At 40.0% G+C, this 121,896-nt stretch overlaps 1 long non-coding RNA gene across 1 annotated transcript; it reads right to left on the bottom strand.

Moving 5' to 3' along the window:
- Positions 1-1,079: 1,079 nt before the first annotated feature.
- On the bottom strand, positions 1,080-63,177 carry LOC135450326 (uncharacterized). Its single transcript, XR_010441028.1, has 3 exons — positions 63,131-63,177; positions 18,781-18,879; positions 1,080-1,113 (listed from the first exon to the last, which is right to left on the bottom strand). It is a non-coding gene; the product is annotated as an uncharacterized LOC135450326 (long non-coding RNA).
- Between the last annotated feature and the right edge of the window lie 58,719 nt (positions 63,178-121,896).

Below are 121,896 nucleotides of genomic sequence, written 5' to 3'. Positions count from 1 at the left end.
TTTATTGAGTTCATTTAGTAAAAATAGAGATTTATGCTCTTGCTAAGTGTTTGAGCCTATAATTGCAAACTCAACATAGACTTTTTCCTGGTTCCCATAAATATTCAAAACTTACACCTTAAATACCTTTTCATGATTTGTGAACTTTGCTCCAGTACCTGCATTAGCCCAGCAGAGCTGTCTCAAGTGATAGGACAAAGCCATAATTTTTTATACTGTTCTCCCTTGAGAACAAAGCAGCATTCAAAACTGCTTTTCAAATATGATTCCTTTCTCTGGGTTTTCTGCTCCATGTTGCCATGACCATTCACCATAGGCATGTAGTCTATTCTTTTTTCATTCCAGCTGCACAAAAAAATAGAATTCCACAGACTGTAAGCTGTGATCCACTGCTAGAACAGAAGGATAAGGATGCTTTTGTCTGTCCCTATAATGGACTAATCTATTCCTGGGCAGGTTCCAGAGTGTATTTCCAATAAATTCTCACTATCAAAAATTACCCAGACATATGTAACCCCCAAGGCTACCATTAATTTTGCTTTTATACAGATTATAACAGACTAATTATTTGTTCCTCTTGAGGTTTCCATAGACAGGGTGTATCTACATCCATTGTTAAAGACAAGCATGTGCCTCGCAGAAGAGTATTTACCTCTCAAGCTTTGTTTTCCTCCTTTGTTCTTCTCTTGTCCTCTAACACTCTCAGAAGTTATTGTTATTGGGTACTAATTTAATAAAAATGCAGGAGATTCTGACTGAAATGATAACCACCAAAGCTATTCAATTGTTTTTCTGTGCAATGGCTCTGATTGAAATTCTGGTCACAGCAAAGTCGAAGGCAAAATTTCCTTGGCTTCTGCAGGGGACTGGGATTTCATCTAAGGTGAATATTGGTTTTGATTTAGGCACAAATATCTTATAACAGTTCCTGATTCACAAGTCTTGTCTAGCATTAGACCAGATTAAACAAGCCAAGAAACCGTAATCCAAAGGATATTGTCAAGTGGAAACAGAACATTCCTTTCAGGTGCCCAGAAATCCCTGTGCTTGGCATGTGACATCTACCAGGAGATGCTGCTATCAGGTGTGCCCCCTGCGCTGTGGACATCATCGCTTTTGAGGCAAAGGAGGACAGCAAAAGAAACAGCAGCACACCAGGAACGAAAGCAGCAGTGGAAGAGGAGAAAAGTTGTCACAGGTAATGCCTTGTAGGTGATCTAGAGATAATTCCAAAATACTTGAATTCATTTCTCATGCAGCCCTCCCCATAAGGATCCATAGTTTCCAACAACTCTTCAAACAAAACACATGCAAATAAATCCCAGTTTTACTTTTTATATTCTGCATTTCCCTATGTACTTATGAGGGAAAATGACCAAAATACTTAAGTGAAAACACCTCCAGCTTGACCAGCTAGTGAGCTCTCACTGTTCCTGCAAACACGTGAGAGTGACCTGTTTAGAATACATCATTTCCTTGCAGCAGGAAGAGCTATCTTAGCACTGCCCTTTAAAGAAAGGCATAAAGTGATTTTAAATACATAAATACATATGTGTCTCTATGTATGTGCATGTATCTACCTAGCTATTTATATATTTAGGATATGTGTGGGAGCAGAGGAAGGGATTTTTCCCGTTCTAAGCAATTACCTACCCTATCAATACGTATATATTTCAGCACTTACTTTTTTTCTCCCCATGAAGCCAGACCTTGAATATACATGTTTATTTTTAAGTAATTGCAAATTATCCATGAAATGTTAAATAGGATAATGAACTCATTAAGCATTAATTGCCAAGGCAAGCGGCTCTGGTGCCAGCATGATCTGTGTAGCTGAGCTCTCACAGGGAGGGATTCCCAAACTAGGGGAAACTTAGGAGAAGTAAAGAGAACCAGCAGGAGCCTGCAGCTGATGGGGCCAGGAGCAATAGCAGCCAAACCCCCAAGGTGAATAGAAGCAGCCCCTTGTGCAGTAAAACCAGGGCATGGCACAGCAGGGTGGGGCTGAAGCCCTGCCAGCTCTAAAAGGGCCTCTATAAACACACCAGCAACAAAAGAGGGTCTAAGGAGGATTTCCAGCCTTTATAGGGTCTTGGGGAAACAGTAACAAAGGATGAGGGAAAAAGACCAAAGTACTTAGTGATGCCTTTGGCTCTGTGTTTACTAGTAAGACACTAAATTAAGTGCATGGTCAGGTCACAGTAGACACTGAGCTGGGTGGGAGCACGGACCTGCTGGAGGGCTGAAGGGCTCTGCTGAAAGCTCTGGCCAGCCTGGGTTGATGGTCTGAGGACAGTGGTGTGAGGTTCAACAAGGCAAAGTGCTGGGGCACAGGGCTGTAGGCTGCAGCCAGAGTGCCTGGAGAACATTCCAGTGGAAACAAACCCCATGGTGTGGGTGGACAGCCAGCTAAAAGTGAGCCAGCCTGGGCCCAGGTGCCCAAGGAGACCAGTGGCTTCCTGGCCTACCAAAAATAGTGTGCCAGCAGAACCAGGGCTGTCCCACATGGGAAGGGGCTGCCCAGGCCACCATCCCTGGAGGTATTTTGAAGACAGCAGATGTGGCACTTGGGGACATGGTTTAGTGGCGGGGTTGGCAGTGCTGGGTTAATGCTTGGACTCAATGCTCTTAGAGATTTCTTCTAACGTAAATAATTCTACAATTTTAAACACGCAAAATAGTTCAAGCAGGAAAGCAAGCTTTTCAACAGGCACTTCTTGTGAGTTCTCCCAGAAGACAGAGCAACTTGAGGGAACTGGGAAGACCAGCAGTCAGGGTGGCTGCACAGGACCTGGCAATGACAGGATATTTCATCATCCCTCTGCAGACGTGTTGGTGCTGCTGCTGCTGAAGGATCCTGCCTCCCTTCACATCGTTAGAGGAGTGATAAAACATCTCAGTGGGAGGGGAGGACAATAAGCACACAAGGGGACGGTGGGTGACACATCTAATGAAGGCCATTAACGTATCACAGTTAGATTTTCATGGAGCAAGAGAGAAGTCATTAGTCTTTGTGTGCGTCAGCTAGCAGAAAGAGTCTATGAAGCAGTCACTTTTCCTCCAGGAATTTAAATTCCCACAGAAGAGAGATTTTATCTTAAGGTTCTTTCTTCACTTCTCCACAAAACACAAGGGAAACAGTTACAGCAGCACTTGTCTGTTTGAGGATGCAGATAAATTGCATGCACTTGTCAAGTTAGGCATATTAGTTTAGGTTAAAATTGCTAAAGCTGAAAAGCTAGTGTAAACATTTGCCTTTAAAATACATTCACTTAAACTCTGAGTTTGGAATTGTTAAATAGGACAGGAAAAAAAATCCTGACAAAAAAATAATTAGATCAGGGAGAGCGTTCTGTTTGATAGCCTTTTCTTGGTGAGAAGGATTACTTTAGTGAGAGGGATGAACAGTGTCATCTGATCAAATTTAGAAGAAAATTGTTTGTTGAAATCTACTTGGTATAGTTCTAGTGGCAGAGAGCATTTATTTCACCAGAAATCCTACATGTATTTGGGATCCTATCCTTGCAAGCAATAGTTCGGTCAATAAAAAATATTTCATTAATTGTTTCTTCTTTTGCAAATAAGTTTTACTTAGCAACTTTTTACTTGTCAGTATCTGTGATCAAAATAGTCTTTTGAACATTTTCATACCAAAAAGAACAATTTTAATAATTAGCTGCTTAACAACCACCCTAAAATAAATTCTATTTTGAATAACTGTAAGGTAATATCTATTAGACAATCCCTTTCTTTTCTATTTCAAAAAATAAGGGAATTAAATGACCAGTCTCTGACATGAAATCTCAGCCATATCCTGAAGCCATACTTTCTGCTTCATCTGTATTATGAAATCACATCAACCAGGGAAGATCCCTGACAGCTCAGAAGGGTGCAGGATTTGCACTTCTCTGTAGCCATTCAAAGCACAACAAACTGAGTCAATTTGTGAACATCAGAAATGGACTGTTATTGAACTAGGATGGTAAATTCAATCACAATCACATCAGTGCATAGCATCCCTATGCCTAGAGATGTGGGCTGTAACTACAGCTTTTTCATTTTCTGAAAGACTATGTATTCAAAAATATGGGCAACTCATTGGGGTTTTGTGTGTGTGTGAAATAAATGTCAGTGCTTGGGTATTATCTTTTATAAACAAGCAACAATAGCAGACCAAAAAGGGTACTGCCATGGAATTCAGGTTGGGTTCCTTAATCTTAATCTCACCCTCTTCTGAAGGCAAGCAGCAGTTAAACACAAATCCTTGACATACAGGCGTTACTTAGTACTCAGAGTTGCACATCAATTCCAGTCATCCCAAACTACCTTAGCAAAGTTCATTTTACCTCAAAACCCTGGGAAATGAAAGCACTGTTGGACAAGGTCCAATGCTCTCCTCTCACCATTGTTTTCCTGTCCTAGGAATGCCTCAATCCTGCACATTAACACATACCTTATAAAAAATACCCAACCAAGCCTATTGATCTCAGTGACACTGTTCTCACCCACAGAGAAAACCAGCACCATGCTGATTTACGGGATTTGTGCCAGGATGGCATTCACGGCATTGACCAAATTCCCTAAGGCATCAAGCCAGTAGAGGTCAACATAGTTTTTGTAGCCTGCACTGACTACTAGAGAGATGCAACGCTCCAAACTCAAATCTTAATACAGAAAATTGTCCCACAATTTTGGGGCAGGAAAGTGTCAAGAAGCAGCAGAAATGCTCTTAATGCTGAGGACCCACATGATTGCTGTAGCACTGCATGTTTGGGAGATGGAACATGTGATGGTAGCAATTATTCATCCTCATTTGGCCTGTAAGATACCTCAAAACACAGAAACAATTCTGCTCCCTCCTCCTGATGGTCAGTGTATCTTATGGCAATATATTTAGCACATGCTCTACAGATTTCAACAATAAAAATGGTTTTAATGGTTTCCAGTAGTCAAATGGTGTGAGCAAGTGACTCAGTTATGGTAATCAGTGTTAATAACAATACATTTTTATTCATAAAGTATTCAGATCCGAGAATTACACATGTTAATGCTTAGCATAAGTACTATACAGATTTAATTTTAAAAACATTAAGGAATTGGAGTCCAATAATTTTTGAAATTATATTCTGCTAATCCAGACTGCAGGAAAGCTCTTTGTTTACTGGCCAAAACATGTTTGACCAGGCAGGTTGTGAGATGTGCTTGTTTTTCCCTGAAGGCAAGGGGATATTGCTTCTCCTGTGCTCAGAGCATGGAACAGTGCAGGTTTTCACTTTGCATTCAGTTTGCTCTGCTCTGCCAAAATTCTCAAAAAAAGTCCCTCATATATAAACATGAAGAGGCAGATACTTTATTGACTTGTATCACTCATTTCTTATCTAATGCAAATTCACTAAAAAGAGAAAGAAATAATAACTTCTAAGAATTGCTGAGAAGTTGATTATTTTCTAAAACCCCAATTGAATCTATTCAAAGCAGGGCTCAGAATCTAGAGATAGAGATATGCAGATGGCAAATTATTTGTAGTTGATAGATTATCTAACCCCATAGTGCTGGGGAAGAACTAACTGCAAAGAATAAACAGTTTTGCCTCAAGCAATTTTTTTTCCTCCCAAGGAATTAATACAGCTATTCAAATACTGAAAAACTGAAATTAGCAGTAGCCTCAAAAATTAAAATATACTTTGTAGGAACAGACTTGTTTTCCTAGACCTCTTTTTCTCAAGCAAAGTGCTGTCAGATGGCCATGTTACCAAATGTAAGAATGAGTAGCTGAAAGTGACCTAGGCCATACAATCTGCTCACAAAATAAAGAAGAAAAAAAAAAATATTCCCTTCCATCTTGCCATATTCCCTTACTGTAGAACTGGAGCTTCACATATTAAATACCATTCTCTAGTGACTGGCAGAAAGAATATTAATATCCCAGCTAGAGGATATTTCTGCCATGGTTTGGGGTCCTTTATAACGAGAGAATCAGCTGCAAATGGTAGCACTTGTGAGAAAGAGTTGGCAGCCAGCCTGTCCCATCTCAGTCTCCATGTATTCCTGTGAATGTTTCTCCTTCACTTGTTAGTGCAGCTATTCATGTCTGCAAGAACTGGCCATGGTCAAGTGCCAGCCTCACTGCTGCTGAGTGCAGGGCTCACAGGGAAGGATCCTCGGGCTCCAGGCATCCTCTGGCACTGGGAAGAGATCCTTCAAGAAGCGGCCAAAAGGTATACATAGAAATGTTTTCATTGCAAAGCTCTAAAAATGTTTTGTTTGTCACACTTGCATTCTCTCTCAGCGCCTGCACTCAGCTTGCTCATAAAATTGTCAACAGGACAACATCTGCATTTCCCTTCATTCCTCCAAGTCAGTTATAGCAGTAATAGCTCTGTCTGCCATCATCTCCAAAACTGATTAAGAAAAGAGATTACAGAAGCACCATGTAAGTGACTGTTCCATGCAGCTGATAACCTGTAATTTCTAAGAAAGGGTTGCCCTCAGCTCCATCTTTGAAGGAATAAACAAACTTGAAGTAAAAATAGACCCATTGAAGAATGTATAATCTTGCTTAAGAAGGAAAAAAGGTGGAGGAAACACAATCACCCCTAAAAGGAGTCTTAAACTGTCTGGAATAAAATGTTTTCAATGAAAGACCCAAGCTAGTAAACATACTGAAAAGGGCAAAGAGCAGAGCTTTACCTGTCTTGGAAAGATAATTTGATAGGGAAGACAAAGATTGGAAGCTGCTTTAGTCCACTCAAAGTGTTGCATCCTGCAGGGGGTTCAGAATATAACCATGATCCTAACAATGTGAAAGCTGTACAAGACATCATCTTACAAAACCATCTTAATAGGAGATTCACAGGTTTCAGAAGGAGCTGGCCTTTTTGGGGAGGCAGCACTCCAACCAGCCCTTCAGCTCCCTGCTGCATCCATTGGGTGGGAAATGAGCAAGAATGATTATTCCAGCATTGCCATTTGTATCTCTGCAGCAAGGCTTGTATCAGCACTTACCCTGCAGAACCAGGATTTTGAGGCGCTTTATTACCACAACAGCAAAAAGTTATTTTCAGGGTTATATGCGATTCATACAGCCTGTGTGTGAGAGAAATCCTTTTTTCACAAGTTTGGAACATGCAAAACTGACTTCATTTTAAGTTCTGGATATAAATGTTAAATAATTGGACATTTACAGGTTTTGGAGATAGCCACATTGCTCTAAATCAGTAGTGACTTCATAAATGAATTTGTGCAACAGTCAAGTTACTACCATGGTCTAAATCAATGTTGATATAAATTAAACCAATAAATATTTATATTATCATCATGCTCTGGAATGGAGTATGACTAAATCAATAAATAGGGTTGTGATTTGTGCCAGGTGGCTAAAGAACAGAGACACTTTCTGACCTAAACATTTTACTACACATAATGAAAAGAACTTACCAACTAGTCTCTAGTTACTCAGCTGCTCGGTCAGGTTGAACTGGTAGAATACTTTTGTAACCCAGGTAGGAATTACCTGATTGCTACCACAGCACAGGCAGCTCTGCCACAGGAATTTGCCCTTACCCATCATTGCTCAAGCAGGTATGGCCAAAATATTAATCTCCTGACTTTCAGAAAAACAAACACAAAAACCAAACAAAATACAGGTCTTTTACAGTTTTCACATCCTTTCAAATGATACTGAAAGGATCTCTTTAGGATACTGCTCACATATATGTCAGTAGACATTTCTCTGCATGAAAACCCAGCAATGAGTTTAGTTGTCCTTTCAGTTATTCATTCCAATTTCAGAACTTGTTCCACGGAAATCCCTCCAAAAGAAACAGCTTTGAGAATGTAGGTGCTAATTTAAACATGTACCACACCACGATGCTAATTGAGTTCCAAAATGTAATTTTTCATGAGAAAGGTATTCACAATTATTGACCATTTCAAGTCACTGCCAAATCCCCAAAGTGATCAATTTAAAATAATAACGAAAAGATCTGCCAAAATTAGGGACTGGAGACTAAATATATTTAGAATGCACAGAATAAGGAGGAAAGACAATTTCCATGATTTATTTGCTCTGTAGCTGTACCTATGAGTACCACGACAGTCCTTGCCCCAAGCACTGAGCAATTACAGTGCTATTAAAGCAAAATGCATTTAGTAGATGACACAAATCAGCCCTGCATGGGGAGCACGTTTGACTGTAGCACTGCTCTTAAAGTACTGCTAAAGTACTTCTCAAAATACCCCTTGAGCCACAAGAAAAAGCAATCCTCCCTCAAATCCTACCCATTCACAACATGAAGCCCTGGAAAATTGAGAGGAATAAATTCTGGGACTTGGTCTGTTCAACATGTTCCTAAAGCTCCTATCAGCTCGTTGCGTGCCTCTGATGAGACTATTTTATCTTTTTAAGCCACATACTCTTTTATTTATTAAACCACCACCCATATTGCCCCTTTTTAATTTTCCTTTTGACACTAGACCTTCACACTCCTGATTATTTCTTTTCTGGAACAACCTTTCATCACTTTTACTACCTTGCTAAGAGAGGACATTCTTTCCCTTCACATCTTCTGCAGGTGGTCTTCATGCAGCTTTTTAAACTAGATTCATGTAATCTTAGTAATGTATCAGTCACTCACTGGCATCTCTGACAGCCTGTGAATTTATTGGGCACATAGTCTGGTCTGTGACTGGCAGAAAAAAAGATGTGAAAACCATTTGCACAATTTAATACATGGCACATTCAATGCTACATTTGATAACAAGCAGTGGTTTCTAACACTCAAAAGGGGGGAAAGATGCCAAAGCCTGGGAATGCATTGTGGGCACAGTGAGGGACACTGAGCATTTTGCTCCAGCCCTGTGTTTGTGTCAGGGATCATTTGTGGCTGGTGAACAAGTGTCCTGCAAAGTCATTGATGAGTCAGCCTTAATCACACGTTCAGCTGGCTCTGCTCCTGAGGATATTTGGGAATTCACTGAAACATTTCCTATGGACTCCTGCTGCTGTTACTAAAGAGTCCCACTGCTGGCAGTGTCCAGCTAATGCTTCATGCTGACAGACATTGTTGCTCTCAGCCAAGGGTGAACTGCTCAGTTCCTGCCTAGGAAAATTTCTTTGCCCATCTCTTCTGTAAAGAGATCTTGTCTTGTTACTTTTATTTTCCCACATGAGCTTAAAGTCTTGCCTAATACTCTGTTTATTTTCCATCTCCTTCACTGGCCAAGGGACAAGCCTGAGAAGAGTGATTTTTTCAGAGGTGTTTCTGTCATCCCTGGCCTGCATAAGTCACTGCAGTTGAGAGCTACTGTCTTTGACTCCGTAGACTCCCCCATTCTGAATTAGATATTTTTCTCTGTTAAACATTTTCTAATACAAACTCTAAATTTTCTTCAGTGCTTTATTTTTAAGAGCATTTATTTGTTGTTTCTTCTTCTTCAATGCCCTTTATCACATTTCCATCTAAAATCAGAGCATGTTGTAACACTTTTCTAAATATGACCTTTATCTGGAGCTTGAATACCATCAGTAATTAAGAGCTGAAATCGTTTTATTGGGATAAACAAAAGATTGACTCTGCATTTCATAACTTGCCTTTTTCCCTCTTTCAGTCTGCCCTATTTAAGTGAAATTACTAATCCCTACCATGAACAGACACTTGTCCATGACTTGCTCATTGTCTGTAATCTTGGCTTTCTTTTTTCCACCACTTTCTCAAGGCACTGTGTCTCACTTGTATTTTCTGTATCAGTTGACAGTCAAGCTACTTTTTTATCTGCTAAGATGGTATAAACTATTGAAATTTACGTGCGTACAGGACAGCAATCATGCCACTTTTTCCAGAGCAATATTAAAAAACACTAGTAGGAGTACTCACTCACCCTAGACTCCCACTTTTCATCCAGGGCAATAAATTTTAACTGTACACAATATTAAAAAAAAAAAAAAGGTAAAAGGAACACAATCTAGTCTACGACGTAGACTATCTATTGTGATTGTTACTGTCTAAAATCAATGTATATTTCATGGCTGCTAAAGAGAAATTAGCAAAATCTTGATGTTTTAGGTTCAAAAATAATTTAAAACAAACATTTACATGATAGCTTGCTGGTTGTTGTCCTATAACACAAGCTTTAGAAAAGATCCTCCATACTTCTCATAAAAGAACTGGTAATGACAGAAACGACACAAACATCACAGGGATGTTGTCCTGATATATAAATTTTTTACTCTGGCTACACTTTGCAAATTAACGTATTCTCCCCAGGAAAGCAGGAACTCTAAGGATGCAGTGTCACTCACCAACCCCAGTGCAATATATGCAATATTTTTGCAGCCTGCAATGCAGTTGGTAAAGCCGGTAGATATAATTTCTAGGGAAAAATAAAAACCCAAAGGAAGAGGTTGGGAATGCTGGGTAAACTACCTCCCATGAGTCAGCACCTAACTGGGCCAGCAAAATAATTATACTTTGGACCACACTGAAAGAAAGTGGAACAAAGGAATTGGGGCTGTATGAGATGATTCAGGCTGCCTGTGCTTGGGAATAAGGCTGCCTGCTCTCCCAGCTGAGGGATAAGCAATAATACAAAGAAGTCTAATGGAGCCTTGCCAAAACTCATCTTTCTAAATGGCAACCTGAAAGCTCACTTCACATGAAAATCAATATATCACTGCTCAAGATGAAATACAGTCAATTACCAAACAAACAGAGACACTTTCTTTGAACGTGGAGGATTGTTTCCCCATTTTCTTTAAGCACAGTCTTGCAAGAATATCATGTGCTAAGACTAAAGAATGTTTAACCTTTGAAAAAATAATGAACTAACAGGCCAAACTACCAGTCAGCATATACTGGCAAATAGAAGCACATCATCAGGCAGGAAGGAAATATCAGCACTTAGAGATAATAAAAACTGAGAAAGGTCTTGGCCTGAGGTACAAACTCTGTGGTGTTCAGTATACTGCTGAGATATTTGACCCAACAGCTTCTGCTTGTAGTGCTCCAGACAAAGCAGCGTTTCCTTTACTCAACAGAACTGTATTTCTGCTTATTCAGAAAACCTTCTCCTCCTGTCAGTACATTCATAAATGTACCATGGTCCACACCAACTCTATTGTTTGCCTCATTAGTCCACGTAGGAGGTTGTTCAGACCAGTTCTTATTGTGGAGATGCTTTTCTAATTCCCAGTCTGAGTTTGTGACTGTCTCTTGCTTGTGTTACCTCTCCATGAGAAGATCCTGTGAGTGCCTGATATTTTTAACTCAAAAAAAATTAAATTACATTCCCTATTAGGCCTTTCACTGGCAGGCTGAAGCCCTTTTCTGATAAGAAATCCTTCCACTTCCAGAAGAAGTGCAGCAGATGAACCCCCCACAGGGTATCGTGCAGTGCCTCTATTGATAAAAATCTCCCTCAGTCTACCCCACATTTAACTTGTCTCTTTTCAGGGTTTCATCCCATAAGATCCTGCTCTGATCAGCTTGTCCTGCCTTCAATTGCTGTTCCCTGCTCATGGCAAAAAACCTCTCACAGCAAAAAAAACCCTGCACTGCAGCTCAGTAGAATGATCTTCAAAGTTATCCACCCTTTCTTCTACAATAATCCCTCCCTTTTTATGGTCAGTGCTGCTGCCAATCCTCAGCCAGGCCTGGGACACACCAGGGGAGAAGCACAGGCTGCTTACCATGTCCTTGAGCTAGGATGCAGCCAGCAGGAGAGCAGGAAGTGAGCACAAAGGACAGGCATCTAGGGATGCACAGGGGAAATTGTGCCCAAAAATTATAACTTTGTCAGAGATAAAGAGTTGCACAGGTTTCTGAGGCAGATTGATGATAAAATCTCTAGCTTCCATTGCTGGAAACACAATTCCATGGGCAATTTCTCAACCTAGCCTTTGAGGGATTGTTTCCTTACTTTACCCTGGGGTTGTTTTTGCACTGTCTGGATTTGTTGGGGTCAACCCGGCACACAAAGGAGGCTCCCAAGACCTCCAGAAAGGGAAGCAGCTCTAACACCAGACCATATTTCCCACCTTGGCTGCTCTGGGCAGGAGCCACTGGGAATGGTGTCCTGTACAGATGGGAACTTGCTCTGTTAGAAATCCATGGCTCCACAAAACCCCCCAGTTTTGCTTTTGTTTCTGTTATTACAAGGTAAGAATCAGAGATAGATGTTTTTCCTGTATTCCAGCAAAAACTCCTCTGATGATACATTTCTACTTCTCCCAGATCTCAGATGTTTCTGATAAACACATTTTGGGCTTGTTTCTAATAGGAAAATCTACCCACTCCTAAGGCTTTGAAGGCAGAGGTGAATTGTGTCAAGCTTTATTGTGATTTATAGATAAGGCTATTCAGTTTTATCACTGTCTGGTTAGATGGCGCTGCAGTATGTGACAGCCTGGCACAAAATTTTCTCTCACCCTCTAGGTTAATCCAACCCATTTTTTCCCCCCCTCTAGATTACAGGTGTGAAAGACAGAAAATGTAGAATTACAGGCGCTTAGCACTAAAAAATAATGATCCATTATAGTGATATCATTAACTACTACTATCTGCCTGTTATGAAACTTAGAAATGCATTTGGACAAAGATGTCTTACATAATTCAGGGCATGTGGAGAGGCTGGAATAACAAGGAGCTGCACCATGAACACACACACACAAAAGATTTCACCTTTCTTCGAGTTAATTATCTCTGAGAGAGGAGGCAAGCTCAGAACTGGTATTTGCTGTTGTATGCAAGTATTTCATATCTCCTTGAAGACTCAGATTTGAAAATAATGAAATAAGTAATTTGATAAAAAAAATTATAAGCATTAACTTTGTGGGTGAAATTCCTTTTAAGACATTGAAGTTTGTTTTCAATTAAGCATGAATATAACCCCAGTGAGTGTCAAAGGTCCATGGGGAACATTCAAGGTACTGCAGGATCTGTGCCTTGTAAGGAGGAAGCCTCTAGAAAAGGTTCTACAGAGATCTTAGAAAAAAGAGCATTGGCCTCATATATACTTCTACCCAACAGAAAAGTCTAGCCATACTTCCTGAAATAGAAAACAGTAGAATGAGGACATAATATCAGTATTCAGCTTTCTAATGACTAACTGAAATGTGTCTTTTTCAGAAATTAGTACTTTGAGCTGTATGAACAATAGAAAGAAATAGTCTGTAATGTTTTTAAACTGTCACCCTCACTTTCCTGGTGCATTCAGCCATTTATATTTCTACACATTCTAAGAGCTAATCAAATTTGGCCAAAAATGGATTTGACAGAAAGTATTTACCCTGATAAGACCCACTTAGCAATGAAATAACACAGTTGCTGGGTAGTCAGAACACCCCTGCTCAGCATGTCCTATTCACTCTTGTCATCTTGGTATTTTCCCCTCATGCATTTGCTCTTGCCTTTACGTGCCTGTGACAGACCATGGCTCACTCCTGAGTCACAAATTTCCTCCTGTGTATGCCTCTCTTGTTTCTCTCTGCCTCTACCACGATCTTAACTTTTTATTTTGTCTCTGCAGTGTTGTTTGGCTTGCTTTGCTCTCCTTTTCTATCTCATTTCTTATTTCAGAAGCTTCTCTCAAAATCCTTGCTGTCTTTTTCACAACTTATCAATCTTCCCTTCTCCACATCTGTCTAGCTCCACATGTCCCTGGGTATTTTTATGCAACATTCACACGTGAGCTACAGAAAGGCTGCAGGCAGAGCATCCCTGAGGGATGGGGAGTGGGGGCCCTGGTATGTATGGCTGAGAGCCAGAGGGGTCTGGAAAATCAGTTTAGCCATTTGTCTTATAGCACACCTCCCTCCCCACAGTGCCCTCTTCTTGCCTGTGAGCTGCAGGCACATGCTCTGTTGCACCTGACACACCAATGTGTTTCTGAGATAATCCCCTGCAGATGCACCCCCAGGACTGAGCTGACAGAGTTGCATCTGCACTCTGCACTCCCAGCCCCTCTGCAGCAGTGGGGGCTGTGAAGGCAGAGCAGGAACCATTCCTCAGTCACCAAGCCACAGCACCAGGGCCATTAAAGACTCCCCAGTGACTAATGTGCAACCTGAGAATAAAAATAGGTATCTCCAAGAATAAAAGCATGGATGGTACACATGGTGTACCAAACTTATCCAGATAGCAATGACCTTTGTTTCAGGCCTCATCCTCAGTATTCCTGTATTTACCTTTTTATGGTCAGAAAAACCTGAATCAACCCAAAATAGTGATTTAACCACACCTTTGCTCATGTGGTCCATTCTATTTGGCAATTAGCTGACTCAGTAGCCAAATTTTTCAGCTTCCAACTCTTCTAGCAGGGCTCAACTAATAACATGAACTTTTTGTACTGTGTTTATTTTTACCACTGCACTATTTTCCTTTCTGCCTATTTATTTACACACCCTGAGCCTGCATAGGCACTTCACTGAGATGTGTCTTGACAGTCAGCTCTCTCTGCTGTGTCCATTTGTGTTGGTTTGTTTTTCTCCTAGAGTGATTAGAGCAGCTTATGCCTGGAACTTGCCATCAATGACATGTCTAATCTCTAGGTTGTTTTTCCATGCTCTGATACGACAGGAGGCAGAGTTGTCTTTCTCCAGAGCAGATCACTGACTCTTCCTATCATTTATTTATGCATGATCTGTTCAAGAATAACAATAAAATAAACCTAACAGAACAGTTTGAGAAATGCCAGGATTTTGCTTCCAGCTCTGTTCATAGATTCTCCGCTATATTTTTACATTGTGTTAAATCCATACAGAATATCACCCAAAGAAAAAAAAATACTATTTATTATTATTTCATAAATGAATCTTAACTTCCATGAAGGTTAAAATCCCTCCCATCAAGGTTACGTTCTGTCTATAATAGGCAATACATATTTGTACAGTAAGAATTTGTCCATGGCTTAAAGAGTTTGTAACAAAAATAGGATATACAAAGACAAAGCAAGGAAGAAAATATTATTATCCCCACTATACACCTCACTGGGCAAGGCAGAGGGAAAGACCAGGTAGCAAAAGATAAATTGTAAGGGCTTTTGGTGGCAGAGAAGACTTGTCCTGGGCACCCTGAAGGTCCCCACCACTAAGGTCAGCCCATTCTGCAGCTTCCAGAGATTATATTAGTTTTACTCCATCATAGGAAGGCACCAGCCTGAAAAGACTTTTTTTTTTTGAGTGATACAGTGTTGTGGTGAAATGTCTCAGACACCTTTCCCCATAGTGTGCAAGCTGAGGGGAAAACACCACGACAAGACTGTAAATCACACTCCCAGGCAGACATTGAGAAGATTCATAATGTGTGCTATTTAGCTGGAAAGAGCATCACCCTCAAGTACTTGGGAAGTGAAATCTCAGGGGGTAATAGGAGCCTGAATAGGGGTGTTGTAGTTACAACAGAAAGCCAGCACCCATTAATTCTCCCCTGAACCACCCATTTCCTCTCCCTACAGCCAGAGCCCTGCCACACACTGCCCTTTCCCAGCCACCCCAATATTCATCACAGCTCTGCTCCCACACTCCTGACACCGACTCTCTGAAAGCAAATCATCAGCTCTCTGGCATCTCCATTTTGTTTGACATCCAGCAAGACAATGAACCACTGTGACAAATTACTAACATCAGAAATCCCATCAAGGAATATTGTGACAAATAGAAACTCTGCAATTACTCCTTTCATAGCCCTCGACATTGTGTCTGCAGGCAGCATCAATCAGACCATTGAAGATACGATTAGACAGTCTCTGAAAGCCCTTTGCACTCTCCAGATGTGCCATTACATGCTTGGTGTCATGGTTTGAGCCTGGCACAGAGCCAGTGCCCCCATGAAAATGCCCCACCCTGGTGTCTGCTGTGAGATGTGACCAGGAATAAGCAAAACAGGCTCCAACTTAAACATAAATAACACTTTATTACCTAAAACTACAGGAAAAAATAGGAAAGACTATAAGGAAAAGGAAAAAAAAATTGAAAACCTTACAAAAACCACTTTTCCTCCTCCCCACTCCCTGACTTTCCCAATCCAATACATTCTCTCAAAAATACCAACTGCTCAGCCTTGGCCCCACACGTTAGTATACTCAAACTGCAGTTCATGAAGAGGAAACGGAGTCCTTCTTGTTCCATAGGCTTCTCGTGGAGACACACTGAGACCCTCGTGTGCTTCCCTGTCACTCCGGCACCGCCCGGAAAGTCCATTTGCCGCTTGTGACACGTTCCTTCCATGCTCAGTGCTCTCACCACCGAGACATGGCCAGAGCTGCTTTTAGGGTGGTCTTTCAAGGATGCCTTGTCTCACTCCAAAAAGGCACAGTCTCTGCTTTTGGGACAACTGCCCCCCCCATATATTTCCAACCCCCTGGGGCCGGGGGGTCCTCACAAATGAACCCTCCTGGGTTTGAGGCACTGCCTCCCCCTAAATGCAGTCTGTGTCACAGGAACAACTGAGTCCATGGCTACAAGAAAAGTCCAGCTAAAAGGCCACTCCAAATCATCTCTCCCCATCCAATCATCTCCACAATCTCCGGGCCAAAGTCTTTATCTCATTTCATCTCTCATCTCCCTTCTCATTCAGCTTCGAGGAGGATTAGCATTTTTGTAAGGCCCCAATCATGCAAGAAAGGGTTAAAAGTTTTCAGTCTCTGTCTGTCGGACGGCTCCCACGCACGCTGCCCACACGCTGCCGCTGCGGCCGGGCAGTCCTCCTCCCCCTTCTCGCTGGCTGCTCTCCTGCTCTCCTGAGGGGGGGGGAAGGGGGGGGGGGGGGGGGGGGGGGGGGGTGGCTGGCTGCCCGATGTCTCTTGGGGCTCCCCCACCCTTCCATCCTCGAAGCCCCCTCAACACCATCTCTGTCCAGGCCCCCCAGGCCTCACCGCATGGCTGGCCCCTCCCCCGCCCAGCAGCAGCGGGCCGGGCGAGGGAGAGAGGTCTGAACTCCTCGGCCGCGAGGTCCAAAAAGAGGAAATGCCAGGGCAGTGCCCTGCTTTTAACCCCTGTGTATTCTCGGAGGTGTGTCCAAACCCCACTGGCTACACCAGGTGTCAGTATGAAACTCAAAACCTTCATTGGTTTGACCACAGCTTCCCAGAATTCCCACTCCTTCCGGGTCAAACCATGACACTTGGCTTGAGGAGAACTGTTACTAATTTTAATACAGATCTTCTAATATTGGATGATATTTTGATCTTTTTTCCTGTTTTGTCGTCATGGCCCTTTTTGTGAGGAGAGAATCACAAAGGCTCTAAGGTGCATCTTTGCAAAGATAGCCTCAAGTAATTTTACTGAACAATATAGCAAAACCACTTTATCATCAATAATGTCCCTTATCTCCACTAACACTTTTATATAAATGTTGACAATATATCTAAACCAGATTGCTTTACAAAAGAACACACACAATGCTCAAGGAGTGATATATGGTAAAAATCTGTGGGATTAAAGTCTAGTACAGTTATTGTACCTTGTCTCAAATAAGTTCCAAGAAAATTTCACAAGAAAAAACTCCATATTAATGCTAATATTTGGGCTATTTATTAAAGTATTTGATAAGGCATTAAAATAAGTATTCAAATTTTGAAAACTAAATTGATCCCAGTCCATTTTTTAGAAAACAATCTTATTGTTTATTCCTTGAGAAATCAAAAAATTCCAATTTTTTTTAATCTTTCAGAGAGTCCTCAATGAAATCAAACTTAACAACACAAATGGAAGCCTTGTGGCTGTTTATGAAGACTGACAGAGCTAAACAGACCTTCTTGAAAGGCAAGTATGAGCTCCTGCCTGCTCAAGGTACTAACTTACAACATAAGGATTATATAATGAAGTTTAAGGGACACAGATCAGGTTTTGTGATGGAACTGTACTACTGCACAGACAGATAAATTTCTTTTCAGTTACTCTTAAGACAGAAGAGCTTAAAATTTGTATATGCTGCTAAAACTGTGGATACTGAGAAACCATAACAGCTTGGAGAGTTATTTATTAGTTCAGTTTAGGCATGATCCTAACATACTTCTATTACTGATTTGAGCAATACTGCCAAAAGTGTCAAGGAGTTAAAGTTGAGATAACTTATCTAATCTGTACTTGGCCATCCCACATTTGGGGTCCACTAAAGCCTAATTCTAGAGAAATCAGGAAAGTTTCATATTTTGTCTAATAATCAAGCTACACGTACTCCAAATGGGCAGTGAAAACAAACTTAACAAGTGCCACAATGTGAGGTATTAATGTGACCATATATGCTCCTACTAAGAATTAAAAATTCTGTTAAGAATTATCAATATTTTAGGTTTCATGAGATGATTTCACCAGTTAACAGCATTTGTAATTTTCAATAGAAAACTCACTACAAACATAAGAGGCAAGTCGCTAATATCAAATACAGAAAATCAATTCACGCGAACAACAACATGGGCTTTCTTCATGTTTTCACACTTCATTTCCACCCAGCTGAAACCACTCCAGACATTTCCAGCAGTCAGTTCCTGTCCCACAGGGGATCTGGAATGTGCATTGAGATGCCTGGAGAGTTTTGAAGATAAAAGCACTTGGGTGGAAAAGAGGGCCCTGGTACACACAGGCAGAAGAGACTTCCTGGCAGCACCAGGGAGTGGGGTCTGCTCTGCACAGTGTATACACAGATGCTATACAGGCCTTAATGGACACCTTTCTTTGAGATTATTTCCTCAAACTCATTTATATATGTTGACCTGTTGAAGAGCTGTATTGGTCACTGTCTAGCATGTATTTTAAAAGGAACAACTAGAAAGTTAATTTCCTACCTATATTAAAAAACCTTCCTCAATAATGGGAGATCCCAGAGGGCTTGGCATGGTCGTGCAATAAAGTCAGGCCTGTGCTTCTCTCCTTGTCAGGACCATCTAACAAAAAAGAAATAAGAAATGATAGGTGGTGGGGAATCTCCTACAGTTGAAAGAGATTTACAATTTCAGAGCAAAAGTTCATGACATGTCTTTTCAAGCCTCTGTCACAGACTTGTGGCTAAGCTCATTTCTGTTCACGTGGTCCTGAATCATTGCAGATTGCTGGCATTCTGTGAGAAGCTGCATTTATCAGGAAGGGATTTAGGCTATCTGATGGGAATGAGCCCATTGATTTTTCTCAACCTGCTACAACAACAGCTTGTGCAGCTGAAGAGATCCTTTTATGCACTAAAACACCACAGGTGACCAGTAGTAATTCAATGGATAATATTTTATGCATTCAGTAACAGCTTACACACAGCCTAAGATATTGAGGGATGAACCAAGCCAGTGGTTTAATTGAGTATAACCACTGCATTCTTAGTATATTAAAGTACTTTGCTGGGGAAGGGATCAAGTAGAAGTCGGATGGAAAGGACATGGAAGTGTCAAGGGAACCTTAACTTGCACAAGCAAAGTGGGGGCATTCTGAATGCTAGAGAAGGAAACTGGCTCAGAAGCTTTTAGAAGATAATCCCATTCACAAAGTGACTGAAGCTGGAAGGATGGATTTGGTGCTGAGGGAGTAACTCCCTTAGTTGGTGTTGAGGGAATTCATGCTTCTTATGAGCTTTGAGTAAAGCATGAAAACCTGGTAACTTTTCTGAGGCTTTAGAAGAAAATAACTGGGACAATTAAAAACAGTTAGCCTTACACAATTAGATTATCAAAAGACTAAAAATTTTTCTTGAAGCTGGTAAAGCCGAAGATAGCATGGCCTCTCACGAAGGTCTGATTTTTTCTGCTCAGCCAGATGAAATGAAGAGCTGGAAGAAAGAACAATAAAAGAAAGAGCCAAATGATCTGACAAAAGCCTGGTATAGCACAATGTAACGGTTGTGTGGGGAAGGATGTGTGGCAATGCATTATGCTTGCATATTTTCTATTAATTTCCAGTCTTGTCAGCCTTCCCCTTGTACACTGACATACGCCCTAGCACCCTATTTGTAATTTTACTACAAAGATGTGGAAAATGCCTGGAATTCCCTTGTGCTGTGGTGAAACTGAGCTTTCCAGCCTTCCAGACTACCTCAGCCTAAAGCTCTCTTAGAGAGATTACCAATCTGGCAGGTTAGGGACTTTCCTTGAGCCAAAACTGAACTTAATCTTTTGCTTTCTGCCTTATACTCTTTGGAGGACTAGAGGGACAGAGAAACAAACCACATATTTACAAAAAAAAAAAAAAAGTAGAGAGATTGACCCCTGTAGTAAATATGTCTCTCAATGTTCTTTCGTTGCCTAAAGACTTTTTAGTAAAGTTATTACTGCTTATAAGAAATATTTCTGTATCCTCTGAGTAACTGATGTTTTCAGTATGTTCTCCAGTATTTCCTTTGAAGTAAGGGCTCTTCTACCCCATCATCCTGATGCCAAAGTAGGAGGTAAAGGAGTTAGGAGAAAGCTGATGAAAAAGTTTCTCACTGACACTATGCTGGATTCCAGCATAAAGTTAATTTTCTGCTAACTTGGAAGGTGGTCATCAGACATTAATAAGGCTACACAACCTGAACAACCAAGGAAGGGCCCAAATCAAGAGTGTGATGGGAAAGACCTACAGAGTGGAAGGCTTCATGAAAGTCATGTACTACACCATGGTCAATCAGCTCAACCATGCACACCTCAGTTACCAGGGGCTAACAAAATGCCTCAAGGAATGCAGCTGGGTTTAAAATGCTTCACTGAAACAGAGGAGGCAGCAAACATTCAGCACTTACTAAATATTTAAAAGAATATTTCTTTTATACTAAAAACCACAGGAAAATCCTTCCTCTTCTCTGGTGCTGGAAGCATTAAAAAAAAAAATGCATCTATGATTATGTGAGCCCTCAATTTCTGCAGCAGCAAATGGGTATGGCTCCAACAAGCCATTGAAGGTCTGTCTGTGATTCATGGATTCAGTTTTAAATGCTGGCAGCAATAACCAGACTTTTCTTTGCTTTAATTGTGGAGCTTGGCACTCAAGGCATTACATGGCAGCCCAAGAGAAACCAACTGAAATTGGTCTGTGTGTGAGATGAACTTCTCATATTTTAGGTCTTTTCACACTCCTCTACCTCATCTACCTTTCATCCTGCCCTTGTTATCTTCTTCTATCTCATACCTTAAACCTTAAACTAAAGGTTATCAAACTGAAATGTAAACCCTCAGTGAACACAGCAGACTTTGCATCAGGGCTGTAGGATTAATCAGCATGGAAAAATGGATTCCTTCTGTGAGCTGCCCAGTGCCTTGAGGGCTCAGGAGCACCAACAAACCCCACAGGACCATGCCCAGAGCTGGCTGGTGGCACCAGGACCAAGGGGAGCCTGAGACAGATTTTAAGTTTCAGATCTGACAGGCAGAGGAGCTACTGTGTAGGTATGGGGAGGCTCTAGGGAAGTATTTCATAAGGTTGGAAACTTCTTAGGCCCATCTCAACATTTCGTTTGCGTTATCTTAATAGGCTTTTCCCCTCAAGCCTCCTGGGGTCTAAGGGAATAAAAAGGGATAAAAAAATTAATTCAGGTTCATGTTCTTTTGTGACTGCACCTACTGAGCACAATAAACTGACATGCTGCTTTTAATTAGCATTTAGTTAACTGCTCATTTTTGTGCAGAAACTGTGCAGCAACTCCAGTCAACACAAAGGTGCTGAACTGAAGACAGAGAGATTCTGCCTGTGGAAAATTCTGGCAGGGTGGAATTATTTAAATAGCAACCCTTTAGATTCAGTTCTTGGACACTGATTCTGAAGCCATACAGATAAAAACAATAAATATGAGTAGAAATCTAGTTATTACTGATAACTCACCTTAGGTAACACACTTGAAATCACTATCAAAGAATGGAATAACAGAAGAGGCAGATGTGGAAGGGACCAATAAGGATCATCAGCATCCAGCTCCCAGCCCTGGAGGCAGGACAAGCCCAAGAGTCACATCCTGGGCCTGAGAGCATTGTCCAAATGCTTCTTGAGCTGTGCCAGGCTTGGTCCTTTGACAGCTTCCCTGGGGATTTCCAGTGCCCAGCCACACTGTGGGTGAGGAACATCCAGCCTAAAACTCCCTGACACAGCTCCAGGCCATCCCCCTGGGTCCTGTCACTGTCACCACAGAGCAGAGATCAGTGCCTGCCGCTCCTCTTCCCCTCACGAGGAAGTTTTAACAGCAATGGGGTTTCCCCTCAGCCTCCTCCATGCTGAACAGACCAAGTGACCTCAGCTGCTCCCCACACAGCTTCCCTCAGGACTTTTCACCATTCTCATGCCTTCATGTCACTCCTGTGGATGCTTTTTAGTAGTTTAAAATCTTTATTACATTGCGGCACCCAAAACTGACAGGGCTCATTTGAGGCCAGGCCACCCCAGCTCAGAGCAGAGTGGGACAATCCCTCCTTGCCTGCCTGGCCATGCTGTGCCTGATGGCCCCGGGACACACTTGGCCCTCCTGGCTGCCAGGATACTGCTGGCTCATGTTCAACTTGCCACAGATGAAGACCTCCAGGTCCCTTTCCCCATCTGCTCTCCAGCCTCATTCCCCTGTCTGTCTGTACATCCAGGCCTGTCCCATTCCAGCACAGAATCCATCACTTTCCTTTGCTAAACTTGACATGGTTGGTGATAGCCCATCTCTCTTGTGTGTTGAGGCCTCTCTGCAGGGCCTTATCTGCCTTTGGGGGAGCCAACAGCTCCTCCCAGTCTTGTATTCTTTGCAAACTTGCTTAATATCCCTTCAAGTCCTGCATGCAGGTTGTTCATGGGATGTTGAAGAGCACTGGGCCCAAGGCAGAGCCCTGCTAGTGGCTGTGCATTAACACAGAGCAGGGTACTAGCAGTACAACCCAAAACTGAGCTCAGCAATCAGCGCCCAAACCCACAACAAACAAATTAAAGATCATCCTGGCAACAAATGAATTAATCCAGCTGCTGGCTGAATTCATAAACAGGGCAGTAAGGCCTCTCCACAGACTTGGAGATGGGTACATGCATAAAAGGAGCTACTGGCATGTGAAACTTGCATGCCTTTTCAACTGAGGAAAAAATACAGCTCTTGCCATTTCTTTCAAGAGTTGGGGAATCCTGAAAGAGTATCTTCTTTCCCAGGTTTAATAAAATATTGAAAATACTGATCTCCTTGTTTGTCCCACCTGTTGTTCTTGGTCAGTATTCTCCTGACAGGAGCCTGAACCCAACAGTGAGCTGCATTAGTTGGAAGCCACTGATAATTTCCCTGTCTTTATTATCATAGGAAATTAAACCACATTAACTGTCTTAGAAAAAAAATTTAACACCTTCTTCCAGGCAAAAACAAAGCATTTATGCTTTTAAACTCAGATAGGAAACCAGGAAATTTTTACAATTTTTTTCATTATTAATACTGCTAAGGGTAGCTTGGTGTACCTGAGAAATTCTGTGTAACAACCATCACTGAACTTTTTACATGCCTTGTAAAATCAGGGCATTTTTGAGCACTGAAAGGTTACTGGAAAGTCACACAGCACTACCAGAGTATCATTTCATTATCATAAGCTAGGTTGTATTACTTTCATAAAGAAAAAAAATACAAAATGGACAGAAAAAGGGATGCACTATTGCAGAACAGTAAAAATTGTACCTCAAGATATTAATCACACTGAATCCCGTGAGTTTTTGGCAGACAATAAATGTGTGATAGATTGATCTCTAAAATCACATGCATATTATGAGCATAATCCTCACTTTAAAGCAGGGTCATAGAATTTTACAGCCTCATAAGCTTGCAAGGTTTCACCTGGAACATCAAAACAATTGCTAAAAGTGTAATAAATTCTACAGCTAGCCATCTGCTTACCCTCCTGACCTTTCAAATCTTATAAAAACCCAAGCTCATAATTTTTCACTTTATGAATTTCAACCTTTTTTTTGTTTAATACAGTATATTCAGAAGGTTACTTCATCTTTTCTATGTAATAAAGGGGATCCGTTCCATTTGATAATATTTTGTGGCAATAGACATTTTTTCTTGAAAGGATTTTGAGTGCTGTCCCTGGAGCTAATGGGATTGTGGGGCATTGCCAGTTGTTTTATCTGCTTGGAAACATTTATTTTGAGTCATGCTCTTCTTGTATGGGTTCACCCATCAGCCCCTATTGGAAATTACATCCAGCAAGTGCTCTGGAAGGAGGTTTAAAAGCACCAGTGTCTGTTTCCTGCCTTAATCTCTGAAGCTGTGAATCACTGCTTTGTTTTTCAGAAAGTCATAAAGGTTGAGGTTTCCTATTTCTCAGCACTGAAATATTGTATCTTCCCCTGATATTAATATTCCTATTGCAGATAGACAGTTGGGAATATAACACCCCTTGGTACAGTTTAAGACATTGTACTATACCAATACATCTATATTGCCAAAACCCCTTTCTGCAAAAGTGATCCTCAGTTTTTTAGGAGTTTTAAAAAATAAATTTTCCCCTATACCACTGGCAAATAAAATATGCATCAAAGAGCCACTACTTAATGTTCAGAAATACAAAGTGAAAAACTTCTTGTTATTCACTCAAATTAGTTTTGACAGTTCTTGCAAAGACTGTACCTTTATCCTCATCAATGAATCACTACAAGAATTATAAATCCACATGTAATTCTGAAAGTTTTGACTTTGAAAGCACAACAACAAACTTCTTTAGATTAGCATTACCAATTCTCCCCTGTCCCGAAATTCATTTATAGTCATGTTATTTTGCCCACTTTCCTGACAAGGGGAAATCTGTGCAGTCTCTTCCTATGGCTGTCTCCTTTAATAATCCTTGAACTTCCTGGCCACTTTTAAAAAGGCACAGCTTTTAGAGGTGTGAAACCAACTGCAAATATAATGAAAACAGTTGACTGTTGAAAAGGGATCCAAATTATTGCCTCAGCTGAGGGAAAAGATCTTTTCCCATTCTTAGAGATAAGAGCCAGCAAATCAGCACCCATGTGCTCTGAACGAGCCACAGCAATTTGTCCAGCCAAATGAACTGGGGATGCTGCAGGCAGATAGGCTTCCTGCAAGGGGGAGATTGTCAGGGAATAATGAAAGAACCAGAGGAAACTGGTTGTAACTGGCAGTAAGATATTAGGGAATATAAGGTAAAAATCCTGGAAAGAACCATTTTTAAAACCAGGTTCTGCTCACAAAACAATTTTTCTTTAAAATAATAGACTACAGTACATTAGTCCATCTCTTTATGATCTTTACTTTAAAATACTTTTTAATTTAAGTTGTGAGTCAGTGTTTAAAAGAAACAGCAGAATACCTGCCTTTCCACCACACTGTGCTGTGCAGGATGTAGGAATTCACTTCTGGGAACCATGTATTCAGAATATGTCAGGAGAAAGAGCTCTCAATTTGAATTCTTGACACATTCAGTGAATTAAGGCAGCCCATGGTTCTGCCTGACAGCAAAGACTGTTTGCTAATAAATCTGCCACTTGTACTGGGCTAGCAAAGAACTAAATGCAAACTCCTCCACAAGAAAGTGTGGACACTTCCAGGGGCTCTCTCAGCGCAGGAGAGGACTGACCCTGGCAGCTGTGGAGAAGGACAGCTGAAGAGAACCACTAGGAACACTTTGGGAGAGGAAGAAACCATGACTTAAACATGCATTGTGTCCTGTCCATTACAGCCAGAAAAACAGAGGATGAGCCACTGACATGCCATATTTCCTTTGGCACAGCTGCAGCCACAAGGCTGAGGCACCTGGCTTCAGTTTGTGTGGATCTCTACATAACGTGCTGCCAGTTCTTGCATTTTAATTTCTTTTCATTTTTTGTTAATGTGATTGGAAACTCCCCCTCTCATCACAGTGAATGTTGTCAGAAACAAAGCTATCCTACGCATTTATGTCACCTGCCCAAGTGACCAGCACCAAGGGGGCTTCAGAGCGGTTAAGGCCCATGCACATGCAGCAACTGAAAGCACATCAACCCATTGTTTACCTGCTATCTTTCTGCAGCTGGAGCTGCATTTGTTATCAGGAGCTGAATTTGGTCTTTTCTAAAATGTCACCCTTCTAAAACTCACGTTACTTGCCTCACTTCAAAACTTATCTATTCCAAAGCTTATTTTCTTTCTTAGCTTGGACCTGAAACATAGGATTCTGGGCCTTTCTTGTGTTTCTCTTCCATGAGAAATAAATAGCCAGTGCCAAAGTCATGTAAAACCTCTCTTATCTTGTATCTCAACCCACTCCTCATCATGGAGAGATGCTCCCAGACGGTGCAGAGGATTGGGGGGGGGGGTCTGGCTGTTTGAAAAGCAGGTCAGGGAGCAGTTCCTATTAAATACTGACAGATATTGTTCATTGCCATTTTCCCATAGTTTAGGTTTGCTTCTCTCCAGAACACCCCTTGGAGAAGGCAATTCTTGGCTTCCTACAACAGCCAACATATTTCTGGTGTAATTCTTATCATGGCAGAGGACAAACAGAAGCACTTTAACCTTTTTTCTTCCTAAGTAAAATGCAAAAAATCTTCTCCAGGAGCAAATCCCACTTGGGGAGAAAGAGAAAAGACCTCCAGAATAGGACAGGAAAAGAAAAGACACTTGGGAAGAAGAATCTTTCAGGATAATCCAAATCAGTTTAGGGGCCATGTGTCTCACATTCTGTTCTTTTTGGTCACACAGCCTTCAGTAAGGAAATGTAGTGGCTGGGAAAAGACAAGTAGTCCTGGAAATTAATAAACATCCTGAATATCAGCAACAGTTGCCACAATACTTGCAGTATCACATGCAGGTCACTGTGCTCTTGTGATCTGTTAATTACTGACAACAGTTTCAGCTGATAATTCTAAAAGACGTGGGAAATTGTGTTCTTAAAGAAATACCATGAAAAATTTAGTAAGAGGGGGTTTGAAACTAAGAAGAATGGATACTAATGACACAGTAATTAGACAAAGCAGAGATGAGGAAAGCTAAAGAGAAAATTATAGCTTATATACATAAAAAAGGAATCAAAGTTCAAATTATGATTACAATTTCAGTCATTCCACTTCTCATTTAGTCACCTGGGGGAATGGATAGCAGTTAAGATGTATTTAATGGCACAATAACAAACTGGGCTTCATATTTTTTTTAACCTTAGATGTGAGTGAGATTATTTCTAACATTTAATTCTAAGAAAGCAGAACCTTAATTCAGGTTTCCAAACATAAAAAGACAAAGTGGAGGTTCCATTTCTAGCAGAAAAAGCTTCTGTGCCCGGTCCAAACAGTCTGACTAATTGACACTGTGACCTGGAAAGTCACAAAAGGGATTGCCCAGTCAAAAACGATCTCACTGGTACCGTGTTCGTGAGCCACTGGCACTGCAGCCTGCAGCGGGAAAAACTCAGCTTAGCAGGAGAATGCGCTGAGTGTTTGACACACTTGGACAGAGGTTCCTTCAATGTGCTCCCTCCCTCCTCCTTACAATCAGGGTCCCTTCCTGTCCCAGGAAACAAACCTCACATTTATGCAAGAGTACCGAGGAAGAGACACACATTCAGAGAGTAGCACAGATGCGGCAGCCCTTAGACACAAAATAACTGAAAGAGGAGCTCATCAGAGCTGCCTGGGCAGTAAGTTCATCCTCACATTTCAGACCTGTGTGTGCTGGCATCAAAGAGAAACATGCTCTGCTTGCACCTTCGTTCTGTGACACCAGCTTTGGTGCTCCAACTCAATTTGAGTAATTCCTGCTCTTCCACACTGATACCAGGTTTGCTTAAAGGAAAATTATTTCCTATGCAGAGGGGAAAAATCACAACTGTAACTCAGCCAGAATACATCTGATCAAATGTAATTAAATAATACCTTGTTATGTTGTGAACAAATACAGTATTGTAGTCACACATGCCTCAAATAAAAATCCCAGATTAGACATCTTTTATATTTACTCCACATAATATTTTCTACTCATTTGGTTTTATCCTTCAATAACATACTTCTTACTCGAAACCATCCAATAGTCCCCGTATAGAACAAAATCTTGAAGACAAGATCCAGTATCAAAGCCTGACTTCTAGGAACTACATCCTTAAAGGGGAGGAGGAAATGAGAAAAACTGAATAGACCATTGAGGTGAATGATTACTGTTGAAGGAAATACCACTTGTTCTTTTCTTTTGGTCTGTTTTTGCTACAGTCGAGAAACTCAATAATCAATAAAATTTGTTATTAAACAAATTGCTACCAAAACAAAGAGTACATTTTGAACAATGAAAAAAAAGAGAAATCATTAAAAATGCATATGTGCAACTGTTGGTTTTCAAAAATGCAAGCTACTTAATAGCCTTGAAAAACTACATCCAAAAGAAAATCACATTCTCATACAACCGCCTATGTCATCCTGGGCTGCCCTCCCTCTCCAAATTTCAAAGCTGAAGGTTTGATTCACAAAGATGCATGCGCCCTCCACAAAGGCCAGCTCTTTCCAAAAACCATTTTAACAAGCTCTCTCTCCACAGTAAAATAAGCCAGATATCCTTCTCACGTTTTCTCCTTGTAAACAAATTTACTTTGAGATGGGATGAAGTTTTGACTTGAATTTAAAGTGGATGAGATGGATCTAACCCTGAGGCCTCCTCAGTCTCCAAGGATGCCAGCAGCATTTTGTTTTTCAGCCACACTACTTGCACCAAGTGAGGAGGATCCTCACCACAAACAGCTCAGAGAATGTTGTCCAGCAAGGTGAAGTGCTCACAAAAATCTGGAATTTCATCAAAGTTTCATTTGCAGAGTCTATGAAAGGACTATTCCAAAGTAGAGTGTGGGGATGATAGATTGCTCTGCTAAAGTAACCACACAATGGTGTGAAGTTTGAGTCTGCAGACTGAGCAGTAGGTGAGTACAGAGGGAAAGGATGGCAGCAGTAATGCTCAGGGCATCTCTTTACACTGTCTTTAATGACTGTCATCCCAAAGACCAGCAGCAAGGTTGCTTTACACACTGAATCCTTGATCTGGAATCTGTTTCACTGCACAAAATGGCAGCTTGGGCTACCTGATGCTGTTTCTTTACTAACACTTTAAATGGTCCTCATTCTCTAAGGAAAGGAACATCAGAAACCAAAGAAATTCTGAGATCCAAAGTCACACTAGCAAAGAGAAGATGCATTAATATATCTAGAAGGGCCTAATTATGAGAAAAAATGGGATATTCTCCTTGTCAGAACACAGCACAGCCTGTACAATTACTTGTAAAAAATTTTCCCCTCTAAGCAAATGTGGCAGTACTCCTCTGAAGAAGTAAAAAACCTAGAGAAGTGTCAGGATGGGAAAACTTTCCACCTTTCTACTGATATCCACCTTGTCACGGTTATTTCTTGTACACTCCTAGGGTAATACAAACAACTAGCCAAAATATACAATAGAGGCTATTTTGGTTTTTGTTGGAAACCCTCCTTTCTATCTTTTCTTGTCTTCAGGCCTCCTTTTCTCCTTACTATTCTCCAAGTTCATTCCCTTCTGACTTAAAATTTAAAAAATGGGAGATGGGGGAATTTGTCAGCTTGCTGAAGGGAAAAGCACAAATTTTGAAGGTAAGATCCTCAGGCAGTATAGATGTATCAGAGTTGTACAGGAGCAATCCCCAGTGATGTACCAGGGCAGCTCCCCCCTCCTTCCATTGGTCTATGGGGCAGAAGGGCTGGCAGGTCTGGGCTTGGGGTTTTTTTGGAAACCTATATTTTTCTAATTAACTGGTTACTTAATCAGTGCCATTAGATGAACTATGGATGGTAATAGATGCATAAGCAAATGAATTATGGCTAGAGAGCTGCCATCATCTTATTTTTAAATATCTACTTGCAGGACACAGACCTGTGGAACAGCAATTATGAGAACATCCTGGTATTCAATTATACATTAAATGCAAGATGTATGCTGCCCCTGGAATATTGTGTGAGTGAATAGTAGCACTTCTTGTTAACAAATACTCAAGTTGGAGAGCCAATATTCAAGGGTGCATTTGCCAAGTGTCTGTCCAAGGCCACACCACAGGAGGTTGTCATTTGTCAGAGTTGTAAAGGAGGTCAAGACTTAATTTGCTTGGATTCTTGGGTCTCTCAGTTTTTATTCAAAGTGTGTTGAAAAACCACACACTCTTTGTAGATGCTGTAACAATCTAGCCAGACCAAAGAATAAAAGAGCAGCAGAATTGAGCTCTGTGAATTAGTGACGAGTAACAACCTTCAGAGTAGAGATTTCACTACCTACAAGTAACAGCAGAGCAAAACAACCCTTGCTCTTGACTGCACAGCTCACATGATTAGTCATTTTTAGAGGCCTGCTGAAATAAATTTTCTTTGTAAAAGAAGTATTTTTATTCCCTATTGGCTTGCAGTTATTTATTTCTTTCAAATTTAAAACACAACTCCACTTAATCACACAGTAACTCACTTTGAGAGAAGGAAATTGTTATAGTATTTGTTCATATTTATCATGATTCCAAGAGTTTTATAATTGTAATAGTGGTTACCATCAACCATATTATTGTAGTACACAATTTCTTCCTCAGTGCTTGACACCTCTGATTAATAAAGTTAAATGGTTGTAGATGGCCTCTAATTTCCCAGCCCATTGCTAGCTTTCCTTTGCATGCATCAATGTATTCTATCTAAATCTTCCTGCTCCTCATTCTGCTCCCTGCAGGAGACAGAAGCTGTGAGCAGCAGCAAGAGCACGTTCCCTGGTAACTTGTACCTTCCCAGCCTGCATTCCTAACCTTGTGGGGAGGATTTTTCCTGGCAGATATGCAATTACTGCTCTTTCACATGGCCTCTCCTCTCACACAGGGCAGGAGCCCTCACTTTTGGTAGCTATTTCCTATTAACCAGTGTTTCTGACCACTAACATCCTCCTTTTCACTGAACACACCTCCTTGTCACCCTGCACATGATGAAACCCAACACATTCTCAATTTCCTCCACATTGATTACAAACCTCTAGCCAAGGATCCTAAAGCTAAACACATCTGAGGTTACATTCACTCATATTTGTCCAGATTTAGTTCATGACATCCTTTTGCACCATCCTAAATGGTCACTCTGGATTTCACATTTCTCTGCACTGAAATGACAACTTGACTTTGATACATCTGAGGATACAGGTGCTGCTGGATATATAAACTATCCCTTTATTTTTTTGTCTGTCTAGAAGACCACTCATGTTATACATAATGGCTGAAGGAACAATTTAAGTGCTACTTTGCATTCTCAGTCAGGTTAATGATGATCAAGACACATCCTTCTTGTTGCTGTGGAAATCAGAAACAAGCACACCATTTTTTCTCATTTGAACATAAATACAGACCATTTTATGTGGCCTTTAATTCACTATCATTATCCCAGACTGAAAATCAGAACATGAAAGGACAGAGATTAAGTGAGAGAAATCAAAGGAAGGACAGAAACACAGATAGGTATGGAAAGGTCTCTCCATTTTTTCAGACTGTACATGTATCTACAGTACAATATGGAATTATGAAAGTTTGTGTGATACAGAGACTTGCAGACTGTTAAAGTTTTTTGGTTTTTAAAAAAAAGAATTTTTTGGGGGATGCGCAGTCAAAAAATAACACCACCCCCCAAGCCTTACTAGTGAGTGCTCCTATGACCCTACAGCAATACCATTTTTCCCCCAGAACAGACTCATTACAGCCATTAATGAGTCCTGAGAGTGAGGAAAGCAAAGACATTTTCCCATCAGGCTCCTACTGCAATTCGTGCATGCAAATAACTGAGGCAAGAAGAGTTTGGCATCAGTGTGGGTTGAAGCTAAGATTTATCTCAAGAATTTAAATCCGTGATCTTGGATTCAAGAAATTATATCCAATATGATAATATCTTTTGGCTACAAAGTTTGCTTCCCAGATAAGAGCAGGATAGTTGGAGTGTTTTGTCCAAAATACTTTAATGGGCAGTATTGGCAGAGGTTAAATTAGCATTACTAATATCACGTGTATTTATAAACATTCATGTTGATTTCTATTTCACACTCCTCACACATCATTCCTTTTTCTCCCATATGGAGATTACTTGCAACACAGTGGGGTGTGTGTCATCTTCTTGTACTTCCCTCAGAAACCATCCAGTTGAAGGATTTTTGGGGTTTTTTTTCTATTAGATAGGAAAAAACCCACTTCTCCATTAGTCTCCTGGACAAAGCAGTATGGGGAGCCTTCTCTGTCACTAAATGAAGTTACTTAACTAGAGTTTATCACTCTTAGCTACCAGGACACCAAAGGACAACTTAAGGGGGGAAAAAATGAAATACCAAAACCAAGGGAGGAGTGATGGATTATTCTGAATGTTTTGTATCCCAGATAGACCCACTGAACCTGCCAGCTTTTCCAGGGCACATTTGAAGACTGTGAGGATGGATGGTAACAGGTTTTCACAACACAGGGTGCAGGGAAAAGAAATATCACAAGCAGGGAAAAAAACCCAACACTCTTCAATGACAAATGATCCAATTTGTTCCTCCCCAGTAACTGTGGCAACTTGGTACAGCTTTGCAAATCCCTGTCATTGCTGCTGTGAATTGGTTGCTTTAAATGGATCCTCACTTTTGTTAAAGCCAGGCATGGCAAATTGCCTCTAAGTAGTTTTGGGTCAGGTACACCAATTTTCAGGCTGGAGTTGCAATTATTTTTTCCAGTTTCCGCTTACTCTCACATAGCCTTTGCTCAGCTTAAAGAGAGTCAGCATATAGAATAATCTGCATTGCAAGGAATGTGATACAGCAATTAGAGGATGAACATTGCAGATCAGGTTCCTTTCAGCTTGATTCTTCTGGTACTTTTACTGTGCTTCTCCAGATCACACCCTCAGCTCCTGCATTTTGTACAATCTGGGCAGCCTTTCAATTGTCTGACCTTTCAGTAAGCCATGTTTTCTCCAGATACTAAAACTGAATATAATTTCACTCTATTCAGTATTAATAAACTGTAAACAACATCATTGCCTATTCTTGGCAAAGTGCCTGAATTAAATAGCTTCCTTAATGTATCTTCTATCTGTATTAGAGCTATTTAAAAGCAATATGCCAAGTGTGCTAATGACAAAAAGACCATTTTTCATTCATCTGTTTGCTTTTAAGCTCCACATATTCCCTATGAATATTTTCCTTAGCATAATCAGCCGCCAATAGGAGCCATTGTACTTAAAATACATAAATCGCTATCTAGCTTTACAAAGAAACTACTCTTTTCCTGAGCAAGATTGTCAATTCTCCTTAGAGAGTAAAAGGCACATTTCTCCCCACTCTAATGAAAAATACCCAACTGGACAAGTGATGTGACAGAAGTTTTCTTTGAACTGCTTGTACAGGTCTGATCACTTTTTGAAAATACCAGTTATAATTCATAGAGTTGCCCAGGAGAATTTCTAAGTGAACAGATGTTAGCTAGAAAACTTGGAAGACATTAATATGAAACCTTTGTATTAATGTTGACTATAAAACCAGATCAAATCATGTAGGCATCCATAATTAATAGTTAAGCTCATTTATTCCAGGTCTGTAAGGAGCTGAATAGTCAAATCCTTAATCTTATATCTTGTGATTATTTTAACATGAACTCTGAACGAGAGAGATTCAATTCTGAGACACAGAGAAGCCCCTTTTCCCACTTGGCTAACAGAATTATGTCAGGAGTGAGTTTTCTGGTGTGTATTTAACAGATATTTTGAACACAGCTGCCAAGTCGTTATCTTTCTGTATGAGAGAGAGAAAGACAAAAATTAAGATGAAATAACTAGACAATACTCTGTCTAAAGAGCAAAAGATATCCCCTGCCCAATTTTGGAAGGCGATACAAAAACAACAAAAACCAGCCTCACATCAATCAACACAACACAAACGCTGAAGAATAAAAAATAGAATTTCAGCCCTTTTCCATCAGTAGAGAAAAAATATTTATGAAAACCTGGAAACTCTTCACTGCTTAAGAGCCCAGACCTTGGGTTTCAGGTGGCAGCTTGAGAGGACCTGAGGCTGATTGTGCAGCACGTGGCACACTATGGAGCCAGCCAGGGCTCTTCCTACTGTGCAGTCACGTTGTCAAGTAATGAAATGCTGATTTGCATCTTTACCCAGTAAAATTTCATATAAATATAGGTGCTGGAAACATAACATTATTTATGGATAACAGCTGTCGTATTCCCCAGCTGTTTGCTTGTTGTCTGCTGTAACATATGTTAATTTAAACTTTCACCAAATGTCATGGATTGTTTGCAGTCCTCCAGCTGCAGCTTGGCAATTTTTTCCTTTAGGTTTCTGTTGGCTCTGGATGTGATTACACAGACAGCCCATAACAACATAAACAAGCCTTGTGTGGCTGCTGAGCTCTTAGTTAACTCAGCTAAGTGAATGTTTACTGGAACAAGCAAAACAGGGAGAGACTGTACCTCACTTATTTTCATTTTTTAGAGGTATTTCTGAATGCTGTCATTCAGAAAACACAGGGCACAGTGGAGTCCAAGAAATATTTAAGTAAAAAGGCATCACACAGAACAGATTATTATTTCCTCAATGGTCCTAAATTAAACTGAGTAAAATCTACATATTTAGATAAATTGTTTTCCAAACACTATGTTAAAAGTGAAGTCCCCAGGTCAAAGGCAACCACAGAAATTTAACTGACCTGGCATAGCAGGACTATGTGACAAACTTAATCAATAAAAGGAAAAACCAATAGTACAAACTGAGTATCACAGTCTGTGGACAACTTCTAATGCATTGCACAGTAGGGAAAAAAGCCCACACGACAATGAACAGTCTGAAGCAGAACACAAGGGGGAGAAGAAAACAGCAAGGAGGATTGGCAGGACTTGTCAGGAATGCTGGGTTTGTTTCTCATGGGAAGCTTTCAATCAGAATAAATGCCATGTGCATGCTGGAAGCCAAGGCTGGTGTGGAGGAAAGGTTCTCATTTCCTGTACCAGAGCTTTTCCATCCCCTCTGCACCATGCTGCCTCTTCCACAGTGGGACAGTGGCATTTCTCTGAAATGTGCAGACACTAAAACACTTTCTGCTCTCTGTGCTCAGAATTGATATTTAAATTGCACTAAAGGTCAGCCTTGGCAGGCACAACAACTTGTATCTGCTTTTCTGTATCAATGTACAGAAATGGGACTTGCACAAATGTACAAATGATAAGATGATGCCAGTGAGCACAATACAAATATTGATCAATTTAAATATAAGAGTGAGCAGGAAAGGAGAAAATCTGTGATGACAAACTGACAAAGAGGCTGGCAGCTCATAAAATGGATGATGAGATGGGAAATAATTCTTTTTCTTATTATTTATCTTGCCTTATTCCACTTTGTATTACCTCTCAGCTTTTTATCCTATTTTCAATCACATTTTAAACTTGTCACAGAAAAAAATCTCAATATACAGATTATCTTGTAGATTGTTATGATGTCAAACCTCTGTAGAAGTACAGGATAGAGGAGAAATGGAATTCCTGTATTAATTATACTAGAATCAAGTTGTTTCATGTCACAAAAAAAAAAAAAAAAAAAAAAAAAAAAAAAGTAGAAGGTTAAAGAGTTGCCTGGTGCTGCGGTACAGCTTGCCATAGCCTGGCATTGCTATTTTAACCAATATATGTAGAAAAAAATATTGTTAATACTGGTGTCAAAGGCTTCCATCTCAATTTGGGTAAACCAATGCACTTCTTTGTGCCACAGGACCCAGGTTTTTCCTGCAGAGGTGGCTTTGTGTCACTGACAGAGTCACAGGACCAGCCTGTAAAAAGTGGGAGCTGTTCCCCGCACCCAGGGAACAAACATTCCCCACTCTGTCACTCCAGCCAGGGACATGCCTTTACTCACTAAATTTTAACTTTTCTGCAGTAAGGATGCTTGCCCCAAATCATTCAATGTTGAAGAGAGGGAGAGTCATATCCCCCCACCTCTCTTGCAGACCTCTCCTACTAGGAGTTTACAAGCTACTGAACTGCTTTAAGGTAAAACTCAACTTCAGCACCATATGCAGAGGCTGGAGCACTTAATCCTTCTTTTCAGCAGCACTCCTCTGCCAAAAATTGCTGAATTAGAAAAGGCTTCAAGCTAGTTAATATCCTGCCAACTGACACAAAAATTAAATTTCATCCAGTTGAATAAGCCTCATTTAGTCAAGGACCATTTACAATTTTTTGGAAAAGCTTGATTGCACCATCACAGTTAAATACAACAATTTATCTCTGATAGTCACCAAATTCTTAATATTGACTTAATCCCGGAGCACAAAGCTTAAAGGAATGGATATTGCTGAGCACTGATTCCACAAAAATGGTGGAAGAAACTCATTAGAAAATAATTTTTTTAAAAATTCTGTGGTTTAAATTCTTCAATCCTGAAGACCAAGTCTGCTGAAATGCCGTCCTAATCTTACTCCAGAAGCTACAGATCTCAGATTATCTGGGGTGGTTTTGTTTCTGCTTCCAGGTTGCAGCTTGTGTTCATAGTTCCCTGATTAATGTCTATAAGGAAAGTGGAACAAAGAATGTAACTGAAAATGAGGTGCAGCATGTGACTTAACTCCAAGATGACTTCTCCCTGGAGATACAGTTAATTTAGCCTGAATCTGAGCACCTAATTTGCTCCCAGATAATCATCCCTCAAGAAGTAAAGACTTTCCAGATTATGCAGATCCCATGGTATAATTTCCCACATTTACCAAACACAGTGGGAAATGTGACATTTTGTTGATACAACCTGGAATGGATAGAGAGGAAGGACAAGAAAAAGAGTTGGCTTCCCCTAGCACCCACAACAGAACTCTGTGCTGCCCTTGCTGAGCAACCCAAACCTTGACAGTGCTCCTGTTTCAGGTTCAGACACATTTCATTGAAGTAGTACGTAAAGACTTAATGAAATTCTTAAATCTTCAGCTACTTTATCAGCTACAGGAACATTTTCATGCTTGTACACAAATTATTCCAATAAAATATTAGTTTTCCAATAGAAAATGCTAAAAGCACTTAAGTAACTGCAGTGCCTTTAAAGCTGTAGAATACATTACGTGTTTCAAAAAAGTTCCATTTCTACAGACTTACTCTAAAAATCATAATTTGATATAATAATCAGGCACTGGCACATTACTAGACCTTTGATGTTCTTTATCAGAGAATCAAAAATCAATTGAAAAAAAAACCCACACCAAAAAAGAAATTATTGACAGTGTTGATAAAGAAGTGTGTGAGTGGGAAGAGATGAATATCTGAAGGAGTTTGTTATTTGCATTATAATAAAATACAAATTTTTGTGAAAGCAGCAAGTCAATTTGCATGGAGGGAATGTCAAGAACACCTGAAATCCTTTCACTGAAAACCTTTGAGGTATCTCACAAATTCTGCTGGTTAGAGATGTCAGGAATAGCTCTTACAGGGTAATGAAAACAAAGGAGAGAGACTGGAGCTGCTGCCATGTGAGGATCTTGCCCTACATCTGCCAAACCTTTTGTGACTTGCCTGTCTTGTCTTGCAGGTTATGAACAAGACAAAACTTGTGTCTGTGGAAACTGAACCCCATATCTGTAACAGGCAGTTGACTCTGGTGGGCAGCATCTCTGTCAGGAGAGCTGCATCTCTCTCCTGGCATGTGCCAGCAGGGACAGGGACCTGTCTGTGACACCCGCAAGGACCTTTCAGTTCAGCTGCTCCTTTCTGCAGAAGGTCTAAGCATACCCTTGAAATGGTTTAAGTTCCAACATATTTGTCACCTTTTTTCACAGGAACACCTCTACAGGTGAGAAATTCTGTCTTCTCCACAAATCCCTTTGTAACTGGCCATAAACAAGAAAATTTCCAGGTTAATACCTCAGTCCATTTTTCTAGAAAGCCTCTGTTGACTATATCATTCAACAAACCTGACAGCTCCTGAAAGTAGCTTAGATTTTACTTTTTCCTTCCTAAACAATTTAACATCAAATATTTTACTGTTTGTGAATCTCATCTAGGAGCTGTTAACACACAAACAAGTATTGCTCCCAAGATATCCTGATTTAATAAAAAAAACCACAAACCCTAATCTCACAAGATAAAGGCCACATACATCATAAACACAAAAATGCTCTGAATATCAAGGACAAGTAGCATTTTTTTTCACTCTCCTCTTGCCTTTCCCTGGAGAGAAATTGCAGGAAAGCTGAGCAGAGTTGGTGCCCTTCCCACCCTCAGCTCATGCCCTGTGGCCTTGTCCCAGAGCCACTCCACAGTACCAGCCATTCTCAGGCTACCAAGGATTTCTCAAGTCCCTGCTCTGACCCAGTTGTCATCAACAGATTATTGCCAAAATCTTGTCCAGAAGTTTCACTTCTTGTGAGCTCTGTGAAGTTGCCTGGTGTTGTGTTTGAAGCTGCCTGAATAATTAATTAACTCCTTGAGTGCACAGTGAGGTGCATCTTGTAAAAACATATGGGCTGACAGGATCCTGTTCTTCCTGTCTCTGTAGGTGGTTTCTTATGTTGGCTGAAAGTCAATCCAATATTAAACTATACCCCAAGATTAGATTTTTTTCCATGGTAAACAAGTTGAGTTAAATCAAATGGCTGCTCCTTTATAGCTCTTGGGATATTCCAGTGAGTTTCTTCCTGCAGAACAGCAGCAATCTACATTAGCTCAGTAGCCAAAAGGGGGATGACAACTGCATCTGGCACCTGAAGGGAAATAATGGCCCTTCAGGACAGTGTAATGATACAGGGGAGCAGCAGGGTAAAACAGGCAGAGCTGGTTCTGATTTCTGTATCTATGTCCATGGCAATAAAGATGGAAATCATGATCCACAGATGGATCACATCAGACTGGATGGCTGATATCTAGGGAAGAGGTAAATGGATAGCATTCCAAAATTACAGGACAAGTGCAAAAGCTGGTCCAGGCTCCAGAAGTAACAGCTTTTGACTGAAAGAGAAAGGCTCCCCAAATGAATGAGCAAATATCCAAACAATACAACAAAGTCCATCCCTAAATGCCTCATATGAGTGCTTTTGAGGTTTTCATCTGCTGTTCCCAGCAGCACTCTGAGCAGAAGATACAAAGGGTTAAACACTGAAGCAATGATTCCTATTTCTGTATAATTCCTCTAAACACTGAGTTTGGTTATTCCTAAAATGCTGTCCCTACTTTAGTAGCATATCATGACTATTTATTTCAGCATTCTTCTGTGTTTTCCCTTCTAACACTGTATGTAAAACAGAGGGTTTGAGGATGAATTATTTAGCTGGCTGAAGAAAATGTGCTTTAAAATCTTCTTGGGGACACTGAAGGCATTTAATACCCTGGAAAAATTCAAATCCAGCATCTGCTGTCCTGTGAGTTTTGCTGCGTAATGACGAGAACCCAGGGGATTTCTTTACAGCAAGACTTTCTGGATTTATTTTTGTTTGTTTTCTTTTGTTACTTTCACTTAAAGACAATAGGAAATTTAAAAACATTATTAATATTTTAATGAAAATACTTACAGGTTTTTGACAATTTATTGATTAATTCAGGTGGTTTCCAAATTAACCTCCTTTAATTTCATTTCTCCAAGTTGCCTATGATCTGATTTTGTAATTTGACTTCTTTGGGACAAGAATCCTGAAGCATCTTTTCTATTCTTGTCTAGGAAAAAACTATAGTGAATTCTAAATCCACAAAAGAACTAGGTGGGAACCGTAATTCACAAGAAGTGTTTGAAAGCAGGGCTTCTGTTCATGTGCACATGGATATTTAGGATAAGGTTGTATTTATTGTGAGAAATGGTCTCTTACACAGTGGTTAGGGGCAGATTTTTGATTTGTCACTGAAACCACTCTTTATGTAAAGAATCCCACACTAATTCCAAGAGGAATTTATTAAATATGCCCTAAAAAATCGAGCCAAACATCTGCAGAGCTAAAGGGACTTGAGCAAATCTGAGCCAATGAATCCCAACTCTAAGACACACCAGGGCATTCATGGTTAACCTCTGTTCCACCAGCTGTAATGATTTTGAAGATGAGAAGATTCTGAAATCAAACCAGTAAAAAAAGAAAAAAAAGATATCCACAGAGGGAAAAAGTTTTAAGAAGTTCTGTAGGTTACAGTTGCCAGGGAAACCACTTTGCAACAGCCATATGGTCAGAAAATCTATTTTCTTTGTTCTCTAGGGAGAAAAAAAAGAAAGTATTTTGGTGCAGAAGGGAAAAAAAATACCACAAAAGCTACAGAGAAAAATATTTGCACAGATACACTTAATCACTAATGAGAAAAGATAAATGATTTGCCAAACTAACTTACAGAGTTCCAGCACTAACTAGAATATTAATATAGGAGATGCAAGTTCCTTTCAGCTTTGTGCTCACACTTTGAAACGAGCAGCTTCCCTTGCTATCAAAGCTCTTTGCTGTGGGTGTGAACTCTGCAGACTGAGAGATGATCCCAGCACTGGCTTTAATTCTCTTTGTCACCATTTTCCTGTTGTCCCTTGCTTTCAGCACAGGCCCTGCTGCTCTAGCAGGGACCATGGCCCATAGATGTGCCTTTTGCAAGCACTTGCCTTTCAACCTTCCACATTAGCAGGTTTAAGCAGAAAAGTTGAGGGCAGGGCTGGAGGGAGCCTGTGGCAGCATGCTCCTTTTCCAGCCCTGCATCCCTGCCAGCACTGAGGAGCAGAGCAGCTGCAGTGCCATGGGCAGAGCTCCCTGCTGACCAGGGGGAGAGAAGGGGCTCTCTGCCTCCAGGCCTGGCCCCAGAGAGGAAACCTCATGTCAGCTTGGAAATGACACCACAACCAGCTGTCCCCATGCAGAGAGGCAGAGGAGTCCCAGACATTCTTGCAGATCTGCAGAAGGAGATTATGAACTCCTCCTTTGCTCATAAATAGAAATAATAGTATTGATTGGATCTCTTTCAGCTTACAAAAGCTTTCTTCCTGGTATAACTATTTTCAATGCTATCCCTGCTAAGATATTTTGAAAAGTTGTTTAGTTCCCTAATAATAGTTTTGGAGGTGAAATAACCTGCAAAACAGCAAAGATGAAAATCTGGTTTTCCTCTGACCACAACAGTTCAGTCCCACTTTTCAGAAACAGGTTTGTCTGTTCAAACTGCTTCACTGTTACAGCAATACCAACAGAAATGTTGATGATAATAAACCTAACAGTTTCTGCTGATGATAATAACCCCAACAGTTTCTGCTCATTATTAATAACAGATATTTACATGCTCCTAACAGTGCGGTTCTCCAAAACCAGGCTTGGATACATGCACAGTCACAACTTATGTTGTAAATCACAGGCTACACTGACTTGGCTCATGTTACAGACCTGCCAAAGAAAGTCTAAGGTGAAAACAAATGCAGACTACACCTCAGATCTATTTCTGATTCTCTGTTTGCCCCTGTGTCAGGCAGCAATAAATGAAATCCCAACTTCCTTGTAAAGTTGGTGACTCTGGGATTTACTGTATCAGAAATGCAATGACATTCTCTCCTTCCCAAGCAGGGTTTTTGTGGGATACTGAGACACTCAGAGCAAGTGATAAAAGGTGTGTGGGTACCAGGACATCAGGGATTTGTCCTGTCAAATCTGCAAATAATTACAGGAATAAAACAATTGATGCCAAGACTGGCAATGAGGATGAAAGCATGTTCCCTTTCCTCTTAGAGTCACACTGATATTCCACCTGAACGCTGCACCAGGCAGGCTGCAGAGCTGAGTGAATTAATCATGGCATGAAGGTCCCAAGGTACCCTGCTGTTTGTTATGAGACTGTGATAGGCCTGAGGAAGGATGCTCAGAGCAGGAAACTTGGACTCAAAATAGACATCTACACTTTGAGCAGGGAAATGTCTGCATTTTCAGAAAGAGGTGCCTGAAAATCAGGCATCTTCAGAAGCAAAGGAATCTGTAACTGAGATCTGGCTTTTCTATCATCATCTTTTTGAGCTAGGATTACTTCATTTTAAAACCATCTTGTGTTTTGCTGGAAAGCCTCCATCTCAGGCTCACTCACAGCCTTCACCCAGGAGCTGAGCAGCTCACAGCCACCCTTGGCACTTGGCAGCTGCTGTCACCTCCTGCACCCCAGGAGCCAGCACTGAGGGGCAGAGGACAGAAGAGTTTCCCAAAATGGCACCAACACTTGACCCATTCTCCTCAAGGATCTCTGTGGTCGGGCAGACTACTCCCAATAAGGACACTAAAAATACTTTTGCTGGAGTTTAACCTTTCATCTGTGAAACTGAGAAAGCCTCTAAAGCTTATGGTTAAGATTACCACCTGAAAGAACACCCTGGATCAAAATATTCCCTGGTTAAGTCAATCAAATGGAGAGCAAGGACCAGCCAACAGTGGCAGAAGAGTTTTGGCAACATTGTTAAAAAAAAACATCTCAAATGCCCCCGTTATTCACCACACCCTCAGTCACTTCAGGTTCAGAAGAAACCTTTCCTACCTACTCAGCCCAGAGATTTGCTGTGGCTTTCCATTCTGAACTGAGGACATCATCCTCCCAAGAGCGCAGCTAAACCCTGGCAGCTTCAAGAGGCTTTGCTGCCAAAGGACACCACAGATGAACAAATCCCAGCAAAGATTCAGGTACTGGATTGCTTCTTGTGTTCTCATGGATTAACAAATCCCAGCAAAGATTCAGGTACTGGATTGCTTCTTGTGTACTCAGACCTTTCCCCAGGCCTGCTGCCAGCTTACCCAGCCTGCAAAAGGAGCGACTTGGCAGCAGTTTTGTCCCTCTTAACATTTCTTCTGGCAGATTTAGCAACTGATCTTCTCCCTACCTGGTGCTTTTGCATTAAAGTCCCAGTTGAGGCTTCCAACTGAGAGCAGTTTGCATAAGTTCCTGAATCCCTGCTCTGCAATCTTTGCATCTCTCTCTTTTGACGAACATGCAGATTGCTCCTAGCGATACCTGAACCTAAAATGAACCGAAAAACATATTACAGCTTTAAAGCTTGCCAAGCAGTGGAGGAGAAATTCACACCAATCCCAGCTCTCAGAACAGCTGTTGTGACAAGGTGATACTGCTAAGGAGTCTCAAAATAGAAGCCAAGGCAACTTCTCTCCCTGTAAGGGTTCTGCTGTGTTTTGCCGTCTCCAGCTGGAATCTAATTGCAATTTAAACCCAGAGCTCAAACCCCACAATATTTCCTACTTTTAAAAGTTCTTTCAAGGAAACAGAGAAAATAAAATATAAAACCATAATCTAGATTTTCTTTGAAACAACATGGAATCTCCAGAGGTACAGCAATTCAAGTATCTCTTCACCTGAATTTAGTGAAACACTTTTTGGTAAATAACAAGGTGTCAGGGAAAAAAAATACTTTATTTCATATACTTCCCATTATGCTCTATGGGGGGGTTTTTTCAAGTCAACAGCAGATGCTAGGTATAGCTGAAAACCTAACACACATTTTCACAGATATGTGTTATTTGAAACCATTTCATATTTGAACTTCAGGAATTCTTCCACATCTCTCAGTGAATTATCTCAAATGACATTATGATAATAAAGATGACTGACACAATTGTATTTATACTTGCTGCCTGCCTCCATTCCACTCTCAGGGCTTGGAGGGTGCTGCTAAAAGTATTATGAGCACAGATTGGTCCATTCAATCACAAAATCCCTGTCTTGCATGAATGTATTTTCCTATTTATTTTAAACCAGGCTTTGTTATTTGCATCCACCTGTACTAGCAAGGTAACATCTACACATTTCCTTGTGGCTCTGCTGGATGTTTGTTGAGGAAGGACTGTATATTTCTGCTTCCTGATTATGTGCTGGGGGTAATCTACTAATGCAAGACAAAAAGCAGTTCATTTTTCCTGCCCCAATTTGCCACATCAAGCACAAAGTGTGAGCTACTGATGGTGGCACAAGTCTCAGGGTTTGGAAGCTCTTTCTGGACCAGATCACTCTTCCTGTGCCCATTTAAAAATTTTCTTTCTAATGAGCTGAAATGATGTTTTACCCCATAAAAACATATTTATGCAGTCTCATTTTCCCCTCCCACCATCTACGTCAATATTTCTTATGATTCCTTAACAATGCACCTTGATCAGTACCCAGGAAGAAGACCATGAAATAATCATAAAATCATAACCAGTTACCACAAAATCTGTTACCTTTTCCACCCTTCCCAAACCATGGAGGGGTACGACCCTAGAACATCTCTTCCTAATAAAGAAGTCCTGTCTCCTTAAAAAGGAGATCTTTTGGGACTTTAACCTCTTGGCTGTTAGAAGAACCTGCTAGAAACAGGTTCATTTTAAAGTCCAGACACTGTTTTTAACAGCTCTTAAATGTTCAAGGAAACAACATCACACATAGGACATTGCTCAGAATTTACCTGAATGTTTTATTTTCTCAGTTTTCTCCCCTACACACTCCTTACTAAAAATCTTGCTCTAAGACATTATGAAAACTAAGATTTAGCCAGAGCATATTTCACTTTGAGGTAAATTTAGGCATTATCTTCTTTCATAAATAAGAAAATTCATTGCAACATGTACCTTTGTACCTTTGGTGAATTTCATCTCTGCTCTGATCCCTTATAACCTGTGCTCTTCTGCTAGGATTATATTGGGATATGCATTTTATTTGGTAATTGATACTATTAAGCATAAGGGAAGATGTCAATTTATAATTTCACCTTGAATTCCTTTCTACATTGTGCAAGTTTGCCAATATAATCAAATTTAGAACTTCTGATGCTTTTCTGCATGTCAGTTCAGAAGTTCCTGGGTCAATGCCTCTGCCATCATCCACACCAAACACTTTAGCCTGTCTTTTCCTCTACAGGCAGAAATATCTAAGTACTCTTCATCTAAACCCACATATTTCACTATCATTCAGATTTTGAAGACAGGTGTTAAAATCTCCATTGAAAAGAACAGAAGTGACTGAAGTCTACAGGTTATTTTTGCTTCAGTGAAACAACTTGATTGACAATTTGCTACAATTAATCAAGCTCATTCCAGCAACATTAAATATCTCAAAACAAGTTTCTGAAAGGAGGATTATTTTTAGCTGAATGAGCCTAATTACCTGTTCTAAATAAATTGAGTATTTAAAGATATCTCAATTCCCTCCTTCACATCGCTACAGATAAGGGAAAAGTAAAACTCATACAAATCTTTACTGACAAAAGAGATATTTTGGCCTGCAATTATTATTTTTATACCATCATTAGTAACAAAATAGGAGTCATGATCCCTCCTGCATTTTCATTATGGCAATGTTACTTCTCAAATCTTTACCTGTAGCTCTCTTGCTGCACAAGTAACCAATACCCATAAGAAGTTTTAAGTAAAAGGCCTGAGCTGACATCTCAGATTCAGTAGAGGACTAACCTCCTTTTGCATTGTAGCTCTCCCTTTGATCCTGATACATCTCCACAGACATAGACCACAACCTTTTTGCTCTCTTCGTGTTCTAACAAGGGCTAAGCTCATTTGTATTATTACCTTAATGCCACATGATGTCAATGGTAATAGTTTAATCAGGCTGTACCTTTTCTTGACTAGCCACACTCATTCTTTCCCATTCAAATGAACCCTGGGAGTTAATTGAATTATCAGTTTTTAGACAGAGATCATTATTAGAATTCTATTTTTATTCCTCCTATAGATTCACTCCAAAACTGCCTTCCAAAAAGTGTCACTGCAAGCAGGAGTCTGCAGAAACAATGTTTTCAGATTAACAAAAAAGGTGAAGATTAGAGGAATTTCTCCATCTTCACTCTCAGCCCAAGGAGACCTTGCTGAAAGCACAGAACTGGGATGAGTTATGCAAACACTGCACTCTCTCCTTCCCCACACCCATTTGGGCAGGATTGTTGACTTGTTATACGGATTAAATAAGGAAGCCAAACACAAGTGGTGACGCACTGCCTTGACGCTGAATTTATATCTGATCCTCAGGCTCAGATAGGGCCACCAAAGGTTTAGTTCCTCTGTACATAGCTTTGAAAAAAAACCCCACACAGTAACAGACAGCTCCTGAGCCTCCACTACCAGTCTCTGCATTGGAGTGCATAAAATCACATGCAAAATGTTCAGTGCAAACAGAGCACTCAGAAGTAGCACAAGGGTCACACAACACCTGGACAGAATTCAGCTCAATTCTCCATGTCCATTTGGCTGGGTAAGCTTTCACAGGCTTTTCTTTTAATCTAATTTACCCCAGTTTTGCTTCAGCCTGTACTTCCAGATATGTCACCCCACCCTGCTTCAGGGTTATATTTACTTCTAGCAAACTTAGAGAAAGCAGAAATGGAAATCCTGAAACATGCTGGAGGTTTACATAACAGGTGCAAAAAGAGTTATTGCTTATCTGAACAATAATTACAGGAAAATATACAGAATGGACCTAAAAGGGGCCTCAAATCCACATGGTCCCTTCCTGTACCTCAAGGCTGTAGGGTTTTAATCCACACAACTATTGACAGGCATTTGCCCACCTTATTTTAAGACTCCTCAAAAAGCCTTGTGAACTCTTGGCTATTGAAATGACTCTCTGAGCACCTTTCAGATATAGAGCTTTCCTCCAGTCTGTATAACAAACATATTAATGCTCATCCATTACAGACTGGATATGGAGAACACTGTTACACACCTCATTTTATCCAGCCTTTAAGTGCTTTAAGGATTATTGTACCTTATTCTTCCCATCTCCTTGAAGATGTTTTTACCTTACTGGAGGGCGTTACAGCAGAGCGCTCAATACTCCTGTCAAAAACCAGCTATGCTATAGAAAATCCTGCTTATTCCACCTCCACTCAGGTCATGTAGCTCCAAATCCTGCAGTTCCTAAAGTGAAGCTAATCTGTACACAAGACAGCACACATTCAGGGCTATGAATTCACCATTCATAATCACTGCATTCTGTAATCAAAGATAATGTGCAGGGGGCTTAAAAAGCTTTATAACCTGTGATCAAAGAGATGCAAAACCAACAACCGCCATTGCTTTCTCCTTCCCCCAGCGTGCTACTCAAGTGCATGTGAAAGGAAGGCTGGAGAGCTGACAGGAGATGTGGTTTGCCTTAATTTGTGGAAGCAGCCCATTGCTTTGGTGACTAACACACACATTTAATTCATGCAGCCCCTTCCAGGGTCTGAAATGCAACACCCAGCTGCAGCGGAAGGCTGCTGCACAGCCAGGGTCAGACACAGTTTGCTGTATTTGCACATGGGGATCATGAGCTTGGTTCCCATCCCTCTGTGGTGCCCAGGACTATGACTTACATGTGCTGAACTGTGGCACATACCAAGTGAAAAGAGTGCTTGACACGGTGAAGCAGACCTTTTGTGATACCTTCTGTTTCTAAATAGAAAGTGTGCATCTAACATCTCTGACATCATCAGGGTGCTACTTTAAAAACAGCACAGATACTGAGACCTTTGGAGCTCATGGGAATGGATCCCAGTCATGCACCCATCTGGGGGCCACAAAAGCCAAGCACCTGGTCAGATACAGAAGTTTTAATGTGTTCTCTCAGGATGCTGTATTTGACAGATCACAAACCCTTTTATTCTGATGGACACACATCCTTGTTCCTGGAATGCTCCCAGAAGCATCATCCGTGGCAAGACTGTATTATGATAATTGCAAACTTACATTAGACTGTGTGGAGTCTGTGTAGCAACGTTAAATTAAATTTCTCCTTGGCTTCAAGGGTTGCTATCTGTAATTAGTGGCTTCTGTTCTTTATTACACTGATCAGTAGTGCAGCACTATTCATCACCACAGTCTTAGTTAATTATCCTTGCTAATGATTTTCACTGTGAAAATAATCTACAGGTCCCATTTGCAAAGATTGTTTTGTGTTAAAATGATTGGCTGGTGAGGCACCATCGTGTGCTGACAAGCTGGAGGTAGGAAGTGACTTAGCCTGGGAGATTGTGGCTTAGTTGAAGCAGTCAAGAGAGGAGGAAAGCATTATGATTTCAATTTGGCACCAAGGTTGTTGCTATTATCTGCCAGATGTGCGAGAGGGTGGGACTGAGATGTTGTGACAGAGCGCTGAGGGGAGCAAAACAGAAAAAATAAAAAAGACTAACCATCCCCACAGCTTTAAGCAAGCACTGCTGGTGGCTACTGCTGTGGTCCTACAAGAGCCAAAACGCACCTGAATGGCTAAACCTGTACTTGACAGAATGGTCAGCATCTGCTCTGTGCTTTAAAGCAGAGGTGTTCTCTCTCTGCTGAGGCATTTTTGCCCTGCAGATGGGAGGTTTAGCCAAGGATGTTGTTTGGTAGAAGTTGGCTGTATCCCAGAAAACTGAGGTGTGGCAACACTTTCTCTGGCTAGAGGAACCTGGCACAGAGAACGGAGCCAGCAGAAGACAGCCATGCTGTACTCTTCATACAAATACAAATGATAGATGCCTTTCCCAAGGATCTTCTATCAGAATCAAACAAGTTCTGCTCAACAACTGCTTTTGATTACCTAAGCCTCTTAACAGCTATAAAAACCCAAAGATGAAATTTGTCATGCACCACAAAAACCAGACTGTGAAATTAGACAGCAGCAGCCTGGAACCTGCCCTCTGCAGTCAGTGTTTGTTCTGCACTTGGGGGCAGGAACAGCACACACCAACCCGCAGTGCACTCTGCACATGCAGTGCCTCAGTCACACCAAGGCAGGAAGGGAAGAGGTGACAGGACTTGCACAGAGCCTCTGCAAGACATTTTAGGACATATGAAATCACCACGATTACAGGGGCTATCAGAAATAATACGCATTTCACCAAGAAAACAGAACCTGCCAGGGGAGGGCAGAGAAAATGAAAAGGACAAAGCTCAGTGACAGATGTTTTTCAGAAGGAAGGTGCCTCCTGTGACTTCACTGAGGAAAGTCAGGAAAGGTGAGGAAGGCCAAGGCACAGCTGGAGCTGAGCCTGACAAGGGATGCAAAGACCAACAGGATCTTCTACAGAGATCTGAGCCAGAACAGGAAGACCAAAGAGAATTCCTCCCTGATGAACATGACTGGCAAACTGGTAGCAATGGATGAGCAGAAGACTGCTCAGCTTTGTCTCTGCAGGGAGCAGCATGGATCTTTTAGGGTATCACATACTTAACACCCCGAGAAGGAGCTCTCAGCTCTTTACAAGGGAAATGCCATTTTCTTGTAAAATGGAGTTTCACAGGCTGCAAATCATTAGTGCCCCTTTTTAGAACTTGAAGGTCTTGTAACAATTAACAGAAGTTATTAGCAAACACCTTCAAATACATGGCCAGGGAGGTTTGCACTAGCACAGATCTGTGAAATTCCTGCAAGTACTTTACTGCTGAGCATGTGACAGAAAATCCTACTGTCTGTGAAGAGAAGTGGGGAATTTACAGTGTAGAAGTTTGGGTCACAACATCTCTGTGGTAAACCCTTTATGGGTAAGGAGTAAACTGCATTGTCTTTTCAAACCCCAGAGGTATTGAAGATTGTGTGTGTGTAACTGCCTATTGCAAATCCGCAAAAATTGCAGTTTGGAATACGTAGTAACTTCTTATCCTAAATGTGTCCAGTGCCCAAAGCCACTGCTTTCCTCAGGTGCTTGATTTTCCCTGTTGAAAAATACTCCAAAATAAATATGTTTATATTTCTATGTGTTTTCTCTCTTCAACTGCTGGGAGCCAAATGAAGTGTGATGTTGATTTCAATCTGCTTTGCATAAAATACACAGAACAGACCTTTGGATTTCTAATGCTGGGAACAGCACCAAGTGAAAATTGCTTTCAGGAGAGGCTCAGGGTCTGCATCTCCCTCGTGAATGGTTTAGTGGGTGTCTCCAATGGTAGCAAAATGCCCAGTTTGCTTCTCCTCTCTGTGCCAGAGACTAACACACAGTCACCGAGGGCTCAGGTGCTGGAGAACCACAAAAGGCTCAAGGGTTCTTTGAACAGCCCTCAAACACATACCATAGCCAGCACCAAATCATAGGTATTTCTCAAATTTCATCCTAAAGAGTCAGCTGGTATTTATTTCTCCCACAGATGCTCCTGGGAGCCCCTCTAGAGCTTCTGGGAATTCACTGAAATCCAGCTGGATGTACACATGCCAGGATCACCCTAGGACACGTCCAGCTTTGCCTTCCTGTACTTTTGTACCAGAGCATCACCTTCCCTCCCAGCCTGCTTGGACCTCAGAGCTAAACCCGAAAGGACACAGAAAGCTTCCTACAAAGATTGTGCCTTGAGCAATGCTTCTGAATGATGTACAAGTATAGACAACAAACCACAGGAATGCATATTGGAAAATCTGAGAGCAGCAAAGGTGGCTTGCACACAGGGAAGAGGAAGCAATGGGAGATAGCAATGGTAGCTGCAACAGCAATGAATGTGTGCTGTCTTATGTACAAAAAAAACAGTGAGTGAGGTATGAACATTTCTGAGATGTTGTGAATAAGAGTGAGAGAAGCTAACTTGCTTTCTCTCTGAAGAGAAGAGAGGGAAGAGATGAAGAAAAATGAAATAAAACACCCAGTGGCTCTGTATCTTGGCAGGACTAAGTCAGATACACTGCTTTGGGAGTCAAACACAACACTTCTGTTTGCGAGGCAGGACATGGAGGCTGAATAAACCTTACTGAGAGATTACTGAATCAGGACATGGAGGCTGAATAAACCTTACTGAGAGATTACTGAATCAAGATGCTGGAAGTGATATTCTGCAAGTGTTTCTGCTTGCAGTGCTCCCTAATACCTGCATATGAGGCTTTTTAACTGTCTTTCACCACTAAGATACAATATTAAACCCCATGAAAGAAAGAGAGCTCAACAATCCATTTGATGATGCTCAAGTTGTGTTGTAGCCAACACCAGTTCAGATACAACAGCTGCTCCTAAGTTCCTGATTTCACAACATGTGCGTCTCTAAAGCTAAACGGTGCCACCCGGATCTCAGTATAGTTTCAAAGTTACACTCTCCTCCCCCTTTTACCTTTTTTCCTATTTTTCAACCTGAAAAATTGCCTTCTAGATTATAGATTTCATGCTAACTTTTTGCTTTCCTGAAGGTCTTTGTTGTCAATGAGCCTTTTTATTTCCCGTCTCTCAAGCAATGTCAAAGACTTTGGAGTGTAGTTAAGCCATAATAACACCATGCAAAACCCAGCACAAACACTTTCAGCTAGACATTATGTCAGGCCCTGGACAGCTATATTGCTAGATTCCTTTGGATTATGAGAAAAATAGAATTAATTTTACTAGTGTGGTATTTTCTTTGGTTTTCCATTAGCCAAAAATTTAACTACTGTCTAATACCATTCAGGACGAGCATATCTGCTGAAGGGTATACAAGTCACCAGGAGCAATAAAAGTGAAGGGAAAACAATGCTTAAATTGTTATTTACAACTTGGCTATTTATCAGTAAAGGGCAGACTTGAACAAATAAAGAAGCTTTGAGCATTTCAGAAAACAACTGGTGGCTTCCATTACAGACAAGTGAGGTGCAAGGGATTCTCAGGGAGATAGCATAGATGTATTGGGTGTGAAAGTTACCACCTTGCCTGCTCCCAGTAAATCATGGAAGGAGGCTGCCACTGACAGCACAGCAGATGAAAACCTAAGGAAGGTGACAAGGTGGAAAACCAGTGAACAGCCAAGAAACAATCAATTTGCTGCAGGGGGTCTGGAGAACAGAGTGCCACGCATCAAATCATCCTGCGCCTGCCTGCAGGGAGGGGATAGCCTTCCCCAGCCCACTCTCCTCATTATATCTTTAAGTGATAAATTTTGAGCTGCATACAGCACAAAAAATAAACTGCTTTCTGTTGTCCTCCTTTTAGTGTTTAAGAAGAACTGGGCCACTTGATTTATCTTACTCTGGTCGTTGTGCTCAGCTTAGAAATTTTCTGCCTGGAGATAGCCAGGCAAGGTTTCCCACTGGAGAGCTCCAACCAACCCCTCCCCACCTAGGCTGGGTTGCATGAACATACCAGAGCACTTACTGAAATAAGACAACAAAGCCACTTTATTCTGCTCTAAACATGCAGGAAACCTTGTCAAAAGGAGAAAAGAAATGTCTTTCCACGCTTCAGCTTGCACTCGTAACTTGGGACTAGAATCAGCTATTTCTGTACATGAGAAAGCACATTCCAACTGCAGAGCTGTTTTCCTCCTCAGCTGCAGCAAATCTGCACAGCCCTGCCTGAGCAAGTGAGGCAGCGCCAGCTCCCACCAGCTGGAGAGCTGTCCCAGACCTTCACACCCAGGGAAGAACATCACAGGCTGCACTTTAAATAGATCACACTCCTCAGTATTAGATAGGACTGGGGCAGCTATACCTTTCTTTGAAGCACAACAAGGGATGGCAATTGTTTTTCCAACTTCCTCTTTACCATTGGTAAACTCCCAATGACAACTTCTTTTAGAGCTTGGCCCATGGGATTGACCTGGCTGCCAAGAGAGGAAGGCTTTACTGAAAGCTCAGGGGTGTCCATGGGAGAGGAAGGACACAGCCAGCTGAATGGCAAGCCTAGGACACAGCAGTATCAGGAATTTATAAATGCAGTGACAAAGGTTTTCGGAGTAGTTTTTAGGTTCTCAAGTCCCATGTCCAACATGGAGGTTGGGTTATTATTTTCATCCTACCACAATGAAGGGGGATAAAGAACTGTCAGGGCTCCTGTAAGTGCTGAGCAGTTGAGAGCAAATGACTTTGGGCACAAAGGAACCTGGTGGCTCCTACACCAGCAGATGCATCTGTGCCAGCCACCCACTGCCACACTGCTCTCCGATGACAGAAACAAAACAGATTAAAGCTGCTTTTGTTTTGAACTGTCTTCCTCCTGAACCTTACCTTCATGCCTCCAAAGGTTTCAGGTAAACATTACTGGAAGTGTGACTCTCTTATTGAAAAGAGGTTTAATGTGTGTGAAGAAAATAAATAGGTTTTGTAGTGATAAGGTGATAGCTTATTTTAGGTAACATTACAAATTATTAGGATCCCATTAATTATTTTCCCTTCTAAATAAGTCTAATGTGAGACTCTTGAGAAAAATAAATCCACATTATTGTTACAAGCATAGGAGACATGGGCTCTGCTTTAGTAAATTGGGTTTTGTTAAATCTACCAATGTGTTTGCACCAAATCTGCATGTTTTCATTTTTCCAGGTTGCTTTCCTTCATTCTGAATTAATATCTAACAGCAGGTAATGCAGACAGAATGCCATAGTGTCACAATACAGTGTTATTTAATTGTTTATAGATTGGTAATAGGGTTTCATATCCATCTTCTGTCAGATGTACCAGCAACTTGAATTATAAGCAGGGTTTCCAGCTCTTAAAAAGGGAAAAAACCCTCAAACAAAACCTATAACAGATCTTCAAAACAAGGCAGTGGGTACCTCCACACTTATTACTGGGCTGGAGAAGAGGATTCCTCAGATTGTGCCCTCTCCTGCAGGTAGATTTTGTATCTGGATAGTAAAGAAAGGGATGCAGCAGAGCCCAAGAGCCAACAAGAGCTCTTCGTTGAGCCAGCACTGACAAAGGAGCACCAAATTTCTTTTTCCCTGGGCAGAAATGCCCCAGCTTTCCTGCCCAGGCAGAGTACTAGTTGTGCCCCTGGAAGAGGACAAATTAACCTAGCAAAGCATTTAAAGACTTACAAGCAGATCCCAGAATGAGGCTAATCTTAATATTTCTTCTAGTTGAAATGGAACATTCCCAGCTCTTCCAAAGCACAGAGGCATCAGGACAGAAAGCAGTGGGCTAACAAGGAAGAGCCTGAAGCATGGCTTGCCTAATTAGGATGACAAATTTTTCTTTTCAGCAGGAGAAAGCAAGAGCAGAGGTGGCTGAAGAAAACACCAGTGAGAGCTCAGATTTTGTCTCCGAAGTGAGTCAGTGTCACCTCCCCTGTTTGAGAGCCAGAGGAGGTTTGGGCACTGCTGCTACCCAGCAATGAGCACCCTCCAGTCTCTGATAGGTTTCAAAATACTTCAGGAGAAAACCAACTTGCTCCATGCTGAAAGAAAAATGACTTTTTATTTAGATCTTCCAGCCATAAGAAGGTTGAGAACATTACTAAGTGACCTGGGCTGGAAAGTAATGCATTTCCTTCACATTTTAACATAAACTTAAACCAGCATGTGTTTTAACAAAGAAAAATACTTATGTATCACAAAAAAATTAAACTCTTTTATAGTAGTTCTTTAAATGAAAAAGCTGCCATATTACTGGGCAAGATTTTTTAAACTTTCTTGGAAACCTTTCACACCATTAGACAGCATACCTGCAAGTCTATGGTAGAGCCAAATGAAAACTACTGGTAGAGCTGAACTTTAACAGAGCCTTTGAAAAAGAGCGAAATATTTGTCAAAGCTAACTTTGTAGGAATAATTTTATTTCTTGAAAAGCCATATTCCAAGATACACCTGAAATACTAAGTGACTGAATAGTAAAGTATTTCCCTACGTAACATCTTCAAAATATGCCTTACTAACAACATGCTTCCCTTTAACACTTACTGTGCTTTTCTGAAGTTATTGAGTATAATGATATTAAATTTAACCATGCCTTGCATGTCAAGATCTCTAGAACTAACACAAGTATATACACACACTAGTAGATTGGTAAAATAATTTATGCTTAATGTTAGAACAAAGCCTTTGAAATTTCTATTGAATTAACATAAACGTACAAAATTCTAGAAAAGCAAATTCTTTTTTTCAATGCTTTCTGTGTTTGATAGTTGTACTTGCTTAAGTAAGACTAGATACTATAGAAGAGGCCAAGAAATAAATTCCCTTTGTATTAATAATGAAAGACATACCCTGTTTGCAAGAGACAGCTTCATGGCCTGGTCAGCAGGTTTTTCTGCTCTTCTCAAACCTGTGCACTTCCTCAACAGATAATATGACAGGCAATTCTTTCAGCTGAAATTCTCAGTCTAACACTGCCAGGAACATTAAAAGTCACCTTCCTCAGGAAGCCACACAAAAACTCAGAAGATCAGCACCAGTAAGAAAAACATGGATGTGTTTGGATGGCAAAGTATTTCACTGATTCCAAGATATAAATTTCAAGCAACAGTGATGCTCTCACATCAGCATCTAAGAAATAGCATAATGATCTGTGCTTTCAGAGATGAAAGAAAAACAAATGTAAGAGGTACTAAATAAAAGGAGGATGACACAGGAAACTTGTTAAGTGTTGCTTAGCAAAGATGCATTTGTGCTATTTGTATGGATGACAGACACATTATCTACTTTGATAGAAGAATCACATTTATGTTTACCCAGAAAAACCCAAAGGCTTTAACTGGTGCACTGCTGGCTGGGTCACAGCACACTGGATCCCCTTGAACTGCTGGGTCAGTACAAGGCAAGCACTCACACACATTAAAAAATAAAAAAAAAAAAAAAAAAAAAAAGAGAGGGAAAACACCAAACAACTTTACTCAAACACCAGTTTTGCTTTATTTTCCCTTTTATAATTGTTAGAATAACATAGTGAAGGATGTTTGAAAGGGTGTTTTGTTTCCTGCTGCCTATTCTTTAGCCAATACTTTCTATTTTTCACACAGCTTACAATTCTGCAAACACTGGGACCAAAAATAATCCAAGCTGTTCTGTACCTCCAGCTTTTATTTCCCACACTAAACTTTTAAGAAGCCTCCAGGTAAAATGGGAGTTAAATCTCTAAGTGTTTTGAGGACCTGGACATCTTTCCAGAGCTGCTTAGAACTAGTAATTGAAATACATCTATCAAATTGAAACACAAACAGAAATACATCTTAACTAAATACCAGACAATGAGATTTTATTGGTGGGGCATGCTAAATGAGTGCTATGTAAAAAGGAACAGATCTCCTGGTTATCTGTCTGAAGTGACAGCATGGATTTGAGACAGGCTCTCTGTTGCAGGTCTGATCCTGCTCTCATCTGTTGTGACACCACACTCCAGGCCAGCAGGGCTCAGTGCCTGGCATGGGGCTGTCTCTCACACACATCCCTGCTCTGAGGCAGCAGGGAGAGTTCACCTCAGTTTTCCTTTTTCACTCAAATTAGACACCTGGTGGTTTAAAATAACATTTTGTTTGTTTTTTTCTGTTCCTCCCATGGGAGCACAGCAGAAACAGCCACATTTGAGACAGAGTACATCAAGAACTACACTGGTGCAACCCATCACAGAATTTATATTGTTATAGTGGTGGCATCATTTTCCTTACAATCTTTCTCTTGTAGCAAGTTTCCTTTATCATTACATCCTTCAAACACTGAAAACCTCCAAAGAGGGCTATGATTAGCAGCAATAGATAGAACATTCCCACATTTCCTCAGCAGGGGCTGACAAACCTGGTGAGCTGTGCAGCTCCAGCAGGGACAGCCCAGGCTATCTGTGATGGGATCAGCTACTGGGCCAGGGCTTGGCAGTACAAACTCACTCACTGCTGCTGAACCAGCTCAGGGGCAAACAGGCAAGGTGCACTCATAGCTGGAAGCCAGGCACAGCAGCTGGGAGCAAGTTATTGCCATGGTGTGGTGGTCACCACATTCCCTGCTGCACTGGACACATTCCATGTGTACAGCATCCTAAGGGCAAAACCCTAATGAGCCTTTCTGACAGCAAAGCTCACAATTGCTCCTCAGCCAGCAAGGGCCTCTGGAATGACACTGGATTTTTATGCCTGAGTCACCCATGTCACTGAAAACCACCTCCTCAGTGCCAGCATTGGATCAATACAAAGTTATATAGCAAAACAGTAAATAGCTCAATCAAGCCGCTAACAGATAGTGACAAGACAGCCTTCCCTTTTACAGGCCAAAAATAAGAAAAGTGATTCTCCATTAAGCATTAGCTCCATTTGTTCAGCACTCCAAAAGTAAAATGTGGGATTAGGTGGTGTTGAAAAATATTCTATTCAGACTAAAAATACCTTCACACTCAATCATTAAGACTATGAAAATGCACACAGTTTTTTCCTACAAATTAGAAATTTTATATTAGATCTCTAGCAATCAGACATCTCTCTCCTGTTCTCACTGTACACCTACAGCACTCTTCCCTCTTAGGAAGGTGGGAGGCCAGAGCTCACATGGAGCCCAAAACACCTTCCATGAATCAAGAGCTTGGGAGCAAACTGGATTACCAAGCATTGCTGTTTCTCAGGACTCACTGGAAGATTGTCAGCATCAAGTGGTCTGTTCTCAGATACTGCTAATGATACAGATCTTTAGGAATAAATGTCCCAAACCAAGAAATGGGGGAAACACACCTTTATTTAGATCTTTACCACTTCTCTAGCCTGGTATCTTTCACCTGTCCTCCTGCTAATTAACAGTTAGAGCTGTTCCCATTTGCCAGGGCAGGGATGGCAGAGCAAGCTGCTTCCCCCCACGCCTGAGCTACAGAGCAAAAGGTGCATGTGTTGTGCCTGGGGAATGAGACAGCAGCCCCTGTGCTGCAAAAACGCCCACACTGCTCCTGCCTGCCGCAGCACAGAGAGCACAGCCCAGCCTGGGAGTGCCTGGGAGCAGCCACAGCTCACGGCTGGAGAGCACAGCACACTGTTCCTTCCCAAAGACACTTCCACGTGTCCTCAAACATGCTGGCTGTACATAGAGGGTTAATGCAGCAAGTGCAGGCTGGCCCCTTCCAAATCTTCATACAAGTCTCCCTTCCATGAGCCAGACTCATCCCTAAAACCAGCTGCACCTTCCCTATGAGAACACCTCCCAACCTGGCTGCAGCATGCTCCCACACAAGCTCATCAGCACTGATGATGTTCCTGTATTCACCTCTTTTCCTTCTGTCTGCCATTGATTTTTGTTTTTAATTGCTCTGACAGAAAACTCATCAGCCTGTGAGGGATACACCCACTGCATTGTTATTTGCACATTTGCTTCCATGTATGCCTAACACAGCAATATGTTTATTACAGTCTTGCTGTTTATGATGTGTTGTTGCCTGAGTGACTGTGCCTCTAACTTCTATTAAATTAACAAACTCAGCAGTAACATTAGCACCCCCCACCCTGCTAAGTAAAAAGAAATGAGAGTAAGAAAAAAACCCCAAACACAGAACATGGAGTACTCCCACTCAAAAAGATGTTCTTGTTCAATAAATATAATTCATTTCCAAGTTTGAAATATAACAGAACTGTTTAGATAAAAACCATACATGGCATATAGACAATTTTTTTAATCAGATAGTTACCATTGGGTACCTGCAATTCCCTGCAATGCAAAACTTTTGTAAATATGGGGACTCCAGGAGCATTCTCAAGTCAGCAGAACCTGCTCCCTTCTGAATGCTTCATGCTCCATTTTCACACCTAGAATTAAACTTGCTTCAGTTTGACACTCTCAAGTTCACTTGGAGAAAAGATTTTGATGCAGATTTTAAATGACTTCAAGTCTTGTTATAATGCTTCCTTTCACTTTTTAGCTGATTCTCATTTTTCAACCCTTCATGCCAAAACCATATTTTGAATTTAGTATTTTCCACAAGTTCACAGGTGTAGTTTACTATGACTGCAAGCTAAAAAGCTTCAGTGCATGATGCCAAATGTGAAGAATTACACAACAAACCAAGCATTACTGACCCTCCAGGGTAGTTATAATGATCAAGGGAGTTTAAAAGCTGCTGCATAAAATCAATGGAGTTCTGAACTCTCCTTCCATCACAGTAACATTGAGCAGTCCCTGACAAAAAGTCTTTAAGCAAATCCTTTTTGATAGTTAAATGTACAAACTTCACAGTCACATAGAGACATCAGCAAGAGATTCAAATGCCTACTGCGCACCTCAAGTCCAGATGTGTCATTACTTCGCCTAAAATTCTGCTGCACACAACTGTGCCACACAGAATCACCTCTCAGGAAGCAATGTTAGGTACAATGCCCCAACATTTTCATGCCTCCACTTGCATAGAATTTTGCTAACTTTTGTGATTTTGCTGTTCAGGATAAGCCAAGACAAGTTTTGAAGACTGAAAAAAACTTGGAAATCCTGGAATATTTGTTTGGAAGCCTATCAAATAATAGGATTGTCAACATTCATATTGTCATGCTAATGGATCAAGGACAATCTCAGCAAACACAGAGCTAAAGTTTAGGGTGCTGAAAGGCAGCCTGCCTAGGAAGGGAAAATCAGCAAACTGTCTGATCCACCTGGAGCACCTACAGAGCTGACTTTTTAAGCAGGGAGTACAAGAGGCTCTGCTGAAAGCTGTGTTTTACTGCCTCCAGCTACAGGCAAAATCACCTTCAAACAATCCCAGGCAGGTTTTTCTGAAACTGGGGACGATGCAGCCTTCATGAACAAAGATCACTTTCAAAGGGCGCAGCTCTGAGGCAGAGCTGGGAGATGCCTCATGGGCAATGAACCCAGATGATGCACAGCACTGTAAACATGTAAATATTGCCATATTAAACTAGAACTGTTCAGGGAAACAGGCTGCTCCAACACTTCTTCAGATTGTTGAAGGCTGAAGCATCATATGTCAAACTTAAAGAAATGAATGCTGCCTTCGTTATCCAGGTATATTATCTTTCCCATTAAATTTAACAAGGCTTGATCTTCATCCTTCATTAAGTTAAGTTTTGAATCTATGTCACCATCCAAAGATTGCATCCCAGCTTAACTAGAAGTGATGGGACTCACACACAAATTGCTGGGTGAGATTTCTATGGTTTATATACAGCAGAAAGCCCAAGCAGCTGATATTCATATTCATTCAATATTTGATATTCATAGTCCCTTTTGACCTCTAAACTCATGTCATGAGTGCCCATGTAACATCTCGCTTGCCACCAGGTTTAAGATTTCAAATGTAGTCAGCCAGCCTCCCTCACAGCCTTTTACATACAAAACAGAGCTAGAATCTGACCTTATTATAGCAGGATGTGATAGGATTTTTTTTTCTGAACACATCCATAAAAGATCATTAACAAACTCCTGCTTGTGGTTTTCACACTAGCATATGCTTTTAGTTTAACTGCCCGCAGAGAAACTCACATTCCTGGTAGATAATCCTCTGTACCATATTGCTAAAGGAAAAGCTCCAGTGTGCTTGCTGATACTCCCCAAAAGAGTTAATGAAAAGATTTCTGACATATGGGAGTGGTCAGAGTTCACTCTAACATGAGGAGGCTCAAAAGATGAAAGCAGTTATTTGTGAAGATACTAATTTAACCTGATCGCAGCTTTAATAACAGCAGTTTTTCCTCTTAATGTCACTTCAGCTGCATTACTTCCTTCCCATTGCACAAATACATTAATTGTTGAAATTACACTTCAGGACAGAAAAGAAGGTTAAAGATGATTTGTAGCTTATGATACTCTTTAACCACAAATACAAGCTGGTAGAGTTTCACTAAGCAAGAAAGAAAAGAACTTTGGGAACAATACACAGGAAAGCCTAAATGTGAAAGAAAAGGGGGGAAAAAAAATCACAGTAAATTGGAAAAGTCACACACAGTTAGCATTAAAAACCCACAGCATTACAATAAGCCAAACACAGTTCTGCCTTCTACACAATTACACACAGAAATAGCTCAAACCCACTGCTTTCTACTTCTTCCAACACAATCCTGACAGTAGTACACTTTACTTTTCTCTTAGTTTTGTTCAACTCCACAAAGAAAGTCCACTGGGAGAACAGGATACATGAAAACCAAATAGATCACTTATGTCAGGCTGGATTCTCTCCCTGGTGGGACTGGTGGAAAAGCAGAGTTGTTCACTCCAGTTCTACTAATGCCAAGTGGCATAAAGAAAAAAAATACTCCCCCTTTCTGATACACCCTGTGACAAAAAATTAATGACAAAAAAATACTTTGTGAAACACTTTTTTACTTCTCCATTTCCAGCTTGCCAATTATCTGCCTCCACCACCCTTTCTTGTTACTTTACAGCTCCCATTCTTAGCTGCCTTCACTATCTGCTTCTTCCTATCAGCTTTCTTTCAGTTATGGCTCCATTTATCCCAATATTTGGAACACAATTTTTCATGTGATTTCACATGCCTAAAGGCTCAAATTAAGGTAGATTGTTGCTCGTGCCATTCAGATGTGCTGCATACTCCTACTCTTCAGCCCAGCTCTGTGGATGTTCTGTTAACGTCAAACCATATTTTCTTCTTTCCACCAGAATCTTTCAACTGTTCCATCCTTACCCTGTATTTATCACCTTTATGCTTTATGAAGCTCTTGAAAAGAAAAAAGCCACCCACAGCACTGTATGAATTCCCTTTTTCTTACTCTTCTGCCTCCCACAGCCTCCTTTCACTTCAATCATTAATACAGTTTCAAACTACTTATCTTGATGACAAGCTTTAAGATATTCATCCATGGTCAAAAGCCAGAGAAAAACATTCCTGCTTCTATATGTAGTAGTTGTCATTATTCATTCAGATTCTCCAAACTCTTTCATCAAAACAAGCTTCTTCCTTTATCATCTGCCAGCCCTAAGAAACTAAGCCCCTTAGGAGCTCATCTGCTCTCTGAAATGCTGTCTTAAATGTGCCTTTATTCTGTATTTTCACAAAAATGAAAAGAAAGTTTCAGGAGCTTTATCAGTGAAAAATCATGAACCCTTGTGAGTGCTGTCAGACAAAGAGAAGGGAAAAAAACCAATCAACATAATTGTTGAAGTGTTCAAGATGCAACATATTGGCAGCTTTGTTTACAGCAGTCTCTCAGTGCCTCTCAGCACACTTGTATATAGCATATATTTCCACCTACAGTCCTGCTATTTGACTGGATAAAATCACCACGGGCCTTGCTTTTACCTCACAAAGAAAATATCCTTATGTTGCTACATGGGAAAAACGAAACAGAACCCGATGACAACAGCAACAAACCCCGAAGTGTGAAGTTTAAAACACCTTTTTTCAGAAGCAGAAACTTAATCCCAATTTCAAGGGTGGCAAAGATAATTAGCTTAAGAAAACACATGCTTTTACTATTAAATATAGCCACAGGATCTGGCAGCAGCATCACCTGAGTGATTCACATGCAGACAAGTGTAGGGGGAAAACAGCCAAGCAAATACCAACAGATTCATTAAGCAGGTAAGGATTCCATTCACATGAACAGCCATGAGGTAAAGCATTCCACCAGAAAGGAGCAGACACAAGAATTGTATCAATTTTGCTGTCTGGTTATAACCTTTGAAGATTTTATCTCCCCTCTACCTCCTAGATTTGAACCTCAATTTCACCTTCAAAGCTGCATAAAACAGAACCTCCAGAGCTCTGCTACTGATGCTTTAAGAGGCACCTGGAACAGAGGCCAGGTAGTGCTAAAGGAATAAAGTAGGGGTTTATTAAAGGTCTTTCAAAGGATACACCTCGGGCAGTACAAGAGCCTGGCTGAGGCTACATCCAAGATGAACGACTGGTCATGAGTTTTCACAATTCTATAAGTTTTGGTCCATTTCCATATTGGGGTTAATTGTCCAATTACAGCTTCAGGGATGCAGTCCCATCCTCCCAGACTGCTCGCCTCAATTCACTGCTATTTACACTATCTGGGCCTGAAGCTGCAATGGTGTCCTTGGTTCTCAGGCTAGACAAGGATTCTTTTGTCTGACTAAACTGTGAGGAGAACTCACTAACGCTTTACTTGAAGTTCAGAGTTATATAATAATGCAGTACAGGATCTGTAAAATGTGAAACCTAGAATTCAAGGGATCACTATGACCTCCCTTTCCCCCAGAGGCCAGGTGGAACTAGGGAGCACAGAACCCATCTGAGGAGCTCTCCCCACACACCCTACTCTATAATGTACATTTACTTCTCACCACTGACCTTGGGAGGGGTGGCACAGCCACAGAAGCAAAAAAAGAAGCAGCCTAGGAACTACCAGTACAGAGGTAATATATAACTTTATAAGACAGACAGGAAACCCTAAAATGAGCATAAAGGTACTTTACAATACTCTGTAATTCACTCAACAATCAGGCTGGAGCTAGGCTAGACTCCAGGGTGTATAAGTCACACCATGTAGCTTCTCTAAATCACATTGGACAAAGGACAATAAACTCCCCCATTTTTCTTAAAATGCAAAACAACACTTTCGTATTTTCAGCATTATACCACAAAACCTAGAAATTATAAAACAACTAATTTATGAAGTAGCAGTACTGAACTCAAAACCAGATCCAAAAAAAAACCACAATACAGAAAACAGCGCATAAAAAACACCAGGTACACAAAACCACAGCACAACAATACCTTTAGAAGACACGAGATGCTCCTTCCACCACAGAAATCCAGAAGACTGAGCAACATAGCTGTGTTGTTGCTGGTTCTTTTATAGTTTGGGTGTGCTTTGTGAAATCCTTCAGATGAGGGACCATGGGAGGTTTGGCTCGTTGGCACCAGCTGTAGATAGTGAACTTCAGATGGAATGAGGAGCCCAGGTGATTTGCATTGCCCTGATGAAATGAGGAGGGACAGCTGATTTGCTGATTTGCATTGCCCAATCAGGGGAACCAGCAAAGAAGGGAGTGAGCAAGGTAAATGGTCACCTGTGCATTTGGGAAGGGGAGATGGCACTTCACAGTAACAGTTCTGTGACCACAGACAGCCTGTGGGTCACAGTTTCCCCTCCTTCCATTAAGAAACGTGTGTTGCTTTGTTAACTTTTAGCTATTTCATCTGCATGAAGGTAGAAAGATGTTATTGCAACATTGGGATGATTGCCTGTGGACTACAAGAGCTGGACAGCTATCAGCTTTATCTCCACATTTTTCTGTTCAGGACATTTGTTACAGCCAGCTCCCCAGTTTGTGTTCCACCTTCTGCTCCAGATTAGCACTGAGGGCAATGGATTCCAAATGTAATTTTCCATTTGTTGCTCTCAGATCACTCACAGTGCACAAGAGCCCTGATTTGGTGGTGTCAGCAATGAATTTTTGATGTGGATGTTCAGAGCTGCTGTCCCACCTGGCTCTCAGGAGGTAGGAACTGGTGAGATATCTGAGGGCCATGATGGCCATGGGTGCACAGCTGAGGTGTCTTCAGCCTTTGCAGCTGCAGAAACTTAAACTCTTCATTAGCACAGCACCCTGATTTGGATTATACACCAGTGAAGTGCCCTGCCCCATGTGACATTACAACTTTGTTTAGAATTCCTTAGTGTTGGACACAAAATGTCCTTGAGGCTGTCTGTAGCTTAGAGAAAACCCATTTCAGTGAGACAGAGAGGATGTTCTTTACAGCAGTGATGTACAGTTAATAATGTCAGTAGTGGAGGCTAATGTGCAACCATTAAAATGAGATGCTGAGTTTCATAGCTGCAGCTATTGTCTTACTATGAAATTTAACTTTTTTCTTTTCTTCCAACATCTATCTCTATAATTATACATCTAACCTCTCCACTATGGATTATTTATAAGGTGAGTTTTTCCCCTGATTTTCTGTAGGACACACTGGCAACAGCTAATTTAAGAACAGTGTCTCAGCCTATAGGACACATGGAAAATTTTGCCCCAAGTACAAAAGTATATGTTATTATTTCTTTTTTTAGAATAACTCAACTCTACCAGCCCTAATGTCTTTCTTCATTTATACTGCAGTTACATTTAGACCTTTTACTTCTCAGGAAGTCTAAAAAAGAAAATATATCCTCCAGTTTGTGGACAGTGATGAATAGCACTCATTCAGCCTCCTAATACACCCTGAGGTGTCAAAAATATTTGCACATGTGTTTCATTGAATGAAGGTCTAGCCTGCAAAGAGAGTGAGACTAGCAGAGGCAGGACAAGAACACTAAACCCATTTCTTGCTGTGGTGGAAAACCTGCATACTCTGGCTTGTTTATATTGACTGAATTGCACCTTCTTACAAAACATTACTGAATCTTCATATTAAGAGATCGTGTCCTCTTCCCTTTTTTCAATGCTGCCTTGCCCAGTGTTGGGCTCTTCTTTTTATTTTTTTTTTTTTTTTGCTACATGTATTTCTCTCTTTAAAAAGGAAAAAGAAGTGATTTTCTGACTCTAACAACCTGAAATGCTGAATGAGAAACCATTTTTCCTCAGCAGTTTGCTTATTTAAATGTCTTCCCATAGGTTTATTTCATAAACTACATGGTAAATGAGCTGAAAACACTCACATCTTTCTTACCCCTTCCACTTTCTGCTGAGTCAGGCAACTAAAAATCTAGACCTGAGGATGTTTATTCAGTACCAAAATCCTCTATCAAAAGCTTTTTCGTCTTCTTAAGTAGTCCAAGTGCTGAAATAAGGCTCAGTCTCAAATTAACAGACATGGGCTGCACACAAGGTTATACTCTGCTTGCAGAATGAACAATTCCTTGCTTCCAAAGCACTAATTATAACAGCACCTGGCAGCATCACTGAGAGAGGGGCCTGTCAGCATTTTCTCCAGACCCTCTTACATAGACATTTATAGCTCAGTCATTTATATTTCCTTCAGCTGAAAACTTCATGAAGAATTTTTAGTGGCACTTTTGTCAGGTATATGGCCAAATTCATTTATTCAGTCCATGAAATAGTGGTTTTGATAAAATTGCAGAGGTGGACAGCAATTGGTTATTTATCTTTAAAGAATAAGAATTGATAATGAATTTTTCAGAAAAAAGAACTGATTTTATGTGTGTACACTTGCCAGATATATTCTTCGATGCTTTGAGGGGTTTGAAGAGCTAGGAGCTCTCTAGAGCTAGCTCAAAATGACTGGATCACATTAAAAAAAAAAACATTTTTATAAATACATATCAATATCAAACAAAATAATAAAAAAGGCACAAGCACACCAACTCCACAACCTGATCATACACTTTTTACCCCATATGTGATATGAGGAATTACACAGTGGATCTCATGTTTGGCTGGTTAAAACGGGGCCATTTCTGTGAAACCCAAGAAACTTTTTCTAACCATAGGACTGATTTAGGGCAGAATTATTTTATCCTCCCTCCTGTATCCATCTGTATTTTTTAAAAAGAAGAAACGAAATTAATTCAATTATCTCTTTTAGACTGATACACTATAATCAATTCAGCCTTCAAGCTTGAAGAGAATTCATGTTATCCAGCTTGGCTTCATCCATCTGACCTCTCCTTAACAAGAAAGGTTTTTAACACTGGAGAAATATTTTATAATATCTAGATAAGTAAATGGTAACAACTGGCTGCTACCTAATGTTGTACCTTGTTAGTTTTGTTTCTGTAATTTCTGGTCCTCTAAAGAATAAACAGTTAATATTTCATGTAATTTTAGTTCCATCTACAGTTTCAGATGCTTGCCGGAACTTTTCCCATGCCACATTAGAAAATTAAATGAAGCAGAGAATTGTTTAAAGAAATACAAATAAAATACAATAAAAACAACACTGTCAAGGTTAAAACTTATACATTTCCACAGAAGGTTAACCTGTTAACCTTATGTCTAAACCACTGTTCTAGTGCTTCTGGCACTTGTCATTTTCACTCTTCCATTCAGCAAGATATAAAACGTGTCAATTCTAGAGCTAATGTCACTGAAACAAAATGTCCCACAGAAAAATAACTCCCCAGTTTCCAAGTTATGAAAAACAACAGCCAGGACTTAAAATCAAAGCAAAAAAAAAAAAAAACACACCAAAAAAACCAACCAAACAAACAACAAAAAATCGCCAAAAAAACCACCAACCAACCAACCAACCAACCAAAAACTTCATAGCAAAATGAACTAGACAAAAAAACAAGTCACAACAACCAGAAAACAACCCAAAACCCTGAGTTTCTTTATAGAGCAGTATTTGTGTTAGTTTTCCTGCTTCCTTGGACATGCATGTCTTTGGCAGAATTAACTTCTTGTGTAATATTTAGGGCATTGTCTTGCAAAGGAGGAGACAGAGGGAAAATCTTACCTCACAGTGTGTTTGAGTTTTCTTTTGAAAAGAGGATCAAGGTTCAAAGTGACATAAACATGAAAATTATCCTATTAAATTACTTTCCTCGTTATTATACTATTAAACCTCCAGAAGTTTTCAACATTAGATGTTCCCTAAAGGCTGACCACTGCCCTTGTCCCACCCTGGCAACAAGACACTCCCTGAGCTTCATGTGCAGCAGAGAGCTGTGGTGAACATCCAAGAGAACTGAATGCATCTATATTTTAATTTAAAAGTAGGAAACAATATTAAAAATTATTTCAATACAGAAGAGGTTATCTATGAAAACAAAAACCAACAACAGCTTTAATAATTTCCAGAAAGTGGCTAAATGAATTAACCACTTCAGGATGTAATGAATAAATGAGAAAGTTAGGTTGGGACTGCTCTGGGAGAGCTGATGTGACCTGATTATACAGGAACAGAAGTCTCTGAAAGGATGGGAAGGACCACACAGGGAATGAACACACATTGAACTTCTCTGACTGTTTCCAAGATTATATTAATCAGGCTCCTCCTAATCCTTCTGGTTAGCTGATAACTGTCTCAGTATTCCCATTATAAGTTTTTAAATTATTAATTCATTAGGACAAGGGTTGCAGCACTGGGTGATACATCAAAGCCTCCAGCTCAGCTGTGACAGAAGAATCTTTGGAGTCCTGTGTTGAAGCTCTGTGTGTGATGAGGTTTTTCTGTCTTTTGCCCTGAGGCAGAGTCAATGGTTTTTCACTGGCAATAGTTTTCTGCTAACCCTGTGGATAAAATTTATTGGATTTGGACCACTGGTTGTTAAGCCTCTGGTCAGGAATCCATCTATTGCATTGTTAGAGTTTCATGCTCTTCTTTCTTATCCCCTCTCAGGCCTTGCTCTGTCCCATTGACATCTTTCATCTCCCAACCAAACCAGGCTCCCAGCATGCTTTAATTTGTTGTTGAGTAACACAATGTATTAATTTGAAATGATATTTCAAACAATATTCCTCTCTGAAACTAACAAACAGCTATTACATGTGTACCAAGGGCATCCAAAATAAAAACCAGTGGAAGATGCTGGTTTTTAGGGTGACCAGTATGAAAAATGCACGAGGTGTAGAACAGAAAGGACAGACCTACACAAAGGGTGGTGGGGGTGACAGATGTTTCAGAGCAGCAGCCCTGGCTCAGCCCTGTGAGGAGCTCACAGGCAGTGCTTGCCAAGCTCAGCCTGGGGGACACCAAGGAGATGTGTCCCAAGGTTACCCTGGAATTCAAGCAATGTCACAGCCCAGCCCTTCCCTTCCAAAGATCCCAGTGCTGAATCCCTCCTTTTGGAATCCCAGAATCCATGAAGAGCACAGCAGCCCAAGGGAGGAGTACAAAAGCACAGAGTTCTAACCCAGGCTCTCTCATTCATATGTACAACATTTCGGTTTTTGCTGAGAAGTACCATTCTTTACTTACTACTATCTACTATTTACTAAACACTATTTGCTGCTATTTGCTCAATACTGCTGTCATTTGTCTTTTCTCCAGAAGAATTAACTGAGGGACAGTTCCTGACTCTGTAGCCTGAGTCTCTTCCTGGAGGTAATCAGCTTTTACCACCAGTGCAGGACCTCCAGGCTCCCTGCTCACACCTCAGTGACAGCACAAACACAGGGGAGGAAATTGGGATGTGTCTCCACTAATTTGGCTTGCCCAGAAAGCAGCCAGGCCCTCCAAGCATTAACACATGGTAATTATCAGCTGCACCTAGCTCACATGACATATTATATTCCCAAATCATTTCCTTAGCTACGATATCTGCTTTTTAATGAGCCATTAGAAAAGTAAATGAAAACCTCCAGGTGTGAGTGCTAAATGAAATGTTTAATAGAAAAAGATATATAAAAAAATCATCATCTATTAATAGTGTTGAGAGAATTGGGTGGTGGAAATGCTTTAAAATCTCAGCCAAAGTGACATTTCCTTTGGCAGGTTGAGCCAGGAGGATCCATCTGAATGATGGACAGGGCAGTCAATAAAGCAGCAGCAGCTGAACAGGGCCAGAGCTGGCCAAGGAAAGTCAAGGATACAGCCCTGCATCCCCAGTGGGACAGACAGACAGACCTTCATGGGCAGGAGAGCTGAGGCAGCTCCTGCTCCCTCCCCTCCCACCAGTGCTCATCACAAGGGACCCAGGGGAGGTGGGGCCACAGGAGAGACCAGAGTGTAACTGGAGACCTCTGGGAGAAATGTGAAGCTGTGTCTCCACATAGATGCTGTGTGAAAGGTGTTCAGAGGCATACATATAAATATATGTTATATAAAAATATATAGCATATATTTATATGTTATATGTTTATTATATGAGCATTCATGGCTAGAGGCTTACTGGCTCAGCTGCTACACAAACTAGATGAGAAATACAATGAATTCATGATCCAGTGTGCACTTGTGGCATAACACACAGCAGAACACAAACACATCTCCATGTGTATGACATGTAAAGCAAAGCAGATGCATTCCAGACAACCAGCAGATCTTGCTGTTCCTTTCAGGAGTGGCCTGAGCATAAAAAACTCAGTACACACAGGAAAACAGATCTGTTTCCTTGTGTGGGGGGTAAAAAACCAAACAAACAAACAAGAAAAAAGATATTTTAGAACATTTCCAAGTAAATTCTTGTCAGTTTCTCTAAACTCAGTTTATTTGAGTTTTCCCTCAGTAGATATTTGTTACTCTGTGTGCTCCTGAGAGTCCACTGCAGATGCACTGCGAGGCAGCCCAGGCTGGAATGAATTCTGCTTTTAACTTGGACATCCCAGTTTGGGCTCCAGGAGGATGGTTATTGCATATCAAAGGATATAAATAAGACTGTGTGACTAATGAAGCCAGCCTTGTTGACCAGATGGCAAGGAATGATTGGAAGATTTGAGAAAATTCCACAGGCAATAATTTGTTCACATAAGTGATCTGACAAACACTTATGAATAAGGAATGAAGTAATAAAAGTCATATTCTTCTTATGGATATTTTATAGAGTGGAAAAAAAGGCTAAATTATTTCAAGAAATTATTTTTTTTAGGAACAGTTTGACCAGATGCAGATGTAATAAATAAGGATATATATAACCCCATTGGGTGGCCATTAAGACAGCTAGTGGGGAGCAAATAACATGTGCTCACTAGTGAAGTAGGGATTATATGACAAAAATCTTCAGGAAAAAAAATGGTGGCTATAGGTGGGGAAAAGTAATTTGCTACATTTAAGTTGAAATGATGGTTTAATACCAAGCTACATTTTGAATAAAATGGCTTTAAGTATATTCATTTGCCTTTTCTGGTCATTACCTAACACTTACATTTCAAACGCTCTAACACATTTCAAAAGAAAGTATAAGATGCAGCCCTCAAAAACTAATTTTTATCAAACTAAAATCATCCCAGAGACTGGAAAACTGTAGTGCTGTGACTGGAATGAGAGTTAGAGACTTTAAACTGGTTTATTCCTTCTACCAACCTGTTGTGTCTTTGAGACTATTTAACGTAAATACATGATGAAATCTAAACACAAACAGTTGGTTAAAAGGAATTGGAGGTTTCTGACATGGCTCAGCGCATGTCAGTAAAACAGAAGTTTACAATCAAAACTTACCTGGAATCATTTTGAAGATGGCTTTCAGGAGAAACCTGCAGCTTTAACACCTGCAGTTAGCCCAAAGACATGCGGCTGTTCCCCAAGCATTTCTTTTCATTCTTTCTTAGGGCAGCACAAAATAAATTGTACAGCTAAACAAGCTGATTGCAGTGATAGAAATGTCCTGACTTTGCTGAGGGATGCTGAAATCCCCTGAAGAACTCTCTGTTGACAAGCTTGCTCTACCTCAGGGGCATAATTTCACAGCAAAAATTTTGCCTGGAGAAAAGGTTCTTACCTGCATCTGTGATGGCTTAAGAGGAAGAGACTTAGGAATTAAATTGGGGGTTTTGACTTAGAAAATTCTCCTGCTTATTATCAATGATTGCTTTTATGCTTCCTAAGGAAATGAATCTCTTGAGAGTTTTATGAGGAAAAAGAAAATAGGGAGGAGCAGGTGTCTGTGAATTGAATCTGCTGTTTCCCACAGCCAGGAGAAGCCATTCCCCCTGTGAGGAACTGAGCCCTGTGTGACAGCAGCTAATGAGCTGCCTTAATCTCAATCCCAGGGTCTTCCCTTTTATCTGATTCTCTCCCTATCCCATGTATGTGTGAGCAAACAGCTGTTTGAACCACAACAAAAATAAAACCCTGTTGCCCCTCTTCACATGACTGACAGGCTGTTAGAAGTGGAGAATCAAAAGAAATGAAATTCAGAAATATGAAATTAAGAAATAAGAAATATGAAACAAGAAAAAGAATCCCAGAAATATGGGATTACTCTTATCTCTTTTGGAGGCATCAGAAGGGTTCCCTTTGTCTGCTAAGGGAGCAGGGGTAGCCTGAGCCAAAACCAAGCACCAGCTTCACAGTGATGCTTCCAAGGGTCACAGATTCCATGCCAAATAAAGGCAGTCTGAGGTTTTAATTATCACAGTACAGTTGCCTCCATCAAACATGTCTGCTGTCTTTCACCTCTAAGATTTTTCTTCTTCTAGAGGTTTGCTGAATCTTAAACAAAGGATTATTCTTCTCTTCAAGCCTATATTCTTCACTGATTCAGGTTTATCAAATTCATGAGCTGATCTTGAAAGTAAGGCCAAGCCTTTTCAGCTGTGTAAATTAAACATGTTTTTCTCCCTGCTAGAATAGCAGAGCAGTGACTGTTCTAAACATAATGTTTGCAGCAAGGGAGAAAAAGGTTCAATTGCATCTATAATCTAATCTAAATGTTGTGATTAATATCCTTCTCTTTTCATAGCCAGCAGTGTGACACTTATCCATGTTATATATTTTTTTAAAGCTATCAACTGCATGGATTTTTTTTTTCTAGGAGAATTAATCACAGCCCTGAATGCATGGATATTGTTAGAAAAGAATCAGTCCTAACAATCTCTGAGCATTGGAGTTGTTAGACTTTGTGGAAGAAGGCCAATCTGGCAAATAAATTCTGTTAAAAAAACCCCAAACATTTGAAAAGCTTGTAATTTCTGCATCTCTAAGAAAATTAATCAGAAGCAGAACTAAGAGGAAAATTAAATGTAAAAGTAAATGATAAGCAAAACATTAAGAAATAAAGTAATGCAAAAATTGGTACTAGAAGGGCTGAGGAGCTGAATTATTCTTCATCTGTGGTTACAGTCTAGCCTATTTTTATATCCATTCTCTCTGTGTAACTCTGTACAGCCATGGCAGACATCTAAAACACAATGTGGTACCAGAAGCAGAGCACACAGACCCTCAGAATTCAACTCCTGCACTTCCCTCCATTCCAGTTGATGCTGGAATGGAGCAGAGGAAGTTCAGGACCTAAGGATGGTAGGGGTGGATGGGGCAGGTACACACCTGCAGAAAGCTCTCAGAATACAAATACAGGTAATTGACATCTGATTGGGAGGGACTGATTGGTCCCTGGGACACAGCTCCATGGAAAGCACCCAGCACACAAACATGGAGACTTTCCAGCTTCTTGGCTGAGATATTGTCAGAGCACTGGACTGATAATTCAGACCTTCGCACCCAACCTTGCTGTGGAAAAAAAAAATTTAAGAAGATTAACTTCAGGGTTTTTTTTTAAATACAACTTCTCCTCCTCATCATCCTCCCCTGTGTGTTTGCTCCTTCTCACCATCACCCTCAGCCCTCCCTCTGATTTGATGCAATTAATTAATAGAAGATGCTCTGATAATCAAACCAAGCTGGCAATTCTTTAACGATTTACTAATGAAACATTCCAAGAACACCAGAAGCTGGTGAAAAGCTGAATTTTGTTACTCATTATATCAACACCAGCTTACACCTTCATTTGGACCTGCCTCTGGCTCTGCTGCATACAGAAGGCCCAGTACACTTGTCCAGATAGAGTTTGCTGGCTGAGGCCTTGCAGATGCACAGATATAAATTTAATCAATTGTTTATCCCCAGATAGAATGATCTGGCTCTTAGCAAGTATCAGCACGAAGGAAAAACAGTTTTAAGTTAAAATAAAATTAACAGTTGGTTAATGAAACTGCTGGTTAATTTGGAGTGGCTGGATTTTATTCTGTTGGGGAGAGAAATTCCCATACAAGTGTACTTCAAGAAAAATTTCCTAAGAAAATATTTTCACAAATTTCTGCATCTCCAAAGCAATTCATGGACAATTTAAGTGGTGCCTATATTTCACTTTTGGCTCAACTTCTGGTTAATTTGCTAAGGTGATCATATAATGTTTAAGTACAGTGTCATAAAAATTAAATATCAAATTCTAGGGGACACTTTAGGGTATAAAAATCCCCAGCAAAAAGATATTTTTGGGTTGCTTCTTTCTGCATACAACACACTGCTGAGGCTCTCCATGCTTTACACACTTGTCAAGCTAGCAAAGCTCTGTTCATTTTCTTAATTCAACCTCAAACTCAGAAATGTTTGACTTCCTTTTATTCTGCTTATCAAAACTGAAATGCTCTTCAAATCACCAGTGAACGTAGAGTTTTTTTCCCCATGTTATCAGTAAATGTTTTGTCTCCTGGTTTAACAAAGGCTTTCAGTCTGCACAGCAAGTTGTAGGGTTTTTGCCCCCATTGCACTCAGGAAAAACACCACCTTTATCTCATCAGCAGTGCTAATAGAGGTTGTCCAGGCTTTTCACAGAGCATACTATTGAACTGTCAGACAGGTCCATTTTGCCTCTACAACAGGCATTTTTAATCCCCTCACTCTTTTCCTCCCTGCTTTCAGTGGGATTTTCATCGGGTATGTCACTGCATATGGGATTTTTGCCCATTTATTGCCAAACATTCCAGCTTGTACTTCCTCTGGGATAAAGGCAGGACACAAAAACTATGCAGGCAATTTAGATCTGAATTTTGTGTATATAATAAATATCATGAAAGGCTATTATTTGCTAGCAATAACAAATAAGTTGTATTCTTATCCCTGTGATCATTGTTTTCTGAGTCCTAAAACACAGAATGTGGCCAGCAACTACTTGCATGGAAGTGGTTTGAAGAGATTTACTTCTTCATATACCCTGTAGGGAATGCTTCAGCTACAATATCCAAAGAAATGAAATGGGTAGAATTCATCATGGATGAAAAGTTATTTGGCAATTTATTGCCTCTGTACCTCATTAAGAACACAGATTTTGAAAGTATGAAGCTTAAGAAAATAATGAATGAATTTAAAAATGCAGCTTTGTTGGTCTGAACTTACTCTTTCTGTTTTCCTTATGTCTCCTGTGCTCTTCTTTTTGAATCCTCATTGCTCAGATGAAGTAACAGATCTAAGACACTCTGTCCTGACAAAAATATTTACCACTGTTTAAATCTTTAAAAATGCTTATTCTATTATTTGGTCACAACACAGAAGTATGTGGGAACAAATTAGTGCCATCAGGTCAGAAAGTAGGAAAAGTTTCTTCCTCTAGGGATCCTAATTCTCATAAATGGGCACGTGTGCTGAAAGGCCCCTTATTCTATTCCTCTGAAAGTCACAGTGTGTGACCTGGAGCTGCTGCATTTCACCATGACTGAACAAAAAGAATGACTAAAGGTGCTTTATTATTCACTCCAACCCAATCTATGTATTTCTAATGCAAATGGAGACATTCAGGAAAGCATATTCTTAAAAAGCTTTTTAGAAAGCTTTCAGAATCTGTAGAGATGGATCTCTTTATTGTGGGTACTTTGGGTTTTTTGTTTAGTTTTTTTTTTCTTTTTTTTCCTATAATTTCTAGTAGACTGGTAAGGGAGTTTATATTACTTACTAAAAGCTGAGCACTGGTGAATTATGGGTGTAATCACATAAAGTATCCATTTTTCTGTGCTGATTCTTTGTCTTACTATGTCACAAGAGTGTTCTTTGATTCGTAATGCCAAATTTCTCTTTGAAAAATAAATTATCCTTCAATTGTAAGCCTTAAGTTTCTCAAATTTACAAGCTCTACAAGCAGTGCTGTCACTTGTCCACTAAGCTTCCAGGCCATGCAAACTCATTTCCAAACAAGCTTGTGCTGCCAGGAAAAAGGAGAATAAAAATTCCCAAGTTCATGGGCTATAACATACCAAGAGGTGCTCTCTTATAAGTAGGTTCCTTTCCCTTTGTTAAATTCTCATTAAGAAACCCTGCAATAGTACCATTTCTTGTTTTTGCTCCACATGCTTATCAAGACAAATGTTTTTGATTACTGCTAGATCAGACTTTGCTACAACTGCTCAACAATTGCATTATCAGTCATTTTACTATCAGTCTTTACACCTCATCAGTTAAAACACATTTTGTCCCCACAGTGTAATTTCCTGGAGTTTCTTTGCAGACTTCTTCTAGAATTAAATTAATGAGTTCTGCTTGCTAAAAGAAAACACTGCATCTACAGCTCCATTTATTTGATGAATCCAACTAAATACAACTCAGCAATTTGACTTGACTAAATGGTTTCTGACAAGATGTTGGAGTTACAATGAAAGAGGCACTCTGCATGCTGTTGCCTCTTCTATCCAGTGCCTGTAAGGTGATGGCATCATTTTGTTTTTAAAACACCCTGTGCTAATTTTAGTAATTCCAACATGACCAAGAACATTAAAAAGTCATTTTCTGTGTATGCTTTTCATTTTCACTAGGCCTTTAAAACAAAATTAACTTCATCACTCAATCTCAAAAATGGCCATACATATATCAAATGATAAAATCTCAATAGACACAGTATGTTTTTACTCAGCCTCATAGTTCTTGTCATTAATTCTTACATGAAACTTGAGAACAAGAGTCATTTAAATAGCTTGAGCTTGGTCTCCAATCACCTGCCAAGTGGGTTGTACCAGCTTGTAAGTGTACAGCCTGTGCACAGGTTGGGTTATTTATCATAACACCAGGGAGAATTATTACAATTTATGTGCCTGGGCAAAGTTTCTTCGTCTACCTGGCACTGTACAACTAAGTAATGAATCTATCAGCATTGTGTATTTTCCTGTCTTTTCCAGTTTCTGGAGGTTTTTTCAGCAATGAAATCAGCCTGCTTTATAAATCTGACTTTTTCCTTCTAGTGATTTACTTGGTGATAGTATATCACTTCTGAGGGACAGAGGAACCACTTTGCAAACTTGACACTCTGAAGGAAGCCCCTCACCTAAAACTGTTCTGCTGCTCCTTTTCCATGATGTGATGTTCACTTCTTGTGGGCTGGCTCAGACCAGACAGCTTTGGATACATTTATGCAAATTATCAAATCTGTAAAGTCATTTGATGAAAAGGCTTTTGAGAATAATCCAGTGCAATGAAATCACTGCTCTTTACATAAAGCTATATGATAAAGCAATTATTTTCCTTCAGACTTTGCAGGTGATTTCCAAGACGCTCCTGCCAACACACTTGGGCTTGGTTTTATTTTAGGATTTACTGATGAGCTTCTGCCCTTGAAAAAATCAGAGTGCAGATGTCCTGTCTGCTATCAAACAACTGAAGAGAAGCACCTTGGCATTTTATTTGACATGTGCTCCAGAAAATTTCTAGATAAATGACAAGAGAGTGGTGCAGACTAAGTGCAGAATGGGGAAACTTCATGTCATGGAAGGGGCACTGGCACAACCTCTGCTGAAAGAGCACCCTGTAGCTTTTAGGTGCAAGTTTTGTGGGCAAGAGAGAGAGAATGAATCAAAACCCAAATCTTAGACATCTCTTTCCTTGCTCCAGCCTGCTGAGATGCTTCTTTTGCTGCTGTTGACTTTTTTCTTACAGGTTCCCAGCCTCTTGCCTTCCTGGTGCCATCCCTGCCCTTGCAAGATTCCCTGGAGAAGCAGCAGGTCCCCAAAGTAAAATAAATTGTCCACAAACTGCAAGACTTTCCCATTAATTTTATGTCACTGTAACACACAGCTGATACCTCTTTTTGCACAGAACTGCCAATGAACTGATAGGAAATGTGACCTTTTAGGATGCAAGTAACTGGGAATTCACCACACATGATCAGACCCCACGGCGCAGGCATTGCTATCACTAAGTCATGTGCCACAGGCCAGTGTTAAAAGACAAGAGTTTCATTAGTACTCACTACAACTAGGATCAAAATGCTATTGATTTATGTAAAAAAAAAAATCCATAGTTTCCTAAAGCCTTTGGGGTCTTTTATTTGTCTTTTTAAGAAAACGAAAATTGTAATGCTGGAACATGGCAGCCCTTTCTGGTGGCACTATATGTACTTTACAACACTGATATTAAGACTTGAGAGGAAATACACACAAATGAAGGGTTTAGACTAATCTCTACATACAGCAAAATATCATCTCTCTCCACTGGTTGCACCTAGGTGTTACTTAGCTTTATTTCTCTCCCTGATTTTATCCAAAACATGCAGTTATGGGATTTTATGCTATGATTTTTTTTCATTCCACCTTACACTGTTGTAAAATTACTTGATTTAACAGATACTATACTAATATTTTTAATTTTCTGCAGCAAACTATAGAGATTATATAGAATTATATAGTAATATATAATATATATATTATATCTAGATTATATAGATTTTGAGGCAAGTATATTTACTTATCCTGCAACAAGATCAGACCTTTAGTCATACAAAAATGTCTCTCTGCCAGGGTAATAGAGGCTAGTAAATCATCCCTGTGACACCTCTGCCTTTGTTTCTGTGGAGCAGACAGTGTTTCAGGGGTTTCTGTCAATCACAAGAGCATCTGTTTTTCCTTGTGGATATTTCCACCTACAATTCATGGGGTGTGTGCTCAGAGATAACAGCTGATCTAATTTCATCCAGGAAAATGCATTCAGATAAGGTGAGAGGGGAGTAATTGAGTTAAAATCTGTCTGCTGCGTGACAGCAGAGATCAGATATACTCTTCATACATTTTGCTAAAATTGCCATTAATAACCAGGGATGAGTGAAAAATGGACTTCATCTTATTTTTCTCTGAATGGTTCTCCAAAACAATGACTTTCAGTGCTAATTACCTAACAGGAGTAGGTGCAAGTTTCTTTGTGGTACAGCGCCATCCTTCACAGAAAATAATGGAAGTGCACTTCTGTGAGGCCCAACAGGCAGCTCTAATAGGAAAAATGTTGTGGGTTTCAATACTGTTAGCTTTCTGTGAATCAGGAGTGGATGGAATTTGTTTTGAGATGTGTTTTTCTCACTGACATCAACACAGCTAGGTGAAAAGCTTGCTAGGTTTCTTTTTTTTTTTTGTTTATTCCTCAGGATCCTGGGGATCACAGCAGGCAATTTCTTATTTCTGTTACCAAGTCCAGCACCCACAGGGCAGCAGATGGGTGTCCCTGTCTTATCACAAAACAGAACACAAGATCTATTGCTGTACTAATTGGACTGAACAAAACATCTGCATGTTTTTTCTGGCCCTGTTTTTTTCAGGTAGAAGGCCAGCATTGTGTACAACTACTCTAAAAAGGCCAGCCCACAATGAATGAGGTATCCCTAGAGCAGCAAGAGATGGACCTTGTCCATCCCACTGTCACCCATGGTGGGATGGGGTGAGAGGCTGAGGAGGAGTGTGCAGAAATAAGATTCTGCTGCACTGGGACCTGACAGTGACCCTAGTCAGAGAGGAAAGTCTCATTAAACCCTGCAGATCAAACTGATTTAATGAATGTTCTGAATCTAATAAAGGCTGCATCTATAATCCCTCTTTAGCATCTACCTCTCACAAAAATAAACAAGCAAGAAACCAAACAACCAAAAATCCCCCAAAAACTCCCAACTCCTAATGCCTCAGTGCATCTTTTGTCCCTTTTTCTGCACCATACCCAGGTTTGAGCACTGGAACTAACCTGAACTAATGCTAAGCAAGGGAGCTCAGAGCCACACTGTCAGCAGGGGAAAATGAATTCCCACAGATTTCCAAGTAAACTTAGCAGGCTGATTTTGATCCCACTGTTACTTGCACACAACTATTGTTTTCCCAAGGGATGCAATCCAATATAGCAGGTGTAGGAAATACCTAAACTGCAGATTTCAGGAAGCTGCAGAGGATTCAGAGACGTGCACTATATACTTCAGATGCTCTTTTGGCCTTCTTGAGACCCCCACAGATTCTTTTTTAGGGCCACTTTAAAGAAGAGGTAGGGGGCCAGATGGGCCAGGATGGCCGTTCCTGTGTCAGGTGGGGCATTGATCTGTGCTTCATCACAGTGTGAGCAATCCCTTTCCTTCTGCTTTGCAGTCTCCCTTGAAATCGTTTGTCAGAGGTCACACCTGGAGTCAAAGTATAGCTGAGAATAGATACAAAGAACGTGAACTTGAGTTTGTACCCACCAACAGACTTCTTTTCCTGAAATAATCTTGGATTTGAGACTTGGAGGTAATGTTCCTTCTTTATATTTGACACACAAAATATTCCACCCATTCAGTTTCTGTTATTTTTCTGAAGAGAAGATTATTATTGCTTTCAAATAGAACTTTATGGGTTGGTTCTGTTTGTTAAGCTATCTGAGAACCTGCAAGCCATGATAGAAAAATTAAAATATGCTAGGAATATTTAAATGTACCTGCAGGTCCAATGATAAGTGAACTTGCATTATCATGTTTCTTTTCTAGCAACAGAGGAATTTTATCAGCAAAACCTTTCACTTAGCAGAATCCTAATAGGAATTCTGTGTATGTGGATATTAGCCCTGAGGGCCTCCAGCAAACCCAAGGTAGATTTGGGCCACAGTAAATGTTGCTTACCTGCACTCATCTCTACATCTATCTTGATCTGCTTTAGCACATGGCAGACTCTCTATATGAAACCAACTTTTGGCATTTCTTAGATTTACTCTTATGTTTTCACTGGTGATTAAAAAAAAAATAGGCATTTCTTTGGGAATTTCTTGTTTGTTTACAGAAATTTGGGTTGATTTTTTTCTACTTAAAGGCTTGATTTTAAAAGCTATTTTCTCCCATTTCACTCCAAACAAGAGGAATTTCTGCCACACATTTTTCTGAATTTTATTTTGTGATCTAATGCATTATTCATTAATATGTGTGAGTGGTAGGATTTTCAGGAACACTTCACACTGGCCTGACATCGTCACTATAGGCTTCTGATATTTAGACTTTCTAAAACAATTTACACACATGTATTACTTTTGGTTGCAATGCTGAAATACTTAGAATATCCTACTTTAATATTCTGCACTTTTACAAGTGAATGTAATTTCTTTATAATTCTGATGGCTCAGACTAGCTTAGTGATCCCATGCCAGTTTATGAATGGGCTATTAACTTCATTGCCAAATAGCATCAGTCACAAAGGAAGTTTTGATTCTGTAGCTTCCTGATTCCTTTTGGGTTATACACCCTCTCTTCCTTTCCAGGCTCACAGTGAACATTTAATTTTATTTTCCTTACTAGTTTATCTTGCTAGTCCCACTTAACTATTCTGTCATAAAGGCACTGGCATGAGGTGAATTGCAATTCTTTCTTTAACAGTTTATCTACTCAGGAGTCATTTCAAAGCTTTTTAACGCTGTCTCTTGATTTCACTCCCTGTCCCTGGCACCAGCCCCTCTAGTAATCTGTCCCTGAATCACAACTCCCTCAGCTTCTTCCATGAAGTCTGAAACAAAGAGATGAACCCAGGCTTCCAGGGATATCAACCTTATCTCTGTCATTAATGTGTTTTTCATGACCTTTTGGCCCCCTGTTCGCACTGATGTGGGCCTGGATCTTGGCTGCTTATCCTGCTCACATTCTCCTTGTTGCCTGCCTTTTGTATTTCCTTTGCTGTATTTATGCATTTTTTTCTACTTTACTTCCTATTCAGGTTTTTTACACAGGTTTAGCTTCCAGCTTTGTATACCTTTCCTATTCTTTTGCCATTTTTAATTTTCTCTAAGCTGCTCTCTACTCTTACAAATCACCTTGCTAAGCTCTTCACTGAGCTGAATAAATCTTTCCTTAGCCATCTTTTCTCTTGTGGGGACTTCTATCCAAAGAGCAGCTCCTTGGCTGTGCTGGCCATCAGTGGAGCAGTGAAAGCCTCTTTAGATCAGCCTGGAGATGGGATTTCCCAAGTCCATGGGTGAGGTTTATCCCTCCTGACTGTGGCAGACTGGCTTTGTCCTGAGGGATTACATTGGGAGACTCTGGAGGTCCAGATCCTTCGGGAAGGTTGGTGCCTTCCTATAGGGCAAAGACAATAAACCTCCCTCCCCTGAAGTTCAGCAAACAAGAGGATAAATTCAGATTTAGGTTAAAAATGGATGAGAATGCAGTCACTGTGGGAATTCAGGTTCACCAAACAACCCTTCTCCAACCTGGCTTTGTGTGGGGCATGGTTCCAGAAAGACACAAATGCTCCTGTGGGGTTCCAGTGTTTTAGCAGGGAAGGCTGGAGCCAGCAATTCCCTCAGGAAGGGCAGGAAGTGTTTAGCTGCACCTTGTGCATTGCTACCCCACATTCCCCTGTGCACTCAAGTTTCTGGGTTTATGCTCACTTATTGGAGGTTTCCTCCTCAGCTTCAACCAGCTGTGCAGGCTGGCCTGAGTTATCTTCTAATATAAGCAATACAGTATTTTTTATCTTTAATTACCTGACATGTCCTTTGGTATCCTCTCCTGTATTTCCTCCTGTTAGGGAGATTTCTGTTTAAAATAAAAGCTGATGCCAGCCTGACAGGAGAGAAGCCAAATGAATTCATAAAATCTCAGGCATTCTGCTGAACAGATTCCAGGGCTCTTCAGCTCCTGCAATCTGAACCACTACCAGCACACTGCAAAGATCACAGGTAACTCCTCACCATTATTGACAAGCCTGAGTTGTGGCAAAAAACTTGGCTCCTGGTGCATTGTAAAGTTACAATGCTAAAAGTTGAACTCCCCAACGTGTCATATGACAAATTTAGAGTGAGCACAACAGGTGGATGTTCAGGTGCTGTTTTATTCCTTGGTCAGACTCAGGGCATTGGGTCTTCTCCCTTGCCTGGGTCACGCTGCCTGTGCAAATACAGTCAGTCACCAAGGGTTGCTGGAGTCCCGTTCAATGCATGGTGCAAAAACTGGGCAGGCACAAGCTTTCAGGAAATGAAAATAGAGGTGCTAAGCCTGAGGAAGAGAGAATGGATCCTCAGTAGAGGAAGAAATATGGAAAGGAGAAAAAAAATCCTCATCAGTGGAGAATGGGGCTATATTTTTCCCCTGAGTTTCACTCAAGGCAAGAGCCCTGAACTTTGATGAATAAGAGGGACAGAGCTTCTAAAAACCAGCAATTCTTGTAACCCTCCTCCTGAAGGTTGTTTTTTTAATTGGCACACATCTGGGCAAGTAAATCTTCACTATCCCATGGGCTGCTAGTGCCTCAGCATGGGAGAAAACAGTTACCTGTGTTTCTTTACTGCTTATCTGAGTGGTTGTGGATGCACGAGACCCTGGGACAGAGGGGACAAAGGGATGGCAGTGCCATGCTCCCACTTGTATGGGTCGTGCTGCTCAGCAGAATAAACCTGGTCCCTGTTCAAAGTGAAGAAAAACACAGGAATGGAACCTTCAAACAAAAGATGACCCTTCTATTCTCTCACTCCCATCTGTTGCTTCTTTACCTTTCCTTTGCTTTTTTCTAGTGCTGGTGCTGGCAGACAGAGCAGGATGGAAAGAAATTAATCTTCACCCACTAAAATGTTTTCTCAGAGTGAAATCTGTGACTTGAAAACCAACTCGACTTAAAAAACCCCAAACACGCATAAGCAGGAGGTTTTCACAGTTCTGATATATTTTTCAAATGTTTACTAAGCCACCATTTCTTCCCCACCATCTTTCTAACAAGCAGGACCCTGTCAGCAGCTAGGCAATAATGAATGGCTCTGGGTGAAAAACAAACCTCTCTAAAAAGTGGCCCACTGAAAAACAGTGATTTTTCCTAGGCATCGCTGTGTGGTCAGCTTGGTAACCAAGTGCCTTCTGTGAATCATACACTTTGCATTCTTTATAAATAGCATACCTCATCAAAACATGTCAGGTTAAAAGTTTTTGCATTGTTTTAGTTGATTTTTCATTTGAAGTGGTGGGAGTTTGTCTCCATGGACTGAGTAACCGTGGTGTCTCTCCTAGTCTCCCTCAGCTTGGACATCTACTCCTGTTTAATTGCAAATATTATGGCATCATTAGTTGGTTTTCTATTTCTGTGCTGCTTGCTTTCACTCTCCTGACTAGATCAGGATATTTGCAGAACAGTTAAATTTTCCATTTCATTGATACAAATCACCAAAGAGATTTTCTAGACAACTTACTGTGACTCCGGACTTTTTTTTTTAAATATTTGCATATTGTGTGTTCTGCCTTAATAACTTTTAAACTACTTGGATAATTCCAGCAAAATTTGGCAAAGCGAGAGTATTTTCAAGCATATCAAATTGTGATTAGTCTAATGAAAATAGAGTAGCCAGAACCTATTAGTACTTTTACTCAGGATGAGTGAATTAATTCAAGTTGGCGAGAGATCCTGAAAGCCTTGTGCCTTCAGAGAAAAAAATATAACACAAATCCAAAGGAAATGAAACTACTCACTGAGTGACACATTTTTCTCATCATAGCCAACATTGTTGGACACTTATTTTTTGTTTAACTCATGTTTCACACAGTAATTCTTATTTACCAAGTATGACATAAAAATGCTTCAAAAGGCAAAAAGGAGATTTTTTTTTTTTATATTGGAGATACTACAAGCTCCAGCTACTGGACAACAATATTTAGAAAAAATTATTACATTTGTAAAAAAGAAAAAGGGCCAGCCAATTCGATATCCTTTCAAGTATTGTCCTTGGAGCAATATTTGCTCTTAGAAGGTGCTAAAGCCCTTCATTAGCTGCAGCCAGGTAGTTTGGGACAACTGGATTCCAGCTGAATTTAGCATGAGTCCTGTGGGCCTGCTGAGCAGTGCACTGATATCTGCACACCAAAAAGTGCTGCGTGTTCTCCCTATCATGGGATAGAAAGGAAACACAAGCCAAAAAGCTCCTTATGATGGGATGTTCTGAGGAAACACTTCTTTTACATGGTTGCTTCAATATTTACCCGCCAACCCCCTTCCTTGCACATTTACTGTAATGAATGCATTAAACCAGCAACAATTCCACCTCATCCACTTCTTTTCAATTGACTTTTTTCACACAGGTTTTGGTTACCTGTGTAGGAAGTCCTTGACTCAGCTGCCTACAAACTCACACTTGGTTATTAGCATGTTATTAGAAAGCACTTCCTGAGGAACAGTTAAAGCTGCTGAGTTATACATTCAGTATTGCCTTGGACCTTATTTTCTCTTTTTATATTCTTTATAAAACATCTTTGTTTTAGACTGCTGGATGGGAAGCCAGCACTTCCTTGACAGTTAGCTGGGGTTTGAATGGCCAAGAAGTTCCTAATTGGTATCACACTGCGAGCAAATGACATCATTAAAAACATACAACTGCTTTTCTGTATAACTGCTTGTACTTTCAGTGCTATGGAATGCCTGGAAACCTACAGATTAGTAAAATATATGGCTGATATAACAAGAAGTTGAAACAGTTCCTTTTTTTTATTCACTTCTCATTTGAAAGGGGCTGTGAATGAAATTCTTCTAGTTTAATGGCAGTGATTTTAAATTTTGAACGCCCTGATTCACACTTGGCTTGGTGTAATTGTGTGTTATTTATCTAATAATTTCATCAAGAGCATAAAAATGTGTGCACAAGCACTACACTGATGCCCTTCTGATTAATGTCTTTCAAACCCATCTAGATGTGGCAGATTTTAAGGAGGCAGATATGTTTATTTTTGAATTTTCCTTGTGTGGTACACGCAGTGTGTGCTTTGCCAGCATACAGTAATTCTCTGCCTCAGGAGGTCATAACCAAATGTAACTGGAAAGAGTTACAGACTAAAGAAACTGGTGCTGTGTGCTTGAGTAGGAACTTCGACTGTGGCAGGTGGGAAGAGAAAGGCTCTTTTAAGGGTTTGAGGAAGCCCCAAGGAAGCTGCTACATCAAGTGCAGGGCACTTGAAGAAAGCAACTTTAAAAAGTCAGCTGGGAAAAAAATTGAAAATCTGGAATAAATAAGAGTAGAAATTAAGATAGGAAGAAGTTCATCAAGATTTTGAGAACGAGTGTCGAAGATTTTTGTCAGGAAAAACCCTGATCTCAAGTCTTGAATTTTCTGCCTGTTCACAGAAATGGACTCCTTCATTATAAATTTTCTGCTAATTTAAAAAGCAGCCTGATACACCTTGACAGATACAGAGGACTTAAGTTTCATTTGGGAGGTCTGAACTCAGAAAGAAGAGCAAAACCAAGCCAGGGGAGAAAGCTGCAGATGAACATCATATTCCATCTCTGCTAACCAAAGCAAATCTCTGAAATATGTGTTATTTTCTTGCTGCTTTTAACTAGGATCCAGTTTAACATCAAATCAAGAGTAGTTACTATTTGCAGGGATGTTAAGTGGTGGAAAGAGAAAGAATAAAGTCTTGGAGCAACAGTTCCTTTACTGATGCATTTTACTTGCCATCATTGCTTCTACTGCCTGTTTTAATTTCCTGTTACACCTGTGTAGCTGACTTTGCCACCTACAGAAAAAGACATTAATTTCATGAGTGTATCCAAACAAAGTCCATGCAGTGTCTGCATAAGCAGGGAGCTCTAGTGGCAGATGCAAGGATACAGCTGCAGCATAGAGCACACAACTTGGCTTTGTTACCCACTCATTATTTCCTAATTTGTGTGTGCATAAAGCAGAGGCTTTAATTCTATTTCTACTGAAAACCTTGAAAGTCAGTAAAAGTCATAAAAAACTTTTGTGGGGTAGAGCATTGCCTAGGCACGATTTTTTTTTAAGCAGATGTACTGAACACCATTAGGGCTGTGCTATGATGAGCTGCAAACATTTCAACTTTTCAAAATAAAAACATCGTGGCTAATGTTATGCAAATTGCAACAATGCTGAGTAACTTTCAGCACCATCAAGGGCTTCTGCTTGGAAATGGAAACATCTGTGAAACTAAATTGACCGAACGGGGTTGTTTTTTGTTTTCTTTTCACAAAACAGAATTGTTCCACTTGCATTAGAAGGTAGCAAGGTAAACCAGAAACCCCCCAAAACTAAGAAAGCAACTAATCTAGAATCTCATGGCATCCCTCCATACAGAGCTCAGCTTGTCCCAGACTCCTTGAATAAGAAAGAAGTTTACAAAGGATGTTTTCTGAGGCACTTACAGTCCAGGGCTTTCCAAGGCAGCAGCTGATGTGACTGTCTCTCCTGACCTGGGCTCCTTCAGAGGATTTCCTCTGCTGAACACCTGTGCCATTCAGGTGCTCCTCACTGAGGCCATCAAGGGAACCTGTGTCAAACATAAGGTTGAGCACTTTAAAGAATTTTTAAGGGGAGTTTGGAAGGATATCAAGAAGAGATTTTTATGCTGTACAAGTGTATTTCATTTTCACATCCAGCCTCTGATGATGTGAAAAAGGGAAGAGACAGATATTGAAGACAGACGTATTTTTAAACTCGGAGTGATTCAAGCTGTCCTCCGTATTTTGTGGCTCGGATCAATTCCTGTTTTATCTTGCTGTATATTTTCATCTCAAACTGACTTCCATCTACATTTTGTTGTGCTCTGCTTTTTTTTATTGGCATATTTTAGCAAATGGAGAAAGAATAAAAAATCTCTAGCAAAGACTTAATAATATTTTTGATTTTAGTATCCACTTGACAAAATAATGCCCCTGATGCAGAGGCCATGATAGAGAGGGACATCTTTACAGTATTTTTGGCTGGGAGCTCTTTTTGACACTGAGAAATTCAGCTCATATGTTTTATTTTCCTTATTGGCCGAAGATGTGCTTTGTGCTGCTGAGGTTTGGGAATCATAATTTCATGCTCTGTCTCAAAGCAGGAGGCTGAATTCAGTCTAATTTGTGCCTGTTTATCTGTTAGTGCCATTAGAAACTTATTCCTGACACCACAGTTTGTTTTGTGAGCTGAGGGGATGCTCAGGAGTGAGGCCTCCTTCAGGGCACTGCTCCACCTGGGAACACCTCCCCACAGGGTGCCCCCCTCCCTAAAATCTGTCTTTGTTCTTCTGTTGTCATACTGACATGTAGTGAAAATCAAATGCAGCAGAGGAAACACCCAAACCTTCCCACAGCACCTTTGTACTGATGCCTGACAGGGTACTGGCACAGCTGCCTGCCTGCACATGAATCCCCAGTGCTGACTCTGCTCCAGGTTCAGAGGTGGACATGCAGAAACTTGGGCTGAACACTGAGAATGTGTGGGACACAGTTACAGGGTCCCTTAAAAGGCAATGACAAAGCTTTTCCTGTTTTTCCCCACATTATCCTGATGGTGAATAACCTACACTTGTCTTGTTTTTTGCAATATTGCTCTCCAACACATAAACACACACACACACCTCCTGCAGAATATTCTGCTGAAATTTCCACCAGCTAAAAGAAACTAGACCTAACAATGGTTCTTTCTTCTTAGATATTTGAAAGAACATTTTGAAGATCTTTTAATTACACAAGTTATCAAGAACTTGATATTTTTTTCTGCACTTTCTCATTGCTGTAAATCCTTTTGCTGTTGTACATCTGAACATATCCCTGCAGGTTTTATCCCTGAAGTCAAAAGTGCTGCATATTTATCACAGGAAGATGCCTCAATTATAAAATCATGAATTATGCTACTTAGCTCTACTTTGGAAGCATCCAAAGAGCTCAAGTTTTGCTCTTTCTGCATTTCTAGAAACTGGTTTATTTTCCCTAAATAAATTGTCTTAATTATTATGTATGGAAAATAATTGATTGATGTTAGCTTTGCCCCAAGAACGTAAAGTATATTGAGTGATGGAGAAATGGCATTTATTCTTTTTCTCTTAACAGCACAGAAATCAGCAGTTTATTACACATTTCTGTCTGGATCATCAACTGAAACAGACATCAGCAGGACTGTCCTCCATTAATCTGTCCAATTTGCCTTTTTGGAGACATTTTTGGACTCTGTAATTTATGATAACAAGCTCCAGAGTTTATCTGTATACTGCATGAAAAGGTTTGTTCTTTAATTTGTTCCAAGCCTATTTTCTTTTATTGCCTTTACTTTGATACCATGAAAATCATTGAATGCCTTCTTTATTCATAATGCATCACTTATTTTTGTTTCAACACTAAGAATTCTCTAAACATGTGAAGAGCAGCAGCAGATGTAATCTCCTTTTTTTCCCTAAATAAGCACAATACATATTACTTTTAAATATATCTTCTCCTGCTGAATTCTGAATATTTGATACTGTAGTTTTAATGCAAGTCATATCTTTGATAACCTGAGCTGTACAGCTTAGGAGGAAGTACAGCTATTAGCTAGTGTTTATTTGCTGCATAAAAAAAACCTGAGTGACTATTCTGGATACCAGAGAATGAATTATATACTCATAATGCCTCACACAGGAAGTTTCAAACACAGTTTCATAAGAAAGTTGAACCCACCAAATCCTCTCTCTAAAACCATGTTGCACGCTGCACCACGTCACCCTTTGCAAAGGGGTGTGTGAGAACCTGACTTGCTGACACCAGCAGCGTTTCTCCCACTGTCCTGGGCAGTGACAGCATTTTCGCCAATTGTTCATTTAAGATCAAGATTATTTGTGCCACAAACAAAATTGGAATTGGCAATCAGCTCTCTACTTCTATTAATAAAAATTTTTTAAATACAGAAATAAAAGAAAACCATGACCAGACTCCTTGCTAAGAAAGAGAAACAATCTATACTACTTCTGGAAAGAGGTGAAGGATATTGCACAAAGTGAATAATTATTTAGCTGCTGGTTATTTGATTGAAACATAATTCTGCATCCATTAATCACACTTGATTGTTGCTAATGCCTTGTTTCTATTGGTCTTGCACTGCAGAGCATTGACTCATTGACAAATTTTTGTCATTACTTGTTTGGATTCATCAGTGTAGATCATCACTTTTTTTGTTTTAATGCATTTTGATTTATATTTGAAGCAGTACAAGAGGTTATTGGTGGCTTCACTAGTTATCTTTTTACAAGATACTGTAAGAAATTGTTGCAAAATTTAAGTCAGACAGATCAGAGTTTGTATCTGGTTATAAAATAGAGCAGTAACAATCACATGATATACTAGTCCCAAACTTGAGCAAGATACCCATTGATATCTGACGCTGATCTGTATTAAATTATTTTTCATTTCTTGTAAAACATGAATCCTCCATAGGAAAACAGAAAGCCTACTCTGAAAAGTGAATAATGCCTTGGCCCTGCAAACGCAACTGAACATGAGGATATCCACAAATGTCTGAAAGGGGAAGCAGAAAGGAGTAGATTTTGTGCTAAACAGCAGCAGCAGGAGTCTGCAGATCCCTCTGGGGCTGCACTAGGGCACATTCTCAGCTTGCTGAATAGAAGGTGAACAGCTCAGAAAGCCACAAATGTTTAAGGGGATGAGTAACATGATTAGGTATTGGATACTATCTACAGGATCTTCTACAAAAAATAAATCTAAAAGGAGCTAATTAAGAGAGCAAACAATCAAAGATCTGACTTTGAAAGTATTTTTGATATCTCTAGCTTCTTTTTAGTCTAAAGTCATCTTGATTTTGAGCGTGATATTTGTTTATTTTCCCTAAGAGGTAATCATACTAGATAAAAGTGGCTCAATACTGAATGCCACATTTACATCTTCCTTGAACTATTAGTTCCATGGCAAACAGTAAAATAACCTTCTTTAGCTTATTTCATTGGTTTATAAGCAAGCAACTAAAATATTTTACTAAATAATCCAAAGCCAAAGTAGAAGGAAATGGTGCATGCAGCCACAAAACAGTGGTGCATGCTCGCACACAAAACCCAGTGTTACTTAACACCATATTATTGTAGCTAATTGACATTAAAAATGCATCAAATACTATATAGAACAGCAGAAATATACTGCCTCCTTAAAGAATGACAAAGCCTTGTAAATAAAAGCGTTTCTTTGAAAAAACTCCAACTAAACATCAATTCTCTTGTATTTAATACTACCTACGTGTGTATATACATATATGAGTGTACTTAGACACATGCACAATCATGTATTTTCCCTGATTGCACTAACCTTGGTGCATACACTTTTCTGCCCACATAGAAGTCTTTTTATACCCTGTTGGTATAAACCCTCCTGCATATGTCACTAAGCATTGGGCTAAGAAAAAAATCAATTAGCAATGAAAGAGTTACTGGGAGGAAGAAACTGAATGCTGCAATGATGATTTTGATGTTACACTCATCGTACTCCTAAGGAGACACTCGATTACTGAATTTCCAGAACATCCAGAAAATATCATGCAGTGAATAAACATTTGCTTTTTTTTTTCTTTCCAATTCACAAATGTTACATTGTGCTTTGAGTAGAAAGCTTATAATAGAAATATGTTCTACTGATGTTGAAATTACATTTCTCAAACCGACTGTATTAAGCCCTCTGCTGGAGAAGAGTTATACAAATGCAACATGAATAAAGTTAAGATAAACAAAAAAGAGAACTTGAGGGGACATATGCAATATTCATGTACAAGTATTAAACTAGTCAAAAACCTGAAATAAATATATTTTTCTTTACATCTCTGTTTCTTGGGTTTTTTAAATGCATGAAACCATATTCCTGTTTCACACACAGTACTTGAGGTACTTGGCTCTTTGGCTCTAGGAGGAGAGCTTTTTATATTTACTTTCGCAAACACTGTGAAGACAAATATTACTCCTTCTCACTTGTAACAGGAATATAATTAGTATTCAGGATCATTTTGAACTCTAGAGCATACAAGGACTTGAAACTGATTTACCACAATAATCTTACAGTCTCTGTGGAAATGAACTTTACTTCTGTCCTCCCACTTTGCAGCTGTTGGATGAAAAAGCCCCACATTGTTCTATGGAAATCCTTCAGAGGGAGAAATGGATGGAAAGTGTAACAAAGAACTTTAACAAAGTGCAGATGGCTAAAATGAGGTTGGTCATCGACTCCATCATTCTCAAGTATAAGGCCTGAACATAGGAGGAGGATTTTTAAAACTTCCACAACTATTTCAGAAAGAAGGGAGAGAAAACATCTCGCTCAGCTGTGTAGTCATGAACTGACCCCAGCCACTCTTTGGGGTTGTTTTTTCTGCCCATTTCTAGTTTCTTTGCCCCATGCAGAACTGTTCTGAATGGCGAGCTGGCCCCTGAAAGACTTTGGAATAAATTTCTGATTAGAACAGTTAGATGAGCTCACTTTTGGGTTTTTTCAGAGTGGGAGGGAAGTAGGAGGGAAGAGATAATTTTAGAGGAGATGTGGAAATTAATTGATTGATTGCACGCCTTTGACTCCCTAAGATAGGGAACAACTTGTGGTCTGTGCAGATGATTCAGCTCACGAAATATATTTACAAGTGAAGAAGATATCATGGGTCTCTATTGTATATAATACTTTAAAATGCACATAGAATCTGCAAGTCCATCTACAACATTATTATTGTAGAATGGGAAACATACTAGGCAGAGGAAGCACAGTAGTATCAGAACTGTCCAACCTGTATTTCTGTGACACTTATCTTACAGCCCTTTTGCTCAAGTTGAGTTACAGGCATTAAAAACACATGCAAGAACGTAAACTTAAAGTTTATCTATCTTAACAAGCTCTGCTATTTTTTTTTTCAATTTTAAGTTGACTTTTTTCTCATAGAATCTCTTGCTAATGATGATATTGTGCAAACCCCTGCCTTAGGGCATTGCCTGGCTTCCAGCAATCACATGATCTTCACTTGTTTTGACACCCTTTTGTTCAGCTGTCTGGTTTCTGAGTGACAGTGTCCAGTAGAATAAGTGCCAATGAGGTGAAAAATAAGCCATTTACACTCTGAGAACGTCCTGTCCTTGCAGACCAAATGTGTCCCTTACGAGGCAACATTTCATGAAAGCCAGTAAAGTGCAGCTCATTGACATTGCATATGGCTTTGACCAGGCTATACACAGGCAATAACCACAGCCCCTTTTGTCTTATAAAAGAAGGCAGAAGATGACAGAAAATAGAATTATATCAAATATATGCACACATCATAAGAACTCTGAACATGAGGATTGTCTTTGGTACACATTACATATGAATAAAGCATTCTTTTCCACTGTAAATTGTTGCAATCTTATTGCAGGGGTTGCACACTGTTGTCTCCAATTGTAAAGGTTTCATACCTTGGAGTTTCTCGTGGGCTATTGCTCCTCCAAGCACTGACTCTTTCCTCATCACAAAGCAGCCAACTGACCCCAGCTCCCTTCCCAACCAGCCACCCCACTATTTTATAGCTCTCTGCTTCTCATTGGCTGTGGCCTGTTAAAGTCAGGCCTGCTCCTAATGTTTGATAATTGGCCCAGCTGCAACTCCTTAGGGGTAACATTACTTTCTACACTATCTTTATTTTCTTATATTCTATCCTCCTACAGTAAATCAGTATGAGTCTGACGTGAGTGTAAGAAACAGGACTGTAGGGAGTCTAGAAGTATATTGTCCTCCTGGTCAAAAGCACATAACCTTGTGTCAAAATTAAAATATGCAAATATTTTCTACGGAAAATTTGCAAAGATTTTGTATAGATTTTCTGTTGTTGCTGTTCGTTAAGTGAGAAGGAAACAGGCTTCAGGATTTCTTCAAAATATCCAAAATAACACACAGGATCTGCAGAGGTGCTTCAGGGTTTGATAATGGCTTTAGGTGTTTTGACCTCCCCAGACCCCAGACTGTGTGAACTTACTGCAAATTTGCTGTTGCTATTTATTGTTGGTAGGCAACAGGCAGTGCAGAGAAAGTGTAATTAAGGTGTGCTGCAGTGCAGCACAGGGAATGCTCTTCTCTGCCTAAAGGAATTAATTCACCCTCATGTAAGGGAGATCAGCTTTTACAGCTTACTCTGGCTCTGAGTAATAATTATCAGCCTTATAAACTCCTGGGCCCTGCCCATTAACACCAGCAGTCTTTCACAGATCTGGCACCACACTGCACTGAGGGACGCACAGATGTGTGACTGGAAGCATCCTCTGGGATGCTTTGTGTGGGTCACATCCCCTACCATTTGCCACTCTGAAAGGCAGCTGTAAATAAATACTTAGAATATAGGTACATCTGAGGGATACCCATGGATATACAGGCTAGAGATCGATGAGAACCTGTGAGTTAAGGCACTGACAATTTCAGTTCCCATCTGTAGATGCACTAAACCAGAAAACACTGTGAAGAAAAAAAAAAAAAAGCAGAGAATATTACCTAGACATTGATTAATAAAGCCCTGTAATGACCTCTGCAAGGATGTAGAGATCCCTAGTACCATGCCAGGTTGCAGGACACACTGGATTTGACTGCCTAAACTGCCTTCAGGAGCATGCAGAGATAGGATGAAGGAGAATGGCTTCAGACTGACTGAGAGAAGGTTTAGATTGGATGTGGGGGACAAATTCTTTCCTGTGAGGGTGGTGAGCACTGGAACACGTTGCCCAGAGAAGATATGGAAGCTCCATCCCTGGAAGTGTTCAAGGCCAGGCTGGTTGGAGCTCTGAGCAACCTGGTCCAGTTGAAGACAGCCCTGCCCATGGCAGGAGTTTTGGAATGAGATAATCTTTAAGGTCCCTTCCAACCCAAACCATTCTATGATCCATGAAGGACCTGCCTCACTGCCACTCATACTCATACAGGCTTTCTGGAACCCTCACAGCAAAAGCATTTATTATATAGTCATGGGAACTAATCCAGCTACAGAGAAAACCTTCTCTTTCAAAATGATTTTTCAGCCACAAGTACCTCTTGATCTACTTCACAACACCGCTCTTAAAGGCACAACATATGGGTGAAAATAAGTGACTGATGGCTTTTGCTACCAAAGTGAGACACAAATCAAACACCTGCCACTGCCACACCCCCTTGTGCAGTCTTCTGAAATCATGCTACAGCTCAGGCTGTATGAAAAGAACAAAATATGATGCAGATAATTCATCATCAAGGAAACCAACCAGCCATACCTGAAACACTACAAATGTGCTCTCCAAGTGTCCAAGGAAGAGGTGACATAGCTCTGAGGAAAGAACATATCTGCAGCAAATGGGACTGGCTGTGCTTCCTTGCTTCCTGTGAACACCGTTGCCAGAATGGTGATTTATTGGTTTCTTGTGTGAAACTCAAACAACGAGCATGAGAGACTCCTTTTCCATAGGAACTCTTCTAATGACCATCTTCATGACATGGGTGGATAGCATAGCAGCCAGGAACAGCAGCAGACCTTTTAAACAATTCAGATATGAGATGACTGATTTCTTCTTCCTGACACTGTTTTGGAAACATAAACACAAGAGTAATTTTTCTGACATACTGCCAAGACAGCTCCAGGCTCAGAAAAGTTTTTAAGAAGTAAGGATGTCTTTTCGTTATATAACTTTTCTTAGATAAGTATCACAGTGAGCCATACAGCAAGAGAGCCAATTATAAGTTAAGGAGAAAAGTGAATATTTTGTGGAGAGAGATTAAAAGAAAGGTGATTTATTGTCTTGGGGTGAATAAAGAAAAAGGGAGTTCCAGATAAATAGGGAGAAAAAAAAAGCCAACCACAAATTAAAAAGTGACTTCTGACCTCAGACTCAGGGAAGGGGACAGAAAGGGACTGGAGGAAAGATCTGGATTGGATTCACTATACTGACTGGTGCTTTTTATTGTAACAACAACAAAAAAATCTTAGTCCTCCTTAGAGATAAGAAAAGAAATAAGAAAAGATCTATTATTCTAAACATGCTACATGTCCTAAAGGCAGCAAGTTGCCGAATATAAGGTATATCATCAGTTCCTTTATTTTGTATGTTCTACAACGTGTGAGAAACTGTATTTTCATCTCTTTGACTGTAAGATTGTATCTGAACAGCAGAGCTCTAATGCAAGCACATTTTAAGAGGCTGTCCTGAGCATTGATCTGAAAGTATTTGCACTGAGACCTCTTTAAACGAGTGAAAAAAGACGTTGTAAAGCACCAAATATCAAGTTCTCCTTTTGAGCTTTTTTATTTGAAGTTGTCATGGATATTAAAGATGCTGATGAATCAGTTCCTCAAATGCCTTTTTTTTTTTTTTCAGAAGGTGCCATTTCTGTAGAAAGCAGAAACATGCACAAGAGATACCCTTTTTTTCAGGCAGCTCATTTATTTAGCATGGTCTGCAAGACATAAAGCCTTTGGGGTGTTGCTCAGAAAGCAAAGTTAGTCTTCTGTAGGACTTAAAACGAGTAAGGTTTCTTAGGATTACAGAATCAGTCAAAAGTACAGACCTCCAATAGGGTTTATAGTGAGTCAGTTGTTTGCAAAAGTATTTCCAAGAATCCTGAAATCTCGTCACAGCCAGGGAATACCACAACTGGGAACTGATTTGTATTTCTGATGTGCGTCTTTACCCTGGAAACTCCGTAGGGATGAAGTCTGGAGAACCTGTAAAAATTCTCACTACACATCCTCTCTTTTTGACAAAGTCATAAGTCATAGTTGAGAATTTCTGTGATCTTTACCTCAGAGTAGTGACCCTTCAGTACTGTGGAGCTCTGAGGATATTGTTCCTTCATGTTAACATTCAGAGTGAGTGAAATTTTGACTTCTGGACTACAGTCTTTTAGACCATGCCAGGAGAGGGACTGATGTTATGATATTGGCCCATGTTTATGAAGGATGTATTTTGTTCTTGCTATTGCTATCCAAAAGCTATCATTGCTTCTACCCATGAGCCTTACCTCTGTCAAAAGTGGATATAATGCAGGGGAAGGTAAGATTTATTTTTTTAAAAGGAATGAAGGAAGTGAGGCCTGTTGTTCCAAGGACCTCCATAATTTGCTTATGTTTATTTATCAGATTCTTTATTCAATAGGACACTGGACACCTGGGACCATGGAAAAGAAGATAAAAAGGACAGGAAGTGGTCACAGCACCAAATGTGCCAGAGTTCAAGGAGTGATATGCTGTAAGGCATATGGTGTGCTTCTTGGGGCTGTCCTGTGCACCCCTTCCAATGCAGGATATTCTATAATTTTATGATTAATTTTGAAAAAACGACTGCAAGAAAAGGCAATACAACAAGATGAGAAGTACTCTTAGATAGTGTAACACTACTGTTCAAAGAGCTGCCACTGCTGCAAGAAACTATTCAGAGACAAATCGATCTCACTCTAAGTTTTTGTATTCTATCTGACCCAATAATTTTTAAAATACTCTGTAAAAAGCTAAGACTCAGAGCAGCTTTAATAATCTTAACAGGGAAGGAGAAGCTAGGAAAAAAATATGTATTTGATCACGGCATGTTTAGCTGCACTGAACATTTTGTTTGCAGTGTGCATTTGCATTCTACACAAAGGAAAATGACATGAAATATAGAAAGGAGAAAATATGAAAATGGCTCTGAGAGGCCTCTGAGAGGATTTACTCTAGTAAAATTCCTGAGAAACCACCAATGTCGAAACTTCAAAAGACAGCTGAGCATAGCCGGAGTCCAGCAAAGCAAATCAGTTTATGCATAACGATTCCAAAAGACTGAAGACTGCAAATCCAACATACCCAGAATGAAAATCCCATCCTGAAATCACCACACACCTCATATATGGTAGCAGATAACTAACTGTAATCAGTCACAAGCAGGACATTGAGCACGGTCATGCTGAGAGGTGAGATTCTTCTGTTGCCAAGACGACTCAATAGACGCTAATGGTGTAATTTTATTTGGCAGCACTGCTCTACGCCACAATGTGGATATTAATAGGGGGCCTTCAGGCATTCATAAAACATTTAGATTTTTTATTTTTGCCATCTTTTAAAGTAGACATAATATACAAACAGGTATAAAATGAACACCGCTGTCCATGGAAAATTAATAATACTCTAAAAAAAGAAAATCACAGTAATAAAAATAAGTGCATAGATCAAGTGAAGGATGGATTCTGGACCAGAGTGTCCCAGAAAGGCAAGAAAGTACTTTGTATTTATGCTTTTTCTTTTTGTGGATTCTCATTTGCTGGGAAAGTGACTAGCTAGGCAACAAAAGGATTCTCTTAACACCACTTTTTCCCCTCTTAGCAATACCCTGGAATTATTCAGCCTTTGAGCAGAGGGTAGAAATTCAATGTAGAAGGTAATTAAAGACACTTGCAAAAAATTTGACATATCATCTTGCATCACCTTGCATGTTCAGCACAGTAAACAGATGAATCTCACAAAAGCTTTAAAGACTTCAAGGGCCAAAGTCCACTTCTCATGTCAACAAAAGTCAAAATAAGCAAGCAAACCACAGAAACAGAGTCTGAGAGGACATAGATAGACCAAGGAGCTGTGTTGACCCTGGAGTTTTGAACTGATAATAAAAGAAAGCTCTGGACAATAAAAGAGGCTGTTTGTTTGAGGAAACACAAGTGGATTGTCTTATGTTAATTCTCAGGCAGAGAAACCAGCACATCAGAATAAATCCTACAAGTACTGACAATAGTAGAGCACTATAGCACTTCCTTACAGTAGAGATAGTGGAAGGTAAAATATATGGTTGGGTCTTAACACAAAATTAGATGTAATATTTTTTTTTTCTTAAAGACAATTTTCAGGCGATTAAGATCTACAAATGCATTAGAGAACACCTGTTCTATCTATAGTTTTAAAACAACCTTTCCACTGCTGATCAATGGTATGGTTGGAAATAGCTGAAGGAGAACAGCTCTGTCCAAATAGATTTCTTAGTGTTACAGATGAGTGTGTTTTTCCAGTAGCTAGGTAACCAGAAACACTTCCCTTCAGCTTGTTGGCCTTTAGACTCTTTCGTTTTAAGTAGAGAAAAAGTAAGAAAGAAGCAATTGGGTTAATATATGTCTGTGCTAAAGAGACGTGCACAACTTTGTCTCCTCAAGGGTGGAGTAGCCCCTGCAGTTAATATGCAGTTGTGTAAGGGCTCCTGAAGCCACTGAGACCTGCTTTGTTCTGTTGTCAGACCACTTCGGATTTTTCCTTGGGAAAGCCCTCATTGATAGTTTTGAGGCCACAAGTGGGTTGAACTGCATTTTTAGTCATTGAAGTGCACAGGAAAATGCAACTAGATCCTCAGTTTCACCTTGAAAAATTAAATGCTTTGAAGTCCAGGATTTGCTTCACTGAAGCAATGTAAGAACTGTGTCTGCTGGGCTTTAATTTGGTACTGTCTGAAGCTCTTTTATCTTGCCAGATTTCCAGAGGACATTTACTTTCAAATCTCTAGGGAAATCCAGATTTCCAGAGGACACTTATTTTCAAATATCTGAGGAAAAGGAGCTACTTTTCTGTTCTAAACACATTGAAAGGAAACAGAACATAATTCTGTGGGTTTGCCACTGACATTACCTGATGAAATAATAATGATTATTTTTAATAAGAACAGAAGAGATTTTTTCAGCTGCAATGAGAACCAGAATAATTCCATCATATCTGTCCTTGGATTTCTGAATTGTTTTGCAGAGAAAAAGATGCAAGTGATTCCAGAGATTTCTAAATTTTGTGCTAGGAAGGGAAGATGTCCATAGCAAGAGTATATGGTGAGATTTTAATGGGGCATATTGCTTCATACAGGACCTTTTAGTTGTACTTTGGTAAAGACTTCAAAATGTGTTTGAAGGACATCTCTGCATATATATTTCACCCCTCTTAGGTGCAAAGATAATGGACCTGCTCCTATTAGTTCTATGTACTAATTTGCCATCTTTAAAACAGCAATATTTACATCATCAATAACATCAGATACCAACAGAAACATTGGCTTGGAAATAAATTAATGAAAATAAATTCAAGTATGCAACCATTTTAAAAGGAAAAGTTCAGATGTAAACCAATCCATCCTGAAACAGAAAAGAAAGGACTCTATTTCCCTAGAAATTGGGTATCAAAGTCACTTTCCAACTTTTATTGATTATTACTTTCCCTTTTCCCTCTGACATTTTAGGCTTTCTGTAAGAGGCACTGATGTGTTTTCTGCCCAGTGTTTTCTGTTTGGCAGAGCTTTTAACACAGGCATACAAACCTTTTCCTCCCCAAAAAATGTTCCCAGATCAATGTCTCCAAGTGATCTGTTCAGAACCCACCGGTGCCAGAATATTGATTTCCTCCTCAGGACCAGAGAAGAGGCAAATCAGGGTAAGGTAGGAGAAAAGGCGTGATGTTCTTGTCACAGCAGCCTTACAAGCAGGGCCCTGCTCTGCCTGTCCTGCCATCCTGCTTGCAGTCTGTTCCGACTCACAATATGCCCCAGTGTGTGTGATGATCTAGTATTTGATTTTATTGACAGTGGGAAACATTGTGGTCTTCTCCACTGAGCTTCTGAAGCCTCACAGCTTTTATTTAAATGATCTTCATTGTTTTCAAATAATTTCAGTGCATAAGTCTTGTGTTGCCAAACTGAGAGCTAGATAGTTCATCTTACATAGTTGAAGGAGTTCTCACATTTCCACATGGTTTGGCTACTGAAGATTGGAATCTGTGCCCTACTTCCTTATCTGAATACACACTCCTATAGAACATACTCTTTGGTTTGCTTATTATTTTCTTTGGCCTATGGGCAAGCAGTCAGATAAAATTCTGACTTGGACAAAGAGATCTGTAGTGGCCATGAATTCAAAGAAACAATTTCTTTCAAACTTCAGGTTGAATGCAAGATTAAATTTCTTAGAATCCTTTGCAGTGTGGGTGAAATGAATGGTGTCCTCTTGCATGTGCAGAATAATATAGACACCAAAAGTGATGCATTTTCCTAGCAGCAGTTTAGTCATGAGCAACAAGTAACAAACAGCAGCAAATGAAACCGCAGATATATTTCTGCCCTTTTCCCCTGTGAACATGCCCATGGCTGAAGCCTTAGGTTGGTCCGCTGCAAAGAAATTAACAATGAAATTGCATAAAAGACAGCCCAGCTGTTTGACAAAACATGGGTCAGTTTAGAACAAATTTTGATAACAACAATGCAACTGCTGTGCATAAAACACACTGTGTGACACTAAATGGCTTGACCCTACTTAGTCTTGCCTTCCATAGCTGTTGCTCTAATCCTTGCACAAAGGAACAAGTTGTAATCTGAATTATTATCTTTGATTACAAAAACAGCAGCAAAAGAAAGGATTCACACTTAATGATTTACCACTGAAACCAGATAAGAAAATGAACAGAGAAATTCTTTGTAGCTAATAATCAATGTATAGCATACCTCTAATTTTAGGAATCAGCTATTTCTTACTGATTTTGCCTTGAACCAAACCAAAGTTCTAAAGAAGGCTGAAGTGGTCAATTAAAATCTTCCATTTTTAGTAGTCTCTTTTTTCTGTTCACTACTGATTTTTATAATTCATTTTTCCTGGTACCCTAGTGGTTCTCCAGTAGAACCTTCTGAAGGTGGAAGATTAATATATCATTTTACTGGAAGTTATGGTACATACACACACACAAGTACTACAAGTTACAAAACCAAACTGGTAAAAAGTTCTTTAGAACCTCCTCAGACAACAGATGTCAGGCTGTAAACTGAATTTCTAATGTCTTTATTGCTAGAGCAGGCAGCAGATCCAGTTCCATGTTTACTAACCCTCATACTCACCCCTCTCAGCCTAAGGGTGGGGGAAGAAAGTCAGGGTGTCAGCCTTTGAGAGCCTGGCACTGCAGCAGAAAGTTGTCATCCATGCAGTGGATGGCAAGAGGTAATTTAAATGGCAATTACTGTAACACAGCCAACCATGCCAGCCTTTACTAGCCAGGCTTAAGGGCCCTGAGAACACGGATTTCTCCTCTGTGGAAACCAAGGCGAGGCAATCTCATCCCTGTCACATCCCCAACCTTCAGAGCTTCCAGGCAGGCAGGTACTCCTTTCCCTTCCCTTTAGGGAAGTCAGAGGGAGGGGAAGGAGGGAGCTGGACTGCTTGCTCATACCTCTCCCATCACATTAACACTTTTGTGGCGTTTAATGTGCCTAGCAAAGGTGATGGGAATTTGTGGCTAGCAAATGCCACCCTGTTGTTTGGTAAGGGCCTCATTGTCTTGCAGCTTCTCTGGCTTTTCTGGCTACAAAAAAGAGACAAGATAATAAAAACAGCAAAAGAAAAAGGAAATGAGAAAGAAAGAAAGAGTAAAAAACAGAATATTGGGAAAAAGGAAAAGCAAAGGCAAATCTGTTTCTCCGAACTCTTTCATTTCTCTGTAGAGCCAGATCTCCTGAAGTTAGCAGAAGGTGTTGCACAGCTCTAGCTAATCAACAGAACTGGTATATTTTTAATTTAATTGCTCATACAAAAAAGCAAAATGAAATAGTTTTTCTGGTACTTTGTTCCCAGTCCAGCTGTCTTCAAGTAAGGTTTTTCCAAGGAATCAAAAGATTAAATGTACTTTCCTTGTAACTGAGCAGACAAACAACACATCTAACACTCACTGTTATGCTATTAACCACCACCATGGGTATGTAGGTTTTTCTATGTTATCTTTATTAACTATTCTTTACAAGAACTGGTTTCTAACCGAAAAGTCCCTGTTTTATTTTTTAAAGTCACTTTTTTATTTTTCTTTGTATTACCATACTGTCTTTTTATAGCTATTGTTTTTTGTGCTATTGGGCAAACCACCCTGAACCCTGAAGCATGCTATGACCTCCACTGGCAGGGGTGCTGGGGGGAATCTCAGAGCACCAGTGATGGATGTGGAAGCTCCAGGGCACTGAACAAGGTGCCCATGGCCTGCAGGGTGCTGTGCCCCCCAGCACCACCTGCCCTGGAGCGGGAACACCACGGACACAGAGAGCTCAGCCCGTATTGCTGCCGTGAGCACTGGGAAAATGTGTGTCTGCCACTGCTGGCTGAAAATTAGGGTAATCAACTGCAGGGTGCATTTCTGCTCTTCTAATATACACAGCTAATTACATTGAGCTATAATCACCTAATGCTAATTTCGACACGGTGAATGAAGTGACATAGAATGTTAACGCTGGCTTAAGGTGCTTGGAAGATCTATTTCCTGGGGAATCAATAAGAAGCAGAAGCATTTACTCAAGGAGATGCATAAATTTTATATATATATATATATATGTATATGTATAAAGAAGATCAAATAATTTCTTCATGCTTTAAGATGGAGATTGGTACAGATTTCACCGGTTTCAGCTACATATTAGTGCCCAAACTGTTGCAATAGTACCTGTGCCATTTGTGTGTTTTATAGAGCCTATTTATTTCTTGGATTACTGGGAGAAAAATGAATCCCATAGTTACAGTCAGGTAGGTTCACTGGAATGCATTGTTCAAGCACATTATTCCTCTAGACATCCTTTCAAAGCAGCAATATAATAGGATATTGACTGCATATGAATTGATGGAAGGAATAAAGGCTAGTGGTGACCAAATCATTGAACTTTTCTGATTCAAGTTTTGATCAATAATGTATTAATTTAGAACCCTGAGCAGAAACCTTTTACCTTTTTCTCCCTCTCACACTTACTTTCTTTTATCAATCTCTTATCTCTCATCATTTAAAAGGGACCCCATCATGGTTCTGTGCAATGAAATGGAGGCAGTGAAATTGTGAAAGGTTACCAAATTGTAACTTTTATATAAAATGTGTTATTGTATTGCTGTGAAAAGACTTTTTAGTTATTGCAAGATACTGGAGAATTGTGAGCCAACTTTGGAGCACTCACCCTCTTATTATCAAACTAACAGCAAACACCATCTTTTCCTCTGCTGCCTTGGCTGTCATCTTTCATGTCCCAGCCAAGCTGTAGGATTCTCAGCTCTAGGCACCCTCTCAGAAATTCTCAGCTATATATTTTTGGGTTATTGGATTCTGGAAAATATAATTTCTGTCTGGTGGTAGCAAGCAAAATGGAAGGGACTAGATTAGATACTGTTTTACATGTAACTAGGTACTTAATTGTTACAGGAATTACAAGGGTATCTAATATCTGAAGAAATTATTTTTCAGTTGTTTTTGTGGAAGATAGGGAAATCTCAGAGCTGATAAACTCCACTGTGATTTAACAAGTCCTATATCCTGTATGTAATAAATTCCCTTTGTGACTGTGTACAAGTCATTGTGATTGCCTGTTAAGAAAGCCCTGGAGAATCCTATTTAATCTTAAAAATATGTCCTTGTTTATTCAAAAGGGGTAAAATGTGCTTAACATGAAACTAATGCCTTTGTCTTTCAGAGCAGGAAGGGGACTGTTTCTGTGCCTGTGTTAATTATATCACTTCAGTTCAGAAGATCACATTATCAGCCAGTTTTTTTTTTTTATTATTTTTTTTTCCTTGCCACTGGAAATGAGGGGCTCTGAGCAATTCCCTGATTTGTCTTTCTACTTTGGACTGTAATCTACACAAAGTTCCTAATTCGTTATATAATGGAAATGTCATCTAATGTGAGGCAGCCTGGTGCCACTGTAATACAAGTAATAAACAGCAATATCTCATAATCTAATGGCTTTTTTCTTCTACAAATAAAGTCAGTGTCAAGGTCTTGTATAAAGATTCAAAGGGAAAAAAAACACATCATGGTTCATATATTTTCATAATTAGTCTCACAATGACCTGCAAACATGGTCTGATTTATGTGATTACCTGATCAAGTGAAATAGATCTCTCTAAAGACTGTGATCTGCAATTACTGCAGGCAAAAGTGCAGTACATTTGGTATGCATGCTTTAGCTTGCAATGAAGAGATTGCTTCAATGCATTTTTGTCCAAACTTCTTAAGCATTTAGCATAGAGTTCATAACTGTTAGGAAAAAAATTGGAGAAGTGGAAAGGATTCTTTTACACAAACTATCCCATAGCACATGAGAATTTTTAATTAATATTATATTCCTATAAATACAGTTACAGCTGCAGTTCCCTTGAAGTTAATGGATCTGCTCACACCACACAGTCAGACTGGGAATGTATTAATGTACAAACATCCATACATGAAATCATCCTGATCTGGCAGGTTCTTTTTATCCTATTTATCTAAAACAGCTTCAAATCTCTAAGTGCAAGAATGAATCACGGAGAGGGCACGGAGAGACACTTTAGGTATTTTAGTGTTCTGTTTCAGGTCAGAAACACATTTTTAAAGTTAATTTTATGAGACATTATGCCAACCACATGCTGGAAGTGACATTTTTCAGTGAACACAGCGCTCTATCTGTCTCTGCTTGGGAGGAGGTGAAAGCAATTAGTGCAGTTTAGATCCAAAGCCAGACAAGGCATGCCTTGCCATGTTCCAGTGCTGACAGGAATTCACAAACAGGGACCTGTGTTCAAGCAGATTTGTTTGCTGTAGCTGAAGAGAGAACAAAGCTCATCTATTGACATGTCTTTAGAGCACTGATTCCGTGTATCCATTTCCCCCTTTAAAAGTAAGACACTGCTATTTGATTTGAATAGAAAGTATTCAAATTGAAGGAGCTGGAAGGGGAGCTGGACGTGATCTCAGCACTGAGAGTTGTTCCTCCTGCCCTACCCTGCTCATCAAGGCAGCAGGGGAGGGAGTCAGAGATCCTTCTAGGAAACCTCTCTTCCAAAGGTTTCCACAGTGCAGTGGTCCTGGGCCCTTTTTACACCTAAAGGCATTGCTACAGAGTGAATAACATGGATTTATAAAGCTCCATTGGACTCCTAGCTATCAGGACACTTTGGATGAGATTTGGATAACTCTCAAACATGCACATTCAGATGCAGTACTTGGTCAGATGAAGGAAATTTTCCTCTTTGGAAAGGTTGCTACCATTTTCGTGTGTCACAAATGAGTGAGAGGAAGGACCTCTGCAGATCATTATCACCTTTGAGCACAATTTACAGAGGCCTGTGTGGGTATTTTTGAAATGTTTTCAAATGATTTTACAAACTTAGAATGGAATCAAAGTTCCTGTCTTGGCAATCAAGGCTTCATGCTGAACTAATTCCCAAATTCTCGCTCTGCTTTGCCCTGTATCCCATCCTGAATGTAACCTGAGCCAGGAGTGCCCAGTCAGTGCCTTTTTGTCCTGCTGATGTGAGGCTGCAGGCAGGAAGGGCCCTGCCAGGAGGGCTCCTGTGAGCACAGGGACCTGCCGGACCAGGCTGGGCTTCTCTCTGACTTTTGGGAAGGAGAAACTTCCCACCATCAGCTCCATGTGTTTGTGCCATGGGCAGCCAAGTGCCATGCCATGCCATGTCAGTGTGCCATGGCCAGCCCTCATGGGGCTGTGCCCAGGTCATTCTGCCAGCCTTCCTTCTGGGCATCAACACAGAAGCGTGTCAAAATCCAGTCCTTGCCTTTTGCAAGGTGTTTTAAGAGCCTAGTGCTGAAAGCACAAGAGAGAAGCAGACCGTTCATCAAAAAGATCTTGCTGTTGGTAGAATTTTGCACGTTGAAAGTGTGCCTGAGAAAGGTGAAAAGGTTTTGTTTCTGCTGTGTGATTTAGTAAATAAGATGCAGTTTGTAAAAGCTGATAGGGAGTGATAGTGGGTCTGGCTGACCCAGAGGTAGTGTTGGAAAAAGAGATCACTCCAGAAGTTCAGCTGCCACTGTAAAGCCTGCATGAAGATCTGACATTTACTCCACTTCTATAGCTTCTATGAAATACAGATCACTAGGAAAAAAAGTAAGAAACAACAAGGTACTGAACACAAAAACAAGAGGTATGAGAAATTCAGAACTTGAGAAAAACACTGAAAAGAAATACCATTCAATTTTATATTCTTCTTTTCAGTTGATGTAAATCTGCTTCTCAAGCCAGGAAGGGGGGAACATTTTGAAAAAAAATTGCACAAGAGACTTTTTATGTGAGATTAGCCAGCAGAAATGCAAAAGTTATCTGAATAAAATAGACCTTGAAAACTAGCCTAAAACCACAGCAAAAGAGTAATGTGTTAAACTGACTTGAAGCCTCCCCTCACAAACCCCCAGCTTATCAGTGAGAAAAGCAGATACCAGACTTTCACTGGACAGAGTGAGATAAGTGCTTCTTCCATTTTGGTTTTATTTTTTTTCTGCTGTGATGCCAAAAGGAAGATGACTTACAAACACACATGTTCTGCTCTTCACCCAGTGCTCTACTCTAAAACTTTGAATTTGGCTCCTGGGAGCCAGTGAGGAATTTACTGAGCAAAAAAGGGGATCAAAATTTTTTTCCTATTCCAATTGTTACAAAGTAATGACCCAGCAAAAGCTAATTCCTGCCACTTTAGTCATTCCTCATCTCTTAATCTTCAGGTCAGTCTCAACTCATCATGTCAAACAGACTGGGAGAAATTTATTGCCCTTGCCTATAAAAGAAGAAGTGTTTTAGGCTGAATGCACACAGGACAGCTATGAAACAGAACTAAAATGAAGCATGGGTAGACAAAATATAGGAAAAATTCCAAGATATTTGCTCATGAGTAGTGTCCAAACTCCTCAATTCTGTGAAATGACTTCTTTGAATACTTATTTTACACCTTCAAATATGATCCTGCAAATGGAGTTACTTTTACTTCTTCCATTTTCCTTAAATAATTGCAATTGTAGAGAAGACATGAATATACTAGTGGTATGCAGTGAAATCTGAAATTTGAAACAGATTATATATTCCAAGTGGAGAACACTGCAATTGATTTATTCAAAATGCAGCCTATCATTAGGAGTCAAGGACTCTCAGAAACATAAGGGTTCTGAATTAAAATGTCAATTTTTTCCCTTTAAAAGTAGAAATTAGCCATCTTTCCCTACTCTATATATGGTCTGGCCTAATTTGCACAAGCCTTACGTTAAATAATACACCTTAATGAAGATAGTTTCTTGCTAGGAGTGTTAACTCATTTTGCCATTGCCCTAGGCAACACTGGCTCTGCCTCCACTGTTATAGAGGCTGTTTTCTAAGGCAAGGAACTGGCATATTTTATTTTACCTGCAACACTTCTATATATAGGGAATAATTTTTAGGCTGGTCTATGTTTAAATATATATTTATAAAATTTACACAAAGGGGAAGGGTGGCCCCATGATGGCTGTACTAATGCAAGGCTTTAAGAGATCTAGGGTTAATTTGATGACTTCTATTTTATTTAAGTAATTATCTTCAAAAGATATTGGCACTCAAAAGTGTGGCATGGGTGGGATTTAGGTTAAAGTCCAGAACCACAATCCTCAAAATCTTGGCTTATTCTCTGCAGGACCTTCATGTCATTGTCTCAGAAGAAATATTGGGCAAAGGCTCTTTCAGATGTTTCTCACTCATCTCTAGAGCTTGTGTCAAACGATGAATATACAGAAATAAGTCCTAGAAACCAATGTGGTTTTTGAAGGACTTCCACCAGGAGCTCTAGTACCATTTATAAAACAATCAGATTGGGAGACATCTAGCTATTACTTGGAATTTGGTTACATTTCCAAGCATTTTTTTACCCTCTACTAACTCTATAACTATTAGTTTTCATAAATTAGCATTGTACACTAAATCTTACTTTAATTAGTTTTTTTTGCATAGATTTTTTTACTACATCTGATTTGCTTTTATAAAATGTTGTTTTTGTTTTTCCTTGTTGATGCATTAACATTATTAAGAGATTTTCAATGCATTTCAGTTCTGTGCATCAGAAATGTTATTTTTTTAAATTACCTTATAAATGTTCAGCATCTGTTTAGCATTCAAATGCTAAATACTCAGGAGGCTGGATTTGCTTTCCCAAGTACATTATTATGAGACATAATAAATCATAATTAGAATTTTAGTCTAATATATTATTAAAGCAACGCTGCTTAACTGTTCTGGCAAATGCCATTGCTGCTGTCTTAGGCCTTCAATGGGCAGTATCTCAATTTAATGGGCTCCTCATAAACCAGTTAGGAATTTTAAATTTATTTTTCTTCTACGTTTCCTAAGTAATTTTAAGCTTCTGGCTCTGTGAAACCAAAGCCTTTTTCCCTTCCATAAAGACCTCTGAAGCTTCAGTTGAACCAGACTATTTTTTTGTAAAAGTTAATCACCAATTAATTAAATTTTCGGAAAACACATTCTTGAAGAAGAAAAAGGAAAGCCAAAATTGCCAGGACATGTTAGTCTTTTTACATGTGTTTAAATTAAGAATTTGGAGGCTGGGGGTTGTATAATCAGGATTTACAGTGGGTTAGGGTAAAAAGTTACTAAACTTTATGATGGGAGGAGGGATTTTTCTAGGAAGAGTTTCCCAGTGATGGTTACAAGGCTCATGGGCAGACACTGGGGCTCAGTCAGATCCCTTCCCTGGCTGCAGAAAGCAGTGTAAGTTTTCTCTGCCTGCTGCTCAGCCTGTCCTGGTGACAAAGGCCCTGGACAGCAGCACCAGGGAACAGCAGAGGTGCAGGGGGATGGCCAGCTGGGCACTGTGCCTGCTCTGGGAGCCTGGCTGTCCCCTCTCCTCCTTGCAATTCCCAAAGACAAGCAGCCTGCAGACAGCTGGCCCTTGGAAAGAAACCAGTGTGGCCCCAGGGTGCTGTTTGCTCTGCTTGGTTTTCAGTGAGACACAGAATCCTGATTCAGTTAGGCTATTTCAAACACCCTCCTGATGTAGTTTGTTTGCCAGAGATTTTTGGTAATAGAGAGTGATTTATACTGAACCAGACACCCATTTTCTCTTGGCTGCTATTCAGAAGCATAATTGTTTACACAAAATATTTTATTTTCAGTTTTTTTCCTGTGAATTTTAAAGATTCCCTTCACCATATGTAGAGACAAGTAAAGCAAATGATGCTGACAGCTACTGGTCTATAGAGGTTAATCTCTTTTAAATGAAATGTAAGGTCAGACCTTTCTTGTTAGCTATAAAATATTATTCCCACAGGTTTTCCTATTTTCAGTCTTAAATATCAGGTTTTCACTTAATTGCTTGAGAATATGTATGCTGGAAACACCTATTCAGAAGGAATGTTCTGCAGACCTCCTGCTGCCCTGATCTGCTGTAGTACACCTCATCCATTTAGAGCTGATAATGCCTCAAGCAAATTCCTGTGAAAGATTTTGTACTGCAAGGTCCAAAGAGGGTTTTTTCACACTTGTTAGGATTATCTACTATGGCTTTTGTTTAATGCTCTTACCAGTTCCTAAATAATCCTAAAAGCCATGTTGGGATTCCTTTGCTTATTTAGTTGTACACAAAGTTTTGAGGAGCTAAGCCCAGATTTTTATAGGGAGATTATATACCTGGCATTTATTCTTCTTTTTTAACTTATCCTGAATGTTTCCAGGATAAGTTAAGATACTACAAATCAAACCAATTCAAACAGTGATCATATGTAAAATAAAAGAAAATTGGGCTGTATGAAATAGATAAACTAATGGTATTGCAGTCAGACAGTGGGTATGCGGGCACTCCAAACTCTAGGGAGACAACCAAAATGCAATGCAAAACAGGCTATTTCCAGTCCAAATTTCTTATGCTTTCACCTAAATACATTTCACACAGCATGCCCTATTCTACTGCATATTCTTTCCACTGTGTTTGCTCATTTTTTATTCACCTTTTTAACAGAGGAAACTCCTCATAGCTACAAGAAGGAATCTGCACAGCCTCTCCAAGCAGGCAGGGCTGAATGAGCTGGGAGGGAGAAGTCTGTTTTACTTATTCACTGGGAACTTTCAGTACAGAGTCACACAGACAGCCCCAAAAGGACCCCTATAAAGGCATTATCACAAGGGCAGTACAGAGCAGAGCCTCGAGGGAATTGAGGGCAGTGCTTGGGACCTGATTTCAGAGCTACCCAGGGATGCGAACTTACAAACACCTTCTCTACAGAGGCCTAGGAAACCTCACCAGGATGAAAAAACCCTAAATAACCAAAAGACACGGAGCATCAGAAGATATGCAGCACCTCAAAGGTGTAGGTTTTACACTTCATATGCACCTATTCCTTTAATACTTAGATTTTGCATTTATATTTAATACTGGCATTTTAACCTGCTCTGGTAATTATATTTCATTATGAATAGCACACTTTTGATTGATAGATGGAGCTGACACTATTAATTAGGATTTTGACCCCACTTCCTTTAAAGTCAATGACAAAAATCCCATTGATATCACATAGCAGAGGATAAGCCTTTAAAGAATAAGTTTTTTTGAATTCATATCAAATAAATTACTAATACCTAGACTCTGGTGAAAGATGATGGATATTTATGGGGAGAGACTGGGAGTCAAGGATGCCTTAACTCTTGCTACAGTTCAATTTCAGATTTCTTTGGCATTGTAAACTGAAAAAGTGCTGTGGTGGGTTGTCCTGGCTGGATGCTGCCCACCAAAGCCACCCTATCCCTCCCCTACTCATGTGGACAGGGAGAGGAAATATAACCACAGCCTGCTGGGCTGGGATAAGGGCAGGGAGAGATCCCTCAGCACTACTGCCACAGGCAGCACAGAGTGGCCTTGAGGAGAGCTGTTTGTGTCCCCAATCCTCTCTGCTCCCTCCCCTGGCTGCAGCTGACCTGGGTTCCCCCCCTGTCAGCCCAGAGGGGCTCTCACCTGTGGCTTTCATATTCTCTGAAAAATCCCTTCGCCCAGGATTTTATTCCTGGGAAGCTGAGAAGCCTCAGAGAAAAATGAAAACAATTCCTATCTCATTTGCTTCTCCTCTGTTTTGCTCATGTGAGATGTGTTGGGAGACTGTTTACCCACAGGTGATTGTTTAATTGGTTTCTGGTGTGAGTGTTTTCACTCATTGGCCAATCAGTGCCGAGCTGTGTCAGGGCTCTGGAGAGAGTCACAAGTTTTCATTATTATATTTTTAGCCTTCTCTCTGTATCCTTTCTGTATTCTTTCGTATAGTTTAGTATAGCATTCTTTAATATAATATAGTATCATAAAACAATAAATTAGCCTTCTGAGAACACGGAGTCAGATTCATCATTCCTTCCTCCATCTGGGGGTAACCCAAATACAATATTCACCCTCACTGACGGGCTCAGCCTGGCCAGAGGTGGGTCCATCCTGGAGCCACCTGGCACAGGCTCCATCACACATGGGGGAAGCTTCTGACACCACCCTGTGGTGCCCCCTCTGCCAAAACTTTGCCACACAAACACCTTTACACACAGGAAATTGCATAGGCACAGGCTTGCCACTTGAAATGAGATCTGTGTGAAATGAAATGAAACATTTATACAGAGGCATGTTCGTTTTCAATTGCTATGCATTCCAAAGTATCCTGGGACCTTTGCTACTGGCTTCAGCACGTCCCTGAACTAATTCCAGAGAACTGACAGATTTATGGGAAGTAGATTTCAGTATGTTGTTCCTTCTTCCCTTATTTCATAAAACAACAATATTGTATTTATAACATCTTGCTTTCTGTATGCACATATTTCCTTTTGCACAGAGGAAAAAGTCTATGAACAATGGCCCTGCTGTGATGTGGATAAGAAATAGTCCTCCATCAGTGGGACAATTAATTATTCCCTGTCAGAAATGAGAAGGGAAAAGATGCAGGACTGACGCACACAGAGCACTTCCCATCAGCACAAAACTGGTGGGGGGTTGTTCAGTGGGACTGATGTGGAAAATACATTAATAGGTACTCTAAGCCATGGAAAAAGTTGAGTCTGGAGTTGCAAAGACATATATTTTTCCCACAAAAAAGATGATATCCAGGTCCTATCCCAGTTTTGACCCATGTCATCATTCACTTTCCCTCAGTTTTGTGGTGGTGTTACAGCACAGTGTCACTCAGAGGCAGGAGCAAACAGAGCTTCTAAGATATTGGAGTAGATAGAGAATATTTAAAGTAGATTTTTTAATGGAGACATACTTTAAAGTACAGAGAGAAGAATCATTTATGTGTAAATCACTGACTCACATAGTTTGCATATATAAGTTGAATTAAGTATAACGAATCATTGATGCTGAAGTGTAAGTCCCCTCACACTTCGACTAACAATTCTCAGTATTCCAGCCCTAAAACTAATATGACATCAGTTTTTTTGAAAGAGCTGTTTTATAAAATATCAGAAATATTTTAAAATGACACTGACAAGGGCAAAGTGGTTGTTTGGGGTTTTTTTAACCAAGGAATTTTAGAGGGTTATGGGATCACAGCATTTTAGAGAGTCATTGGAGCAGAGTTGGGGTCATGCTGTTGCAGCTGGCAGATGTCTGGTACCCAGTGGAGTTCTTCACCCAGGGATTTTGGGGCCCTGATAAATCATGCTTGAAATTAGCCCTGGTGGGAGGCCCACCTTCAAGAGGACAGAGAGCTAAGCTGCATGGGCAAGCTGATGTTCCCTTTTCCATGTTGTGCCTTTAGCATGGTGGCTTAGAAGGTTCCTATTTTGCACTCCTGTACCACCCTGTCATGTCCCTGGGATGCTCTTGGGCACTGATCTGACACCAGCTTTGTCCAGGGGAGGTCATGCCCTTTGCCTGCCCACGCCTTTGAGAGGAGCAGCCACTGCTACAGCCTAAATTGCTCTTCTGCAAACAGGCACAGGACCTGGCACAGAGGGCAGGGAGTCATTACCTCCTACCACGTGGCGGTGATTAAAGAAATAATCATGATCTGCACTGTCCAAGTTATGGCCCTTCGCTTCCCAGATGAGTTAAATTAGTACAATTGCAGCCTGATTAAACCACGTCTCTTGCATCTTAATTTCCTTCTGGTGTATCTGGTTCAATCAGGCTCCCTCCAATAGATTCACATTTCCATTTAGAGTATCACACCAGCCCTGCAGATCAAAGTGGACATTTATCAGAGTCCTTTTCAATGAATAGTTGTATTATAATGGAGCTCTCAGAAACTAATTTAGCATACAGCAGCATACATAGATCTTGTTTTCATAGCAAGTTGCTTTTAAATAAATGTCTGATAATGCTAAGAAAATGAAAAATGAATTTGCATAAGATGGGGTTTTTTTTAAGTCTGCGAAATATATGCAGAATTATATTTATCTGATGGGATATATGAGGGAATTGGATGAACAAAAAGGTCTCTTCTATCTATAAAGATATGTGGTGGTAACCAATTTATGAGAAATTATATATAGTGCTAGTACTTACTGATGGAAACTTAAGAACATAAGTCAATGATAAAATCACAATTAAAATCTCCTCAGATTATTTTTCAGGGAAATGTAATTGTATTGTTAAGTAGGTTTTTAATTTCCACACTAGTTAGGCACATAGCAAAAAAAGAAAAAAGTTATTAATATATATAGAAAGATTTAGAATTACCCTAGGAGGGTGTAGAAATGCTTTTCTAGGGTCCTGTCTACTTCACTTTGTTGGATTGTTGAGCATTTTTTACCAAAAAAAGTCACAAAGGTTTGATTTGGGAGATTATTTCTTAGTTTGTTCCTCAAATAGGATGGGGTGAACCAGAACTTTGCATGAAGTCTACAGTAAAATCTTGGTAAATATAAATCTCCAACAGCAAGAATATTCCAATGCTACTGTGATTAGCTTAGTTCTGAAACAAGCAGAAAAGGATGCTCCAGGATAACAGGAGAATATAATTAAGTTGCACAGATTTAACCTATTAATTACAAGCTAATCATAATGATTTAGCTATACCATAGGTGGAGGCTTACAGAGATGTTAGAAAATGCATTTTTGTTGCTGTTGTTACTTTTAATACTACCAAAAAATTCTGAAATATTCTGTATCTGCTTTTCTGAGTTTTCTATTTCCTATTTCAAGATCAGGATGGGATTTCACAAGTAAAAATACATTGCTAACAACTAGCAACCAGTTAGAAAACAGTTAACAGGGAAATGTGTTGCTAAATTTAAAATGTATTTTTGCCATTACTGTATTACTACTACCTTCTCTGAATTCCAGCTGATCTTTTCTGTTCCCTTCTAACTGGGAAGGAAATTATTAAAGAAAAACTGGGCAGCTAAAATTAGAAGCTCAGTGTTAGAGGTTATGTGCCATCAGCCTATGCTGCTCACATGGTGAGGATGGCTTTGTTATTTATGTACCTCAAATGTAAAGCTGTCACTTTCTACACAGTCATATAATGGGTCATCTCCAGTTTGCAGTGTCACCCTGTTTCAGGGATTTCCAAATTGAAAGTTGAATGGTTCTCAACAATACCTATAGTGTTGTTTTCTTTTTTGTGTGTGTGTCAAGGTCTGATCTCATCCTATTCTAATATTTTTATTGACCCTAATAAAAGAAACAAATGCTTTGTAGTTTTTTTCTTAATTTGTTAAGATTTAAGGTCACACAGCTTTTTACCATGAGGCTGAAATTCAGTTTCATTTCTTATAAAAAAGTTAAAGAAATTAAGACTATCTCTGTAATCCGTACAACCCTTTAAACAGAAACATCATACAGAACAATTTAAAAAAATTCTACTAAATTCAGCAGAAGAAATCAGAATCTCCACGGTCCATTGAGGTCATCCAACCAGAGTGAGTCACTTGACAGGCTGTTTATCCCATCGTATTCCTGACTTGTGTCTGGCCAGCAAGGTTCAGGGACATCCAGGATTTATTAGAAACAGAGGTCATTCCCTAAAGTATATAACATGCTATTTTCAAGCTACTTGTGCTGAAATAGAGGAAGATTTTGTCTCAGGTGAGTCAGGGATTTAAAAGCCAGCTAATATGTCAGAGAGGATCTGTGAGGTTTGTCTCCACTGAAGAATTATTACAGGGGTAGGAGCATTTGCTTGGTGTTATGGCCAGGTAGTGAACATTACTGAGATCATCTGAAGATGCTCTCTGCCTGTGGCAGCAGTTCACACCTTTCTTCTCACCTCATATCATATTTTAAAACCACCAGACCTGGTGAGAATCTTATAATGAATTGTTTGTCATGATCAAAACAGCCTCTGGTGCAATATCCAAGAACCATCAGTAAAGAACTCTGCAATACAACCACAAGTTTGAGTGGGTAGTAACACTTGATGGCAACCAGGTGTGCCAAATTTGACCATGACTGCCTTAGGTCAAGCTCTTTGCCTATGATAAGTGTAGTATTAAATAATTTGGTTAATTAGACTCATCCCTTTACAATCAAGTTCTCAAGTAATTGAGTAATTCTGTCCTGAACTGATTGAGTTTCCATTGGGCTGTTCTTCAGATAACAACAATTTTCAGAATAAAATTGGGACATGCATCTTTTATGAACTCCAGTGATTTTTTTTTTTAAGAGAAAGAACTAATGGTGGTTGAGTTACTTTTTGTTTGCCAGTAGTTATATCCATGAGATCAACTTTGCCTAAGTATTAGTGCTGGATACCATAGCATATTGCATAGCTCATTTTTTTTTCATAAGTGACCTTATAAAATATGTGTGTCTGAAAAAAATCATATTACTTGCCTACAAGAAATTTGAAGATTTGACTCACAGATACATTCCTAATACAACAGGGAACATTGGGAATTCCACTAGACATTACGAACAGGATGGTGAAGGTATGTTGAATCACTACCCTCTACAGAATAATTTTTAATCACATACATTTATGTTTTGTCAACATAAATTTCCCCTGACCTTTGTCTTTCAGATATACCTAAGTTAATAATTCAATGTTTACTGACATTAATATTAATGGCATCACACCTTCCACAATCAGGGCATAAACCAAGGTCTTCCAAACTGACTGGTAAAGTAGAGTTTGTGCTTTCAAGAAAATTTAGGGAGATCTGTCCATCAGATAGTAAATGCTTAACTCTGGCTATATAAAGATTATTAAATTAAGCATCCAAAGAAGTACTATCAAGAATTACTCCTTTTTAAAAAAGTCCTGACCCCCATGTGACTGCAGGGTAGATATCACAACTAACAAGGTGCTAAAATGTGAAGTGCCTGAGCCTCTTGAGAAGTCCTCAAGGTGAGAAGAAGCAGTGACACCTAATTTTACTGGGCAGTTTTGCTGTGCATGTATTCATGCACAATACTGAATTGATAATGACACACTCTTTGCCTCTGACTAGTCATGATACAAGAGCCACAGGGAAAATGTGTAGTCATAAGGATGAAGTTCCTGAGTGCTTTACTTTTGCAGCATTAATGGTATTTCTGCAGATTCAAAAGGGATTACTCTTGAAATATTGCAAATGCATCAACACCAATCAAGCTGAGGGTCCAACACAAACCAAAGGATTAAATGTACATTCCTCTAATGTTCGCACAAACATAAGCACATAAGCTTCATACTAAATTCAGTTTTAACTGTAAACCATTCAATAACCAACTGGTATTTCTGTATGTTTCCAAGCTTACACACACCAAAGTCTATAAATTTGCCATTCCCTAAGAGCAGTGTCTCACCCTGTAAGAACATCTGAGCCGTGCAAGAAAAAAGAGCTTCTATTTTCAAACCTCATGAGCTGGCATAAAGCACAAAATTAATATTCAGATACTTTATTTATTATACCTGACAAGAGATAATAAGGTGTTATTAATACATAATAAGTATCATACATTAGGAATGTAATGAAGATGCAGTCTCTGACTTTAAACCAATTATATCATTTCATCACTTTATGGTGTGAAATTTGCCCAAATTTTCTGAAGAGTTCAAAAGGAATAGAATCCATACCTCTTGAATATTTTGTTTTGTAGATCTGATCAAAATGCTGCCAGTCTTTCTCATAAGTCTCAGTAGTATTTTCTAACTGAACTCAGAGGGAGATGCATTAATGTATTGCAAACCCATCTTTGCCTTTAACAGAAGGATGTTTTTTGCAAAAAAAAAAAACAAAAAACCCAAACTGAATGTAGGACTGTACAGTCCAGAAGGTCTGAAAGCCAAAAGGTGAATTCCAAGGTACACACAGCGTATTATGGAAGCCTTATTCCTGCAATTTCTGTGCTTGAGAATGGCAGTATTGTGGATGAGAGAGAACACCCTGTTTCCCCACTTCTTGTTCCCAGTGTAGATTTTTCAATATTTTCTTTCATTAATCTTTCTTTAAGATTTTAAGACTCTGCAACTCATTGGAGCAGCTCCAGATTGCAATAGTAGGTAAATATTAATATTATTCATCACTGTCATTCAAACCTATTATTCTTTCTTACCTCTACTGGTGTCCACATAAAAAAGCAGCCAATTTAAAGTTATATTTAACTAACAAACAAACTTGGATGTGGTTGTTCAAGCTAAATATTCAGAGGAGGATTTCTCAAGCCTACTCTATTGGAAAGCTGCTGGAAAGGAAGATTCTGCTTGAAATAAGACCATCAACAAAAATGTGTGATGGGCTAGAGGTGCTGTTAATAATTATTTTTACAACTGTACATCAGTACATCACCAAGTTACAAGCACAGTCATAATGCCATGACAGCTGTGAGGAGCAGCAATGTCTCAGACTGTGGGAAAACTTGGTCTTGGAAGATTCCAAATATGTCATGGATGGAACAAACTTTTCCAGAGCACACTCTTGGAAAAGAATGTGTCCCCTGTTTGCTTGCTCCAAAGGAGTGTTTAGAGAAGAAAACCTCTGCCTAGCCCAGGGGTGCATAGTTAATCCAGAAATTGGATTAACTGGATATGTGCCTCAGGGCACACAGATGATTTAAGGTCCTGGAGGAATTTTTAAGCTGTGTCACTATAATTTTTTGACCAATGCAATGATGTTCGTACATGTACTGATGTCCTTGGATTTCTCTCTCACACGTAGAGGAAAGACAAAGCATTCCCAAACAGTTCCCAGTGCCATAAACATTCCCCAACATCAGGTCAGAGCAGCACACATTGCCACTCAGAAGAAAGAATGAAATGTAAGAAGCAACCAGGATATCATTTACTGGTCTTGGTCTAATGAACCTTTAGGATTTTCCAAACCAACTTGATCACCAAAATTTAAACCTGATCCACTTTCTCTGCTATACATGAACATAATTGTCTGGCTGTGGCATTTTGTACATTGGGAGCATCTGCTGGAGCTCCAAAAAGAGCTTATTTCAGTTCATACACAGCACTTGAGATGAAAGCAGCTGAAAATACACCACAATCTATAATGCCTTTCTTCCTTTCTGTCTTTGGGGAGGGGATGAGACATTTTCCTTCAGCCATGGGCTGCAGCAGCTCTCCTACAAGTCTGGCACTGGTGGGAAGAAAGGGGGAAAATCAGAAAGAACATTGCAAGACAGAGTAAGCCAAAGCATTTTCTGCCACTGAACCAAACTTCTCTACCTCCTTCTGTACCTAGTGCCTAAGAATCTGAGGGAAAAAATGTATAAATAAAAAACTGTGCTAAGCAAAGTAATCTCCAGCTGATGCTGAAAATGTCTGAGATGCTGCAAAGCTACAGAAAAAGAAACATGGCAATTTAAAACAAGCTATACAAGGAATATAGAATGATTCAGAAGTTTCTTGTAAATCAAAGGTCTCGCTCTTTTGAATAGATGGCTTTCATTAATATTTTTCCTGCATGATTTGAAAATGAATGAGTCAGTCTATTGAGATCACACAAGGGAAAGGAGGAACTGTGTGCTTAACTTTCTCTGCTATCTCTGCAGTTATTAATCCAGTGCAGAAAATAAAATCTTCACAAAACCTACTTGAGACACACACCTTTAGACAACACTATGTTTTGAATTAGTAGACAATATTCTATTATAGACAGCACCATGTTTTGAATTTTTAATTTTTTTTAAATTTTTGATTTAAAATTTTAGCACAAATAGTTTGAATAACTGAATAAATGAAATTTTAACTCATTCCTAAAAGCTATTGTCTTGCATTAATAGAAAAAAAATATTTTTAAATCATATTAGTATTTGGGTTCCCTAAAACTCCTCTCTTAATGAAAATTTCAGTGGCCTTCAGTAGAGTCTATCCACAGAACAGAGTCAAACAGTTCCAGTATCTGCTTTTGCCTCCATTTGTGGAAATAGATGCCTGGGGACAGCTTCTGTCAAGAGAAATAAACCTCACCAGCCAGATAAAAGTGGGCAAGCAGGAAGCACATTAGAAGCAGCATCTTGCACTGTGAAAGGAAAGTGATAAGAGCTGATCCTCGCTTTCTATGGCAGATGATATGCCTGTAAACGAGCATTTGCTTAATAGCACCTTATCTCATCTCCAGAGAACCTGTCTGGACAATATGATTGCAGGTTTTTTTTTTTTTACTTTGTAGCAGCGTTATTTTCTGTTTTAAAGGAAAAAGAAAGAGTTTTCTGCATTGGCACAGCTTGGACTACTCTTATGAAGAAGGCTGGCATCACAGCATTTAAGAAGTGGTTTTATTTCAGGAGTTCTTGCTCCTCCAGGCAGACTCAACCAGCCTGGATGGGCACCTGCTGCCTGGAGCCTTGCTGGCACACTGCTCTGGGAATTCAGGGCTGCTCAGCATCACTCCCCTCAGCCTGCAGCACACAGCAAAGGTTTCTGAACAGGCAGCGCTGTGGAAATGGGAAGAACATCCCATACCACTTTGCACCTGGTCAAAGAGCTGCCTAGGTCCTGTTCAGTTGCAGAGCCATTTTTAATTTGGCACCTTTTGGATACAAAGCTGTGTATCCAAAGCTGAAAATTACATACTAAAGAAATGTGTATCCCAGCCTTTGTGTGCCACTGCCAATTTTGGGAGGAATCCTTTCTGCCTGGGAGCCCCACCAGCAGCCTGCTGCTTCAGCCCAGCAGGACACTGTCTGGGCAGCTTGTTCTGGAGTTTCTGAGTGATTGCATTCATAACCCCACTGAAGTCTTCTTGGAAAACAAGATCTCATTTTATAGCACATCATATATCTAAGAAATGGGCTGTTGGGAATTCATTAACATTTTAAACTAAAGGGGTTTGCAATGTTGTGAACAGTACCATGTGACATATTTTAAAACCGTGTCTGGCTTAAGTTTTCCTCTTAGTCCTTTGGAAAAGCTCCTGGTGTCTAGGCAATGAGTAGTGAAGTCAGATGACCAACAGCAACCTTCCCTATTGCTGAAATGAACCAGAGGTATATAACATATGACTAGTCAGGGTGTCTGGCTTTTAAACTGGTATCAACAAGAATTATTCTTGTCCCTTTGAAGGGATAGATAACATCATAGCTGAGATTTTTAAATCTATCCCCTGCTCATCTCTCCCTGCAATTTGTGCTGCTCTGGTTTTCTGTCTAGAGCCTTCTGAGCAGGGTCCAGCTCACTGAGCATTAGTCAGGTAATGTCACTCCTGCCTCTCTGGACTGTGTTTTATCTTGAAATGCGTGTGAAAAAGTAGACAGTGTGAGCTAACCTATACTTATCAAGGCTGACAAAGCAAGAGGAAATTCTGTTGAAGGAGGACATGGAAATTTAGCATGCAGATGACAGACAGAAGATATATTAAATTCCCAGGGTTGTGTGGCCAGTGATGTCTCTCTCTCTCTCTGACAGATCCCCATTTGTTATTTTGCTTGTTGCCCTTTTGACGGCAATTTGCTTCTTCACTTTGGTCATTCTCAGGCCTCCTGATGACAGGAACATGCGAAGAGGAGTGCAGAATATTTTTCTTAGCCTCTCCGGGCTCCTGGGCACTTTTCAAGGAGAGAAGAGTAATGAGAATTCAACATTTCTTTTTTTTTTTTTTTCTTCCTTCTGAAAGTACTGCTTGAGCACTATGAGGAGGAAAAGCAGGTGCCTGGTTTTAATTTTCCACACTCACATGTGTGCATGCAGACACACACACACACAAACCCCTCCCAGAAGCAGGAGAGCTATGCCTGCAGGGCTCAGGCTGAGCTGAAGAACAAACTGCTTTAATGAATATTTTGATCAATCTTGCCAAATTGATTTCGAGTGTGAGTACAGTCTGGGAATTTTTCTCATTAGTAGTGAACTTCATGTTGGAGGAGCATGGAGTGGTGAGCTCATTAGCAGCAGCCTGCCTGTGTGTGAAGGCTGCACGGTGACAGGATGACACCAGTGACGAGAGACACTGGCTCTGCTGCTGCATGGTAAAAATATCCCTTGCAGGGCCGCCCTGAAATATTAATTTTACTAACACACTTCTTATACTCAGTTACCAAGAATTAATAGAAGAGTGGGTTGAGTTGAAAGCTTTTCCCTAAAAGGAGATCTGCTGGCTCTTTTGGCGAAGAGTGAAACAAATACTGCAACATCTGCCTTGGATTAGCAGCTTGGTTGCTTCAAAAGGGGGAGCATGCAGCAGATGTGTTGCACAGGGAATCACAGCTATTTCTCTTTGCTGAGCAGAAGCACACACAGGATTGCCAGGCTGGCTTTGCCTGTGATACAAACAGCTAGCAAAACAGTGCTGCAAAGAAATGAATGAGTAAAACTGGAAGCAGCAGTAAGGGCAGGGATGAAGCAGGCAGAGCTGTGATGCAGTGATGGACTGGCAGCCAAGCCCACCTCCCCTTGGCTGCAGCTCCAAGGAGCCCTGCAGGGCCATACAGAACAACCTGCCAGCTGAAAACACTCCCTCCTAACCCCCTGAGTTAGTGGCTGCCTCCTGGCCGGAAGCACTGGACTTTATGTCCTCCATAAAAGCACTTTATGCTCTCTAATGTAACGAGGTAGCTTCTGATTGTACGTAAAAGTGCCCACTCTTTCTAAATCCTGCTACACTCCTGACCCCAGTGATACCATATGGCAACAAGTTCCAAAGGTTAATGATAAGTTTTGCAAGAATGCCTTCATGCATTTTAAATCTGTTGCATTTAAATTCTTTTGAACACTCTCTTCTCCTTTTGTAGTAGTAAAATTTAAATGGAAGCATAGATGCTCTGCAATATGCAATTCTTACAAATATCTCAGCCTTTCCGTTCTGCCATGTTTGAAATAGCCCCAAACTCACCATGAATTGAGTACTTTTTAACACCAGTTTTTTAATCTCACTGCCTCTGTCCTGTCTTTGAAACAAGTAGCTCAGAAATCAGTGTGTCATCCCAAGAAAAGTTCTTTATTTCAGCCATTTTCATCACTGGCATTATATATAAAGATGGTCCCTTATCTATAAAGGTGGTTCCTTTTTTGCTAAAAAAAAAAATCCTAATATTTTTTCTTCCCTTTCACTGACACATAAAGCAACACCCTGAATATTGCTCTATTTATTTTTCTTTCTTTTTTCCTAAATAGCTCTTCTGAATTTT

The sequence above is a fragment of the Zonotrichia leucophrys genome, chromosome 7 (genome assembly GCF_028769735.1).
Source record: "Zonotrichia leucophrys gambelii isolate GWCS_2022_RI chromosome 7, RI_Zleu_2.0, whole genome shotgun sequence".
Classification (NCBI taxonomy): Eukaryota; Metazoa; Chordata; class Aves; order Passeriformes; family Passerellidae; genus Zonotrichia; species Zonotrichia leucophrys.
This window is presented reverse-complemented; position numbering and strand designations above follow the sequence as displayed.